The 117,538-nt window shown below is 42.2% G+C and overlaps 3 protein-coding genes across 24 annotated transcripts; all 3 read left to right on the forward strand.

Annotated features, from left to right (window-relative positions):
* The first annotated feature begins 1,625 nt into the window (after positions 1–1,625).
* Positions 1,626–18,101, forward strand: Ceacam20 (CEA cell adhesion molecule 20). 4 transcript variants are annotated; one of them, XM_046455802.2, is made up of 12 exons: positions 1,627–2,109; positions 4,358–4,435; positions 4,951–5,229; positions 5,654–5,935; positions 7,413–7,691; positions 11,310–11,585; positions 13,272–13,386; positions 13,589–13,674; positions 14,282–14,343; positions 14,915–14,950; positions 15,357–15,479; positions 16,593–18,101. In XM_046455802.2, exons 1-12 carry the CDS (start codon positions 2,058–2,060, stop codon positions 16,644–16,646), a joined length of 1,722 nt encoding a protein of 573 aa, XP_046311758.1. In that variant the 5' UTR covers positions 1,627–2,057; the 3' UTR covers positions 16,647–18,101. The 4 variants fall into 4 exon arrangements, with proteins under 4 accessions (XP_046311762.1, XP_046311758.1, XP_046311760.1 ...); XM_046455804.2 differs by having other exon boundaries at positions 14,918–14,950; XM_046455806.2 differs by lacking the exon at positions 4,358–4,435 and having other exon boundaries at positions 1,626–2,109.
* A 5,457-nt stretch (positions 18,102–23,558) lies between these two features.
* Positions 23,559–58,463, forward strand: Znf180 (zinc finger protein 180). Of its 10 annotated transcripts, XM_046455631.2 has the most exons (10): positions 23,559–23,818; positions 26,151–26,231; positions 34,679–34,753; positions 38,922–39,048; positions 40,628–49,166; positions 49,352–49,432; positions 54,743–55,025; positions 55,170–55,266; positions 55,447–55,505; positions 58,214–58,463. In XM_046455631.2, the coding sequence occupies exons 2-5, from the start codon at positions 26,181–26,183 to the stop codon at positions 42,364–42,366; spliced, it is 1,992 nt and encodes a 663-aa protein (XP_046311587.1). In that variant the 5' UTR covers positions 23,559–23,818; positions 26,151–26,180; the 3' UTR covers positions 42,367–49,166; positions 49,352–49,432; positions 54,743–55,025; positions 55,170–55,266; positions 55,447–55,505; positions 58,214–58,463. The 10 variants fall into 10 exon arrangements, with proteins under 10 accessions (XP_046311587.1, XP_058438947.1, XP_058438953.1 ...); XM_058582964.1 differs by having other exon boundaries at positions 54,743–55,266; XM_058582970.1 differs by lacking the exon at positions 55,447–55,505 and adding an exon at positions 55,532–55,605 and having other exon boundaries at positions 54,743–55,266.
* Positions 58,464–76,565: 18,102 nt separating this feature from the next.
* LOC124100175 (zinc finger protein 112) lies at positions 76,566–104,533 on the forward strand. Of its 10 annotated transcripts, XM_058582975.1 has the most exons (9): positions 76,951–77,083; positions 79,584–79,652; positions 82,149–82,200; positions 82,626–82,720; positions 84,326–84,451; positions 89,108–89,155; positions 91,030–91,156; positions 94,297–94,392; positions 101,025–104,533. In XM_058582975.1, exons 6-9 carry the CDS (start codon positions 89,141–89,143, stop codon positions 103,529–103,531), a joined length of 2,745 nt encoding a protein of 914 aa, XP_058438958.1. In that variant the 5' UTR covers positions 76,951–77,083; positions 79,584–79,652; positions 82,149–82,200; positions 82,626–82,720; positions 84,326–84,451; positions 89,108–89,140; the 3' UTR covers positions 103,532–104,533. The 10 variants fall into 10 exon arrangements, with proteins under 10 accessions (XP_058438961.1, XP_058438960.1, XP_058438956.1 ...); XM_058582973.1 differs by lacking the exon at positions 89,108–89,155 and having other exon boundaries at positions 76,950–77,083; positions 82,097–82,200; XM_058582972.1 differs by lacking the exon at positions 89,108–89,155 and having other exon boundaries at positions 76,950–77,083.
* Positions 104,534–117,538: the final 13,005 nt, after the last annotated feature.

Genomic DNA, 117,538 nt, shown 5'->3' on the forward strand with positions numbered 1-117,538 from the left:
CGATTTGGAGCTAGGCTGTGTGGCTGGGACTTGGCAGGTGACGGGGGAGGTGGGAAGGACTGAGGTTATTCATTTTTACCTGTTGAAAATAAAGCAGCAGCTGTCCTGCAGGGAGGTCCCCAAAGTCCCTCCTATACACTTCTTTGGGACAGGAAAAGATGGAATCTGCCCTGGGGGTTGGGTGGGTGGGCATGTAGGGAGGAAAAAACCCTGGTCCTGCATGAAAGGGTCACTTTGGGAGGTCCATTCCAGCGGCCACTCTGTCCTCTGGGTGGGGAGGAGGGTCGGAGGAGGTGGGACCCCAGCCCAGGGGGACCGTGCGGAGGGGAAGGCGGCAGCCAGGAGGTAGACGGGGTGGGGACCTTTGGATGCTGGGCAAGGGGTGAGGCCAGAGAAATTTTAGAGGTGTTCTCAGCACAGGGGGCACTGAGCTGGGGGCATGTCGGGTGACATGGCCCCAGGATTCACTGACCCAGGTGTGCAGAGAAGGTGGGGCTGGAGGGAGCCCAGGGCACCTGGGGAAATTCGGTACCACCACGATTGGGCCTTCGACAGTGCCACCTGGGCCGAGAGCCGGGGGGCCAGAACCCTTTGTCCTAGAGACTTGGTAACTTCTCAAGTCACCTTGCCTCCGTGAGCCTCATTACACTAACTCAACTTAAACCCCGAGATGGATGGTGACATCGCTCACCCTGTTCCACTTCTCAGTTTTCCACCGCGTGTGTGGAAACCAGAGCTTCTCCGTGTTGGCTGGGGGTGGGGTCTGCAGAGCCCCCGGTCCCTACAGCGGGGAAGCCTGCTGTCGCGCAAGGGGCTGATCAAGGCGGCGGTGCCTGCTGGGGCCAGCTGAGGGCCGTGGCTTGGAGCCTGGTTCTTCTCCACCGTCGAGTGGCGGGTGCAGCTCTTGATGGCAGGCCTGGCCCTCGGGCCTGCCCACCAGAACTCCCACGGGGCCAGAGAGGCTCCACATGGGGTGCCCCTGGGGTGCCCATAGGGTGCCGTCTTTCTGTGGTCAGAGCCACTGCTGCAGCGCCCGGGGACGAGGGCCAGCCTCAGCATCTTCTCCACATCCCATACCATGTCCTCCTGGTCCCCCTGGCTCAGGTTGGTTGCCGGCTGACTCTGACCCTGCGGGGCTGGGTCCTGCCTGGCTGTTCCGGGACAGGCTCACCAGGCGCTGCTGGGGGACGGCGCTGCAGACACTGCTCTTGGCCTGGGGGCTGGGGGCCCGGAGCAGGGCTGGCCCAGGATTCTGGCGACAGCCTTCATCAGGGTTGCGGACCCCCCTCTTCCCGTTATACCCCCATCAGAGAAGGAGAGTCTGTTGGCAAGGTCACTCCTCTCGGTGGGAGGGACTCAACTGCCTCCCAAGGGCCCGCTCCTCCTGCCTCGGCCCCGAAGGCTGGGATTCCTACATCTGAACCTGGCGGACACACAGACACTGTAGCTCAGTTGTAGAGCATTCCCAGGTTTAATACCCTGTTCAGCAAAATAAATAAATAAAAAAGAAAGAAAGAAAGAAAAAAGTGACTCTCCTCTATCAAACCTTCAGATGTTCTCCAGGTCCTCGCGGAAGCCCTCCCCGGGGCTTTCCCAGCCCTGGCCAGTTGCTTCCTGTCTGAGTTGAGAGCGGTGTACGAGCAGGACCTATATCACACGCACAGTCTCAGCTCATCTGATATTTACAGGCTGCTCCCTGTGAGCCTGGCATCCAGCCCAGCTGAGCCCTGAGTGCCTGGCCATGATTGTTTTTATTGTTGTTGGCCATGGTGACCTCAGTTCCTGGTCCTGGGGATCCTGGAATCCTGCTTGCGTGCTGGGGACAGAAGGAAAGTGAGCCCTGGGGTGTGGGAGGGCAGAGGTGAGGCCAAAGTTCCCTCCCCGCCCCCACCCATCTGCCCGGGAGCCACTGTCAGCGCAGTTCTGGGGAGTTTGCCACAGAGCAGGAGGGACGGACGGGAGGGCAGCTGGTGGGCTGCGGCTGGAGTGACCAGCTGTCTGTGGAAGGAGCCAAGGAGACAGACGGCCTGGCACCCTGGAGCCAGGGCCGGGGACCCATGGGGCCTGCTGACTCCCGGAGCCACCCGTGGAGGGGAATCCTGCTCTCAGGTGAGCCCTGCTTCCCCAGGTGGGGTGGGTGAGGGGCTCCGCGCGTCTGTCTGCCAGGTGTGTGCGTGTGCGTGTGTGTGCGTGTGTGTGTGCATGTGTGCGTGTGCATGTGTGCGTGTGCGTGTGTGTGTGCGTGTGCGTGTGCGTGTGTGTGTGCGTGCGTGTGTGTGTGTGCGTGTGTGTGCGTGTGCGTGTGCATGTGTGCGTGTGCGTGTGTGTGCGCGCATGTGCAGAAAGAGAGACAGAGGCAGAGAAAGGCCCGAGGTATGTAGTGGGAGCGGGAGAGACTGACGGCAGGGAGAGCCACAGAAGCAGAGAGGGACAGAGAAAAAGGGAAAATCAAGTAGAAAGTGAACCAGAGGCGAGGCCAGGGAGAGCTGGGCAGAGAGGGGCAGCCAGAGCAGAGACAGCAGGAAGACAGGGGGCGGGGAGGGGGGTACAGAGGGAGGAGGGAGACAGACAGAGAGACCCACAGAAAGCCCTGGAGCACAGACAGGTGGACAGAGTGAGGGGCCCATCCCAGGCTTCAGGACACGGCCCAGGTGCGAAATTCATGCCGAAAGAACATCTGAGATGAGGGAGAACGAGACTCTCTGGACAGGAAAAGCGTTCTGGAGGTGAAGACCTGATTTTGCAGTGGGTCATGGGAAGAGCCGGGACGTTGCCCACCTTGCTGTGTGACTCTGAGGCCAGCTCCTCCCTCTCTGGGCTGGAGGCTTGCTGGCCGACTGGAAGGCCGCGGGGACTTGGGGTCCTGGGGAAGCTGAGAGCGAGCAGCAGGGCCTATGAGTTTCTCTCAAGGCTCGCCTCCTCCTGATGGGGCGGAAGTCAGGACTGTTGGAGACGGAAACAGGAGGGGAGGCCAGGTGAGCGCTTTCCCCAGAGGGAGGCTCCCATCTCAGGCAGGTCTGAGGAGGAGGACCACCGTAGATGTTCTCACGTCTTTTCATTTGTCCTTGTGACTGTCACGTGAGATGGGAACGATCGGTACCCTCATTTTACAAAAGGAGAAACCGAGACTCAGAGAACATCACTTGTCCAGAAAGATGACAAAGCTGTGATTGAAACCCAGACAGTTTCATTGAGCCAGGGACCTTAACCTCCAATGGCATCAGAGGCAGAAAAAGGCGAGCTCCATCACTACTACCATCGAAAGAAACCGAGGCCGGGGCACAGTGGCACACCCTGTAATCCCAGCAGATTGGGAGGATGAGGCAGGAAGATCTCGAGTTCAAAGCCAGCCTCTGCAACTTAGGGAGGTCCTAAGGAGCTTAGTGAGACCCTGTCTCTAAATAAAAAATAAAAAGGGCTGGGGATGTGGCTCGGGATTTGAGCACCCCAGATTCAATCTCTGGTACCTAAATAAAGAAAGTAAGAAAGAAAGATAGAAATAAACTGAGGCTCACAGAGAGCAAGCCCTTGCCCACATCCATCGAGCCGGTAAGCACCAGAGGCCATATTTGATGCCAGCCGTCCTGGGAGCCCACGCCCTACATCACCAGATGCTGCGAAAAGGGGCAGTGCTCAAGCCAAACTGGGGTCTTTTGAGGGGGGCGAGGGGCTTGGAGGCAGCCCCTGTTCACTGGGCTGTGGAGAGGGACGGGGTGTCACACAAGTGCAGCCTGCCACGCCCCAGCCCCGGCCAGCCTCCATGACTCTGCAGATGGGCCACATGCAGAACTCGGAACAACTGCGACCTTGTTCCTTGTCCCTCCCCATCCCCTAGAAGATGGGGAGTGTCCTGAGGGCGAGTCCGAGGAGGTGGCGAAGGTGAATCCCTCCCACTGGAGGTGAGAGTGGAAATTCTCGCTCAGGGGCTGCCCTCTGTCCCCAACCTGGGTTCACAGACTAGGGTGTCTTCAGGGCGTGGCAGGCCAGGCTCAAGGTCAGCTTCTGCCACTTACTCTCACGGTCTTAGCCAGGGACATCCCTTCTCTGAGCACCTGCTTTCCTCTCTGTGGAATGGGGAGGACCCCCGTGCACCTCCAGGGAGTAAGGGCAGTCGAAGGGAACACAGTGACCGTGGGGGAGCCCCGGGACGGCTTGCCGAGATTTATTATCCCCCACCCCCCACCCGGGAGGCAGATGATATTTTGCCCATTTTACGGTGGAGGAAATGGAGATTCTGAGAAGAGACAAGCGTGTCCTCGGTTACAGCCCCAGGAAGCGGTGGGCAGGACAAGCCTCTTGGGATGGAACGCCGAATCTGTGACCTCGGCCTCCCTCAATGCCTCCTCTTCCCCTCCAGCCTCACTTCTGACAGCGTGGAGTCCTCCCGCGGCAGCCCAGCTCACCCCCAGTGCCATCCTGCCTGACACCACCTCAAGTGAGCAGGGTGTTGTTCTGTGTTTGGGACCCCCCTGGCCACCCCAGGCCCATGGCAGATTCAGAGGTGTGGGCAGAGAACAAGGCTGTCCTCCTGATCTCGGCCTCCACAGAGATCAACCGTCTGGGTTCCGCGCCCAAAGTCCCAATCGGATGAGTGTGAGGGGCCCAGGTAGCTGTGTTGGGGACAGGAGCAACGGGGTGGACTGTGGCCATCACGGCCGCAGGAGAGGAGTGTTGGCTGACAGGGGCTAGGGGGCCCTCAGTGGTGTTGGGACGAGCTTGCTTGTCCTTGCAGCTGATATTGACGGATCCCCTCTCACGTCCTAGATGCTCTGCTTTATTTGCACAATGTCTGAGAGGGGATATAGATCCTGTACCTAGAACCCGGAGAGCCCAGCTCCGTGTGTCTCCTGGCCGTCCTGATCCATCCCTGGATCCCTCTCTGGCTACACCTCGTTCTCCCCCGTCTGTGTCTCCGCCTCCACCTCCGTCTCTTGCTTTCTTCCTCTGCAGAATCCCCGGACAAGCCCACCATCTCAGTCACTCAGAGCACAGCCACAGAGTACAAGGACAGGGTGACTTTCTACTGTGACACCACGGAACTCCACGTCACCATCCGCTGGGTCTTCCAGAATCAGTCCCTGGTGTTGAACGAGCGCATGCAGCTGTCCACGGATGGCAAGACGATCACCATCCTCACGGTCCAGCGGGAAGACTCTGGGACTTACCAGTGTGAAGCCTGGGATGCCCTTGAGTTCCAGAGCAGCGATGCCATCTTCCTGGAGGTCAACTGTGAGTCTCCTTCTGTCCCCCGTCCCCAGTCCCTTGTCGACACTCAGTTCCTGGGTGCCGCATCCAATCTCACAACCCTAAATCCCAACCAAATGCAGAACTGTCTGTCTTTGAACTTGAACTTAGAACGGTTTGACATCTCTGCTCAGAGGCTACTGGAAACTCCAACGAAATGGACCTAAACTTGAGCTCCCAAACCTCACGGTCTTGCCTGGGTCAGGCGTGGCAGGGAGCCTCAGCTGGCCCGAGCTGGGCCTTCCAGTCCTGCTTCACCCGGGGACGGAGCTGACGTTAACCCGGAGCCCACACCTCCTTTGCCCATGAGCGGGAGGAGGGAACGCGGTCTTTACGGATCCCGAGTCCCCCTGCAAGAGAGCTGTGGCCGACGCCGTTGTAACGGCTGTCATTGTTCCTGTCCTCCCAGATGGTCCCGACCTTATCGAAATCAAGTTGGATTCAGGTATTCCCAGCGGGGAGGTGGTCGAGGTTCTAGAAGGCTCCACCGTGAACTTCCAGGCGGAAGCGCAGTCCCACCCAGACCCTACCTATTCCTGGATTTTCCCCAACAATTCCATCCTGTCTTCCACCACGGGGACACTGACCATCGACGCCGTGTCCAGGGAGCACGAGGGCATGTTCAGGTGCTTGGTGTACAACAGTGCCACCCTCCTGACCCGCCTGGGTGCTCTTCGAGTCCACGTCCTGGGTGAGTCCCCTTCCCTGGTCCCCCTCTTTGTTCTTCTCAGAATCAGAGGCCCTCCACGTCAGAGGCCACCGGGAGGTCTCATCTGGGGCCCTTGGCCACTCTGTGTGAGAGAGATGCTTGGCTGGGTCTCAGGTGGCCCAGAAAACATGCCGTGTCCTAGAGAAAGAGTCAGTGACCGCAGTGAGGTCCTCAGGGGGGCTGAGAAAACAGTTAACACCGAGCCCCACCAATACCCCAGAGTTGGAGGGGGACCCGAGAGCGGGCACGTCCCACTTGTCTGGTGGCTGAGTCGCACTCCCACCTCAGGGAAGGACCCGGACCCTGGCTGGGCACGTCCCCCAGGAGACCCTGTTGGCTCTCCATGGCTGTCCACGGCTGGATTCTGTGGATGAGGGGTTGATTGTCAACGTGTAACACTAACACAACATTCCCTACACACACAGCCCCCCAATAACCATGTGTGCATGCACACTTACCCATACGACACACACCACAGACACGCAACTCATATACAACACATGAAACAATGCTGTAGGCACACAGCACGCACACAACACGCACATGTAGAGCATGCACAAGATATGCGTGTGCAACATACTCGATACTCTGCATTACATAACCAAGACACGCAACACTCACACACTGCACACAGACCCACAACCCTCCATACACTCGCACATAGTCACAATACTTTAACAACACACAAGACATACAAATTTCATGTACGTGTATACAACGAGCAATACCACGAACACACAACACACTCTCCCGTGAAACGTGAACACACATAACACACAACACACTCAGGATCCACCCAACGTTGCAGACACTTAAGATACATAATGCAGAAAACGTACTATGTACTGCAACAAATATACACACAGGCCATTCACACCCAGCACAGCCATACACAAAGCATAAACACAGAACGTACAACACACACCCATAACACAAACGATACTGCAGACACAGCACCCACGATTGCATGCAGAACATATGCACATGTGTAACACAGGCTCACACACGAGGTGTCCTTCCATCCCACCCACACACCTCACTCACAACACACACAACACACACAGCAGGCACAAAACACACATTCACAGACACACAAACGTGCACCACACACAATATTTATATGACACACTTGACCACAGGAGACATTCACGTGCCACATGTACCACACAGTTTGATCCAGAACACATGCGCACACACACTACCCACAACACGCACACACACACACACACACATGCACACACAAGCACACACACACTACCCACAACACGCACATGCACACACACTACCCACAACACGCACACACATACATACATGCACACATGCACACACATGCACACACAAGCACACACACACTACCCACAACACGCACATGCACACACCCCGGGGAGCCCCTGTGGGCCCCGTGTGCGGGGGCGGGGAAGCTTCCTTGAATCTGACCCATGTCTCCACGTGTTTCCAGAAAACCTGACCAAGCCTCAGGTGGAGGCCCCGAGCCTGGACCTCGTGGAGACCGTCGGCCCCGTGAACCTGACCTGCCAGACCGCCCATCAGAGGGTGGCGGTCCAGTGGTTCGTGAGTGATCAGCCCCTCCTGCCCAGCGAGCACCTGGCCCTGTCAGATGACAACATGACCCTGGTCATCCACAGCCCCCGGCGGGATGACATGGGGCCCTACTCATGTGAGATCTGGCACTGGGGCAGCCGGGCTCGCAGTGACCCCCTCACACTGACCATCAACTGTGAGTGGCCCGGGGTGGTGACCGCGTCCTCCTCCTTCCAGGTTCTTCTTTCCACTCACTCACCATGTGCTCCATGCCAGCCGTGAGCCTGGGCGGGGACAAGACAGCCTGCCTGTCCTGGGGGACTTTATGTCTCAGGCAGTGGCTGAGGGACAAGAACCTCAGGGGCAGGGACGGCCCGTGACGGGGGACCGTGAGGGGGGACCGTGCTTGGTGTGTTGGAGGAACTGCAGGAGGCAGGGGAGGAGGGAGGGAGTGATCGAGGGTGGGAGGGGAGGAGGTGGCCAGTGACGGGGTGAGGGCCAGGTGGCGGGGTGACCGGGTGAGGACCAGGAGGTGCTGGCCCCATGGGCCATAGCGGGAGCCCCAGGAGCTCTGAGCAGAGGAAGCGTCGCAGGAGAGCAGGGCGCTGACCCTCCAGAGCTTAGCTCTTGTGCTGCGAAGAGGAAGGTGGAGGGTCAGACCCAAGTCACCAAGAGCCCTTGGCTAGGGGTGAAGGGAGGAGAAAACAAAGCCCACGGGAAGGGGCGCTTCAGCCAAAGCACTGCAAGGAAGGGTGGGGCCGTCTCCAGGCAGAGGACGACGGAGGGGACAGTGCTATCCCCAACTTCATCACTGTGTATGTTAACTTGAAAACTGGGGTGGCCCGTCAGCAACCCTCACCAATCGGGTGTTCACCTCCCCTGTCACGGTGGGTGGGGAGCTTCTGACCTGTGTTGGTCTTCTCTGGAACTGTCACCGTGGCCATCCTACCTGGGGGGCTTCATCTACCCGTCAATTCCATGTAATGGGGGTACTGGGGTCAGTAGCTGGTCAGAAGTTAGTGGCCCGAGCTACTAAAGGAATCTTTGTCCCCCGACAAATGGAGACCCCTTGAGCCGTGGCCCCTGGCCTCAAGTCCACATCCGGGGGCCCTGTCCGAGGCAGTCCCACGAATCTTTTTCTCTTGACGCATTTCCGATTAGCTCCTTTTGCTTCTCTTTCTTTTCTACAAATTAACTACCACTTTGCTTTCCTGTTTACTCTGGAGGGAGTGTAAAGACCCTCGAGTGATTCAAAGAGCCGGTGACCTGGCCTGCATCTCACGGCTCATTGCTCGCTGCTACAACCCAAGGACAGGACCAGACAGGTGTTGACAGGGACCCGCTGGCCCGTTTGCGACAAGGCAGGGGCAGAAGTGGGAGAGACGGAGGTTCCGACAGGGGCTTTGTGTTTCCGTCCTTGGCAGAGCAGCCCTGGGGTGGGGTTCAGTGGGAGGCACAGGCGGGGAGTTATTGGGGAAAACGTTCCTGGCAGGGGCCATGGAGACCGGGAAGCCATCGGATTGAGAGGCCAGCGGAGGGGGGAGGGAGGGAGGGTTGGATGGCAGCGCTGACGGCAGCAGAGGCTGGGGGTCACCCCCCAGGTCCCCCGGGAAGGGGTGCCTCCCCGCGCCCCGAGATGCTGGCAGGTGCAGCTCCTGGCAGGATGGGGGTGGATGTCAGCCTGCAGCTGCGCCCTGGGTCCGTCACACCGTTCCCACTGGAGGTCTTCCAGGTGCCTTATGGTGGCCACAGTCATCCAGTGAGGGGAGACGGGGCTGGGACCGAGCCACCACCACTGTGGGGTAACAAGAAGCTGTCAGTGGATTCAGGGCAGGGAACTCACAGGTCTGCTGCTGGGAGATGAGACGTGGCACGGAAGGGAAGCGTCCCCTGCGGCTCCAGGGCTGGGGATGTGGCGCAGGGTCGAGCCCTGGCCTGGCCCACACAGACGGGGGTCGATGGCGGGCAGGCAGGCAGGAAGGCGAGCGGCCTCCAGGCCTGTTTGCTTGAGCTACCTAAGGATGGATGAGTTAAGAACTGGTATGGAAAGATTGGGGAGAAGAGGTTTCAGACAAAGTTGGGGTCCACTTTTTCTATTTTTTTTTTTGGTACAAGGATTGAACCCAGAGGCGCTCAACCCCTAAGCCACATCCCCAGCCCCCTTTTATATTTTATTTAGAGACAGGGTCTCACTTAGTGCCTTGCTAAGTTGCTGAGGCTGACTTTGAACTCGCCTCCGTATCCTGAGCCGCTGGGATCGTAGGCGTGCGCCGCTGTGTGCCTGGCTTTGGGGTTCACTTTTCCACCTGTTGAGCAGCAGGGGTTAAGAACAGGCTTCTCTGTTGCTCCTTCTCCATTCGTTCCTACTTTAATCGTGAAGCAAAAATATTTATTTTGTGTCCTCTGGGCCAGGCAACAGGGCGGGCAGTCGGTCGTCATGATTCCCAGTGTCACGGCCTCCCGGGGATGGGAGGTGGGTAAAGCAGGCAAATAAAATACCGAACCATCAATGCTGCTACGTGGGGAAAGAGGGGGTGTTTGGGAGCCCAAAGGAAGCCCCAGACGAGGGATGTGGGAAGGCCATTGTGAGAGCTGAGGTCCCCCGTGCAACTGGAGGATGAGCAGGGGTCAGCAATGCAGCGTGACAGGCCTGGTGGCGTCTCTGATAGGATCTTGCTCCGGGATGAGAGCAGGAAATGTGGAAAGGTGGGTGACGGGGTTGGAGAGGTCTAGGAGGGTCATTCACGTTATGAATGACCTCATCAGCCCTGGACTTTGTCCCAAGGACACTGTGGGGGGGGGTCATGGAAGGTTCTGAGCCGAGAAGCCATGGCATCAAGTTTGTGCCCAGGAAGACCCCTCTGGGGGCTGGGTGGAGGTGGAGCCTGGGATGCAGAGTCCAGGAGGGGCTGGGCACAGCGAGGGAAGCAGGTCGGGTCCTGGGGTTCAGATGGGGAGGAAAGAACAGATTCAAAGGATGCTGGGGAGGAGCATGGGCAGGGCTTTCTTCTCCTAGAATATCCCAACAAGACACTGTGCACACGTCTTTCCAGAAGATGAGAAATGCATTCTTTCATGAATTTGAGCAAGGCTTGGCTTCCAGACTCCTTTAGTTGGGATGGAAATCCAACTGCGACTTCATGTACATAGGAGAGCTCGGAGCCAGCGGTTCCCCGCTGGAGTGGTGAAGAAAATTTGCCACATATTTATGTCATTGGGAATCCACAGTATTGGTGCTTGGGGGCTGCTTGCCCAGAGAGCAGAGACTCTCTGAAGCCTGGCGCCTTGTGAGGTTCCTTGGAGAGAATTCTCCTGTGTAATGGCAATTTCCATCCCATGGTGGGGACCAGTATCTGCTTGTCACACAGCTCAGGACAAAGGGGGAGCATTTCCCTCCTCTTCTACTAAGATTCCGTTCTTTCTTTCTTCCCCCCACTTTTTTTTTTTTTTGGTGGTACTAGGGATTGCACACAGGGACGCTCTAACACTGAACTACACCCTGGCTCTTTATTTTATTTTTATTTCGAGACAGGGTCTTGTTAAGTTGTTGAGGCTGGCCTCAAACTCATGATCCTCCAGCCCCAGCCTCCCTAGCTGCTGGGATTACAGATGAACCCCTATCTCCATGTGCCTCCTCCCTACAGTTGATTCTTTTCAACTTAGACAGCCGCTGTCTCCGCTGTCTCCGGGCTGCAGACTGGAATTCCCTCAGTTCCAGCTGAGCAGGGGCTGGGGCGGGGGAAGCACCATTTACAATGTGGAAGAGGGAAGGGGAGAATGGGGTCATTTGGCAGACGTGTGGCTTTGCCTGCAGATGGCCCTGACGGAGTGGAAATCACCAGCGGGTCTCCGCCTGCTGTGGTGGGCACCGTCCAGGGGAAGCTCAACTCCAGCCTGACCCTGCAGTGCCGGGCCGCGTCCCAGCCAGAGGCGGAATACCGCTGGGTCCTGGAACACCACTCGGGGGTGTACACGGGGGAGCAGCTGGTCATCAGGGCTCTGACCCGGGAGCACGAGGGCATCTGCAGCTGCACAGCCTCGAACTCTCTGACTGGCCTGGCCCGCTCTGCCTCTGTGCTGATCCAAGTAGGTGAGTCTCTCCGGTGCGTCTTTCCTTGGGATCCGGGTGGCCTCTGCCTTGCTGGCTCCAGCCACCTACCCTGTGACAGCGAATGTACTGCAAGTTCCCGGCCGGTCGGGAGCTTTGAATCCCAAACCCTCTGTTTCTTGCTGTGTGCCCTGGTCAACTCTGCAGCCTGCTCTGAGCCTCAGTTTTCTTACCTGCAAGTGGGTTTGTGACACCCACCTACCGGAGGTATTTAGAAAGACAACGCATCAGGAGATAGCCCGTGGGAGAGGTAGAGGGATGGTGGAGAGGATCAGGAATCACGTTAATAACAACTGGACTTGTCAAGAACTGTCTTGAGGTCTTGAGAAGGCAGCATAGTGTTGCTAGCTACTGAGATTCACATCCTGGCTCCAGTACTTACTAGCTGTGTGATCTTGGGCAACTTACTTAACATCTCTGGGCCTCTGATTTATTATCGGTAAAACAAACAATAATTGGACCTATTTCTTAGGGTTGTTGAAGATTAATATTTATAAAGTCCTTATGTTTGTACTTGATATGTTGTTTTTGTTAAACAAATAAAATTATTCTCTATTGAGCCTGTGCTACATGCCTGAACCAAACCTTTCCATATACAGTATCAAAAAATACTTGTTAGGTGCTCTCTGCCAGCCAGTATGAGGCCAGCCTGTTAGCACCTCCATTGTTCAAAGGGACAGACTTAGAGACTCAACCCTGTTGCTGGTGTTTGATTTTTACTTTTTGTACCAGAGATTGAACCCAAGGCCCTTAACCACTGAGCCACATCCCCAGCCCCCAGCCCCCAATTTTTTTGTATTTTATTTAGAGATGGGGCAGCCCCCAATTTTTTGTATTTTATTTAGAGATGGGGTCGGGCTGAGTTGCTCAGGGTCTTGCTAAGTTGCTGAGGCTGGCTTTGAATTCTCGATCCTCCTGCCTCAATCTCCCAAGCCGCTGGAATGAAGGCGTGAGCCACTGTGGCTTGTGGCTGGGGTTTGAAACCAGACTGGCCGCCTCACAGCGGTGTTCTTTGGTTGCCCACTAAGCTGAGGACCCCATGCAGCTCCCAAATGACCTCCTTTAATCTCCAGTGCAACCCTTTGGTCCTGTGAGTGGACAACAGGCTCAGAAGAGGACCAGGGAGTTAGCAGGTTTGATTGACACTCATGGGAAAGTTCCAGATTTTTGAGAGAGAGCTCATAGAAAGGCTCATGGTGCTTAGTGCTGCTAGATAGCAACGTCTTTCATTGTTGTCATCATTTTTTCATCGGGCACCTCTGATGTGTCAGGCCGTGGATGGTGCTTCTGTGCACAATCCATTTCATCCCCTCAAAAAATATGTGCAAAAATGTGTAGGGTCAGCAATTAACATCCTTGTTTCACATAAAGAAATGGAGACTTGGAATAAAGCTCCGAACCCCCAAGGCATCTCAGGAAGACCCCTTCAGAGCAGAGCCCCTTCCTCATGCCCCTCACCCTCCGCCCTCCCAATCCTGGTGGCTGCATTTGGGCTGAGCTGAGATTTGGACTCAGGTCACTTGACTCCAGAAACAGTGCAGCTGCCCCCTTGTGACTGAAAAGCAAGTATTTGTCAAACGTCGGTGAAGATGAAGCCGCAAGCTTAGGGCTGGGGCTGGGGATGGGACGAGGGTGTGTCAAGCCTGGGTTTTGGTTTTCTCTCCCTAGATCCGGAGTCCTCCCTGTCTGCAGGGGCCATCGCTGGCATTGTTATTGGGATCCTGGTTGCCATTGCTCTGGTCATAGGCCTGGGCTATTTCTTCTACAGCAGAAAAGCCAGATGGTAAGACTGGGAAGGGGACGGGGCGTGGCCCTCAGGGCCACCTGGTGGGAGGTTTGCGGACCACGGTGCGCAGCCGCGTACGCGGCCCCTGGGGACTTTAGAGCCCGGGTCGTCGTCTGAGAATGGACGTGGGATATGGATGGAGCTCGTGGAGAGGAGCAAGAGCCAGCGGTGCGGGATGACAAGGGATCTGGCGTTTCAGGCCCTCAAAGGGATCAGCGGATGGCCCCAGCCCCGAGGCCACACCACCCACCTCCGCGCGGGAGCAGGCGACACGGCCCAGTTTCGGTAAGTGACGTCGTGGCCCATGCGTGGGGGCGGGGAAGAGCAGGAGCCGCGAGCTCTGGCCTCTCGTCCCCGCTCTGCCACCGAGGGACTGGGCACAGGCAAGTCCTGACCTCCCCGAGCCTCAGTGTCCCCAGCACTCGCAGGGCGACACCCAGCCCTTTCTCCTTCCTGGGTCTCAGGGAATCTGGTTCATTGCTGTCAAAGCCGGAGCCAGACGAGCTCCGTGCTCCCTGCTGATCCCAAATCCAGGCTCACGCTCCGCCTGGACCCCGAGCCTCGAGTGCCCTCTGCTGGCTACACCTTTGCCCTCTGTGGATCTGGGTTTCTGGAAAGATGTGCCAGGCCCCCTAGAGATTGCCGGGTCCAGCTCCACTGATAGAGAGGACACCTGGGACAAGCAGAGACCAGGGCGGGGACTTAAGATTTCTGTCCCCACGGTGTCATGGAGCAGCCTTGTGTGACCCAGAACTTGGTTTCCAGGACGTTCCCTGGTCAAGCTCCCCAGAGATGTAAGGGGGAGAACTGAGGAGGTGGGTCCCGGACAGACAGCCCCTTCCTGTCCAGCTCTTCTAACTCCAGGTCTGGGCTGGGATTTTACTTCCTCTAGACAAACCAAGGCCTGTGTATGACAATATACCCGAGCCCCAGGGACAGATCGGAGTCAAAAAGGTGGGTGTGCTCCAAAGGGACCTCAGTGACCCTCTGACTTTCCGTCCCTTCCCAGACCAGCAGGGCGGTCGCAATTCTCTGAGGGCGGGTGGCTGGTGTGATCTCTGGCGGACCCCCAGGGCCAGCTTGGGTCTCTGCATCTCCTCCTCTGCCTTCTCCGAGGCTCTCAAGACCTTCTCTGCCTGTTCATCTCTTCTTCTTGTCTTCTTGCTCTTTAATATGACAATGCCCAGACTTGGTCCCTCTGGGAATCAGAAGGGACATAACTACCTCCCCCTCCCCCTTTCCTATCCTAGGGATTGAACTCAGGGGTGTCTGCCACTGAGCCACCTCCCCAGCCCTTTTTATATTTTATTTTGAATCAAGGTCTTGCTAAGGCTGGCCTCTTGCTGAGGCTGCCCTTGAACTTGAGATCCTCCTGCCTCAGCCTCCCAAGAGGCTGGGATTACAGGCCTGTGCCACCTCAAAGGAATTTAACTACCTTTGAGGCCAAATCTATTTCTGAGAATTTCCGGGTGTGGCCCCCATCCCAAGCCCTGTGATCTCTCCTTACTACTTTATTTTCCCCTAGAAGGTGCCATCAGGTCTCCCAGAGCAGTTCTATGAGGTATGTGGGCCCAGGAAAGACAGCTGAGAATTTTCTGTGTGTCAGGCCTGAGAAGCCGTCTTCTCTGAACCATCTGTGGTCCATTGCAGGGTCATGGATGGGGAGAAACGAGCCCTGGTCTCACAGGGAGCTGGGTCAGACTGGCCCCTCTTGGTTCCTTCTACCTCCAGGGCTTGGGATGGGTTGCCGTGGGGGGGGGGGTGTGCTGGATTCTACATGCTGGGGCTGGAAGTGGGAGAAAGGACAGAGTCTGGGCCAGCAGAGGCCTGGTCCTAACCCTTCTTCCTCCTCTGACTCTCTGCGAGAAGCTGGGTGGACCCCGTCCTCTCTCTGGGTCTCTGAGGAGCGTAGTTGGTATCTTCCAGGAAAACGACGTCTGCTGATAGATTTCTCTGCTCACTTGCAGAAGGAGCCACCTTCAGCAACCCCCAGGGACCAGTCTCCCAGCCCCAGGAAGCCACCACCCAAACTTCCGATGCACGCATTGGTCCCTCCCCTATCAACAGAAGACACAGACGACAGCTATGAGGTATCTGGTGCCCCTCTTCAGACACATGGAGAGTGGTCACCCTCCGCGTCCTTCCCCTACTGAAGGGTCTGACGGGGTGAACAGATTCCCCTCTGAAAAGCCTTTCACTCCCGTCCACCGGTTCCCATCGTCCGTTTCTGATTGATCCCATCCATCCCTTTTCAGCGTGGCCCGTGTACTCCATCGGGGCTTCCACAGAACTCCTTTTCACTCGTCCATTTCCTTTCTATCCATTTAACTTTCCCCCGTGTCCCTCCGTACCCCCACCCCTTACCCCCACTCCACTTAGTGTTACTCCAGTCCGCTGGACCCTGGTCCTTCTCTCCTGTCCTTCTCCACGTCTTGGATTCCATCCCACTCCTCTGCATCCCCTCCACCCTTTCCTATTTCATTCCTTTCCGTTCAGTCCACTCCTTTCTGTGACGCTGAAGATGCTGGCCAAGGCTCAGGTCTCATCTGAGGCTTGACTGGGGGACCGTCTGCGTCCCAGATCACGTGGCTACTGGTAGCCTCAGTTCCTTGCAGGCGGTCCGAACAAGGGCCGCAGTTTCTTACTGACTGTTGGCTAGAGACCACCCTCAATCTTTTGCCACATGTCACTTTCCATAGGGAGCTCACAACTTTGCATCTGGCTTCTTCAAAGCCAAGATGGAAGATGTGATCTTATGTCAAGGATCACATGGGCTGGGCTAAGCTGTGGCTCAGTGGTAGAGCACTGGCCTAGCAAGAGCGAGGCCCTGGGTTCGATCCTCAGCACCACATTATATATATATGGAATCACATGGCAAAATCATCACATCCTGTCACCTTTGCCATACTGTATTGCTTAGTAGCGGGTCACAGGTGCTGCCCTGGAGGGGAGGAATTCACAGCGGCACAGATGTCAAGAGGTCGGCATTATGGGGTCGACTTAGAATGTGTCTGCCACAGTGGGGAAGAGTGTGGGCCGTTCCAGAAACACAGAGGTAACAGGGTGACTGTAGTGAGAAGAGACCTTTGGAGTTTCCAAGGATGGGAGAGGAGCGTCCAGGCTGCTTGGGCCCCAGACCACAGCCGACTAGGCCAGAAATTCACAGCAGGCAAGGGGACCTCACTGTTCTCTCTGTTTAACAGACACTTGTGAATCCGGAGCCCGACATTTACTGCCGAATCAACCCGTCGGTCTAACGGAAGCAGACCTCTTTTCTTCAGAAGTCCTGGAGAAACCACCCTCACTCATGCCTTCAGTGACCTCAGGGACACCTTGATACAACGTCGAGCCCAGCCATCCCCGTCACCTCTGCAGACCTTGCAATGTTCCACTCCAGTGTGTGGGTCGGGCCTCGGAACCTGGCCCTCACCAAATCTCAGGCTTTGGACTCATGTTTTCCTAAAAGCCTCAGGGACAGGGGAAGGTGACGGCCCTGGAACTGGAAGTGGAGGGCCGGGCTCGAGGCTCAGCAGCTGCGGGTACCACGGTTGGCTCTTGAGGCTGAGCCAACGCTGTTGGTGAACCCAGCAGCAGGGGAGCAGCATGAGCCCACGGCAGCCAGGGATGTGAGGGGACATCTGCAAGGGCTGGACAGGCGGTGGCCTTTCGAATCATTATAGAGGATCAGGACAAGGAGCTCTTAGGAAATGACGGGAAGAAAACGTGGAGTGAAACAAGGGATTGAGGCTCCTGGGGGAGGGGGAGGGGAGGCAGGAGATTCTGAGATTTCTTAGGGGTGCAGGGACGGAGAGGGTGAGGGGGAGACGAGTGAGGAGGGGAGGAGAATTCTGAACTTTGTTGCCAGAGCAACTGCGTGACGGGCAGGTCACTGGGGAGGGTCAATGTGGGACAGGGAGGGAAGAGAAAGCTTGGATCAGCTAAATTGAGAATCAGGGAATCAAATAGGCGATGGTTCCTGAAAGTCTGGGGCGATCAGGGCTGGAGACACACATCGAGAGTTGTCAGTAGGATCTAAACTTATGGGGTCCCTAAAAACACCTAAAGGGATTCAGAGGACCCAGTTCTTATGCCCCTGGTTGCAGCTTTTACAGAAAAAGGATAGAGAGAGAAATCAGCAAAGGGGAAAGGCACAGAGGACCCCGTGCACAGATTTCCAAGTGTTTGTGGTCACTGGAGTCACGTGGGAATGCCCAGCAAGATGTGTGACAACATGTGGTAAGCGTTGGCCACCAGGGAGGCTCACCCAAACCTGGGCCAAGTCCCATCAGCACCTGTGCCTGGGTGACTGGCCATCACAGTCTTCACATGCAGTCCCTTGACAGACCTGCAAGGCGGAGCTCCAGGGCTCAGCAGGCAAGACACCCTGACCAGGTAGAACCCGGCAGGGCCAGTGCTCAGGAGCCGGCCACAGGCTGATGGTGAACACGGCCTTCCTTGGGAATGCGCAGGCCTGGTACATTACGCCAGAGAGACGGGAGGAAGACAAGAGGATCGGCTGGCGGCTGAGTCGAGGTCCATTCAAGGCTGTAGGAGAGATCAGCTAAAGGACTGGGGAGGAAGAAAACCAAGAATGTGAAGTCTTGGAAATTAAGAAGGCGTTCCCTGAGTGGGTTGTTAATCTTTGGAGCTGTAAGACTTTAATAATAATATTAATTCAGATTAAAAACCTCATTATTAGATGTGATTCGGAACATCAGTGTCAAGATCTTAATTTTTTATTTAGGTACTAGGAACTGAACCCAGGGGTGCTCTACTATTGAACTATATCCTGACCCTTTTTTTTTTTTTTTTAAAAAAAAGACATTTATTTTTTAGTTGTAGTTGGACACAATACCTTTATTTTATTTATTTATTTTATGTGGTGCTGAGGATCGAACCCAGGGCCTCACACATGCTAGATGAGCGCTGTGCCACTGAGCCACAATCCCAGCTCTCCCTGACCCTTTTAAAATTTTTGAGACAGAGTCTTCCTAAATTGTGTAGGCTGAGCTGGGCACAGTGGCACATGCCTGTAATCCCAGTGACTCGGGAGGCAGAGGCAGGAGGATCAAGGGTTCAAAGCTAGCCTCAGCAAAAGCAAGGTACTGAGCAACTCAGTGAAACTCTGTGTCTAAATAAAATACAAAATTGGGCTGAGGATGTGGCTCAGTGGTTGAGTGCCCCTGAGGTCAATCCCCAATAACCTTCCTCGCCTGAAAAAAAAAATGTGGAGGCTGGCCTTGAACTTGTGATCCTCCTGCCTCAGCCTCCCTAGTAGCTGGGATTATAGGTGTGCACCACTGCTCCTGGCCAGTGTTACAATCTTAAATGCTGAAACCCTGGGAATTCCTCCCCCGATATCCAGCGGACAGATCACATTTTCCCTGTATCCTCGCGCAACTCTTCACTTTGTCTTTCTAGCACATGGGTTCATGCCCTTCTTGCTCTTCAGTGAATGTTAACTCTCACCCAAATCCTGGCCTCAACACCTCAGTATGAAATTTGGGTCTCAGCCAATCTCCAAAGAGCCAATAGGGAAATCTTTGGGGCAGACGGGCATTTGTTTAGAATGGGTTCATGATCCTCCTGTAACATTCAGGTGAAGCCAGGATTTGGATTCCTGGAAGTAAACATTATCACTTTGTGAAAGGGAGAAAAATAAAGAGACCAAACAAAAGACAAAGTCGGTTTTAAATTAAACATTACTAATGGTTTATTATCTTAAGTGGAAACATTGGCAAGAAAAATAACTGAAAAGAAAAAAAGGAAGATGAGCTAACAAAGCATCCTGTTATGATTCTGTCCTCTTTGGACTGGTGGCTCCGTCTGGGAGATTAGCTTCCTTTCCCACAGCCAGCGACACAGCATGTCTGTCTGTGTCTTAACTCTCTCCGTCAGACTTGGAGAGTTTCTTCTTATATCTTGTATTTATCTTCCTGAATTTATTTGCAGGCGTTTTTTTTTTTTTCCTATGATGAATAAACACAAACCTTTTTGTATCTTGTTTGCGAACTTGGTGTTGCTTATATAGAAGAAAGATCTCGATGGGGAGACAATGGGTGATATATTGTAAAAGTCGAGTTTGGACTCTAGAATCAGATTTCCTGATTTGAGCTCTACCCCAACAAGACAATTGAGGGTGAGTTGCTTAATGTCCCTGGGCTTGTTTCATATTCTGTAAAATATAAATAATGGTTCCATCTTGTAAGACTAATGTGTATCTAGACAGGTAGATATGTACACACCTTGCTTGAAACAGTGCCTGGCACATAACTGTTTGTTTCATATTCAATGGTTTTCTAAACTCTTTTTTCATCTTTTCTTTTACTTATTTTTATTTATTCTTTAATATGTTTTATTTATTTTTATTTGTTCTTTAATATGTTTAGATATACCCGACAGTAGAGTATATTTTTACACACTGGACATACAAGGAGTATAACTTCCATTCTTGTGGTTGGACATGATGTGGAGTCACACTGGTTGTGTATGAACATAGGGAAGTGATGTCTGATTCATTCCACTGTCTTCCCTTTCCCATCCCCCTCCCTTCTCTTCATTCCCCTTTGTCTAATCCAATGGCCTTTTATTACCCCCTCGACATTATTGTGTGTTAGCATCCGCGTATCAGAAAGAACATTTGGACTTGGTCTTTTGGGATTGGCTTATTTCACTTAGCATGATATTGTCCATTTCCATCCATTTACCAGCAAATGCCATCATTTTATTCTTCTTTATGGCTCAGTAATATTCCATTGTGTATATATACCACATTTTCTTTATCCATTTATCGGTTGAAGGGCACCTATGTTGGTTCCATAACTTAGGTATTGTGAATTGAGCTGCTATAAACATTGATGTGGCTGCATCACTGTAGTATGCTGATGTTAAGTTCTTGGGTATAAATGGAGGAGTGGGCTAGCTGGGTCAAATGGTGGTTCTATTCCAAGTTTTCTGAAGAATCTCCATACTGCTTTCCATAATGGTTGTACCAATTTGCCAGAAATGTATGGGTATACCTTTTCTCCCACATCCTTGCCAACATCTAAACTTTTCTTGATGTTTCTTTTAGTTAATTCTCTTGGGTCTTTGGGTACTAGCATTTGCTATCCGCTGTACCCAATGGTTATCACATATATCTATTTTGTATTGAAGTTTTGTTAAAAACATCAACAACTCTCTTTAGACAGATACTGAATATTGAGGGCCAAAATGAAATGATGATCTAGGGTTTGCTTCAAAATTACTGTGGGATGAGGAGAGAGGAGGTTATGGTCTGAATTAATCAATACAAGTAATAAATTATAGGATATAGATTAAGAATATAGATAAATAGTGAGTATAGCTATCACCATGGCTGCTCCTCCATCTTCATGGTTCCCATGTGAAACTCTTATATAAGCTGTTTTTTAAAAAAAGTATTTAAAATTTGTTTTTCTGTGCCTCATGCATCTGTAATGGACTTGAACCCAGGATGTGGCCCACAGCTGCGCTCGAACCCGGGACGAGGCTGTCTGACTGCTCTGCTCACTGCTTTTCTTGGCCCCTGGACCCTGTTGCTTGCAATTCACAGGTTCCTCAGGATGTGGTCTTCTTCCCTAAAGACTGGAACCACAGACAGCCTGGTGCGCGTCTATCAGAGGCCTTTTGGGCCTGGCAGAAGCGTCCCTGGCCAGGAAAATATAGGTAAAATAAAATTCTTTGTTTCGTTCCAAATTCGGGCTTAGTGTGTTTTGGGAGCCGTCGCCTCATAACATGGAGACCACAGCCCAGGTGGGGCACAGAGGACGCGAGATTGAGTGGCAAATTATTTAAGCTGGATGACAGGCTGTGGGGTTTGTTAGACTCATCTCTATAGTTTTATTTTGAAATCTGCAAGATAAAAAAGTTAAAAAACAAGTGCTGTTGTTTGGGTCTTAAGTATCCCTGGAAGGTTAAAGGCTCGGTCCCCCGAGTGGCAGTGGAGGGGTGGAGTGTTCCAGGGGTGTCCGGTGGGAGGTGGTGGTTTTTTTGATACTGACAGTGCAACCCAGGGGTGCTCTGCCACCAAGCCACATCCCCAGCCCTTTTTATTTTTTATTTTGAGACAGGGTCAGGCTAAGTGGCGGAGGCTGTTTCAAACAAGCGATTCCTTCTGCCTCGGCCTCCAGAGCAGCTGGGATCACAGGCGTGAGCCATGGTGCCTGGCCCTACTGGAGGTCTTCTGTATGTCATTGGGAGTGAGCCGTCGGGGGGATCGTGGGATCTAGCCCTTTCCTCCTTTTCTCTTTTGCTCCTGGGCTATGAGGTGACCAGTTTTACTCTTACGTGCTCCTGCCAGGTTGTGGGGCTTTGCCACGGGCCCCCAAAGCAAAGAAGCCAATTGATATGGATGAACCCGCTAAAGCTGCGATCCCCAAACAACCCTCTTCTCTTTATAAATCTCAGGTGTTTGTTCAAATGATGGGACGCTAACCCGGTAAGTGACTTACTTCAAGGCAAGAACCAACATCACATTTAGCGGCCAACATTAGCAACACGCCTGTTAAAAGGAGAACACATCTGAAAACAGTAGCCAGCACCATCCAACAAGAAAGAGAATATCCAGGTAAAAATACTGCTCAGGAAAAGATAGACTTATTGCCTGCTGTTGCTTATTTCACTTGAAAAACCAAGAGAATCAACTGGAATTCCATAAGAATTAAAACATGCCAGGAGCCGGGGGTTGTGACGTAGTAGCAGAGCATGTGCCGGGAACATGTGAGGCACTGGTTTGATCCTCAGCACCACATAAAAATCAAATAAAATAAAATAAAGGTATTATGCCCATCTACAACTAAAAAGTAAAAAAAAAAAAAAAAGTAAAAAAATTCTAACAGGTTAACCAGACACAAAACAAATATATATGTGTATATGTATTTTTAAATAATCAACCACAATGACCAATAAGAAGCTCTACGTATAAAAGAATACATTTAAAATAGCCATAATTTTTTGTTGTTAAATGTCAGAATTTAGGCGAAGTAAAATACAGGAATGCTTTGAAAAGCATTTTAAAAACAAAACAAAATAGCATGTTTTTATACAGGAGGGGTCCAGTTTTCACCTTTCTCCCCGGTGGGCTGGAAGTGAGCACCACAGTGACCCATAGGGTAAGGAGGTTGGTGAGATGTTACAGTGTGCAACACAGAGCCAGGGACCCTCATTCACTCCACAAATGTTTAATGATCATCCGTTACATGCCAGGTACCTTTTGTTGTTGTTTTTGGTTTTTAATTGCTGGGAATAGAGCAATGACATAGACCCAAATTTTTTTTCCCCAGAATTTCATTTTATTTATTTACTTTGCAAACACTCTACCACTGACTCCAGCCCAGATCCAAATCTTTTTCTTTATAAAATTGACATTCCAGACAGATAAACAAAAAACCAAATAAATTCCTGAAATGTAGTGTTGGATAGTGAAAAGTTCTCTAGAGAAAAAGAATAATAATAAAGATGAGGGAGAAAGCAGGAGCGTGAGGGACCTGAAAGATTTGATTGAAAATTTATAGCGGGGGTCAGGCAATGTCTCCTAAGAGAAAGACTAGCACCTGAACACCAGGGTCAGAACCACGTGATCTCCGAGAGAAACTGCCTGTCGGGCAGCAGCAACCTGTGCAAGGGCCCTGTGGTGGGAGTCTTCTTAAGCTTATTGGAGAAGAAAGCGGCTTGGAAAACAGACTGGAGCCGAGGAATAGAGGAAAGTAGGGGTGGGGGGAGAGGAAAGGGGAAATAAATCCTTAGGGTCTACAGCTAGAGAAAGACCTCAATTTAAAATACAATAAAAGGATTTTTATTTTACGAAGTACAAAAACATCACATTCTTGAAGGGTCCTCGACGGTAACACGGGCCGTCGTAAGCCTCCCAGCAGGGGCCCAGCAGGGTCCCGGCTGATGCCATCGGATGGGCGACTCCGCCAAGCGTTTAAGCCCGGCCAGTCGGCCACTAACCGCACGCCACTGCCCCGGCTCGGCCTCCGGGTCCGGTCCTCTCCGAGCCCCGCAAATGTTGCGGTTGGCGCAAACCCTGAACCCCTGCGCCGCGCCCCGGTTCCGCCAGGCCCCGCCCGCCTTCAGAGGAGCGGGAGCCCCGCCCGCCCGCCGCTGAGGCTTCTGGGACTTGTAGTTCCCGCTCTCCGCCGCGGTGCACTTCCGGGTTCGGCCAGAGCGCAGCCATTGTCCTGCGCGCGGACCCCTGTTTAAGGCCCCGCAGTACAGCCCTTAGGAGCTAACTCGGAACGGCCTTGTGGATGCTGACTAGGGGAGGGGCCAGATTAGTTCAACCCGTCTCAGACGTGACAAAGAACCGAGGCAGGGGGCTGCTTAACCCGAGAGCGTCCAGTCACAGAGCCGTGCGGGGCACTGAGGCGGAGACTGGCCGGACCTGAGCAGCGGGCCCGGACCTCAGGTCGGTGGGGCGGGGGCGGGGCAGTGCTTGTCTGATACGCGCATGCGCAGGGCTTCGGCGGGAAACTGGAAGAAGTGATGAGTGGGGGTGGGCGTTCCGGCCTCCTAGTGGGTGGTGGTTTAGCCTCGGTCGCGGAGGTTGATAGAGACTTTGAGGCTGATGCGACTGGATTCAGCGCGCATGCGCGGATTAATCAGGCGGGGTTTTTATTTGGGTTAGGTGGATTCCCAGGTGTGTGAGGACCGGGCAGGGATACGGGGGAGGTCTTGAAAAATCCAGCCATCCAATGCTATGCCTGTTTAGTGGCTGGCTTCCCGGTGCCCAGGTTGATGAAGTACTGAATCGCAGATTCTGGTTCCTGGAGGGAGGGGCTGTGCCACTGTCCTTACACCCCTGAGCAGGGGATTCTGGGCAGGTAGCTCTGGGACCCTGGGCAGACACTGTTCTCGCAGGCTTGGGGACACCCGTGCTTGGTGGAGAGACCTTGTTGGAGTTGCGGGTTCTTCCCCAGGAGAAGCAACGTTGTTCAAGGAGCTCTAATAGGCAGCAGAGTTCCAGGTTGAGGATACCAGGGGCAGGCTTTGGACAGAATGTTCCTGCACACACTGGGGGTATCTAATGGGAAGCAGGAATTGGACTGATGATCCTGGACCCGTGTAGGATAGAGCAGAATTCTAGGACATTCAAGTTCTTGGAGATGCTGGGTTGTCGGTACAAAATCAGCCCAGGAAGGACTGAGCTGCAGCAGCTGCCATCAGATGGACAGCTGTGTGTGGGGGGAAGCAGGATGCTACTAGCATCAATATGAAGTCGGTGTTGCCAGGACCTTTGCTTGGGCCACTCTGCTTGCAAGCATGAGAATGCTTACGTTGGTAGAGGGACAGAGTCTAGTCTGCAGACATGGGTCTGGAAGGGACTGACTGCATGACAATCAGGCTGTCATGTTTGGGCAGGAGGAGATGAAAGGATCCGGTTTCCATAAGAACATCTCTAATTGGGCTTGAGAACCCCCAGGTGGCAAGTGCCCAAGTCCTGGGACTGATTCTGGAGCAGTGCTCAAGCTACTGCTTAGATGTTCTAGTGTTTTGACTGCAGCCAGGCAGTGGGGCAGGTGACCCCAGGACCTGGGGGGAGGCTGGTGAGTGTCTGAGGTATCCCAGGTACTTTGAGATGTAGAGTGAAGGATGCACGTTCTCAGCTCAGGAGCATGGACTCCACAAGGCCCCACACTGGCAAAGGGCCTGGGTCTGGGTGAGAACCTGCTCTGTAAATGTGTGGGTGTGCCATGGAAGCAAGGAGCCTAGGGGTGGCCTCTGTGCAGTGGCTGCTGGGGTGGAGGCCTTGAGTGATAATCTGGAGAGGTGAAGTGGTGTGTAAGGAGAGACGGAGCACGGGGGGATGGGGTACATTATGTGGGATTTGCCAGGGGCTCTCTAGTCTCAGATGCAAAGACATATGATTGATACAAAGACAACTGAGTTACTGAGGTGCACTTTCTGGGTCTGGGAAGTGCAGCCCTTGACTGGCATGTGCTGGCGTCTGCCAGAGGTTCCCAGTCCTAAGCAGACTCAGTTGCAGTTTCAGGCCCAAGAACACCCAAGTTGGCAGAGGAACCAGGTCAGAACTACAAATTCAGAGCCCAACAGGGTGTTGGGTGAGCATCTGTGTAATGGATGCTCTGGTAGACAATGGTGGGACCCTGACCTGGCTGCAGTTTGGACTCTGAACATACGCTTTGACATTTGAGCAGAAAAGGGAGGCCATCTTCAAAGAGTTGCTGGAGGGCCAGGCCAGGCTGCTGGAAGGGTAGGCTGGGTGTTTGTTACTGAATCAATTCCTGGGAGTGGTGGCGCTGTGTCACGAACTTCATGCATCTAGTCAGTGGGTGTGATTCTAGGACAGGAGAGCCAGAGCCCTGCGGCTGGTCCAAGACAGAGGACCTGGTTTGAGATTGCAGATTCAGGTCTGGAGGGCAGAAGGGTATGTACTTGGGGGTTCTCCAAGTGGTAGGTGTTTCCAGAACCCAGTGGAACAGGGGAGGAACTGATCTATGATGCAGATTTTGGTGGTAGGTAGAAAACCTGTTTGGGTATGAGGTGGGCTTACAGGAGGTGGTAGTGGAGGAGCTGGGTTGGAGCTGCAGAGGCTTGGCCTGCAGGAGGACTGAGGGACTCTTGGGAGGAAACCTCTAGGAGCACATTTGACACGGGGAATGCATCCAGGGATTGGTGGCTAATCCAGGGGCCAGGTTGGTGTTGGGGACAGCAATGCCAGCAGATGTGCATGGGCACGCTGTATGATGCTGTACTCAGGCCTTGTCCTCTCAATGCAGTTCAGTACCCGGCTGTGCCTGGAGGACAGTATGGAAGGGCAGGATGAGAAGCCCCCAGGACCCCTTAAGGCCTGCACACAGGTGAGTGGAGCCACTGTTCCCCCAAGAGCTCCAGAGCTTGCTCCTCCTCGGGCCCCACAGGCTCACCCTCTGGGTACTCCTTGTAGCATTTTAGGGGCTTTGGTGGCCAGGAAGCTTTTTTTTTTAAAAAAAGATTTAAATTTGTTTTAATTAGTTACATGACAGTAGAATGTGTTTATTTATGCACTTTGATATACATAGATGGGATATAATTTCTCGTTTTTCTGAGTGTACATGTTGCAGAATCATTGGTCATGTAGTCACATATATACGTACAGTAGTAATGTCTGTTTCATTCTACTATTTTTCCTATCCCCACATCCCCTCCCTTCCCCTCCTATCTCTTCCCTCTACCTAGTGCCCCCTGCCTTATTGTGAATTAGCATCCACATATTATCCACATTTGGCCTTTGGTTTTGTGGGATTGGCTTATTTCGCTTAGCACAATATTCTCCAACTCCAACAATATACTGGCAAATGCCATAATTTCACTCGGCTTTAAAGCTGAGTAATATTCCATTGAGTATATATACCACATTTTCTTTATCCATTCATCTCTTGAGGGACACCTAGGTAGATTCCATAGTCTAGCTATTGTGAATCGAGCTGCTATAAACATTGATGTGTCTGTGTCACTATAGAATGCTGATTTTAAGTCCTTTGGGTATAAGCCAAGGAGTGGGATAGCTGGGTTAAATGGTGGTCCCATTCCCAGTTTTCTGAGGAATCTCCATACTGCTTTCCATAGTGGTTGCACCAATTTGCAGTCCCACCAGTAGTGTATGAGTGTGCCCTTTTCACCACATCCTCGCCAACATTTATTGTTACCTGTATTCTTCATGATTGCCATTCTGACAGGAGTGAGGTGTAGAGTAGTTTTGATTTGCATTTTTTTAATTGCTTGAGATGTTGAACACTTTTTCATATATTTGTTGATCAGTTGTATTTCTTCTTCTGTGAAGTGTCTGTTCAGTTCCTTAGCCCATTTATTGATTGGGTTATTTGTTTTTTTGGTGTTAAGTTTTTTGAGTTCTTTATATATCCTAGAGATTAATGCTTTCTCAGAGGTATATGTGGTAAAGATTTTTTCCCAATCTGTAGGCTTTCTCCTCATGTTAGTAATTGTTTCTTTTGCTGAGAAGAAGCTTTTTGATTTGAATCCTTTCCATTTATTGATTCTTGATTTTATTTCTTGCGCTTTAGGAGTCTTGTTAAGGAAGTCAGATTCTAGGCCGACATGGTGAATATTTGGGCCTATTTTTCCTTCTGTTAGGCACAAGGTCTCTGTTCTAGTGCCTGAGTCTTTGATCCACTTTGAGTTGATTTTTGTGCAGAGAGATAGAGGTTTAATTTCATTTTGCTACATATTGATTTCCAGTTTTGCTAGCACCATTTGTTGAATAGGCTATCTTTTCTCCAGTGAATGTTTTTTAGCATCCTTGTCTAGTATGAAAGAACCATATTTATGTGGGTTTATCTCTGTGTCCTCTATTCTGTACCATTGGTCTACAAGTCTATTTTGGTGCCAATACCATGCCACTTTTGTTACTATGTAGCTCTGTAGTATAGTTTAAGGTCTAGTATTGTGATGCCTCCTGCTTCACTTTTCTTGCTAAGAATTGCTTTAGCTATTCTGGTTCTTTTATTTTTCCAAATAAATTTCATGATTGCTTTTTCTATTTCTATGGAGAATGTCATTGGGATTTTAATAGGAATTGCCATAAATCTGTATAAAGCTGTGGTAGTATGGCTATTTTGACAGTATTAATTCTGCCTATCCAGGAGCATGGGAAATCTTTCCATTTTCTGAGGTTCTCTTCAATTTCTTTCTTTAGTGTTCTGTAGTTTTCATTGTAGAGGTCTTTCACTTCTTTTGTTAGATTGATTCCCAGGTTTTTTTTTTTTTTTTGAGGCTACTGTGAATGGAGTAGTTTTCCTAATTTCTCTTTCAGTGGATTTATCGCTGATGTATAGGAAGGCATTTGATTTATTGGTGTTGATTTTATATCCTGCTACTTTGCTGAATTCATTTATTAGTTCTAGAAGTTTTCTGGTGGAATTTTTTGGATCTTCTAGATATAGAAACATGTCATCAGCAAATAATGATAGTTTGAGTTCTTCTTTACCTATTTGTATCCCTTTAATTTCTTTCTGTTGTCTAATGCTCTGGCTAAAGTTTCAAGGATGATGTTAAATAGAAGTGGTGAAAGAGGACATCCTGTCTTGTTCCAGTTTTTAGCGGGAATACTTTCAATTTTTCTCATTTAGAATGATTCTGGCCTTGGGTTTAGCATAGATAGTTTTTACAATGTTGAGGTATGTTCCTGCTATCCTTAGTTTTTCTAGTGTTTTGAACATGAAGGTGCGCTGTATTTTGTCAAATGCTTTTTCTCCATCTATTGAGATGATCATATGATTCTTGTTTTAAGTCTATTAATATGATGAATTATGTTTATTGATTTCTGTACATTGAACCAACCCTTCATTCCTGGGATGAATCCTACTTGATTGTGGTGCACTTTCTTTTTAATATGTTTTTGTATACAATTTGCCAGAATTTTATTGAGAATTTTTGCATCTATGTTCATCAGGGATATTGGTCTGAAGTTTTCTTTCTTTTGTGTGTCTTTGTCTGGCTTTGGCATCAGGGTGATACTAGCCTCATACAATGAGTTTAGAAAGGTTCTCTCCTTTTCTATTTCATGGAATACTTTGAGGAGTATTGGTGTTAATTCTTCTTTGAAAGTCTTGTAAACTTGGCTGATAATCCATCTGGTCCTGGGCTTTTCTTGGTTGGTAGGCTTTAGATGGTGTTTTCTGTTTCATTACTTGAAATTGGTTTGTTTGAATCATGTATGACCTCCTCATTCAGTTTGGGTAGGTGATATGTATCTAGAAATTTGTCGATGTCTTTGATATTTTTTATTTTATTAGACTATAAATTTTCAAAATGGTTTCTAATTATCTTCTGTATTTCAGACGTCTTCGTTGTGATATTTCCTTCTTCATCTTATATTTTAGTAATTTGAGTTTTTTCTCTTTTTCTCTTCACTAGCATGGCCAGGGGTTTATCTATTTATTTTTTCAAAGAACCAACTTTTTGTTTTGTCAATTTTTTCAGTTATTTCTTTTGTTTTGATTCATTAATTTCAGCCCTGATTTTAATTATTTCTTATCTTCTACTGCTTTTGGTGTTGATTTGTTCTTCTTTTTCTAGGGCTTTGAGATGTAGTGTTAGGTGATTTATTTGTTGACTTTTTATTCCTTTAATGAATGCACTCAAAGTAATAATCTTTCCTCTTAGTACTGCCTTCATAGTGTCCCAGAGATTTTGATATGTTGTATCAGTGTTCTCATTTACCTCTAAGAATTTTTTTCTTCATCCTTGATTTCTTCTACTATCCATTCATCATTCAGTTGTATATTATTTAGTCTCCATTTGTTTTAGTAGCTCCTGTTTTTTATTTTATCATTGATTTCTAATTATTTCATTCCATTATGGTCTGATAGAATGCAGGGTATTATCTCTGTTTTTTTGTATTTACTAATTTGCTTTGTGGCATAAGATATGGTCTATTTTAGAAAAGGAGCCATGTACTGCTGAGAAGAAAGTATATTTGCTTGTTGATGGATGAAGTATTCTATGTATGTCTGTTAAGTATAAATTATTGATCGTATTATTTAATCTTGTAGTTTCCTTATTTAGTTTTTGTTTGGAAGATCTGTCCAGTAGTGTGAGAGGTGTGTTAAAGTCACCCAGTATTATTGTACTGTGGTCTGTTTGACTCTTGACATTGAGAAGGGTTTGTTTGATGTACATAGATGCTCCATTGTTTGGGGCATAAATATTTATAATTGTTACGTAACAATTATATATATATGTGTATATATATATATGTGTGTGTGTGTGTGTGTGTATACACACACTGCTTATATATACTTCCCTTAGAAGTATGAAATGTCCTTCTCTGTCTCTTCTGATTAACTTTGGTTTGAAGTCTTCTTTATCTGACATGAGAATGGAAACCCCTTCTTGTTTATGTAATCCATATGCATGATAAGTTTTTTCCCATCCTTTCACCTTCAGCCTGTGAATGTCTTTGCCATGAGGTGAGTCTTTTGAAGACAGCATATTGTTGGGTCTTGCTTTTTAATTTAGTCTGCCAGTCTGTATCTTTTGATTGATGAGTTTAGACTGTTAACAAGGTTATTATTGAGATATGATTTGTATTCCCTGTCATTTTGATTTATTTCTGGTTTTTGATTTGTCTTGGTTTCTTATTTGCTTAGAATGTCCCTTTAGTGTAGATCCTCCTTTTGCTGGTTTTCTCATTTTTCTCTTGCCCCCCTTTTTGGGAACTTGAGGCCGGGAGCTGGGGAAGCCACCCTGATGCCCAGAAAAAGGTATTCCATATCTGAGTGGTCATTTTGTGTCACTCCAAATTTACCTGAGTGACCTCGGTTCAGTAGCCCGTGCTGGCCGGGGACTGCAGCCCGTGCTGCAGTCATTAGTCTCATTGCTGTTCCCATTCTGTAAACTATGCAAAGAAAAAGTGCCCTTTTATGACAGAAAGAGGTGATTGTTGAACAGAGAGGATCATTTTTAAATACTCTAGAGACACAGAAAGTGGGCTAAAGGCTTCTCATTCTGTTTATACATCTCCAAACCTGCGTTAGTCTCTAATCCTATCAAGAATTCAGAGAACTTTTTTGTGCTCTTCAAAAATATACAGTTCTTAGTATTAAATTCACAACCCCAGGGAGAGGTATAGAGATATGGAAATAATACCAGAGGACAACTTTACTGGTTCAGAAAGGGTCCAATCAAAACAGGAAAACATGAAGGGCAGAAGAGCTGAGTGCAATCTGGGAACACTTCATGGAGGAGGTGGTGTTTGATCTGGGTTTTCAGTGAAGTTAGACTTTGAAGTGGGGCAGTGGAAAGGGGAGGGGTTTGTATCACACCATCAGTGGACCTAAATGAGTTTGCTAAACTCTTTTACCATTAATTTTTGCACGGGAAAAATAGACACACCACTCCTTCAGAAAAGTTTGGATGATTTTGTGGAAACTGGGATGTAAATACAGGAGGCATTCCTAAAACACCCAGTAATTCAAAGTGTGTCAGAACCTAAGGGAAAGGTTGGTGAGTGTGTGTGTGTGTGCGCACACACTTATGTGACAAGCTGGCTTTGAGCATTGAGTTGGTTGTGAGGAGGTTCTGGAAGCTGATGCATTGAATTTTCTGGGGAGAAAGGCACCAACAGAGGTTTCCTCTACTCAGAGGAGGGACTTGAGCTTAGCAGTAAGCTGGTAACTTCAGGGACCATGGGGACAAATGTGAAGGCTCAGGTAGCATTTCATGTTCTTTCTTGTATACTCATTCTATAGCCAACACATTTGCACCCAGCTCCTTTGCATCTACTATTAATTAAAACACATGAAACCAGGATAAACAGGACAGAGAAGATCTCAGCTCTCAGAAACTAGAGGAAGAATTGGGTAAAAATAACTGGAAGAATATGTGTGATGCAAAGGGTCTTTGTTCCTGCTGAGTACCTGCTGAGCAGGAAACATTGTTTCTCAGTTATGTTTCTGAACTGATCTTAGCTGTTCCTACACACACACACACACACACACACACACACAACTAACTGAAAGAGTGTGTAATAATTTAAAATACAAGCTAGTGTTTATAATTTTTCTTTTCTTGAGTAACTTTTCTCATTTCCCAGGTAGAGTTAATTAACATGTGGCCACAAAATTGTTAGAATTCAACTTCAGCCACTTCGGTAGCAAGAAAAGACATGTTTGTTGTCGCACTTTAGAAATGTTGATTTTCATGGAGGCCGTTTCCATGATGGATAGGGCAGTTCCAATAGCAGTTTGGGGTCAAAGCCTGTGGCTCTCTTAGATCATCTGTGGCTTTGTTGTGGTTTTGGCATTGTGAATTGTGTTCAGTTTTGCTCTTTGGTGTTTTAAGCCATTTCGTAATGGCCATGTAACAACTTGAAGCAGTTCAGCCTCTCTGTCGGCTTGTGCTGTGGTGGTGTAAGTGGCTGGCTCAGCGCTCTTGGCACTGGGCCTTCTTCCTATTGCAGCAGCTCCTGCTCTTTGAATACTCATAGTTAACCTCAGGACCTGCCCAGGAAATAGACAGGGGCGTGTTTAGATTTGGAGAAATCCTTTCCTGCCTCTACGCACTAATACTAGCCATTTTACGTAATCCTCCCCACTGTATTAGTGAAACTATTTCTAGATGGTTAGGGCGTTATGGTTGGGTATAAGGTGTTATCCCCCCAAACTCCTGTGCGAATACAGGAATATTCAACAGTGAAATGATCAGATTATGGGAGCTGTAACCTAATCAGTTTGAATGGGCTGACTGGGTGGTAACTGGGCAGGTGGGGCATGGTTGGAGGAGGTGGGTCACTGGGGTGGTTTGCCCTGAGAGATGCATCTTTTCTGTGGCTGCTTGCCCTCTGCTTCCTGGCTGTCATGAGGTGAGCAGTGCTCCTCCATTCCCTGCTTCCTCCACGATGCTGCGCCTCAGGCCCAGAGCAGTGGAACCAGTTGACCATTGACTGAACCTCTGGACCAAGGGCCCACAAACGCTTCCTCCTTTAAGCTTTTCTTCTCAGATACTTTGGTCACCAGGTACTGAAAAGCTGATTAACACAAGGGGAAATAACCGGCACACCTCTGGGAAAAATACAAGTTTGTTTCCTTTTAGTTTCTGATTCAAGAATCAATAGCACTTGCTTCCAGTGTCAGAAGATTTGAGGAGAAAGTATACATGAATGGACTGCCACTTGACAGGTCCAGTTATTGCACCCTATAGAGAGAAACTTGAGGAAGCTACAAAGAATGATCTTGTTTCAAGGTGATTTTTTTCAAGAGAGAAACACTTTTGCTGTTTTCTGGGTATTTAATGAAAGAATAAATGCTTTTGAAAAAACATTGATACAGTTTGAAATGCACAGTGGCCCCCCTCTGTATGACTCCTTCAAATAATAGCTGCTTTAAAAAAAATTTAGTTGTAGGTGCACACAATACTTATTTAGTTATTTATTTTTATGTGGTGTTGAGGATCGAACCCAGTGCCTCACACATGCTAGGCAAGTGTTCTACCACTGAGCTACAACTCTAGCCCAAATAGCTGATTTTAATGCTTTGAAGAATGTTCTTTTTGATAATTGCTCAAAAAGTTTCCTCACTGCAATAATGAAATTATTTACCCTGAAATAATTTCACTATTGCAGTGGGAAGGAAGTGAAAGTAGCTAGCATAATGTGCATAAAGGCGGGAAAGGATTTCTCCACATCTAAACACACCTCTGAATATCTACTGCACCTACTGAAGTTAACAATGTATTCAAAGAGCAGCATATTTATATTTTATAAAATTCTATTTATCTTATATATATTGTTAACTTTTCACTCAGTGCTATATTATAGACATCTTTCTCTTTTTTTTAAAAAGAGAGAATTCTTTAATATTTATTTTTCAGTTTTTCGGTGGACACAACATCTTTATTTTATTTTTTTATGTGGTGCTGAGGATCGAACCCAGCGCCCCGTGCATGCCAGGCGAGCGCGCTACCACTTGAGCCACATCCCCAGTCCTGTAGACATCTTTCTATCATTTATTACATGTAAACCAGTTGGATGCTAAATAGCATTTGGTTATCTAGATGAGCATAATTTATTTACTAGCTATCTACTAATGGATATTTAATCCTCTCCCATTTTTGCTATGATAATGTAACCCTTTAGTGAGCATTCTCACACTGCATCTGAATATGCTTTCTGTTGTTTCCCAAGGATACTTACAAGTAGATTTAAAGATATTGATATAGTTAAGCATATGTATAATATATGTGTATACATATATATAAAACAAAATGTATAAGTGTATGTAAGCAATATACGTGTGTGTGTGTGTGTGTGTAATTTTTTCCCCAGATAATTTTATTTCTTCTTGGTTGAATTGCAAGCATGTTTTCATTTGTCCATTTTCCTGATGAGGCTACCATTTTCTACCATACATACATACATACACATACAAATATACACACATATATGCTGTAGTCCATTTTATTTCTTTATAATTTCGTGATGCAGGAATTCAGGCAGGGCTCAGCTGGAAGTGCTTTTGTTCTGAGTAGTATCTGGGGTCTCTTCTGCATTTAACTGCCAGCAGGGCTAGCCTGGAAGATGCACAGAGATCTCATGCTCACTGGGGTCTCAGTGTTCCTCCAGGTATCCCTTCTCTCCACAGGGTGAGCTTGAGAGTACCTGTGGGAGGGAGCAGACTTTGGTAGGTGGGACTTGTTGAGATACATGGTATGTCAAGTCCTAGTGACTCAGAGTGGGAGCTCTAAACTGTGACTCAGTTCTCTGTTTTCTTTCTTTCTTTTTTTCTTTTTTTTTTTTTTGACTTCTCAGGACTCTCTCCTTCCTCAAGAGATTATCATCAAGGTTGAGGGAGAAGATGCTGGGTCACTGGCCATCCCATCCCAGGTGAGGTAAAAAAGGCCTTTCTTTAGTGAAAACTCCACAGGCCAAGGGAACATTTGAAAGAGAATTTAAAAAAAATATCAAAGAGAAAGATTAAAATGACTCCAAAGGGAATAATTAAGATGGAAAAGATAAAGAGGGCCCTGGGTAGAGAGGAACAGAATAAGGACTGGCAGGTTGCCAAAGCAGACATTTCAGTGGAGGAATTGGTCCCACATCATCAAATAACAAGAGTAAAAGGGGAAATGGAGCAGGTAGAGAGGAGCAGTCTGCTGTATTGCCTGGCTGCAGTAGGTGTTGTTGGAAAATCCTCAGATCTGGTGTATCAGCTTAGGAGTGAGCTGCTGAAAAGCAGTTCCAGGATCACAGAGCTGGGCTAACCATAGGAACTGATGACTGATGTGACAGTCCCTGTGTCATGCCAGCTTGAGGTTGCATCCCAGCTACCAACCTTAGGCACAAATATGCATGTCTCTTAACTTTCTTGATCTTCATTTGAAAAATGGTGCTGCTAATGGTATTTTCTCACAGGAGCCTAGTGAGAATTAAATGTGACCTGTTAAGACACCACCTGACACCACATCTGGGGGGGTTCACAAGGTTGCTAGGACAGAGCTCCAGGGAGTGAGGAAAATGGCATGATTTCCCCTGTAACCAGGAAGACACATCCTCCTCTTTGTGCCTACATTCCTGGGAGCAGGACCATCTCTGCTGCTTGACCAGCACGCTAGCTTCATACTAGAGGTTCTAAACATAGAAGTTAACTAGTGAGATCAAGATAAAGACACATAAACTCAATTTACCTTTTTCTTGCCCAGCTAAGAGACGGCCCTTCCCAGCTCCTGCCTCGAGCCACCTGGCGGTAGTGAGGTTTACACAAGAGACCAGCAGGAGAGAGGAAGGAGCACGCCAGAGACTGGGCTTTTATTGGGAAACAAAAAATTCAGGGGAAAATTCCATCCAGTGAAGGTCGAGGGGGACAGCATTCCAAGGTCAGGGTCAGTGATTGGTTTTAGGGTCAATGGTCAGTCACACCCCCACATAGACAGGCTCTCGAACCTAAAAAGGGTGGGGATAAGCTCTGACACAGTTGGCCTGAGCGCCTCACACCCAGTCAGGGAGGTACCCAGTGACGTGTGAGAACGGCTTCCCACAACCATCCTTAGTTTTTGAGGCCTCTGGAGGAGGGGATGGATGGGGAATGGTTGGTAAAGAGATTGCAGCTGCAGGAGTTCATTGTTACAGAATTCTGAGGGCACGGTTGAAGAGTTGGAGAAGTTTTGAGGAGCAGGAAGTTTGGGTAGGTGAAACAATTAAGTGGAAGCCAGGTGTGATGGTGTGCACCTGTAATCCCAGCAGCTTAGGAGGCCAAGGCAGGAGCAAAAGCCTCAGCTAAGCAACTCAGTGAGACCTTATCTCTAAATAAAATACAAAAAATAGGCCAGGGATATGGCTCAGTGGTTGAGTGCCTCTGAATTCAAACCTTAGTCACCCCCCCCCACACACACACACACACAAAAGAATTAGGTGGAGTGGAAGTATAGAAAAGCCATATTCGCTATTGATGGACTTGTTCAGATGGGTATGTGATACATCTTGTGTGATTCAGGTGAGAAATGAGGACTTAAATCAGAATTTGGGTGAGAGTTATTCAGAGATATTAGAAAACCTTTTATACCATTGATTCATTTATTGCAATAACTTAGTACATTAGGTTTAGTATATTTAATATCTACTGTACATTAACACTATTGTTAATCACTGAAATCACATTTGCAAACTGTAAGTACCTTCTTCCTGTCTTCATGGATCATGGCCTAGTGACACAAATGTCTGTTTTGCAAATGATGAGAAATTGTGGTGGGTCTTAATGGTGGAAGTCCATAGACCTTTGAGAATGGATAGCTAGTATGTAGAAAGAGGGGTACTAATTCAGTCTACTTTTATTTATTTAATACTTGAAAAATCTTTAAAAAAAAATTTTTTTTTAGTTGTAGATGGACACAGTACCTTTATTTTATTAATTTATGTGGTACTGAGGATTGAATCCAGTGCCCCTGCATGCAAGGCAAGCATGCTACCACTGAGCCACAACCCCAGCCCCTTGAAAAATCTTAATACAAATGGTACATATGCTAAACTGCAAAGGGGAATGTTAATTAAAAGGAAGCATGGATTGATATTGATTGTGAAACAGGAATTTAAAAGATCAATTTTGTTGACATTTGTGGCCTGTAAGGAAAATCAAAGGAGACACAGAGACAAGACGCAGAGGCAGGAAAGGGAAAGAAAGAGTGGCTCCCCTCCAAGCAGCTGCGTTTATTTGTATCAAAAGTAACCCAGCTCTTAGTGCCATGACTATATTATTATTTAGTATTCCTTTAATCCCAGGTGCTGGATTAAAGGAATACTAAATACTGAGGTCAAAGTCCAGGCTAATTAAAACACAGAGCCCTTTTCTCCAAGGATATTACCATAGAAATTAGAAATTGCACCTGTATAGTTATCTTACTAGCTTCAAGGAGAAACTGCGGGGCATTCCACGCATGGTAAACAGAGTGCCAGTCCTCCCCCTCACCCAGAGGTGCTCACCAGAGGAACCCTTTCCTGTACATTCCATGGTCAGAATACCTACACTGGGCCCTGACTTAGAAAAATGCTTATACAGCAGCATTTTGCATATAGTTTCATGGGATTCAGGATCATGTATCTTATTCATGAACCACAGCTTAAGAACACAGTGATTAGTCAAATGTCCTTGGGTAAGGACAGGTCACCCTCAGCACTTTTTTTTTGGATCAAAATTTCTGCCCAGTAGTCTTGGAAACAGGCTCTTTCTTGCTTAGAAGAGGCAGCCCAAGAGACTCCATTTATATGACAGTAATACAGTGACATCTCCTAACTGAAAATCTTGCCCATAGAAATAGAAGTGTTACCTGAAGACTAAGGTCTCATGATAAAAAGTCACATTGGCTGTCTTTTAATCTTTCAGGGTTCTCAGACTGAAGAATCATAATAGAAACTGCAAGCCTTTGCTGTTTATTTAGTAAATTTTGCTTACGATTTTTCATATAGCATCACAGTTAATTCTTTCAGCAAACCAATGGTTTGGGTATAATTATGCTTAATAGAGATGGAATAAATTCACCATTAAAAGAGATTGTGAAGGGCTGGGTGTAGTGATGCAGGCCTGTAATCCTAGTGTGTTGGGAGGCTGAGGCAGGAGGATTGCGAGTTCAGAGCCAGCCTTATCAACTTAGTGGGGCCCTAAGCAACTTAGGGAGATTTTGTCTCTAAATAAAACATTAAAAGAGCTGTGGATGTGATCCAGTGGTTAAGTACCCCTGTGTTCAATCCCTGGTAAACCCCCACCTCAAAAAAAAAAAAAAAAAAAAAAAGATTACAAAATGACCAAAAACTGTATATATGTATGTATTCACATACATATGTGTGTGTTTCTGTATATATATATATATATATATATATATATATATATATGTATATATTGATACCTAGTAAAACTTCTAAGAATTCAGAATTCTAGTTCAGATTTATACTCTATAGATGAGAAAACCTAAGCCTCTTTTCTTCTGAATTCAGTGTTATTAAACCTGTACATACTGCTTTTCATTAAGATTTATATTTCATTCTCTGTCTCAGGCATTAGCAAAGTCCAGCTTGTGGGCAAATCTAGCCCACTGCCTGATTTTGTAAATAAAGTTTTATTGTGATAGTTAACACTCACTTGTGTATTTTTTGTAATTGCTTTCGGTTGAATAGTTGTGATAGAACCTGTGTGACTTCCATAGCCTAAAATGTTTACTATCTGGCCTTTGACAGAAAAAAACATTTTTTTTTTGAGGATTTGGAAGGGATTCATAAGTAGGAATTCACCATACAGAATTGAGAATTAATGTTTTATAAGGTGGAAAGAGAAAATAATTTTTGTTGGTTCTTATCTGGAATTCGTTTTTGGGGTTGTAAAAACAGATCCAGCATCCAAAACCCAAAGGCATCCATACACCTTGACTATAATCCTTTGACGCTGACAATCTCAGGACAACTGCCAGGTCATCAGATTTTCCTACTAACATCTGTCAAACATTTCCTTCTCCATGAACATTGAAAGGAAATGATGCCCAGCTGAGCAGGAATGTGTGTCCTGTTTTAGGAAGAAGTGAACTTCAATATTGTAACTGTGGACTTTACTCATGAGGAACAGGGTACTTTGAACCCTGCTTATAGGATCCCAGACAGAAGTGTGATCCTGGAGAACCACAGGAACCTGGTCTCTTGGGGTAAGTGTATCATCTTCCTTAATGAAGCTGTGTCTCTTTAAATGTTTTCACATCCCTGTTAAGAGCTGTGGTTTCAGCAGCCAGAATGATTTTTGTCCACACGTAGGTTGTGTTTGTGCTCTTAATTTCTAAAGAAGATAAAATTTGGTTTGTAGGGTAGAAAAGGTACAGTTTCTTGGGCTTGAGCTTGTTCAGTTAGTGATTCCTAAAGTCCAAAGCCTGGGACCAAATTCTTCAGTGATTCTCTTTTGTCCCAAGCCTGGAGACCCAAAGTCCCATATATCTTTCCTCAACAGCTTTTCAAACCAGACACAATCTCCTAGTTGGAGTGAGGAAAAGAATATAAAAAGAACTTTCTGATGCACATGTCCATTTGAGATCCAAACATGTAGAGGTCATTGTAGGTGTAGAAGGTTTGTTTGAAAAATCCCTGTAGGAGATGCCATATTTTCCCCACTCTCCTAGTGGACTGTACATATGATCATTCTTTCTAGGTGTACTTTTCATTGCATTACCTAATAACCACCAAGGCCTCTGTTTTTGAGCATCCTTTCTTGGTTGGAATCACAGGAATCCATGGGCCATATTATAAGATATTTAGGGAACGGGGATAATAGTGCCTCATTCCTTTTTCTGGGTTCATAAATGTAGTTTACATATAGACTATGGTAGCAGGTTTCACGCCTCCAGGAATTCCTAGTAATGTAGCTTCTAACCTGTTCTGGTGAATATATGCCTGGAACGAATGAGTGTGGGAACGACCTTCTGTTTCTTTGCTAAGGATTGCAAGATGAGGCTGAGATTCTGTGTAGAAAGCCACTCCTAAGCTATTTAGCATCTTCACTTGGCCTTGAGCCAAGGAGATTTTGGTCTGGCATTGCAAGCTACTTTGTGGCCCCTCTCACTTATTGGATTATGCAATGCGTATGACTTCAGTCTTTGCTGGGCTAGGAAGGCTGCTCTTGTACTTCGGAATTTGGTGTGACCCATTGAGCCTGGACAGCCTACCTCCTGCCTTATTTGGTGAAGAACATTCAGTGGATAACCTTTGAAGTTTCCTCATGTATAATAAAGCAAACACAGGCTCCTGCTCTCTCTTTCTCTTCCCAGTGTGGAAACTGGACCTCTAAGGTCGTAGAGACCCGCTCCCCACTGCTTTCCAAAATTATTTCCTGTGTAGTATGGTTTCTTCAATGCTTCTTTTTCTTAGTTCAATTTTATAGCCCACCCACCTCACACAGAGAAGACCCAAATTCCATTGCCCACACGGGACTTGGGTGAGAATTCTGTATGTTCTGCATAGGTAATCTTATTTTGGAATTGGCAGATACTTGGTATTCAAAGTCTTGCTCACCTAGACAAAACTAAAAATAGTTTCATTTGAATGCCCTGTTTTACTATTGGACTATGGGAATTTGGTACTTAACTGCTTATTTCCATCCTTTTGCTTTTTCAACCCAGGTTTTAGGTCCATAGCTGATAACAAATCCAGTTTTTTCATATTTTTCTTATCAGCTTTATTCCTGTATTTGAGCTCTAACATTTTTTGTCTAGGATGTCTTATTTTGCTTTCTTTCAGACTTGGCAACTGCACTTGGAAGGAGAGAATCAACTTCAAAACAGATCATTTTTGATGTGGAATCATCCCCTGGAGTAAAGATAGAAAGCTTGACAAGAGATGATCCTTGGCTATCTTCATGTGAAGAAGTTCATGATCATAAGGATCAGTTGAAGAAGCAACAGGAAAAGCAAGAGAGACTTTTTCAGGAAATGGCAGTCACTCAAAAGAAAGCTATTCATGAGAAGGTTTGCAAAAGTGATGAACTTGAGAAGAGTGATATAAATCCCAGCTTTCTTTCACTCCCAGTGATACCCATAAGAAACCATTTTCATAAACATTTGTCACATGTTAAAAAATCTCATTATAATTCTGTTGTAAACAGTCATCAGAAGATTAATGACAGTGAGAAATTACGTGAAAATAATGAATGTGGAAAACTCCCTCAGAGCATCCACCTTATTCAGTTTACAAGAACTCAAAAAAGAGATAAGTCCTATGAATTTATTGACACTATTCAACCTTTTAGCCACAGCGCATCCCTAAATATACATGAAAAAATTTATGCAGAAGGTAAGACCTTTGATTTTAAGGAATGTGGGCAAGTTTTGAACCATGACATATCCTTTAATGAACAGCAGAAAATTCCTGTTGAAGAGAGTCAGTATAAATGTAGTAAAACTTCTCAGAATTCATCCCTTGCTCAAAATATGAGAAATAATTCTGAAGAAAAACCTTTTGAATGTAATCAATGTGGGAAAGCCTTTAGCTGGAGCTCACATCTTGTTGCACATCAAAGAACTCATACAGGGGAGAAACCTTATGAATGTAATGAATGTGGAAAATCCTTCAGCCGGAGCTCCCACCTCGTTTCCCATCAAAGAACCCATACAGGAGAGAAACCTTATAGATGTAATCAGTGTGGGAAATCCTTTAGCCAGAGCTACGTGCTTGTGGTACACCAGAGAACTCATACTGGAGAGAAGCCTTATGAGTGCAACCAATGTGGAAAGTCATTCAGGCAGAGCTACAAACTAATTGCACATCAAAGAACACATACTGGAGAGAAGCCCTATGAATGCAGTCAATGTGGGAAATCATTTATCCAGAGTTATAAGCTTATTGCACATCAAAGAATTCACACTGGAGAAAAACCCTATGAATGCAATCAGTGTGGAAAATCCTTTAGTCAAAGTTATAAACTTGTTGCACATCAGAGAACTCACACAGGGGAAAAACCTTTTGAATGTAATCAGTGTGGAAAGTCTTTCAGCTGGAGCTCTCAGCTAGTGGCTCATCAAAGAACTCACACTGGAGAGAAACCCTATGAATGTAACGAATGTGGAAAATCTTTTAACCGCAGTTCTCACCTTATTATGCATCAGAGAACTCATACCGGGGAAAAACCCTATGAATGTAACCAGTGTGGGAAATCCTTCAGCCAGAGTTATGTTCTTGTTGTGCATCAGAGAACTCATACTGGAGAAAAGCCCTATGAATGCAGTCAGTGTGGGAAATCCTTCAGGCAGAGTTCATGTCTTACTCAACACCAGAGAACTCATACTGGAGAGAAACCCTATGAATGTAATCAGTGTGGGAAAACATTCAGTTTGAGTGCTCGACTTATTGTACATCAAAGAACTCACACTGGAGAGAAACCATTTACATGTAATCAGTGTGGGAAAGCTTTCATTAATAGCTCTAAACTTATTAGGCATCAGGCAACTCATAATGAAGAGAAATCCTATGAATATAACTAGTTTGGAAATTTATTCCATTTGTTTTTTAAAATTTATTTTAAGAAAGTGCATTTGGTGGGAAGGACTAGTGTAAAATGATGCATGTGGAAAACCTTTTAGTTAACCCTCTTTTATTGTATATCTGGAATTCCATTTTCAAGAAAGGGAGGAAGCTGTGAACTACATATTTTAACTTAGCAATTCCATGAGCAGCATCAGACTTGGCCCTTATGTACATCCTACAGATGTAATAAATACTGACCCTTTTCCTTGCAGATAGCACTCAGATCTGAATCTGAGAGACAAAACCAGTTAGGTAGACCTTTCTCCCCTCATAGAGTAAATCAAATGCTTGTTGTAGAGAAGATTGAAAAAGTGTCGTAGTTCGTAAAACTTAGGCTGGAAAACAGTTTTTCAGAGTATCATTCTACTACTTAAGTTCTCCATTAGATAGTTTGGGATCTGTTTTGTATGGTGCTTTGTTACAAGTGAAGATTTTATAAACATTAGGAAATTGGCCATGATACGAAATGAAAAACAGGACAAAAATACAGAAATTTTCTTTTCTAGAACCATAATGATTTTTGTGTATAGATTATAATTGAAAGGGATTATGGGTGCATCTAATTGATATTTTGGTTAATGTCAGGTTTTCTTTGTTTTCTGGAATTTATGCTGTTTTGCGACAACAAATGATATAATGAGTACAAGTTAGTCAAAAACAACAAAAGGCACAAAAATTACCACCTTGTTTGACCATTTAGGAAAGACTAAACAGCCAGATAGCAAAGATCCCTCAGGGTTCTGAAATTCCCATTTCATTTACCATGAGTAGGCTGCTCCTTAGGACTTGGATTCCCAGGAATGTTCTTTGTTGAAAATAATTCCTTGGGAGTAATGCATAATTGGAATTTAGACCAGAAAGGGTCTGTATGAGCAGTTGAGAACATGTGGGCAGTACAGGGAGTGAATGAGCTTATTTTCATATATTCAGAGCAGTATAAAGGAGCACTGTTTCTAAGTGGGTTTTTTCCTCCCCATGTTTGGTATTATTATTTTTTTCTCTGGAATGTGTTCCTAATGTGAGGGTCCCCTGAGTGTGTGTGTGTGCGCGCGCGTGTGTGTGTGTGTGGTGCTATTCTGGCCGAGTGCTCTTCATTTAAATTAAGCCTGCAAGAATGCTTTCTAGTCAAGCAAATTTTATAGGTACTCTTCAGTTTTTAAGATTTGTTTCATATACCTTCATGACCCTTGTCCCTGAATCATGAATTCTGATCCTGTAGGTAATCATATGCTGAAAGCCTCTGTTCTTAAGTAATAACAAAATAAATGGAGAGATGAACTGAGAGCAGAAAATAGAGGTAAATTCTTTGGAGAAAAGGAAGAAAACCTAAAGTGATATTTGGTAGGGGTAATTAGTAACATTCTGTCCCCATGAAATGACCCTTGGGAACCATCTCTTTGAGGAATAAGCCAGAGCATGTGCCAAACTTGACAGTGACAGAAAGTCTCAGGGGACAGTTGTTAATGGCGGGAAACCTTGCTTCTGTCCCAGGAGAATCGACTCTTAGTTCCATTCATTGACTTTTGGAAAGGACATGGAATTGTAGAAAATCTTAGTTTAACAATGAAACCTAACCTAAATAGTCTCTTCCCCCAATGATAAAGGCAAAGATCTCTGATTGTATAAATTAATATAAATACAGATGGGTTAAAAATTAGGGCTCTGAAGATTTCAAGTTTTGGAAGTGATTTATTCCAAAGAAATTTCTTCAGTAAATGAAATATTTCATCGACAATGTGAAATTTGTAAAACTGTAAAAACATTTGAAATGAGTATTTGTGTGAGTGGTTGTGTGTGTGTGTGTGTGTGTGTGTGTGTGTGTGTTTTCCGGCTACCTGGCAAGGTTGAATATGTGTGTCATGTTTGTGTCATAAATGTATCAGTTCTTAGGTGGTGATTATGGTTGCCAAGTGTTTGAAGTAAAATAGATTTTAATAATTAAAAATTTGGAATAATTTTCTGTCATTTATTTAATAATTTTCCTTTGCAAGAAAGGTGTGATAATTCCAAAATGATCAATCAAAAATAAAGAGAAGTATCAACATACCAAAAATATGAGTTAAATTTCTTAGCCTAAAGTTTAGGGCTAAGAAAGGGTATTCAATAACTTGATTTTAATTACACACACATGACTGTGTATACATTCACACACAGACTGAGCATCTCTAATCTGAAAATCTGAAATCTTAAATGCTCCCAAGTCTAAAACACTTTGGGTGCCAAAATGATGCCACAAGTGGAAAATCCCACTTGTGGGATTTGTGTGACAAGTTACAGTAAAAGTGAAGGCATACTTAAATTACCTAAGTTATAGTGTAAATTGTAAAATTGTCAAGTGTCTGTGAAACAAATGAATTTCATGTCTAGACTTGGGTCCCATCCCCAAATACCTCAGTATGCCTATGTGAATATTCTAAAATCTGCAATTCAAAGTACTTCTGGTCCCAAGCAATTTGGATAAAAAATATTGGAACTCTGTACATATTTTACAGGCCAGATTTCATTTCTTTCATTTTACTCAGTATAATTGGAAATAAAAGTGATGGAAGTGTTTTTAATATCTGGATGTTAAGAAATCCTCTTCTAGAACTAATTTTTCAAAGAGTAATTCAAAACTGAATTTAAAACTGCCTAGGAATTATCTACAACCATACTGCACTAATAAAACATGTGTAAAGTAAAAACTGCCCAGGAAGCAGGAAGGTGACTCCTCCGACCAGAAGCTTTTCCTTTGGTTCTATATTTGGTTAGTTCACATTTTTCTTCACCACAACTTGCCTTTTGAGAGGACAAAGGACATATTGACTCCTGCAACACACTTTATGGCAGTGTGAAACCCTAAGTTTGTTAATTTCTGAACTTTCTGCATTGTTGAAAAATGTCAAGGATATGCCATTAACCTGAATTGCTAGTTTATTTAAAAGTGACAATAATATGTACAGGTGATCATAAGTGGATCTGTTGAAATTTTAATAGTTGAGGAAAAGGTTAAATAGCACAACATCTACAAAAAGGCCAGAAGTTTTTTCCTGATGAAATTTCAAATTCATTTATCTGGTGTTATCATTCTCTAATAGTTGTATGAACATTCCATTATTGATACTCGGTATATGTATTATTATGTTGCCCAAGGGTAGAGGGAGTTGCAATCTTTTTAAATAATCTCATGCTTTAATTAGATGCAAGTTCAGTTTGCTGATAGTATTGATCATCTAGATTTGTATGTAACACATCAGTTCCGAGATGTGTACCCAAGAAGTAGAGCACTCAAGTCACCACAGCTTCCCCCATGTGGTGCAGCCTCAACCTGTGCACAGGCATCCTGTGTCCCACTAAGGAAGATAGGATGATGGGATGGGAAGACAGCATGACACTGGGGTATTGTTCTCTGCACTGGATAAAGTCTAGTTGTACGTTTTGTTTTTTATTTAAAAGGAAGACTAATGTTTCTGACTTTAAATGAAACTAAATTGTGGCTTTTTGTGATTATGTATGAGACACTCAAATTGTTTAGAAAACATTGAATTTAAAAACTTTTTAAAGTAAAATATGGTGACTAGGTTACAGCTCAAGTTAAACTGTAAACAGCAACCCTTACAGGCTGAGCAGCCTCTCAGGTCACATCTTAACCTGTGGACCTATCTATTGTGCAGCAGGTGATATGGAGCCAGGGCTCTTTGGTGAGCAGCTTACCTTAAGGCCGAAAAATTAAAATGGACTCAACATTTATGGCCAATAAGTAACACTCTCAGAGACATCTGTGTCATGTTTTTTAGGCCACAGGGGCAGGAACGCTGATCGTTGAGAAAGCCTTAGTTATGGACACATGGGTCAGGCTAGGTCTGCAGGATCAAGAGTGCTAAAGTGCAAACTGGGATTCTGATAGTTCTCACAAAAGACATTTAATATTGATCAACCCAAAGTGTCCTGCATGAAAGTTGTTAGCAGTTATTGTTATATAGTCTCTGTAGGAAATGGAACCTTTTCCAGACTGATTGCAAACTGTGGGTGTTTTCACACATTGAAAGGAGCACCTAAAGGTATAGATTATCGCCCCTTATTATCTGGTACTAAAGTTGACCTCTTCATTACTTGTCTTTAGTGGGTAGGTGTGTGGGCTGCATGAGGATATAGATGTGATTAATAAACAGACTCAACTCCCTTGGAATATTTGGTCATGGTTATCATTGAAGAGATGGGTAAAATGTTAACAGGGCCATCCTTTGCTCTTTGTTAAAACGTAGGAAGAAAACAAGGATGAAAAAATTTTTTTAATGAATATAGCTCATCCCAGCACAGTGGGGTAGGTATGGGGCAGACAAACATAAATTCATCATTCAGGAGACAAACCTTAAGGGGAAGAAATACAGATAACAGATGTAAAGTAGTAGATGGCCAAGGGAAGATTAGGGACTCGGTGTTTTTAAAATGTCAAATATAATTATTCCTGCTTCCTGCTCCTCTTCACTCCTGGTCCAAATCCTTGCTCATGAGATTCTCGAATATTTAGAACACAAAGAGTCATATGCCATATAATGACACTTCAGTCAGTGACAGGCCACATGTACAATGGTGGTCCCTTGAGATACCTCCTAGTGACATCGTGTAACTACACTCTATGATGTTGGCAAAAGGGCAGAATCACGTAACAATGCATTTCTCAGGACATACACTGATTTTTAAGCATCACATGACTCTGGGGAATAACAAGGAGTCGGCATTAAAATAACAGATAATTTAGTTCAGTGTGAGGTAGGATAGAGGGAATGAGGATGGATAGAAAGGAGACTAACAGGCAAGATAAAAGAAAGTAATCTTAAATCCTAGAAGTTTCACGCGCACTCCCACCTTTATTCCCCAAGCCTGTTTCCTCCAGATCAAAATTCTTAAAAAGCCCTGAATCTTAGAGTATCGTGAGTCTAGTTAGTTGATACCTACATACATTGCCAGCTCTCTTTAGATTAAATAAAGCAGAGGGAAATTATTGTGAGACTTATGCAGAGCCATAAGATATGGGTATATATCAAACATTATCAACTGAATGACATCAGCTCTTGATCCTGAAAGAACCAGACCATTGTGACCAGCCCTGTACACCATGAGAATTGAGCTCCCCAGCTGACATCACTCGCCCCCACATACTTCTAAGTCTCACTGTTTACAAAATTCCCTTTAAAAAGAAGAACCCACGATCACCAAAGTGTGGAGTGCCCTCAATCCTTCTCACTTTGGGTGTGTATCCTGCTCTATTTCTTGCTTTCTGGAACAAATCTTGCTTTCCTAAGTGAATCTTTGTTCATGCCTCTTTTGACACACTCTGAAATGCCTTTCTGTGGCATAAGTCAAGAACCTGCCAGGGCCACTGAATTTGGTACATGCCTAGAGGCAGAGGATCTCAAGTTCAAAGTAAGCCTCAGCAACTTAGTGAGGCCCCAAGCAACTCAGCAAGATCCTGTCTTAAAACAAAATGGGCTGGGGATGTGACTCAGTGGTTAAGCGCTTCTGGGTTCAACCCCTGCCCCCCACCCCCAAACCCTGCCAGGGCTAAGTTGAGATCCCCTTCTCCCAACAAACCTTTTCATTTTCATGGATGGTTCTTAAACCTTGCCATGCATCCAAATAGAGGAAGGTAACTTCCTTTTACAGAGATTTTTTTTTGCATCCCTGGGGCTCAAGGAAATTCACAATGACTCTCCTGATCCTAGAACTACAGCATGAGAACCATAGCAGCAGTTGGTTTTAAGTGTTTGAGAGTGGAATTAATTTACATTAATTTGCTTTTTCTTAATGTTAACGAAGTTGAATGTGGTTATTAGTCATCTGCAGGTACTCTTTGGATAAATGCCTGCTCATGTGTTTTTGCCCGTTTTCTAATTTCTGATTGGATTGTTTAGTTTTGTTCCATTAAGTTATTTGTATATTCCAGACACTAGCCCTTTATTTAACATATGATTTTTTGGAAACAATAATTGCTTGGAAACCAATTTATTTAGGTTGTGAATTTATAAAGATTGTGCCCCTGTGGTCTTCATGGTGGGATGTGTGGTTTGTAAATTTTTTCTTCCAGCCTGTAATTTGTCACTTCACCTTCTTTACAGCATTTGTCTGTTGGAGCCTGAGGAGACCGCGCACCGCAGAGGGTTGTGGGAAATGTAGTCCGGGCCCTTCAGAGGCGCGCACTTCCGTTTCGGGCCACCGCAGGGCGGTTTCTTAAGTTCTGGCGAGTTTAGGTGGAGACGTGAGCCTGTCTCCCTGTGTTATGGCGGGGTGGGGGTGGTCTTTGTCTCTCAGGGACAGTCTGGTCTCTAGCAGTTGGGGGAAGAGGCGGCCTGTGCGGGAAGGTAGGAGCCAGGCGGTTTCGACGAGCGAGGGCTGAGGAAGAAGCGTTGGAGGAGGCGGCCCGCGGGCAGCACTTGGACCTCACACTTGGAAAGGGCACTTTGAGGTCGCTCTGCACCTCCGCTTTGAGACCGGCGTCTCTCAATTAGGAGACTCAGAGCCCAACAGTGGGGTGTTGATGCTGCCTTCCGTTCTTTCAGGGGGGCACAAGTTGATTTCTCCTATTCTTTTCAAAGTTATTATGCCTTGTGCATGTTATAGGCGATGCTTGGCCCGTCTGGTTGCTGGCTGTGGTGTTTGTAGTTCAGTGCAGCGCCCAGGTTGGATTCCGCTATCAATCGTCACACAGCACGGGAGAGCCCAGCTCAGAATTCACATCTTGAGACTTGATTCTCATTCTTCTCTCCCGAAAGTCTCAGTGAGTGCAGTCCTGTAGGCAGTGCAGTGTCATGGACCTTTCTCTCTGGGTCTTGTAGGGCCCTTGAAAGTAGTAGTAGGGACAGATTATAGGAAGGGGTAGATTACATCCATCTAGCACCTGAGATTTCCCCCTGTGCTGGGAATTGTGATTAAATCATCTTACTGTTCATTTTTGTTCCACAGCGTGTCTTCTTGGGACTGTTCCCAGAGAACTGCATTGAGGAAGAAGAAATAACCATTGGACTCTTGATATTAGAGCTCTAAGTGAGTAGAACTGTAGTTTCTTGTTGTTTTGTGGCAATGCCAGCTCTTGCCAAATGGTAACCAGCTTTCCTGACCTCATTCTTCATCCCATGGTTTTTGCAAAAGCCCTTCTAAGCCCCTTGGTTGCTTTCCCCCCAGAAGTGGGTTTCTTCTAAGGGTGGAGAAATTTCCAGCATCTGTGTTTAGTGTATTCTCTCCATGGCTCCTTCTGGTGGTTCATTTGATCAGTAAGTCACTCATGGTTACTTTCAGGGTTGTGTTAGGGAAGAAGTGATGACAGTGACCGCAGTGGTATGCATTAGCTGAGGGCTTATTATGTGCCAGGTATTATGCTAAGGCTGTCACTGCTGTACCCCTTGTTTCTAGAACAGCCTATAGCATATAGTAGACCATTAGTAAATGTTTGAATGAATACATACATATCTGTTTAATTTGCTGAGCAGCTTTGTAAGTTAAGCATCCTTAGGCTCATGCGACAGATGAGAATGCCGAGGCTTACAAAATGATAAGAAACTTAGTATGACCTGAACAGAAATCAGGGGGTTTGCATTTGCACTTCCTTCTGTATGCATCTCATCTCATATCTTTGCACAGCTGATTTATTTTCATGCAGTCTTAGAGTCCACCTTTGACACCTGATTTAATGTTCCCTTTCTCATCCTGCCACCTATGTTCCATCTGACAGAATATACATTCTGATCAGTAAACAGGAGTCAATCATGTTCATTTTGTTTTCTTTATTACTCCTTTTTTGATCAAAGGTGTCCTTACCTGCTGACTCATTTCTCGCTAGCTGCCTGCACTGATGAGATGAGCTGGATTCAAAAGAGTTGGCTGCAACATTAAGCTAAGAAAACATCAAGAAACCACACAACACATGGACATGAGTTTCTCAGATTAAGGGCAGGATGGCTCTGCAACCTTAAGGCGTCAGCTTTCATGCTGGACAGCGCTAGAAAGAGAGCGTGCACCTGGAATCTTTATTTTTATAGGAGGGACACACACAAAGGAGCTTAGATGGAGTGTTCTTCACCCAATAAGGCAGGGGATAATGTTTCAGAGGTGGAGTCTTGCTTTGTGATGTCTTGTGGTCAGCAGATTGATTGACATCTTGGCAAGTCACACCCATCTCAGGTGCTGTATGGGATCACAGGCAGAGGGAGAGGAAAGGCGCAATTGTATTGCACAGCTGAATCGGCGTGCAATGCCAGACCTGTCCCCTCATATAGCTCTAATGCACATAGCTCACACACACAATCCATGGATGGCTCGCGACTCTCATTAACAGAATACAAGCACCATGAGTGCTATTACCCTATACATCTTATTTAACTATCCTATTCATCTTATTTACTGCAGTATCCCCAGTGTTTCCTGTGGTGTCCAAGATTTAGCAAAGCACTGAATGTATGTTTGTTAAATGAGTGAATGCTTATATTCTTAGGTTAGTGCTGGGTTGGATGAATAACAGGATAATAATTTATTGAGGATTTTCTATGTGCCAAGTACTAGACTGTGTGCCCTGTTCACATTTGTGTGTGTGTGTGTGTGTGTTTCTATGTGTGTGAGAGAGAATTCTTTCAACTCTGCAACAAGAATCATTACTTCATTTAACAGAAGAACAAACTATTAGAGGTTTATGTCACTCTTCCAGTGTTGAAATAAACTAACTATAAAGTGACTGAGCCAGAATTTGAATCCAGGCTTTTAACAGCTCCAGTATTGAGAGACAAGAACTTTAGCTTTCAAAATCCTATTTCTTCTTTCACTATATTGATTAGTAACTTCATAATTTACCTGTTTCTCTCGAACTTCAACTCCAGACTCATATTTGATTTCTCCTATTCATCTCATGTAGTTATTCATCTAGTCTTGTTATTTCTACCTTTGCAATGACTCTTGCTCCAATTACCACTCTACCCCACTGCCTCTGTTCCCAATTATTTCTTTTTCTTTTCTTTGGTACCAGGTATTGAACCCAGGGACACTTAACAACTGAGACACATCCCCAGGCCTTTTTGTTTTTATATATATTTTTTGAGACAAGTTCTCACTAAATGCTGAGTTTTTTAGGGTCTTGGTAAGTTGCTGAGGCTTGCCTCGAACTTGGGATCCTTCTGCCTCAGTCTCCTGAGTTGCTGGGATTACAGGTGTGCACCCAGCTCACCCCCAGTTTATTTCCTCTTTTTGGCCATGTTTTGAGTTCCACATGATCAAGGACTATATCTTTCTTGATATCCAAAGCATCTGATACATTGAGTTTCAGCACACACCTGTGTCTTCCCAACTAGAATGTTTGCTACATAACAGAGTCCTTTTCCTATTCCCCATTGTATTGCAAACACATTCAGCATAGTACTTAGCATGTGCTTTACTAAATAAACAAACGGGGGAATAAATCTATTTTATTCTAAAAGTGGTATCAAAAGGATCCAGGTATCAGCAGACTGAGTTCAGGTTATTTCCATTCTCCCATTTAGATATATTGAATACCTGATATTTTCCAGGAGCAGACTAAATCTCAGCTTTCATAGAACTCACATTCTAGTGAGTACAGAAAGATAGTGAGCCAAAAAAAAAATAGTTGGCACATTAGATGAGTTTCGTGGAGAAAAAGGAAACAGAGCCTGGGTTTTGGGAGTGCTGGCAGAGGGGCCTGCAATGTTAAGTGAGAAAATCAGGAATGAATTTCACTTAAGCAGGTGGTCCTTGGACAGGGATCCACAAGAGGTGAGGGCTATGGACACCTGGGAAAAGAGTTGTAGGTGAGGGAACAGTAGTGAAGGCGCAGAAGTGGGTGCACAACTGGTCTATTAAAAGAACAGTCAGGCTGGGCATGGTGGCACATGCCTGTAATTCCAGCAGCTTAGGAGGCTGAGACAGGAGGATTGCAAGTTCAAAGCCAGCTTCAACAGTGGCGAGGTGCTTAGCAGTTCAGTGAGACCCTGTCTCTAAATAAAATACAAAATAGGGCTGGGAATGTGGCTCATTGACTGAGTGCCCCTGAGTTCAATCCCTGGCACCCTCCTACCCTCCAAAAAAAGAACAGTCGAGGGCTGTAATTGTTACTCAGCAGTAGAGCACTCATCTAGTATGTGTGAGGCACTGGGTTTGATCCTCAACACCACATAAAATTAAATAAATAAAGATATTGTGTTCAATTACAACTAAAGAAAATTTATATATATATAAAAGAACAGTCAGGAGGCCACAGGGGTCTTAGTGGAGTGAGGAAGAAGAAGAAGAAACAGGAACTCAATTTTTGGGAGGCCAGTGTAGGGTTTTTTGGCCATCGTAAGGTCTTTGGTGAAAGATTTTTGAGAGAAGTAAAGGCTTTGGCTGGAGAAGTAACATGACTTCAAAAATGACTGACTGCTGTGTAGGAAGTGGACTGTGAGGGGCCGGCAGCAGAAGCAGATAGACCAAGTTGCAGGCCAGCGGGGTCATTCAGGCAAGGGAGGGTGGTGATTTTGTAGATGGTCATAAAAGAATGTCAGATTCTGGTTCTGATTTAAAGGTATTTGGTGATTAATTGAATGTGAAGTGTGAGACAGAGACCTCAAGGATCACTCCAGATTATTGGCCTGCTCATTTGAAAGGGAGAAGTACCTCTAGAAGCAACTCTGGAGATTGGTTTTAGCCATGTTAAGTTTGAGGTGCCTTTTAGATACACAGGTGGGCATTGAGACACCAACCTGTAGATGATATTTGAAGCCATAAGGTGAGATGTGATTACCTCGAGAGTGAATGTACACAGATGGAGAAGATTTCATCAACTCAATCTAGAGGCAGTCCTGACTAGTAGAGATCACGGATATGAAGAAAATTCACAAGGAGATTTTTGTAAAACTGGGAGCTTCAGGGAACCATGAAAATTAGCCAGTCATAGGAAGCTGGGTCAACTTAGCAAGTGCTACTTGAAAATATGGTCTCTGGACCAGTTGTGTCAAATCACCCTGGAAACTTGTTAGAAATTCAGATTTTGGGGCTCCATGCAGGGCCACCAAATCAGAATCTTTGCAGTTGAATTCCTGCATTCTGTTTTTGTAATCATGATGATTATTAAACATGTGAAGTTTATAAAGCGCAGTCCTACAGGTTCCTGAGTATGTGAGTTTCAGTGACATTTGGCAAGGAGGTCCTGTTGTAGATCTGGACTATGCTCTTCCCTTTGTCCTCTGTGGAGGAAGGAAGGTAGCCGTATTCCATACTTGCTTCTGAACAATTCCTGGAAATATGTCAGAACATGAACAATCAGAAAGGTGCTCCTTAGAGTAGGCTGAGCGAAGGCCTGATACAGATGGTTAGAATGAAGGTGGAGGTTTGAGCTCCTGAAGTGGTCAAATTCAGGGAGTCTCTTAGAGTGGACAGCCCAAATATGTGGATCTGTTCATCTGAACTTGTCCTTGAGGTTTGAATTTTGAGAGAAAACAGGTCAGGCAAAGAGGTAAGGGAGGGGCCTCATGCTCAGTGTCTGCATTGCAAACTGGCCAGCCCCAAGCTGGTTCTAAAAGTTCTGTTGACCTCCATGTCATATCCTGTAGATGGAATTGCTTAAGTGAATTCAACATGACAGACCCATGTAAGGGAGAGAAGGCAAATAAAGCAAGACAATCCAATCCCCTGGATGATAAAATACTTAAAAGGAGTGGCTATGTGGAAGGTGATAACCATCAATTTAAACAAGGTGTTACTAGATCCCAGAGTGACAGTTGATTCTGGTGGTGTCAGGAGATATTTCACTTGGAAAAGGAGTTGTTGAACTGAAGTCCATGGGTATATAACTCAATGTGTTCATGAAATTGAGCAGGAAAAGAAGGTACATGGTTTAATTGAAGATTATTTTTTTCTTTAATTATGATTGCAGGTAATAAACTATATAGTATTAGCAATACCTGTGATTTTGTTAACCATCTAAATCATAAAGATATTTATATCATTCTCTAGTTTCAGATATTTTAAACCATTGTTCAGACTCATTACTTTTGAAATTAATTTGTTCTTCATATTTAATGTGCTGATGAAGCACATACTTGGTGCTTTAATACTTTTGAAGGTTGTATTTCAATATTAGCTTTTTAAAGAATTCTGTGTATTTCATTTTATGCATTTAAAACATTTTTTTCTGAGAAGTCCATGAGTATTACCAGACTACCAAGGGGATCATGGCACCAAAAAGGTTTAAAACTCTAATTTAGAAAGCAGTGACTAATCTGTATCCTGAATTTTAGGATCCTTTTGAGGATCAGGGTGTATTTTATTTTTTATAAGCCCCACAATATTGCATTAATAAAGCTTTTACATTCTCAGTTTTTCTTCAAAGGACATAGGTTCCATATGTTCGCAGGATCTCCCAGCCTTCTGATGGGGCCCCAGGCCTCACAGTTGCTAGACCTTCCCAGTGACATATTTGGAACTATCCTCAGCCATCTGCAGCATTCTGGGCCCCTTGGACTATGAGCCACTGCTCCCCGCCCCAGCAGATGTCACAGCTTCTCAGCAGATGTCCTGGAGCCTACTGAATGAGTAGTTCCCTGAGGTGCCCTACTGGGGAGCCTAAGCTTTGGGGCCCAGAGGAAAGGACTCAGACAAGGTATAAAATTCCCTTTTGAGCCCACAGGTCCCCAGAGCCTGGGGACCAATCAGGTACTCTGCCTTCAAATGTCTGCTGGACCAGCATGGTCAGAGTTTGGAGAAACCCAGGAATGAAGAAGGCCTGGGTCTTCTGTTTCCCCAGTTTAGGAAGATGAGAGAATAAATAAAATCATTGCTGCTCCGAGAAAACCTAGGAAAAGAGACCATGGAGATTTTGACCTCCTGCCATGAGGAAAAGGGTGAGAAAAAATTAAGGGGTGGGGAAGGGAGAATTCCAGCTGGGTGTGGAGGGAAAATTAAGTGACTGGGGAGTCGCCTGGGTTGGGAAGAAGCCAGTCTGTGAAGTGGCACCTCCCCAGGTGCCTGCGGAGTCTGGGAGGTTGAGGCAGACGCCAGCCTGCTCCCCTCTCTTCCTGCAGCTCTTCCTTCTCAAGCCCCAGCCCTTTCCCAAGACAGCAAAGACCAGAGCAAGTTCCAGGTGGGTTGAGTTTTCTTTTCTTTCAGGAATACCCCCTCAGGCATCAGAAAGTAAACCTATCTCCCTCCCTTGGTTAAAGGAAAAAGAAAAAAATTATTGGGTGAGTACACCTCATTTCTCATTGCATTTGTCCACAAACAACTATGTGAGAGAGACGGTATGATCCTGTTTTAGAGATGAAGAAATGAGTGGTGAATCTTGGAATAATTGAACCCAGGTTAGAATGACTCCGTCATCTGCCTCTGAACTACAATAATAGTTTCATGGTGGGGCCTGAGAGGCAACTCTCCAAATAACAGGTCCTGCTTCTCTGCCTGGGTTCTTCTCTCTGGGATGTTTCTCTTATTCATTTATAGATATAATAATCTCCATGGGTTTTAGTCAGCTTTTGTTTTGCTGTGACCAGAATACCTGACAAGAATAATTTAGAGGAGGGAAAGTTTATTTAGGGCTCACAGTTTCAGAGGTCTCGATCCATAGATGGATGACTCCATTGCTCTGGGCCCAAGGTGAGCCAGCACATCATGTGGGAAGGGGCCAGCAGAGGAAAGCTGCTCAGATCATGGCAGGTTCAGGAAGCAGAAAGGGGTGCTACAGGGATTGGCAGGAAGAACAACCCTCCTCCAGCCATTCCCTACCTGTCTGCAGTTACCAACAGTCAGTCCATTCAAAGTAGGATGGACGATTAGGCTACAGTTCTGATAATGCGATCATCTTACCTCTAAATTATATCTGCATTAACAGGAATAATTTAAGTGTCCCCTTGTGGGGGGACACCTCATATCTAAACCATAGCACCATGTAATATCTGCTACCAAAAAATACCCCATGAACTGTTAAAAGACAACATATTGGGGCAAAAAATATTTCATCTACAACAAGGTTTTAATATTCTCATTTTTAAAAGATGGGTAAAAATAAACACCTAAGCATTTTTGTTTAGGAATGAAGAAAAAGAGAAAAACAAATGATCAATAATCATGAAAATATGATCAGCTCTCATTAATTAGAGTGATGCCAGATTGAAGCGAGTTGTGATTCTTTTCCTAGCAGGTGGCCTAAGATTTGAAAGACCAGTCTTCACCGTGTGGAGTGTGGAGAAACAGGTGCATCTGCACAATAGCTGGGTCATTTCAGCCTTTCTCTAGTCCAGATTTCCCGTTCTAAGAATTTATTTTACAGAGTGATTGCTGAAGCATTCTTTATAACAGATTAAAAAAAAACTTGGTAGGAGGGACTCTGTGTTCATGCATTGTGTTGGTGGTGCATTATGGTTTTATTCATCTGTCACCTAGATCCTAAGCTGCTATCAAGGGAGGTAAAATAGATGAAAATATTAGGATGTGGAAATATGCTTTATTCTGGTCAGTTTTTCCAGAAAGTTCTTTTGTGTTTATGGTTGGCTGTGTGTCATTTTCGTGGATCACACTCTATTTCATTTGATGTTTTTTTCTGTTAATAAGTTCTTTTTCTGCCTAGATGTCTATTATTACTACTTTACTTATTCACTTCTCTTTAAACTCCCGTTAAATAGAGAATATAACTTCTGGATCTATCTTACCTGTTCTTTAACTTTTTTTTTTTTGCAATTTTCCATTGTGCTCTAGGAGCCCAGGAGCCTGCCCTGCTTCTCCCCCCACTTTTTTTTTTTTTTTTTGTCCCAGTGATTGAACTCAGGGGCATTTGACCACTGAGCCACATCCCATGCCTACTTTTTATTTTATTTAGAGACAGGGTCTCACTGAGTTGCTTAGCGACTCACCGTTGCTGAGGCTGGCTTTGAACTTGTGATCTTCCTGCTTCAAACTCCCGAGCCACTGGGATTACAGGTGTGTGGCACCACACAGGGCCGTGCTTTCCATTTCATTGGCTTGGTGTTCATTCATTCTGCTGTTTAGTTATCTCTTGAGTTCTTTTTACCCTATTCATAGCAGAATCTTTAAAAAATATTTTATTATACATGAACACAATATCTTTATTTGTTTATTCAGTTTTATTCATGGCAGAAGAGCATGGCGAGAAAGGCAGCGATGGAGATGGTGACCAAGAAGCAGAGAAAGTGAGGGGGGAGCCAGGAGAATAAGATATAATCCCCAAGGACAGGCCCCCATGATTTACTCTCCACCTGCCCACAGTTACCACCCAGAAGTCCATTCAAATTAGGACAGACTGATTAGATTACATCTCATAATCTGATCATTTAACCTCTGAATATTAGCGCAGGAGTTTTTTTGGGGGGCAACTCATATCCAAATCATAACACAATTCATGTTCTTCCTATTTTCAATTCCAAGGTGTCTCAGTACTAAACACTTTGGCCGATATGATTGAAGAGGGTGTGTGGCTGAGATCTATTGTATTTTACAGTTCCCTGGATAGTAAGTGTGATAAGCACCTTGTCGTGTTTATTGGCAGGTCTGTATCTGTATTTTCTCTTCTCTGATATCTATTGAAATGCTTTTGCTCATTTTTTTACTTATTCATTATCACAGTTTCAGTGGCTCTTTCAATAGCAGGGTTGATAACAAACGTATCAAAAGTGAAAAGTTGTTTATTAGGTTGTAATTGAAATTATTGGCACCAAACATTAATAAACTTGATTTGACTTGCCAAATTGAACAAGTTTCTGTTTTCTTGTCTCCTTGGTGATCCCAAATTTATCTCTGTATAGTGAATGTTTGTGTTCATGATGCTTCTTCACATTTTAGGAGCCCTTGACCCTCAAGGATGTGGCTGTGGTCTTCACCCAGGAGGAGCTGGGGCTGTTGGACTCTGCCCAGAGGAAGCTGTACCAAGACGTGATGCTGGAGAACTTTAGGAACCTGGTGTCTGTGGGTGACGGGAACTTCTGTGGGTAATTGACACGAGTTTATTGCTGTGTTCTTATTCCCCGGAAGGAAGATGTTTATGGTCTTTAAATCCTTTTTAAAATAAAACTTAGTTTGGGCCTGTAACAAACTGCTGTGAGACTGGGTGACTTATAAACAATAGACACTTACTGCTCACAGTTCCAGAGTCTGGAGTCTGGGATCAGGATGCCTGCATGGTTCGGCTTTGGGTGAGGGTCCTCTTCCATGTCGCAAAGTGCCAAGTCCTCATAGTATTTTCACATGACAAAAAGGGGTAAGGGAGTTTTCTGGATCTTTCTGAGGGCACTTAGTTCTATTTATGAGGGTTCCACCTTTACACCCTTATGACCCAGTTACCTCCCCCAATCTCACCTCCTAATACCATCCCACTGGGGTTTAGGATTTCAGCGTGAGCTTTAGAAGGACAAACACATTTAATCCACTGCACTGTTACAAAGCAGTTTAAAAAAAATTTTTTTGTAGTTATAGATGGACAGCATGCCTTTATTTTATTTATTTTTTATGTGGTGCTGAGGACTGAACCTAGTTCCTCACACTTGCAAGGCAAGCACTCTGCCACTGAGCTACAGCCCCAGCCCCATAAAACAGTTTTATTTGGCCAATCCAGTCCTGAATATTTCCCTTGTTTACCCTTCAGAGGCCTGAAGTTCATGGGATTAGGATTGCATTTTCAGATTATTGTTTGCTTCGCCAAAATGTACCTAAGCCTTACATCTTTTCAGTGCAACAACCTTTTAAATCTGAGAAATTATCACATGTGAACAAGACAGGGAGACCTGGGCAATGGATAGAGAGACTCCAAGAGATGCATATTTAGGTGAGAACAAGAAGCCTAGAGCTCTTGGAGATAGCATCCTGGCTAGGCGTGGGTGGGCAAGCAGGTGATGGCCCTATGGCTTCACTTATCCTACTCACTTCCTCTCTTCAGGGAATGGCAGCTCAGAGTGGATCCACAATCTCTGGACTTTCTTGACTCTGATAGAAACAGCCAGACATTATAAGGCAAGTCAGAGGCAGAGAGACCATTATAAAATATTGAGAGTTCTCTGATGTATTTCTCATTTGATTCTAGTACTGTACAAGTCCCTGGTTATAAAATTCTTGTTACCTGAACCCTAAAAGATTTTTAAAAAATAATGTCAGAAAACCTGGGCAAATTTTTAAAATCACCTGGGACTGTTTGGTAAATATGACAGTCAGGTAGCTCACATGCAATAACAGGCACATGTTGAGTATTTTGTGTCTTCGTGCCCTGATGGTACTGTGTGGAGTCCTTATTAGCCGCCTCAGAGGGTGTGTGGCTGGTGCACTTTGCAAGATTTAGTGCTTTGTTCCCTCCCCAGTTTCACTCACATGACCAAATTTAGAGTTACCCCCAGGAGGCAGTGTAGGGAGAACCCCTAGTGAGGCTCTGAAGCCATACTTCCAGTGCCATCTCCATCACTTCCCCAAACTATGGTGGAGTCATGTGCTAGGCTATGAACCCTTTCTTTGCTGAGTGTTGGCTTCCTCATCTGTAAAAGCAAGATCATATGGGTTCCTAGTTTGTGTTCTTGGGAGGATTCAGTAAGTCAATGCATAATGATGAGGAAGTTTTTCAGCTAACATTTTAAATGCAAGAGAAATTTAACTAGGTGTCCTGCAATTAGGCAATACATTTTTTAAAGGTGTTTTTAGTTGTTAATGGACCTTTATTTTATTTATTTATTTATATGTGGTGCTGAGAATCGAACCCGGTGCCTCACACATAGGCAAGCGCTCTACCACTGAACCACAACCCCAGCCCCAGTCAATAAAATTTATCAAATAAAACTAACACTGAAGCAAGCAACAACTTGTAGGAGACCAACAGTGTTGATTGTCAAAAGCAAATTGATCCAGGCTTCTCAGTATTGAATGATAATGGGTTTTTAGAGGACACTCTTTTATGTTAGCGTCCTTTTAAAATTGTGATTTACTTCAGGATTATTTGAATATGGATTGGAATAAACTATGTATTTTTCAATAAATGGGAATTTAAGTAGGATACAAATTAGATAAAACCAAGGTTTTAATTTGGTTTCAAGGTAATGAGGGTTTTACGTTTAGGCAGGAAAATAATTGGGATTTTTTGTTAGTTTTTGTAGTACTGGGGACTGAACCTAAAGACATATCTCTAGCCCTTCTTTTTTTAAACACATACAAATTTTATTTTAAATAAACTTTAGAATCAGAATTAAATTGATAAATGAAGTCATTTGTTGTAAAAGTGTTATTTTTACATCCATCTTGGAGAAATATTATTTCAAACTAAAAAAGTAGAAGCATATCATTTGCCAGTATTTTAAAAAACATGTTAATATACAAATTAGTTTTAAAGTACTTGAAAAGTAAGGAGAAAGCAAATAATTCATTTTTCTCCATTTTGTACTATTACTACAACAACCTTTAAAGACACAATATTAGTGAATTTTGGACAATAAAATCTACAAAGCCAGACTGCTGGCAGAGGAAACAACAAACTGTAAGTTAAAAGATTCATAAACAAGCATTTATTCAGGAAATACAATTACTAGAGTCCTTGATATTTCAATGATCATTCCACATTATAAAATATTCACAACACGTATTCTTTTAAGTCTATACCAAGTCATGCTGACATTCTTTCGAGGTAAACCATAACTGTTTCTTCTACTAAATGCTATAATATCCATGTTAGTTGTAAACAAAGTACTTGAGTCAAACTACTTAAGTACTTGAACAAGAAAAAATTAAAAATAAAAAATCCTAAAAATTTAGAAGAGGAGGAAAATGATAAAACAAACAAACAAACCTCACCCCACGTATCTGAAACAGCAAACTTTTAATGAGCCCACTGTAATCTAGTATTACAGTAAAGGATAAAGTGACCATATTAAAACAGCATGTAATTATCAATGACAATACTTCTCATCTGTAATTTTTAAGTATGCTTTTTCAAATACATAAACACTATTTTTGTAAGTTTTAAAGGCAAATGGGGAAGAAAGATAAAACATTAAAAGTTAAACTACTAGACTTTTTTTTTTTTTGAGAGAGAATTTTAATATTTATTTTTTAGTGTTTGGCGGACACAACATCTTTGTTTGTATGTGGTGCTGAGGATCGAACCCGGGCCGCACACATGCCAGGCGAGCGCGCTACCGCTTGAGCCACATGCCCAGCCCCACTACTAGACTTTTTAAAAAAGAAAAAATTACTTTCCAATTAAGAAATGCCAAGTACTTTTTATTCCTAAAGAAATTACTAAGAAATGTAATCAATCACCAAGTAGCTACAAATTGAAGTATTCTATTCTGATACTTGCAAACAAAACTATTGGTTCTCAACCCTGGATGTCCAGTAGAGCCCTCTGGAATGTGTTTTAAAAATGAGTGATCCTGATTTAGTTGTTATGGGAGGGGACCCAGGCATCAATATTTTTTGAGCTTTGCAGGGTATTTTAATATGCAACTAAGGTTGAGAATCAGAGTCAACTCATTTTGAAGTAATAAGAAAATTAAAGGAAAATATGGAGGGGGGATGGTTAACATTTGCAATTTATAAATCAAGCACTAATTATATACTTACTATCTGCCTAGCTTTATTCACATACCATCACATACCAGACCACCTTTGTACATTTTTGCTACTGAATGAACTATTCTATGGTCAAGATTTAAAATTCTGAAATATACTATGAAAACTACATTAATGAAAACAAACTATTGTACTCATGCTCAATAGTACCAAGCAAAATCACTGTATTTGGCTCCTTAAGCAGTCTTTATTGTAAAAATTACAAATAGGTGCCAGCCCACACAAAGAACAGATTGTGGATTACTGCAAAAGGAAAAAAAAACCCAGCTTACTTAATTTACTGAGTTTCAACACTTAAAAAGATTTAGCTTGGCTGAAAGTTCTGAAAGAGCTGAGACATTCAACCAGGAAGCTAAAATTTATAAGGAAATGTTGATGTATCCTAAAAGCTATTGTAGCTGTATTAAAATAAGATTTCTTCTGGGTTTATTTACCCTGTAATGCAGGAATACAAGCATAGCAATAATATTACTGTTTTTATATACACCAATACTTCTCTTTAATATATAAAGCTTTATAAACAAATACCTCTAATAATTTTACAATTAAATTAAGTCCATAATTATTCTATCCTACTTTGGTCCCAAACTTTAAAAACACATCAATTAATTTTGAAAATAATTAATTTTGATAAATAATAATGCTGACTGACTTATATTCTGAAAAATTCACTGAAAACTGGAATAATCTTTTAAGACTCACATTGCTCACAAACATGCAAAAAAAGGTATATAAATTTCTACTCTTCCTAAAGAATTACAATGCCCCTTTTTAAATATCAGATCAATAATTATGCCAAATTCTTGTTTTTTTCCAATCCATTATCTTCTTTATAGCATGTCATTCACAATTTTTTGAAAAGTTCAAATGTTCTTATGAGCTGTGACTGCAAATGAACTATTTAATTTCAGCTTTTATGAAGACCTCAGTCACAGGCATATACTAATAGCTGCCATTTAGTAAACTAGTGACATCCAGGGGCCAAATGACATAAAGTAACTGTCGGGGCGCCCTGAACAGGAGTTACGCACACATCTTTAAGTCCTGAGCAAGGAGGTACTGGACTTGCACTGCACCCACTGCAATGCATGTGGACTTGCCTCTGCTGGGATACAAGGGTGCAACTTTGGGACTGGGCATCACCCAATGGGGTTGAATTACACCCCCCTGTTTGTTGTTTGGCTAGAATGTTCCATGGAATAGCTCCCCTCTCTCACCAGCCTCCAGTTTTCTCTCACCCCCTCCCTTTTCTCTCGCTCTTCCTTGGGGAGCTTGTGGCTGGAGGTGGGGAAGCCATCCTGATGCCCAGAAAAAGGCATTTTCTGGGTCTGCATGGTCATTTTGTGTCACCCCACATTCAGCCAAGTGACCCCACTTCAGTAGCCCATGCTGGATAGGGCTACAAGTAACTTTAAAAATTTCCACTAATCCAACCATTTTAATATGAATGAATTCCTACTCATTTTGACAATCTACACATTCGTAACAAGTCACTTCATAGTTTTTACAGATCTTAAACATCCTCTTTTTCCTATTTAACATTGATTCTTTAAACTGACCTAGTAAGATGTATAACTTGAGACTCGTGAGTTTAAAGGTATTACTTTTTCTTCTTTGTTTCTGCTAGTTTCCACCATAAATTAACTGGCTCATCTCTAGGCATGGAAAGACCAAACCATGAGAAATGTATTTAAATAAAAACGATTAGATAGCCTTAAAAAATTTGCAAGATGAGCTCTGAACCTGTTTTGCATTTATACTTTTTGATATATTGAATACAAATAGAAAGGAATAATCATTAATGCTAATAGTCAAGTCACATCCTTTTGCCTCACTGCTCAAATATTATGAAATACATATTTTAGCAATGATTGTTTCAGTGTTTAAAAACTCATTTTTATAAATCAGTATAAATGAATATGCATTATACATGCTTTCTTGTAAATTTGGCATAATTATTGATCTGTAAAGGAATTTCAGAGGTTAAAAAAATAGTAAGCAGGAAGTTTTGGAGAACTATTAATTTTAAATAAGTAGCCAAATGAAGAAAACATTCTTCTTAAAAAAAGATTAAGAATGTAAAATTTGAATATTAGAAAAGCATTTTAAAAATCTGTAACAACTTATGACAAAAATTGCATTTAAAAAAGGAAGACAGAATTGCCCGCAGCACTTTTTTTCTTGTCAGAAAAAAGCATATGCATCTCTAGAACCATAAAGGATGTTAAAATAGGCATTTATACAATGTCAAGGAGGATTTCGCCGGAAGTTTGTGTGTTTTTTATTATTATTATTTTACAATCATCAGCATTGTGGCCATCAGTAGGTCACAAGTAAAACTTCTTTAGTTAAAAAGCAAAATGGAAAATAAAGTTTTAAATGCATTGGGTCCGTTGCCTGCATTTGCAGGTCTCATTTTTTCAAAGCGTGACTCCATTTCTCCTAAGACCATGGCTGTTCACTGCACTACTACCTTAACCTTTCCTTGGGCTGCTTTCAGCAATTCTTCAGCTTTTTCATGACATTCTCCTTCCACGCTCACTCCATGAACAGAAAGGAGCTGATCTTGTTTGCAGCCCCCATGCCTATCCGCTCTTCCACCTGGAATTTTTCGAGATACATAGATTGGACTGTTTTGTTCCTTGTCTCCCATAATATTGAACCCAAGGCCCTCTTCTGTTTTGTGTAGCTCAACAACTCTAGGATGAGAATATCCTTCACTGACCGCACAGGCAGCGACAGGAGCCTCTGCAGTTGCCTTAGCTCTCACTCCAGGACGGCCACTGATATCCACAGCCTCACAGACATGTTCATAAGCCTCAGGACTGCTAAGTTGTGGAGACCGGCCTTGAACTCATGATCCTTCTGCCTCAGCTTCCCAAATAGCTGAGATTATAGGCATGCACCACTGTACCCTGCAAAAAAAGTTCATTTTTATGCAATACATATAGTATTTGAAAGGAAATAACAGTGCCAGAGACTTGATCTTAAGTAGTTGAACAAAAAGTGATAGAGGAGCCCAGAGGGGCAAAATGTTAAGTCATACCCTCTTTCTAGATCTGTGTTTTACTCTTTTTATCAGTTTCTACAATTCATTGATCTGATTGCCTCCCTTAGTCTCCTCATATCCTATGCCGTGTTTCCCCGTCTTTCATAGAAGAAGCCTTATGTTTATGTCTCATTGCTCAGAATTGTGTTCCATGACAACCTGTAGATTTGCAGAATACTAAGAATGTATTCCCCCCTCCACCGCCAGGATTAGAGAAGAGCTACTCAGGGCAAAGGGGTTATGACTGACTGCTCCATGAGCCGGCCAGTAGCATCATCTGCTTATATGTGTTTCCTGGCCCAGGAGCTCTAAATCGTCTCCTGTTCTTGAAATCAAGATGCAGAAAAGGGAAGAATGTTCCCATTATGTGAAAAATATTGTATTCTTTTTTTCTTGTAGTTGTAGATGGACAGAATGCCTTTGTTTATTTTTATGTGGTGCTGAGAATGGAACCCAGTGCCTCACACATGCTAGGCAAGTGCTCTGCCTCTGAGCCCGAGTCCGAGTCCCAGCCCCAGCGTGAGTTTACTGTTTTTAAATAACCACGAGACTTGGTATTGAACAATTGTTACAAAGTAATTTGTGAGATGCTCCATCATGGTTCATGATTTTGGCTGGGAAGCACTATTTTAGAGGTACAGTGAATATTTAGAGCTACGGAATATTTCATTCTTCTGTGTATGTTTAAAATGTTTCATAGTAAAAGGTATGAAAAATTTTATTGTCCAGAATAAAAATCAAAAGCAGAACATGTTTTTATTTGCTGGTTGATTCCAACCTTCACCAAATCACCTGATAAAAATCCTGGTCTCACTGCTTTCCATATTCCTAAAACACTTAGTTGTTTTTCTGATACCAAGAAGAGGGTACTAGGTGATAGAATACTTGAACAAAATGATTTCAGAGTTTTATATATTTATCTTTTTTACATATAATAATTCCTTGACATTAACACAGTTCCTTTCAGAGGCCTGGTGACCTATAGTTCATAAGAAGAAATTCAAGTCAAGGAACAGCTGAAAGCTTTTGATGATTCTGCTTTATAACTTAAAGTTCAGGATGGGGGTGCCCAGGGTTGTGGCTCAGTGGTAGAGCCCTTGCCTACCATGTTTGATCCTCAGCACCACATATAAATAAATAAGCAAAATAAAGGTATCATGTCCATCTATAACTAACAAAAACAACAAAGAAACCCTTAAAGCTTGAGATGCTTTTTTGTGGATTCATGCATTTGGAATGGATGCCAGGTAATACTGTCAAGGGTTCTGTATGGGAGCAGTGGTGCACACCTGTAATCCCTGCCGCAGTCTGGCTGGGCACAATCAGGAGCCACTTGTCAAAAGAAACTAACTTTATTTTTAGAACCACACACGACAAACAAAATAGTCTCTCAGGAAAAAACCCTCAGAGCCTCAACTGCCACCACCGGCTTTCCCCAAGCCTCTCTCTCCCACACAAGCTTCTCTCCACCTCCCACAATCCTCCTGCTCTTGAGGCCGATTGGCTGGGTCACGTGGGCGGAGCCAAAAAAGTCCCCCAATGAGCAGCTCCGTGGTCTGAAAGGGCAGGGAAACAGTCCAATGAGCATCACCGCAGAGGAGCCAATCAGCTAGATGTTGCTGGGGCCGAGGAGCCAATCAGCTAGATGTTGCTGGGGCCGCTGTGAGCCAATCATCAGCCAGCAGCTGGAAGTTTGCTGGCAGCTGGAAGTTTGCTGGGGCCCCTCAGGCTGTGGCTCTCAACATCTCCCCCTCTCTGTTTAAACAACAAGCATGTGGCTTAGGGACCGTGCCTGTTAGGCAGTCCAATTCAACATATGGTCCTTACCCGTCATCGGATGAACTGACCTCTAGGCGTCAGCCTCCTGTCTTAGGTTGGTACCACTGCAATTGGATCATACCCGTCACTGACTACCGGTCCAGCATACAGCCATACTTGTGGATAGGCCTTTGCACCTGTGGGGGGGTGAGGTTCTTTGCCTCACCTCTATTGGCCCCCAAATTTTAGACCATCACTAGTAGAGGAGGATGCAAAATGCCATGACATTAAGCCAATTGAGGGCTCCTAAATTGTACCACCGGTGACACAATCAGCAAAAATACTCCAGCACTACCACAATTCGCTGTACCAACAGATAGTTCACAATGCATACAGGTGAGCTCACAATGTGTCCAGGCAAGTTCTGCAAGCAGTTCAGTGATGGCTATTGTAGAAGCTGTAGATTGGTTTTATCTTTGACTTCACTAGCACTGGGATGAAGATAGGAATTCTGGCAATAATGGCTAAAGAAAAAATTATGTAACATTACAGAAGGCACTAAAAGAAAACAATTTTCTTAACAATTTACATTGTCTTCACCGGCACTGGGATGAAGATAGGAATTCTGGCAATAATGGCTAAAGAAAAAATTATGTAACATTACAGAAGGCACTAAAAGAAAACAATTTTCTTAACAATTTACATTATCTTTAAGAGAATTATTAAATATAATGAAAAGGAAAGGTAAAAGTAAACAAACAGATCTGTTAACTTTCTTTTTTGTTTACATATTAAAACAATCCTCAACAGTTGTTTACCCAATTTAAATTAAACCATATAAATCACGTGAAAAAAAAAATATTTGGATCCATTTTATCATGAGCGCTCATCATATATGATATATGGACATACGTACATTCAAACATATAACACAAAACACAAGTGTGCACACATAATATAATACATACAACACATAACATTATAGTAAAGGCCTTATAACTTTTTACAGGTGAAATCTCCATTGCAATGCTTAAAAACTCTATAGTCAAAAAATAGAACTGATCAGCAAAACATTAACCTAGGTCTGTATGAGCTCAAAAAACAAAATAGAACTTCATGATATGGCAAAGGGCAATAATAAAATAGATATTGAAAAAAGCATCCTGGTTCTGTTGCAGATGTAAGAATAGCCAAACTGGAGTTTTGGATATCAGTTGTTATGGATTTGAGCCAAATCATCTTCTTTTTGGTCTGTAGAAATCGCTTTAGTTAATCTTTCTGGAATCCAAATCGGCTGCTGTTCTCCCTGTGGAAACACATAAACAGACCCCCGACTCCAGACAATTACTGGGTCAGGACCTTTCCATTGTCCTGTTAGAATATCCTTCCAAAGTACCTTGGGCTTATGTACATTTTTTGGACACATATGCCTTTCCGCAGCACTAAGTCCTGATGAATCCAAATTTAAAAAGTTTAGAGTAAAAAGGGTTATTTTAAGTTTATCTTTGGGGAATATATACCCCTTCCCAATTCCTTCTTTTTGCTTTAATAAGTACATTTTAATAGTTTGATGAGCTCTTTCAACTATGCCTTGTCCCTGTGGATTGTATGGGATTCCTGTTATATGAGTAATGCCAAATGTTGAGCAAAATTGTTTAAAAGAGGTAGAAGTATAACCAGGGGCATTATCTGATTTTAACTGTTTTGGAACACCCACAGTGGCAAAATTTTGTAAGCAATGAGCTATAACATCTTTAGTTTTTTCTCCGGCATGAAGGGAGCCCATCAAAAATCCAGAAGAAGTATCAACTGTAACATGCAAATATTTTAATTTTCCAAATTCTGGCAAGTGTGTGACGTCCATCTGCCAAATATGGTTAGGTATCAATCCTCTAGGATTGACTCCAAGATTAACTTGTGGTAAAAAGGTCACACAATTTTGACATTGTTTTATTATTTGTCTAGCTTGTTCCTTAGTTATTTTAAAACACTTTTGTAAAGTATTAGCATTGACATGGAACTTTTTATGAAAATTTATAGCTTCTTCTAGTGTAGAGAAAATATGTATGTCATGTGTAGTTTTATCTGCTAAATCATTGCCCAAACTAAGGGCTCCAGGCAATCCTGTATGTGCCCTGATATGTCCTATAAAGAATGGATCTTTTCTGTCCCAGATTAGACTTTGTATAGTGGAAAGCAAAGAGTAAACAGTAGAAGAAGGGGAAATCCTACCAGCATCTTCAAGAGATACTATAGCATTAACTACATACTGACTATCAGAAAATAAATTAAATACAGAATCTTTAAACATCACAAAAGCCTGTAAAACTGCATTAAGCTCTACCTTTTGAGCTGATTGTTTGGGTACTAAAAATGTAAAAGTTTGATCAGGGGTAACTACTGCTGCTGTACCATTATTTGACCCATCAGTGAATATATTTGGAGCATTCATGATAGGTGTTTTTCTTGTCATTTTTGGAAAAATTACAGGATGCAATGACCAAAAAGACAATAAAGGATTAGATGGTAAGTGGTTATCAAATGAAACATTAGATTTACACATGATTATTGCCCAAGTATTTAACTCATTAGCTAACTCATCAATTTGATTCATAGTATATGGAGTAATAATTTTATTGGGAGAAATTCCAAACACTCCCTTTGCTGCTTTTATTCCTTTGAGTATTAATTGTCCTACAGCCTCAGGATACCTAGTAAGAATAGTGTTAGGAGAATAAGATAAATGTATCCATAATAATGGACCTTCTTGCCAAAATACTCCTGTAGGAATATTTTTTGTTGGTAGTACAATAAATAATAAAGGCAAACTTATATCAATTCTATCCAAATGCATATTTTCCATATATGTTTCAATGATTTTTAATGCCTTTCTTGCTTCAGGCGTTAACATTCGGGGTGAATTTGGATCTGATGGACCTTTTAGGATATCAAATAAAGGTCCCAACTCTCCTGTTGGTATACCTAAATAAGGCCTTATCCAATTTATGTCTCCTAATAACTTTTGAAAGTCATTAAGTGATTTGAGTTGATCTACTCGTATTTGAATTTTTGGTGGACGGACCATGGTTGAGGATAATAGAACTCCTAAATAATTAATTGGAAAATTTAATTGTACTTTATCTATTGCTATCTCTAGATTATAATTTTTTAATAAGTTTGTAAGTGTGGCATAACATTCTAGCAATGTGTTTTTATCTTTGTGTGCTAACAATACATCATCCATATAGTGAAATATTTGTAGTTCAGGATTTTGATTTCTAAGTGGCTGGATTACTTTGTTAACATAAATTTGACACATAGTTGGGCTGTTAGCCATCCCTTGAGGGAGTACTTTCCATTCATATCTCTGATCAGGACCTTCATGATTCAGTGCAGGGATAGTAAATGCAAAACGTGGACTATCCTCAGGATGAATTGGAATTGAAAAAAAACAATCTTTAATATCTATAACTAAAACATACCAGGTTTTTGGCAAAGCAGACAACTGAGGAATCCCTGATTGAGCAGGTCCCATAATAACCATCTCATTATTAATGGCTCTTAAATCTTGCAGTAATCTCCATTTACCAGATTTCTTTTTGATGACAAAAATGGGAGTATTATGGGGAGATACAGAAGGTTGTATATGTCCTTCTGCTAATTGTTGTTTGACCAGGTCATGGGCTGCTTGTATCTTTTCTTTAGTCAGGGGCCACTGAGGAACCCATACTGGTCTTTCTGATTTCCAAGTAATTTTTATTGTCTCAGTGGCCCTTTCTGAAAATCCAACCCATGTCTGTCTCTCCCTTGATCTATTTGTATTGGTGCTGCTATACCTTGTTCTTGTTTTTCTAATCTTTTTCCTTTCCTAAAACCTTGTCTAGTCATAATAGTGGGTGCATTTTGGTTGATGTTATTTGTTAATGTCAAACCTAATTGATCTAGGACATCTCGTCCCCATAAATTTACGGGAAGATGATCCAATACATATGGCTGTATAGTTCCTTCACATCCTTCAGGATCCTTCCAATCTAATACCATTGCACTTCTATGGGGATTAGTTGCCACTCCTAGGCCTCGAAGCGTTTGAGTGGCTTGTTGTAATGGCCAATGTTTTGGCCATTCTTGACGAGAGATGATGCTAAGGTCTGCACCTGTATCCAGTAGCCCATTAAATTCATGTCCTTGAATATTTAGTTTTAGCATGGGGCGAGAATCTAAATTTAAAGAAAGCATAGCCCAATCTACACCTGTGGAGCCTAATCCCTTGGAACCTCTTTCTACAGTACGACTGGAAAATTTATCATGTAGGCTGGGTATTATTAGTAACTGTGCTATTCTATCTCCTGGTGAAATTACTGATATACCCTTTGGAGAACTGGCTATAATTTTTATTTCACCTTCATAATCGGGATCAATTACCCCAGGACTTATCATAAGTCCTTTTAGAGTAGAAGAGCTGCGTCCCAATAATAAGCCTACTGTTCCTTTGGGAAGAGGTCCTTTCACCCCTGTGGGAATGATTTGAACTCCCATCTCTGGAGTTAGTACTGCTCTGGCGGAGGCGCAGATGTCCAACCCTGCGCTCCCTCTGGTTTGTCTGATGAGGGATCTGATGGACAATGTGTCCTGGGCACTACCCTGATGGGGTTGCTGGGTTCCTCCAGTGCTCCGTATATTTGTGGTTTTGGGCCCTGGAGCATTGGGCCCCCCTGTCCGTTTTTTGGCAATGGAGCCCGATGCCTTTCTCCACGATATTGTGGATAAACACCTGGTCCTTGTTCGTTTTTTGATAATGGAGTACCCTCTATGGTGGTTTGAGAACGGCATTCATTAGCCCAATGTCTCCCTCTACGGCATCGTGGGCAAATACCTGGTATTCTACTCCTTTGATACCTAGTTTTGTTAAACCCTCCTCCAATGGGGCAATTCCTTTTAAAATGTCCTGTTTGTTCACAATTGTAGCATGTTCTTGGCCTGGCATCTAAAGCCTGTTTTACTGCAGCTGCCACAATTTGCCCTTGTTCATTAATGTCTCTGGCATCTAAAGCCTGTTTTACTGCAGCTGCCACGACTTGCTCTTGTTCATTAATGTCTCTACATAATTTAATATATGTGTTTAAATCTTCATGTTTCCATGGTCTAATGATATCTCTGCACCAACGATTTGCTTGCTCATAAGCCAGGTGTTTTAGTAATGGCATTGCTTGTTCTGTATTCCCAAAAACTCTGGTAGCTGTTTGAATAAGCCTATCTACAAATTCAGCATAAGGTTCATTAGCTCCTTGTATTACCTTAGATAATTGACCTTGTAAACCTCCATGTCCTTGTAAAGTCTTCCATGCCTTAATTGCATCTGCAGCAATTTGTGCGTATACGCCAGGATCATATGCAATTTGTTGCTGCTGATCCTCATAAGGTCCCTTTCCTAACAACATATCTAGATTTCTCTGAGGATAACCAGCTGCTGCATTTCTCCTAGCCGTCTCCTTGCAAAATTCCTCATTGGCAACCTTCCATAACAGGTATTGTCCTCCATTTAGCACAGCTTTACACATATTAGCCCAATCTGCTGGCGTCATGTTCAAGTTGTTAATGGATTCGACCAAGCTTACAGTGAAGGGTGCTTGAGGACCATAGGTTGTTATAGCCTCTTTTAGCTGCTTCACTGTTTTGAAATTTAAAACTTGGTAAAATCGCTGCCCTCCTGCCTCAAATACAGGGCATGTTAATATTTGAGACCTTGTCTCAGGATCCCAACTATCAACTGTGGGGGTTGGGGGCCTCCCAGCATATGGAGGTGGCGCTGTTGGTTGGACACTTTCGCCCTCTGGTGATAGAAAGGTGTTAGTAGCAGTCTCCTGTAGAGGTGGTGCTGTTGGTTGGACACTTACACCCTCTGGTGATAGAAAGGTGTTAGTAGCAGTCTCCTGTTGTAACTTTCCCCCTGATGGCTTTTTCTGTTTTACACTTTCTTTCTCTGTCTGACTAACTTGAGAGACCTTCTCTTTTACTTGAATCATTATGTCTTCTCCTTCCTCTACCATTGTCTGAACTGAAGGCTTTGGACTAAGCAAACAAGATATGAACGTCCACAATGGCAATGTGCCAACTGGCAGAGTCCCTGGGCTTTTCTTTTCTATTCTTTTTAAATCTTCACCATGATGGCTCCATTGTGATATATTTAACAACTCCTCCTTAAAAAGCCATGGGCTACATTTTTGTATTGTATCAACGTATGCCCTGACTGCTCTTGATTTTACTGGGATGCCTCCTTCCTCTAACAATTTACTTAACACTCTTTCAGTTTGTTTTTTACTAATTTCTGATCCCGTATTTCTACTATAATACAACCCAACAAGATGACGCCAAACAAAACCGAGACAGAATGAAATAAAAAGGGAACAACAAAAAGTCATTATAGCCTTTCTATCCTCCTGACATGGGCATCCGTCCTTTCTCCCTATCTGTTCCTCAGACGTAAATAGTTTTTCCTCAGATGTGAGCGGTTTTTCTTCCGTCTCACTCATCTCCAGGGACAGGCAACTTAAAACAAAAGTGAAACAAAATAACAAAAGAAGAATCTTAAAATGGCTACCCATCCTCTCACCCTGCCCTCAGGGGCGAGCAGTTTCACTTACCCTCAGTCGCTCCCCGTGCGAGCCACCAAATGCCGCAGTCTGGCTGGGCACAATCAGGAGCCACTTGTCAAAAGAAACTAACTTTATTTTTAGAACCACACACGACAAACAAAATAGTCTCTCAGGAAAAAACCCTCAGAGCCTCAACTGCCACCACCGGCTTTCCCCAAGCCTCTCTCTCCCACACAAGCTTCTCTCCACCTCCCACAATCCTCCTGCTCTTGAGGCCGATTGGCTGGGTCACGTGGGCGGAGCCAAAAAAGTCCCCCAATGAGCAGCTCCGTGGTCTGAAAGGGCAGGGAAACAGTCCAATGAGCATCACCGCAGAGGAGCCAATCAGCTAGATGTTGCTGGGGCCGAGGAGCCAATCAGCTAGATGTTGCTGGGGCCGCTGTGAGCCAATCATCAGCCAGCAGCTGGAAGTTTGCTGGCAGCTGGAAGTTTGCTGGGGCCCCTCAGGCTGTGGCTCTCAACAAATCCCAGTGGCTTGGGAGGCTGAGGCGGGAGGATCAAGAGTTCAAAGCCAGCCTCAGCAACTTAGCAAGGCCCTGTCTCTAAAAAGGGCTGAGGATGTGGCTCAGTGGTTAAGCACCCTGGGTTTCATCCCCACAACCAAAAACAAAGAGTTCTAGAAGCATCCAATACCTATTGAATTAAGTAGAAAATCCAGTGAAAGTTGGATTGAGTTTTCAAGTTCTCCATTTCTAACCCACACATATCTTCCCCTTTTTAACCTGTTCCTCATTTTCTTTTCACTTTTCAAGCTGTGTTCTTCTTTACTGAAGGGATTTTTTTTTATTTGCCAGGCAAGCGCTCTACCACTGAGCCACAACACCAGCCACTGATACTCTGTAATATTCCTTGTTCAGAAGTCTACTGTGTAATACTAAAATAGCCACTCTTAATTAATTCTACTTCTTGTGTAGTATGTCCTTTTCTACTTTCTTACCTTTACTCTGTTTAAAGTGAATTTCATATAGAAAACTTATATGAAATCTCTTGAGCATAAGGATGCTGCACTTTTTTAAAAAATATAAATTGGTATGCCTAGGCCATTTATACTTAATGTAATTATTAATATTATTGGAATACAGTCTGCCACGTAGCTATTATTTCCCATTTGGCCTATGTGCATTTTCTTTTTCTGCATTTCAGATTTCTTTTAGGTTGATTATTTTATGGTTCCACTTTAACTCTAATATTGGTTCATTACTTATTTTTAACTTTTGGTGGTTTCCTCAAGCTTTGCAATATCCTCTTTTAATTGATCAGCTTCCTGTAAGTATATTTTATAACATTATACTTCCAATTTCTCTCATCTATTGTGCTACTGTTCTCACACATTTTTTTCTTACACTGCTGTAGATAGACATTTTACTTTCTTGGGAGCTGATAAAGCATCTCTATAAAGCTGTTTGTAGTCATCACGTGACACAGAGGAGCTTGAAATATACAGGGCAGGCAATTGTGAAGGAAGATGGATGTGTAATAGGGAAAACAAAAAGAAGTGGCCCCAAATGCATGACTCCCCCAACATTTTCTGAATGTCGGCCAGCTAATATTGTATTATCTTTTTGTCTTTTGATATTTTTTAAAAGAAATATTCTTTTTTTTATGAGAGAGGGGGAAAGCGAGAGAGAGAGAGAGAGAGAGAGAGAGAGAGAGAGAGAGAGAGGGAATCTTAAAAAATAAATATTATTTTTTAGTTTTCGGCGGACACAACATCTTTCTTTGTATGTGGTGCTGAGGATGGAACCCGGGCCGCACACATGCCAGGAGAGCATGCTACCGCTTGAGCCACATCCCCAGCCCTTTTGATGGTATTTTTTAAAAAAAATTGTCCATATTTCACCTGCCAGGTTTTTGTTACAAATTATTACTGGAAGTATACAACACTTTTATTTTTGTCCACTGTATTTTTAAGATTTTCTGCCATTTTTTCCAAAAAAATAAGTTATTAGGAGACTTATCCTCATTAATATATAAATCATAATTAAATTTTAAGATACTTCCTTTTGCAGGAGTTGTCAAATGAAGAATCATATGATCCAATTTCTGAGAACGGTTACCTTCTTTTAAACCATTGAGCAGTTTCACATAATGGCTGTTGTGTTTTTTACTTTAAGTCTACTGTGAGAGTATCTGCCCAACATTTGAGATTTTCTAGTTAAAAAAAAATAAACTCAAGTTTCAAGATGCTAAGTGCCAGATCAAGGAATCCATCACACAAATCCATAGCATAAGGAATCTTACTTGACAAATTACTTCAGCAGGTCAAGGGCATGCAAAAGAGGAAGGGGAGCTGTTTTTCATTACAAGAAATTCAAGACATACCATCAAATACAATTGCTGTATTAGCATAAAGGAAATATATATATATTTTTTTTTGCCCAGAAGAAAAGTGAGCACTTAAGCCTTTCCGTTTTACTTTTCTAGATGAGTCATTTCCTCATTCACTCTCCTTTTCTGAATCACCGTGTTCTCCACAACTTATAGTATTTATGACAGATAGCAAGAGCAGGATGAAAATAGGTGATAATAGAAACTCAAAAATCTCAAGATTTAATATAGGATTTGTCTCTCAAATCACTTTAGTAAGGGATTTACCACTTTTTATCAATTCCATTGGCCTTTTGACCCGCATTTCCTAATCATCAGTTAAAACCTTTTCAAGAAACGGTGGGAAACATTTGTCTTTACGCTTTGCGGCCTCATCAACAGTTGCCTCGGGGTATTGTTTCTTTTGATTCTTAGCATCTAACATCCATTCTTGAGGCTCTCGGAAGGAACACCTTGTCGGCAGATAGTAGCAGAGCGGTCAGTTTTGTAGATCATCAAAGCTCCAGAATTAAAAAAGGCAATCCAGTCAAAGTAAGGTTGACATCCTGTTTTCCTTCAAGTCAGCTCCCAGGGCAGGTCAGCCCAATTTTCTTTCCTTATCTCCATTTTTAGCTCACACACCACTTCCTTTTTATACCTTTTTCCTTCTTTCTCGGATGCATTTCAAGTTTGCTCATTATTTTCTTGGAACACGTACGTAGAGGTAGGCAGAGTTTGCTTTGGTTGAATTTGGGTATCGCGTTTGAAAGGAAAATAGTTCAAGAAAAAAAGGGGGGGGCGGAGTGGGGTGGGGACAACCGAGCCGGACCGGAGCCCCAGCCCTGAGTCGGACCGACTCCCCAACGAGCAGACCGAACACCCGAAGGCAGCCCGCCGCGCGGGAGGTTGCCATGCCGGAGACGCCGGGAGTCCTCGTCCCGAAGGTCCACACGGTGGTAAGACCGCTGTGGGAAAGGCGCCTCTACTTCACCGCCTGCCGGAGGAACCAGCAGCACCAGCCCATCAGCCTTCTCCGCATTTGGGAGAGTCTGGCTCCCGGAAAGTGGAGCCCCGGAATTCGACAGCACAAGCCGGGCGCGAAACCCAACGCACAGCCTCCGGCGCGGCCGGCACTTCCGGCCTGGGAAGGCGAGGGGCGGCCTGGGGATTCTGGGAAGTGCAGTTCGGGACCCCTGGGCGGTGGGATAACTTCCGCTGCAGCCGGCTGCGGCCGCGTCCTGATCCCGTCGGGAATTCTGGGAAGCGTAGTCCAGACGGGCTCTGCAGGAAGAGGCGCTTCCGGCCCAGGTATGCGCGGCCGCGGCCTTGGCTGCTCTCAGAAAGGTGAGCTCTCCCCTCGGCGCGTCCCCTCCCGGCGCCCGCTTACAGCGCTCTGCGTTTCGCTCCGGGCCAGTAGCGACCTGGCGGTGGACCTGCGGGAAGAGTCCTCCTAGGGCGAAGGGCGGGGTTTGCGTTCCCTCCGAAGAGCCTTCTCGAGTGGCGGGCGGTTGGCGTATCCCGCGCGCTGGGCCCGCACCGGGGTCGTGTGTCCTTGGGGGTCGCGGGTCTCCTCGGTTCTGCACCCTCCAGACCCTTTCCTGGCCACAGCCAGCTGTGCCACCTCCCAGAGGTGTATTTGGCGAGTATCTAATCTCTGCCTCCGTTTCCTCTTCTTTAAAATGGCATTCCGACCTCCCTAAGAGTGGTTTTAAGAGTTCAATAAAATGATTGACAACAGACCTGGCACGGGGCAGGAGACGTGCATCATTGATAACATTGGTTGTTGGGCTTCTTTTTAACTTTTCCAGAAACACAGTTCGCTGAAAGCTCCAGGGAACCTAGGAAGGGGTCAGAACTCCAGTTGTAGTGTCCCTGGCCTCTCTCGGATCCCAGAAGGAACCCGGGCTCTACCCGAATGCCTAGGAATCTCCCCCCACCCGGCCCCCCACTCCTGGCTGTTGTCTGGGATGTCCACTGGAATTTATGGAGGAGTTCTGATTTCTCCCAGCCTCCTTTCCTTCCTCAACCTAGATTTGACAAAAGCCGAGGGGAAAAGTCGGGAATGATCCTTTGGCCTGGCAGAATTTAGCATCCTTCCTTCTCCAAATGCAAAGGTGCATTTGGATTTTTGTAGAGGGTCACAAAAGCTATGTCGATGAGCTATGACTTTTTTTAATATTTATTTTTTAGCTGTAGGTGGATGCAATACCTTTATTTATTTTTATGTGGTGCTGACTATTGAATCCAGTGCCTCACACATGCTAGGTGTGCTCTCTACCTCTGAGCCACAACTCCAGCTCAAGTTATGTCTTTTTGATGTGATTATTTTAGTTATCTGCAATGTAATTGTATTTTATTTGAAATCTTTATAGTTCACATTCTGATTATAGAAGCACTGTAGTTTGTCTTTTTGAGAATGTTATATGTATGAACTAATACTTATATACTTGAATCTGGATTCTTTTAGCAAATCACCTTTGACATGTATCCAAGTTATTCTGTGTATGAATACTTCATTTTTATTCATTGCTGTATTTTGTGGATATTCCACAGTTTATTCTTTTACCTTTTAATTGGTATTTTTTATTCAGTTTTAAGCACTTACGAATAGATATGCTGTAAATATTCATGTACAGGTTTCTGTGCTTATTTCTCTGAGGTATATATATTTAGGAGTGGAGTTACTGGGTCATATGGAAAGTGTATATTTAACTTTATAAGAAGTTACCTCACTTCAGAATATCTGTACTATTTTGCCTTCCCCTTAGTAAGATATGAGAGTTCTAGTTATTCCACATATTCACCAACACTTAATATTGTCTTAGCCATTCTACTAGTTGTGTATCATTATTGCATTGTGATTTTAATTACATTGTGACTTTCTCTGATGGTTAATGATCAGATCTATCTTTTCCTTTGCTTATTTGCCATTTTTATATCTTCTTTGCTAAAGTGTTTATCCATATATTGTGTCCATTTTAAATTGGGTTGTGTTTTCTTTATACATGAATAACTAACTATCCAATACCATTTGTTTGGTTTGTTTTTGTACTTCCTTTTATTAGATTGATCTGTATGTCCCTTCAATATTTCCAAGCTATCTTAATTATTGTAGCTAGATAGTAGGTCTCAAAAATGGATAGTTTAATTCCTCAGTTTTTCCAGTGAAAATCATTTTATCTATTCTGGTTTCTTTGCCTTCCTGTGTATGCTTTAGAATAGCTTGCCTATATCTACAAAAAATTCATCTGGTATTTTGATTGGTGCTGAATTAAAATATAAATTTTTCATATCAGCATTTCATGTTTTTCTGCATACAGAGCTTAAGCATGTTTTGTTTAGACTTATTCCTAAGTATATTATGAATTCTTTTGGAGTTACTATAAGTTGTATTGTTATTAAATTTTGGTTTTCAGTGGCACATTGTTAGTGTAAGAAATGTGATTTTTGCATCTACATTGTATTTTTAGACTTTGCTAAACACACCAGAAGGGCGGCTGCTGCTGTTTCTGCTGCTGCTTCTTCTTCTTATTATTATTATTACTATTACTATTATTATTATTATTATTATTGGTAAATGGGGATCTTCCACTTAGACAATCATGTTGTATATGAATAGGATCAGTTTTCTTTCATGCTTTGTAATCTATATGCGTTGGCTGGTTTTTAGAACCGTGTTGATGAGTAGGAGTGGTTTGAATGGACACCACTGTCTTGGTCATAGGAAAGGCATTTTTAGAAATTCCCTTATGTTTTTAGTTTTGTGAAAGTTTTGTCACAAATGAATGTTGTATTTTCTTGTGCCTTTTCTGCATCAACTGATAACATTTTTCTTCTTCCTTAGACTGTTTGATTAGGTTGATGAATTTCCAAACATTGAAGGAGTTTTTCATTTCTGGGATAAATCCCACCTGTAAGTGGTATTTTTAATTCTTTTTATATTAATTTTATTTGTTAATATTTTATTGAGGATTTTTGCAATTATGTTCTTTTTTTGTACTGTATAATTCTGGAATTATAAAATGAGTTTGGAAGTTTTTCCTTCTCTTCTATTTTCAGGAAGAGATTATGTACAATAAGTGATATTTCTTTTAAAAATGTTTGGTAGAATTTAGCAGTGAAACTATTTGGCTTAGATATTATATGTTTGAAAGATTTTTTAACAGTGAATTCAATTTTATAACTTTATGTTATTTCACCTTAACACATGTTTTGATAGTTTGTAATTTTCAAGAAATTTTCCCATTTCATCTAAATTCTAGAATTTGTACCCATAGAATTGTTCATGGTGTTCCCATTATATTACTTTAATGTCCACTGGCCAGTAATTGCTATCCACTTTTTCATTCCTGGTATTGGTAATTTTGTTATCTCTTGTTTTCTGCCAGCATTGTGATAAGTGTATCAGTGTTATTGATTGTAAAACAACAGATAATTTTTGCTTTCTTTATATCTGTTTTCAATTTCACCTATTTATACTCATCCCTTTGATATTTTTTTTTTCATTTATTTGGGTTTATTTCACTGTTTTTTTTTTTTCCTGTGGTATCTTAAGATGAACCTTATACATTTCTTTTGAGAAGTTGAGCAAATCCCAAACAGGACAGTTCAAGGAAGTCCAGATTCAGGCTACTAATCCATATGTGCTGGCTGGTTTTTAGTGTCGTGTTGATGAGTAGGAGCGGTTTGAATGGTCACCACTGTCTTGGTCATAGGAAAGGCATTTTTAGAAATTCCCTTATGTTTTTAGTTTTGTGAAAGTTTTGTTACAAATAAATGTTGTATTTTCTCAAGTGCCTTTTCTGCATCTGATAACATTTTTCTTCTTCCTTAGAATGTTTGATTAGGTCGATGAATGATAAGCACACTTTCTACTACTGAGCTAAACCCTCAAACCTGTTCTTTTATTCTTGATTTTGCTAATTGGTGTCTTTTCTTTTTTATTCTTTGTCAGTATGGCTAGAATTTTAATTTTTATTGTTTTTTTTTTCTCCCAAAGAACTCCCTGTGGGCTTAATTGATTTTATCTGGGGTTCAACAGAATTTTTCTTCAAAGTCTGAGATTATAAATGTTTCAGCTTTTCCAGTCAATTGGCAAAATCAATGCTTTATTTAGAGATAAATCTTAAGCTAGTGTGGTGGCACATGCCTTTAATCTCAGTGGCTTGGGAGGCTGAGGCAGGAGGATTGCAAGTTCAAAGCCAGCTTCAACAAAAAAGGTGAAGTGCTAAGGAACTCATTGAGACCCTTGTCTCTAAAATAAAATATAAAATAGGGCTGAGGTTGTGACTCAGTGGTCGAGTCCCCATGCATTCAATCTCTGGTACAAAAAAATAAATAAATAAAAGAGAAATCTTTTATTGCCAAAATTTAAAATAAAATGATGAAGTACAGTTTGTTTCTAATATAGACACACCAAATGGAACAGTGGAATTCTTTTTGGAGAGATAACATTTCACCTAATTGAAGTTCATTAATATTATTAAAATTAACTGCAAAATTTCATCTGTTAATGCTGATATGTAATGAGATTTTATGTATTTTTTTGAAAATGACTTTTTAAAAAAAGGATTGTTTAGTTGTTGATAGATCTTTATTTTATTCATTTATTTATATGTGGTACTGAGAAATATTGCTGCCCAAAAGGTCCACATCCTAATCCCCAGAGCCTATGAATGTTACTTTACATTGTTTAGAGATTTGCAGATGTGATTAAGCTAAGGCCCTTGAGGTGGGTAGATTATCCTAGATTACCTGATTGGACTCAGTGTAACCACGAGGGTCCTTATAAGAGAAAAGCACACGGATCAAAGTTAAGGTGATGTGGTAATGGAAGCAGAGACCGGAGTGATGTGGCCATAAGCCAAGGCATCCCAGCTGCCTCTAGAAGATGGAAACAACGCAGGAATGGATTCTCAGAAGGAATAGGCCTGCCGACACCTCGACTAGCCCAGTAACTGATTTTGGACTTCTGACCTCCATAACTAAAAAAGAATAAAGTGTATTGTTTAAAACCATAAGGTTCTAGAAGTCTGTGCATCTCAGCCTTTTTCTGCTTCAACATCATACTTTGACCACAATCAATTTTAACACATTTTAGCAGATTATACTGCTTTGGGTTATACTGGATTGGTATTTTTTTCAACTTTGAAAATATTTCACCTGTAGTTCTTCTATGAAGACTGTTCCTAGAGGCTAATTATTGAGTCACTTCAAAGTTGGCATTGATAACAAATAAACAACAACTAAGCGATATCAGTAATGACTGGAATCATCAGGAGCCAAATGTAATTTATTGAAATTATTTTCCTTGTATTTTAAGGGACTATAATGTTGTTCTTGTTTTTCTTAATTCAGAGTTTTGTTCTTGCCTCAAGTCTAATAACTTTAAGCAAATTTATTTACCTAGACTCAATTGCTTTCCTGCTACAGTCAGACATGATTTGATGAGCTCATCAATGGTAAGATACTTTTCTTGCTTGGGTTAAAAATACAAGCTGTGTATATGAATAGCCAAATCTTACTTTGATTGCAGCTTTATTTACATCACTTGTTTTGTGAAGAAAGTCTGCTCTGATGAGATATTTCAAGTTGAATTTTCTAATTTTTCTGACCATTGCTTTAGTGTGAATTGAGAATATTTGTGATGGGTGCTTATTCTGACAGTGTTGACATATGTTGTGTTCTCTTAACATAGCTATATTCTCAGTGCATAATAAGCAAAAGGCTTTGCCATCTAATTCAATAACAATATTTCACCTCTATTGTCCCTTAACGAAGTCGGTTTTTGTGTTCTTATTTTTTGGGGCGGGGGCTACTGGAGATTGAACTCAGGGGCACTCAACCACTGAGCCATATGCCCAGCCCTATTTTGTATTTTATTTAGAGACAGGGTCTCACTGAGTTGCTTAGTGCCTCATGGTTGCTGAGGTTGGCTTTGAACTCTCGATCCTCCTGCCTCGTGAACCGCTGGGATTACAGGTATGTGCCACTGTGCCTGGCTCTTTTCTTCTTTGATGTGATGAAAATACACTGGTACATTGTGTACAACCAGAAACATGAAAAATTATGCTCTATTTGTGTACTCTGAATTGAAATGCATTCTGTTGTCATATATAACAAATTAGAATAAATAAATAAATTTTAAAAAAGAAACGGACTGGTAATTTTAAAATTAAAATATTATGCTACAGAAATAGATGTAACTCAAAATGTTGTTTAGTTAGCAACATTTAACCCAATTGAATCAGCCCAATGCTGGGTCCTATAGTTTGCATTGTGCTTAACAACAATACAAAGAAGTGCAGGTGGCACATGTGGCCTCTGCTGCAGCCACACGGCTCTGCTTCTGTGATGCAAGAGCAGCCTGAGGCAGTTCAGAAGCACTGAAATTTGAATATTATATAGTGACTCCATCATGAAACAATATTCTTTTGATTTTTCTTCAGACATTTAAAAATGTAAGCACAATTCTTAACTCACAGCTTGTGCAAAAACAAGCAGGGGGCTGGACTGGGCCCATGGGTCCTACTTTTGTCTAGTGTCTGATTTTGTCTAGTGTCTTTGTGTTTTCAATTTCATTGATTTCTGTTTTATGGTTATCATTTCCTTTTCTGCTTTTGGATTAATTACCTTTGATTTAAGATCTCTCTTCTAATTTATGCATCATTGGTGTACAGTGCTTTATAACATGTTTTAGCTGCATCTCATGCATTTTGATATGTCGCATCTTGGTTTTGATTCCATTCTAAATAATGCTCTAATTTCTTTTGTGACTAATTTCATTGGTTGCTTAAAAATATGCTGTTCATTTCCAAATGCTTGGATATTGTCCAGATATCTTTTTGTTGTTGATTTCTAGTTTAATTTTATTACATTTAGAGAAAATACTTTGAGTGATTTAGATTTATGAAAAATGCAATATCTGAAGAGCCAGATTCATTTGAGGGGTTCAGTAGCAGACTGAGATTACAGAGGAAGGAATCAGTGATCTTGAATATAGATAAATATGGTAATCTGAGCAGCAGAGGGAAAAATACAAAAAAAAAAAAAAAACAAAAAACAAAAACCAGAGCCTTAGGAATTTATGGAATCTGAGGTAATCTGAGCAGCAGAGGGAAAATACAAAAAAAAAAACAAAAACAAAAAAAACCCAAAAACCAGAGCCTTAGGAATTTATGGAATGAATCAAAAGTCTAATATTCATGTCATTGAAGTCTCAGAGGAGGGAGAAAGAAATATTTGTGTGGAAATACTGGCCCCAAACTGCTCAGATCTGGTGAATGATATAAAGCTCAGATTCAAGAAGCTCAATATTAAAAAAAAAAAAAAACTCATTGTAAATCACTTCTGGATGCGTCAGAATCAAACTCCTGACAAAGATAAGCAAGGATTCTTGAGTAGAGTTAGTGAAAGTGACATGTTATGTCTGGTAGAACGACGACTTAGATGTCTGCAGAGTTCTCTTGGGGAAGTACGGAGACCAGAGATGTTAGAACAACATTGTGAAGATGCTTTAAAGACGGAGCTGTCGATCTAGGCTTTATGAAAGGAGTTGTTTTTATAAGCAAAGAAAATTTCTTTCAGAGATGAAGGGGAAAAAATGTCACACCTGTGCTGAAAGAAGTGCTAAAGGAAGTTCTTTAGGCTGAACAGAAATGATACCACATGGAAGCTGAGAACTTCAGAAATGAAGAAGGAGCACCAGAAATAGTAAGGTTTTTTTGTTTTGTTTTGTAAATATGAAATGCTGTTTAATGCATCTTTGTGTCTTAAAAATATACATAACTGTTTAAGGTAGAAAATTATAACTTTCTTGGCTAGAGTTTTTATTGCCTGTAGAAGATTACACACGGCCGAAACATAAAGGGGAAGGGTGTAGGGAACTGCCTGGTGGCAAGACTTCTGCATTTACAGTAGCAGTAAAACAGTAACACAGAGTGCCCTGTGAAGAGTGGACATGGGCAGCGTTACCCCAGAGCAATCACTAGAGAATGACAAACAAAAACAGGAGGTCCAGCCTCAAGTTAAGAGCTAAATGAAAAAGAGTTAAATAGTAAAAAAAAAAAAAAAAAAAAAATTAACCCAAAAGAAGACAGAAAAAGAGTAATAGGGGAACAAAACCAGGGAGGACAAATGGGAAAAAAATAATAAAATGGTAAATGGAAATCTACCCATGTCAATAATTACATGAAATGCTAATAACACTGATTATACATCAGTTAAGAGAAATTATAGTTTAGGTAAAAAGTAAGAATCGAGTGTTTGCTGTCTAACAGAACCCTATTTTAGCTCTAAGGAAAGAGATAGGCTAACAATTTAAAAACATTTTTAAAGGGTGTGCCATAGAGGCCATGTTCACATCAGACACAGAGACTTCAGACCAAGACTGTTACCAGGGATGGCAAGCAACACGACACCAGGGCAGTCCACCGAGTAGATGTGACCGTCCTGCGTGTGTAATCACTAAGCCACAGTTACATGAAGAAACCAAATAGAACTGAAAGAAGAAACTGAGCAATCTGCAGTCATATGGGAAGATCTCAACACTCTTTTCTAGTGATGAGTTGAACAAGGAGACTGAAAAGCAGTAAGCATGCAGAACCTGGACTGACGCTAGCTCACCTCATTGACATTTCATCAAAAAACAACAGGATGCCCATTACTTTCCTGGGCCTCAGTGTTGATCATTTCTGTTGACCTGAGCTGACTGATGTTCCTGCTGCTTTTCTCTGATCCATCTCCCAGCTGCAGATTTGTAGGTATCAGGGACTGTGTCAAGTTCTCTGAGTGCTTAATGCCAAGCACCAGGATTGGTAGAGAGGAATTATTCAGTCCATGTTTTGGCTGGTGCAGCTTTTCAACAAGTAGTAGGAAATAGACCTTCAATTCAGGTCATGTTCAGATTTTCTGAAAAGGAGTGTGAGAAGAATAGACAACTTAAATTCTGCCCTTTATCTCTAATTGGTTTTGTTGGGATGTGGAAGCCACCATTTTTTTTTTTTTTTAACAGTGTTCAGAGGGTGATGTCTACTTGTTGGAAATTACTGACCTAAGATAAATAACCTAAGAAACAAATGAAGCCTAACGTGTGGGCTCTGTTTCTTCCACAGTGACAATAAAGGAGGATGGTACCAACAATAGCTAACTTTTACTTGGTGTTTGTTATAAACCATACCAACTTTCTAATGCTTTGATGCATTCAACTCATTTAGTCCTTTTAACAACTCTGCCTTTACTACATTTTACAGATAAAGAAATAGAGGCACTGAGAGGTTAATTAATTTGCAGAAATTGACTCTGCCTATTAGTGGCTGAATCAGGACTGAGCTCAGCAGCTTGGTTCTATAGCTTGGGATGTTGGCCAAGCCCTGTGCCTTCATAGGCTGGCAAGGTGGGCTGGCACAGTAAGCAGGCCACAGCCAAACCTGTTTCAAAACATCCTGGAGCAGGGGACATGGAAACTGAGTGTTCGAGGCCCTGAAGGCTCAGACTAGGGTAGGCATGTTATTACCCATGATTTCTTTCTTTATGTCTCTTCCCAGCTAAGAATGGTTTTACATTTAAAGGGTTTTAAAAAGAATAATCAGTATTCACAAGAAGACAGCATGTGACCCAAAAATTTTCACTCACTCTTCGCGCACTCGCGCGCGCGCACACACACACACACACACACACACACTGATCTTAGACCCTGATACCTAGAAAGTGCAAGAGGTTATAGGGGAGAGGGTTTGGAGAGAACAAGCAGAAGGCCATAGGAGGTTCCTCTGTGTGGCCTGCTGAAAATCTAGCCTTTATCCTCAAGGCAGCTGGCATACAGGCATGAGTTTTAACCAAGAAGGAACATACCCAGACTTTAACTGTATTTAATAGATGAACAAACGAGAACATTTTGTAGAGCTACCACTATTTAAATACTTATTTAAAAAGAATTGCCTTTTATTTGTGATTTTGGTGGTGTTGGGAATAGAACCTGGGCCCTCTCATACCTGGCACACACACTACCACTGAACTATGCTCTTGTCCTGCCTTTTATTTTTAATTCTAAGAATCTCCTGGGTAGTCGGTGAGTCATTGCTTGAGCTAATGAGGTTGGTTGAGTCTGGAAGCCTTCTTCATGCTGAGCGAGTGCTTGCAAAGGCATCTGCAGCACAGGTAAACTGCTGTTTTCTTAGTGACAGTTCCAAGAGCTTCTTAAAGTAGATAGATAGCTGGGAATCAGGAGTCCTGGGTCCCAGACCCTGCTCTGCTCCTGGCTTGTGTCCTCTGGCAGCTCCCTCCAGAGGCTACAGGCCCAGTGGTTAATTGCATGGGCCCAGCTTGCCAGCTGCCACCATTCATCCCGCAGTCTGTGGTTTGCAACTTTCTGTGAACTGTGGTCACCTGTGGGAATTTCATAAAAGCTCTTCTTCCACAGATCCTGATTTTTAAAACCAGGACTGTTACTTGGGCATTGGCATTATTTTCTTGGACTCACCACTGATTCCAGTGACCTGGCAGCTTGAGTGTCAGCGTCATAGGAATTGATAACACAGACTCTGAGCTCATAATCCTGGCTACTCTGTTGGCTAAATGGAGAAAGCAACTAAAAATCTTGATGCCTCGTGTTTTCCATGGTGAAGGGAGTCCCTGCATCTTGGGTGGCGTGAGGATTCATGAGGTAGTTTCTCCAAAGCACATGGCTTGGCTCTTTTCACCACTTTTTCTGATTCCTTTTTTGCCCCTGTGCCCTCTAACTCCTTGTTACAGGTCTTTGGCAAGCGCCTGTCTTTGAGGGCAGACACAATTCAGTCATCCTCCAGGGCTGAGATCAGGCCTCCTTTTCTCTACTGAGCCCATCCCTCCCTTTCCCTCCCGAAGTCTAGGTTTTGGGGCCCCTTCCATGTTCTAAAAGGACACCACACAGCCTGTCTTTTATCTAGGAACTGTATCACTTTTCAAAGGTGAATACTGGACATGTTAAAAAAAAACTCAATTCTTTCATTGCTGGTTGCACAGCCAGATTAATACTCGTCCTAGGTAGTTGTGTGTGCGTTCTGTGGACTCTACAGCAATGGCCTTGTAGGCAGGGACTCCCAAGGAGGTAGGTTACACCATCTAACTGAGCTGGTGACCTATGCTGGGTTCACAAACTCTGACTACTTCAATAACCACACAACACACAGAAGTACCTTTTCAAAATCCCAGGATGGTCCTTTCCATTGGAAAGAGAGAGAGCGCCACTGGAATTCTTTATTCTTATATAGGGGACACACTAGGGGAGGTTCCATGGAACATTCTATCCATAACAGGTCAGGGGTAGTATCACAAAGGAACAAGAAGGCAGCCCACTCCGTTGGGTAACACCCACTCCAAAGCTTTGCTCCTCTGCCGAGTGGAGATGGGGATCCACCTTCTTCCTGGTCAGGGAAGCCAGTCTCCACATTTCCATTGCTCAAAGCTGGTGGGTGCTCAGCTCCTATGTGGCAGCTCCTGACAGGTAGGACCCTACTGAAGTGCCTCCCTCCAGGTGGTACTAACAGGCTCTGCCTTACACAGTCCTTGCTTTTTTTTTTTTTTTTTTTTTTTTTTCCTCTTCTACAGATGGCCTTGAAGTTGCCTGAGAACAGTAAAAAAAGTAACAGATCTTGGGGAAGGACCCAGGAAATTAAACTTATGGTGTCTAAATTCACAAGCTGTGAGCTGCTTTGCACAGATGAGCACACCTTACCCCACAAACAGCCTTGCTAACCAGTTAGGGTTCTGATCAACAGTCAAAACAGGCAGAGTCACGTTTTTGGTGGTTGTTTAACATCAGAAGAATCATAGCACACAGTTTTCATTAATTTTTTGTTTCCATGAGAGAAAGGAATGTACATTGAACCTCTTCTGAATTTTGGAAGAACATTTATCAGCCACTATACATTTTTTCTAAGGGCAGTCTCAGTTTCTAACCAGTGATATTACTGGGGAAACAAATAAAATAAGAAGCCAGAGTTGGACATTCCAGAACTGAAGGGTGACTTTTCCTGGACAGAAAAATAATCTCTGCATCCAAATATCTTCCCAAATTTATTTACAGGCAGTTTTATAATGCAAAATGGTGTCTACTTCTTTAGCTGCAAGGAAATAAAGAATCTTGGAATAGTTAGAATAGCTTTCCGCTACCCCCACATGTAATCCTGACTATCCTATAATGTTGGCCCTCTAACCATTGCAGTTTTGCAGATGACAGAATCAAATCATGTGGAAGGTCACACTGCCCACCACTTACCAGATGTGTGTGGCTGCACGTGCTGGGGAAGGAGACCTTTCTGTAATTTGTACAAGGAAACATTTCCCTTTCTCTCGGAGCTGCTTTCATATTATCCTCTTCTGACTTCTCAGGTCTCTACCTTTCCCTAAAAAAAGGAGGAGAAAATGACCAAATTCCAGGTGAGTTGGTTTTCATTTCTGTCATTGGATATGTTGCCCTCATTTCTCAGAGAGAAGACATATCCCTTCTTAACCAAAATTAAAGAAAGACAACAGGAATTTAATACCATTTGTGTGTCAGGCTCTTGTGTACATTTTTGTCTTTTTGAAGAATTTCTTAGTTTTTAATTTGATTTATTATCATTTCTATTTCACAAATAATAGTGTAAAAGAGAATAGAAATTAAAAATCACACATTGTATTACCATACTTGAAAATCACCTGGTTTTTCTATTGGTCATTTAAGAACATGCTTTCCTAATTACATTTGCAATAACAGAAGTTTAAATAGTTTTTTCTTCTTAATAGTGGAAAAAAATTCAACTTAATAGTAGGGGCTGGGGTTGTGGCTCAGTGGTAGAGCATTTGCCTAGCATGTGTGAGGCACTGGGTTCAATCCTCAGCACCACATAAAAATAAATAAATAAACAAAGGTATTGTGTCCGTGTACAACTAAAAAGTATTAATAAATAAAATACCTAATAATGTCAGTGAACTCTTTTTATCCCACTCACTACCTTTTTCTTTAAATTATTTCTCACTACAAGCTTTTAAGTTCCTGAGGATTCTTGCAGTTTTACATTGTAATATCAATTTTCCTGGATATAATCTTTACTCCAAAAGCAATTCTGAGAGTTATTTTACTATTGTTTGTCTTTAATATTCTAGGGACTCAAAACTAAAAAAAAAAAAAAAACCTAAGCGGTACCTCAGGGACTTTTAAAAAGAATACTTAAAACACACTTTTTTCCCTAACAGGATCATATTGAAGCTAAACTTGAAAAAAAAATTAGATGTTTTCACATAAGAAGAACTAAGTTGTTTCACACCAGTACTTGAAGCTTTCTGTGCTTCATTATCATGTACTAATATATTGTGATTCCAAAACTTTAATGTTGTTATTCTACAACACAGCTATTTCTACTTTTTTGATGTTTATTTTGAAGAGACAATCAACAAAATTCCAGGAACTAAATATATATATATTTTGCAACACTGTTTATAATAGGTAATCTAAAACAAAGTGTGTATAAATTGATTCAGGTCACTATATTTTAAATCATCAGATCCTTGAATTACTATGCAGCCCTGAAATTTTTTGAAAGATGTGATGACAACATTGGTAGCAATAGCAGCATTTACTGGGCACTTCCTGTGTACCAGGCACTGCTTCTAAATGCTTTACATAGCCACTCATTTTATTACTGGGACCCTTTTGGTATAATTATCAGCATAAAAATGAGAGAAAAAACTTGTGGAAGACCACACAGCTAGCATAGGGTCAAGCATCCAGATGTGAACACAAGCAGTCAGTCTCCAGAGCTGTGCCCATAACCTCAGCAGCTATAAAAGCTACAGTTCAAGATGTGGCACAGAGGATGGGAACATACTTGAGCAATAAGCAATGATATCCTGTAAATTTGGTAAATTAGTGTAGCGTGCACACAGAAGTAGAGATACAGACACCACCCTACACTGTTGGAACTAAAGCTTTTCTGGTGCAAATGGCTTTATTAATAAAATTTAAAACATTAATAGCCCAGATGCAACAGAGTTCTGGGTACCTGTAGGAGTGCCAAGAAAAGGAAGTAATGTAAAGTATAAGGATTTTTTTTTCCCTCCAGCCCCTTTGGTTGATGGAACCAACATTATAGAAGGCAGACAGAGACAGCTACTGAAATTGGACTTGAGTACAACTATAAGGCACCAACCAAAAAACGTGAAAAAAAATTTGACTTGAATCCTTCAGAATCCAGAACAGCTCCCCACCATTTATACTTTATCAGTGCTGCCCCTCTCCCATAAACATAGTCTTTGTGTGTTTGGTATTCTAGGAAATGGTGACGTTCAAGGACGTGGCTGTGGTCTTCAGTGAGGAGGAGCTGGGGCTGCTGGACTCTGCTCAGAGGAAGCTGTACCGAGATGTGATGCTGGAGAACTTCAGGAACCTGCTCTCAGTGGGTGAGGACAGGCACCTGTGTATTGGCAGCCTCCTGGGTGTCTCTGTGGGCTCAGCAATTGGAAGCTTTGGGACTCCTGGAATCATTCTCTGTGCTTGGGTGCTTGAGAGTCAAAGTGTGTTTATTAACTTTTCATCACTGTAACCAAAATACCTGACAAGAACTACTCAAGAGAAGGAAAAGCTTATTTTGGCTTAGAGTTCCACAGGTCCAAGGTTGGCCAGTGCCATTGCTCTGGGTAAAGCAGAACTTCACTGTAAGAGTTGTAGCAGAGGAAAGCTGCTCACCTCAAGGAAGGCAGAAAGCAGAGAAAGTCTCTGCAAGGCTCCAGGGACAAAATCTGAACTCCTTAAGCATGTCCCCAGGGACCTCTTTCTCTAGCCACCCCCCACCTGGCTACAGTTCCCACCCAGTTAGTCCCTTTATTATTAATCCATCCCTGGTTATCTCACTGATGAAGTTATAGCTCTTGTACTCTGACTACTCCTGCATTCACACAGGAGCTTTTGGGAGACACTTCATACCCAAACCATAAGAGCTAGCAATCTCTGTAGAACAGACACAGTGTTTCTCATGGTCCCCTCCAAGCAAAAGTCTGTCTTTTGATCTGTACATGGGCAAATTTGGGTCCTGCTCCACTAGGACCCCAATCAATTTAGTAAGTCATTTCAGTTTTTACTTTTGTTGTTGTTTTTTAGGACACCAGTAATTATTTATTTATTAACTTGGTTTGTGGGGAGTATTTTTTTATTTAACAGTGTATTTGTAAATAACTTCAGGTTTGTGGGAAATTTGCACAAGTCAAAGAATAAGAACACTCATATAACTTTTATCTAGATTGACATTTTACCTCATTAGCTTCAAAATTTGTGCTCATGTTCTTTCTTTTTCCATTATATAAACATAAATGAAAATATATTAATGTTTATAATATCTTTTCTGAACCACCTGAAGATAATTTACATATGCCATGGCCCTTTTTCTCTAAATATTTCAGTGTATATGCAGAGTTTGAGAATTCCTAAGATCACCTTCACTTCTGATACTAGCTGCTAATTTGGAGGTCCTCGAGACAGATCTCCTCCAGACCCCATAATTCACTGAAGGACTCTCAGAACTCACTGAACGCTGTTATCATCACAGTTTTTGATTTATTATACAGAAAGGAAACCGATTGAAATCAACCAAAGAAAGATGCTTACAGGGCACAGTCCAGGAGTGTTTCAAGCTTGAAGCTTCTGGTTGTCTCCCTGTGGAGCTGTGCACAGTGTTGACTCTTCCCAGAAGTGCTGAGTATCAGGGTGCATGGGTTGTCGCAAGCAAGAAGGCTTGTTGGAGCCTTGTCATCAAGAAGTTTTATTGGGGTTCAGTCATGTTATATATGGCTGACCATGGGATTCCAACCCTTCCAGAGGCTAAGCTGATAACATGAGGCCCGAAGCCCAAACCATAAATTACATTGTTTAATGTCTGGCATGGCCCAGGGCATCTGGCTGAACAAGAGACTTTTCTCAGGTTGGAAATTCCAAGTATTTAGATCCTCCCAGGAGCCAAGTGCAAAGGTCAGACCTCTCTTTGGAGAAGATGAATCCTTTACTGGATTCTGCCTGTAGAATTCTACTTTTAGAAATAGGAATATTCTCTCACATATCCCTAGTACAGATGTACAACTTTGATCTAATCTATCACGTATGCTCTAATTTTATCCATAAAGCTGATTGTGATCCGCAGATGTATTTTTCTCCCTCCAGACCAGGGTCTAGTCTGAGTCTTACCTAGTCATCATGTCTCTTTAGCCTTTTTAAACTTGGAACATTTTCACAGCATTTCTCTTTTATGGCAGTGACATTTTTGAAAAATACATTTACCCCTCCCCTTTTAAAAACAGACCATTCCCAAATTTTCCTCATAATTAGATTTACATGTTCCATTCAGTCAGGAACACTATATATAGATGGAGTGTGTTCTTTTGAAGGTGTTGTATCTGGAGGCATATAATATTCTCTCACAAATGAAGCTCATTTTGATTCTGTTGGTCAGCACAAGTAATTCCCTATGGATTTATCATCCAGTGATGAGTCTTGCCTTATCTTTACCATGGTGGTTACACAATGATGATTTCTCTGACTTTAGTATTTCCTTTACATTTAACAGATTTGGTATTCTGCAGTAAGAGCCTCCTCCCAGCTTTAATTTATTTGTTATTTGTAAGGGTTTTTGAATTTTTAAATAATTTATAATTTATTGTTAAAATTACTTTGTTGTCATTGTTCCAAATTTGGCTCCTTTAGACTGACTCCTGTACCTCCGTAACATGCCCTAATACTATTTTTAGCACTTCTTTTATGGCACAGCCTGATGTCCTGTGATCATTTTTGCTTTGCCCCAGCTATGGAGGCATCCATACCCTTTTGGGGAAATCATATTTAACTCCAAGACCTGGATGTTGCATATGGTCATCCACCACTGAGGTATCTTTGTTTCTTGGTCTCAGGGCAGAGCTAGGAAGTGTGTGCACACACATGTATGTACATATACACATAGACATATACTTACATATACACAAACATACATATAAGTATGTATACAGGTGAATAGATGTTCAGTTTCATTCAAAATAAAATAAATGTTAGTTAAAGTTATACTTACATATAATTTCTCATCCATGAGATTGGTGAAAATTTTAAAGCTATACTTTTTTTTTTCTTGTATACCTATGGGAAATAAAGCACTCTTATTCATTGAAAGTAAGAATGCAAAATCATGTTATCCCTAATGAGAGCAACCCCAGACAACGTCTAACAAAACTCTGTACTTACCTTTCCCAGCAGTCTATTTCCATCTATATTTTTTCCATAAATATAACCAAGTGCAAAAGAGCATTAACAGTACATTGCAATTTGTGTAAGAAAGAGGAACCCAGGTAAAGGTTATGTGTATCTGCTTATCTTTATAAGAAGAAACACAGGAGGGAAGGATTAGTGAAAAAGAGGGAGCCATACTTGAGTATACCTTTTAATCCACAGGAGGGAAGGATTAGTGAAAAAGAGGGAGCCATACTTGAGTATACCTTTTAATCTAGTTTTAACAAAATAGACGTCATCAAACTTAAATATTTTGCCCTCCTTGTCTTTCTTATAGCACATCAGCCCTTCAAACCAGACCTGATAGCCCAGTTGGAGAGAGAAGAAAAGCTTTTAATAGTGGAGGCAAAAATCCAAAGAGATGGATATTCAGGTGAGACTTGTTCAACAGGGACTAGTAGCCAGTGAGCCCCTCTGGAACACAAGGCAGGAAATGTCAGTTCTGTGCTTCAACTCTTCAGTGGTCCCCATTTCAGAGATAGTAGATTTAAAGCACTTACAGTGGCCCACTAGGACCTATAGTATCTGCCTTTTACCCCCTTGGTTTTGACCATTCTTGTCAGTTTTAGCTACATCACCCTAATGCTTCCCACCAGACCTATAATCTGTTTCTCCATCAGGTTCTGTGACTTACTTTTCTTGCTGTCTTAATGTATAAATTAATTAATAGATGCATGGTCCTTGCTGTCTTCAGTCTACCCTGGGACAGCTAATAGATATAGAGTAAATCAGGATAATTGAAGAATACTCTAGAGTGTTGATTGTATCTGATAACTACATTATTGGGGGGAAGAAGGCCAGCATCTCATTAAGGGGTCCTTCTTCCTGCCCAGGATAATCCAAGCCACCCTAAGACTTACAATCTGAAATAATTAGTAAATAACAAAGCACAGATACTCAGAAATATTTACAGAAAGTGAAGCCTCTGATAGGTCTAGTCCACATGGGTTCTGGAACTAGATGAAAGACAAAATGGCTCATTTAAGGGGGTACATCAAAGGCAGGGATAAGGTTTTATGGGTGGAGTCTTGCTTTGTGATGTCTTGCAGTCAGCAGGTTGACATCTTGGCAGGTCACACCCATCTCAGGTGCTGTGTGGGCCACAGCAGAGCAGGAAAGAGATTCACATTGTCCCTGGGCAGTTGACCAGAGGAAATGACCATTGGTCATTCCCAGACACCAGATGTCTCTATCCATGAAGCTTCCATGTGTGGTGACCCACATGCAACCCATGGACGGCTCCTGACACTGCATGTCCTGTTTAGCTGTCTTTGGGTATTCATAAATAGGTAACCATTATTCCTAGAAGACAAGAATAGCCAATCAACTAAAGTAAGTACCAAAATGATCAGTGCCAACATTGTACTTGACCTTTCTCATGCAGCAATTTCAAGTGAGACACTCTTGAGTTCATATGCCCATTCTGTTCTCTTCTCTCGCCTAAACAGTCTCTTCCACATAACATCAGTCTTGAGGTAGAATTTTAAAGTTGGACATTTACATGAGTTCAAACATTTAATGTTTCTTGAATCCTTGAGACTAACATTAAAAGCCACTGTCACAACTGTGTAGTAATGGATTCTCCTGGGTAGAAAAAAAAGAAAATTTAAAAATGAATTTATTCATTTCTATAATTTTTGTTTCCATGTCAGTTAAGGTTCAGGGTCACACATGGTGCAGTGCCTTCTTGAGAGCAGGGTTTGACAAATATTTTCTCCAGAGGTCCAGATAGTAAATATTAGGCTTTGCTGGTCACATATAATCTGTGTGGCATATTATTTGCTTTTTTACATTATTTAAAAAACAAGAACTAGCCAGGTGCAGTGGCATTGTCTGAGTCTTCGCACTTAGGAGGCTGAGGCAGGAGGATCACTTGAATCCAGGAATTCAAGAGTAGCCTGGGCAGCACAGTGAGACAGTCTCAAAAAGAAGGAATGAAGAAAGGAAAGAAGGGAGGTGTTTTAGTCAGTGTTTTTGTCACTGTGAACAGTTTATTTGGGACTCATGGTTTCAGAACTCTCAGTCCGTAGATGGTCATCTCCATTGCTTTGGGCTCAAGGTAAGGCAGAACACCATGGCAGAAGGTGTGGAGGAGGAAGACAACTCAGGACATGACAATCAGGAAGCAGAGAAACTCTACTCACCAGGAGTGCCCAAAGGCATGCTCCCAATGACCCACCTCCTACAGCCACACCGTGCCTGGCCAGGTTACCACTCAGTTAACCCCTATAAGTGGATTAATGCACTGATTAGGTTATGAGTCTCATAACCCTCTCACTTCACCTCTGAGCCTTCTAGTGTTGTCTCACATGTGAGTTTTGGGGGATACCTTTTATCTAAACCATAACAGGAAGTAAGAAGGGAGAGAAAGTAATGAGCTCAGAAAAAAATGATACAGTATGAAGTATCATTACTCCATCAGGAGGCATGTTGGGAGATTTTTCTCTCTGCTCAACTATGGACAGAAACTTCTACATGCTTATTACCAGGATCAACTTGGATGTGCACAGGCCTCTGTACACACATATTCTGATAGCCCTTCTGGTATCCTGAGGGAGCCTGAGGCTGCTACCATTTGGGCACCTTTTAGGAACCCAGCAGAGGAACTTCCTATTCAGTTAGGACCAAAGCATTTTCGGCCACATGTATGAAGGTCTTTCAGCATCGAAGCCTTTTAAATTGTGGATGGACAGAATGCCTTTATTTGTTTATTTTTATGTGGTGCTAAGGATCAAACCCAGTGCCTGACACATGCTAGGCAAGTGCTCTGCCACTGAGCCATAGCCCCAGCCCCAGCATTGAAGCTTTTTGAGCTTGGATAACACTAATCCATTTTTCATAGATGCCATGAGACAGATTTCTCCTGTCCCACAGATTCTTTCTTCTAGTCTGTTCTCCTTATCTTTCCAAGCAAAAAGAGGAACAGGGAAGTAGAAAATATAACCTCTAAGAATTCCTCATCTTTGATTCTGCATCTGTTAGCATCTTTTATCTGGTATGGAACAAAGGACCTTTCCATTTCTATCAGATAATTGTCATCAATTGTTGTCTTCATTAATTTTAATTCCTTTATTACTTAATTCAAATGTAAAATACACCATGTTAACAGTTGCTGCAATTTTAATTTTATATGTTAACCTTAACTCATTTTTTCGAAAGTTAAAGTTTAGTTATTTTATTTTTTATTTTGTGGTACTAGGAATGGAACCCAGGGCCTTGCACTTTTAAGGCAAGTACTGTACCACTGAACTACATCCCCAGCCCTTCACTTTAACTTTAACTCAACCTTTCATAAATATTTTGTGATGTCTTAGATACGTCACTCAGATGTTGACCTAGCATTAATAATTCTTTGACATAATTTCCTTTTTAATAAAAAATGCTCTTCATTTGCATTAACTAAATTCAAATAGAAAGAAGTTATGGATGAAATGGCATGTTGCTAATGAAATATGATAAATCTGTTAAATTACATGTTTGAACAGTTTTTCTTATAATTTGTTGTGCCTTTTGCGATCATCTGCATTGACAGTGGTTCTGACATCTAATCCCTGGCTGTGGTAGGCAGGCCAAATTTGTTATAATATCAAGGGAGTCTGTTTTCTGCACTTCACTCTCTCTGCTTCTCCCCATACAAGCCTGTTCTTGTTTTAAATATTATATATTTCTCTCTGTGGACTGTCAAAACTGGAAAGTTACATGTTGGAACCATTGTTAATGTCGATGATTGGGAAGATAGAACTTGCTCAGTTCTGTCTGCATAGAGGGCAAGAAGTGGAGGGAGCCCAGAGTCTTGCCGTTAAATACACTCAGGTAGAGAGGTAGAGGTGAGCCTGGTGTGGTTGAGCATAGCCAGCACAGCAGCTTCAGGGCTGCTCTGTGGTCACACATCATTGCTGTGCCTTGTACTTGCCCACAGAATGCCTTAGTTCCTCTTGCTATCTGAAGGTGTCATCAGAATGTGGGGTGATATCCGGCTGGTTGTCCATGCTGATGTTTTTGAGTAGCTTCTAATAGAAGTGAAAAAGAAAACATAACCAAAATTTGTTTCTTTCAGTTCATTATGGCTATCATATTTAAAGGAATTGTTTGTATTTATTTATGATAGAATTGCTTTGTTATTGAATTGATTGACTTAAGATGCTGGAATGATTGGCTTTTTCAAACTTAAGTGCAAAAGCAGAATTACTATGAAATAAATTCTCAACCATTTTACCTCAGATGAGGTCTTTCAGTGCTCTCTTGAACTTATTTTCTCCATCAAATAAAGTTCATTTATAAAGTTAGCATAGTTTCTCATCAGCACCCTACCATTGATAAAATAGAACCTAAAATGTTGAGACATGGAAAGAAAGTGACAAAGTGCTTTTGTCTGCACTGCTGGTCAGAGGAAATTCAAGTTAGTTTTGTTGAAGGTTTGGTGTTTTCCATGAGCAGTGAATGAAAGCACCTTTTTTTCTTTTTTCTCTTTTTTGAGGGTGGGGGGAATGCCAGTTATTGAATCCAGGGGCTCTTGACCACTGAGCCACATCCCCAGCCCTATTTTGTATTTTATTTAGAGACAGGGTCTCATCGAGTTTCTTAGTACCTTGCTCTTTTGCTGAAACTGGCTTTGAACTCACCATTCTCCTGCCTCAGCCCCCCGAGCCACTGGGATTACAGGCCTGCACCATTGTGCCCAGCCCCTTCCTCTTTTTTTTTTTTTTTTTGAGAGAGAGAGAGAATTTTAATGTTTATTTTTTAGTTTTCAGTGGACACAACATCTTTGTTTGTATGTGGTGCTGAGGATCAAACCCGGGCTGCATGCATGCCAGGCGAGCGCGCTACCGCTTGAGCCACATCCCCAGCCCCCTTCCTCTTTTTAACATTGTAAAAACCACTGATTAAAAAGAAACTTTAATCTCTTATATTTTCTGAGAGATTATTGTCATAAACTATGTAGTAATTTGCATTGAAATAGATGCTTTGTAAGACATTAGACTGTTGAGCTGCTTTTATGTTCTAAGACATGTCATTCCCAAAAGACTTGACATATTGAGCTATACCTTTATAGGTATATAGTGGGTATTTTTGATGACATTGAAACTAAGCTGTAAGCATTAGATTAACTTTATCTAGAAACCCAAATTTCTCTATATTATAGAATTTTATTGTTAGGAGCTAAAATCTTTTTTAAAAAAATATTTATTTTTTAGGTGTAGATGGACACAACACAATGCCTTTATTTTTATGTGGTGCTGAGGATCAAACCCGGGTCCCGCCTGTGCCAGGCGAGTGCTCTACTACTGAGCCACAATCCCAGCCCCAGGAGCTAAAATCTTAATGTAACAACTGAAAGCTTTGCATTTGAGAAGGCAGAGGCATCAATAACCAACTTTTAAAAGTACCCAGATGAGTAGTTAGCAGATGCCTTGAAGTGTTTTCCCACAGTCGGTGTATTCCCCCAGAGCCTATGGCATAGGGCCATTATGGGGCCCTTTCTTTATTCCTGTTTTTTGTTTTTTTTTTTAATGTGGGGATAGGGTAGGTCTAACAGGTGAAATTTTGCTCAAGAAAAAATACACTATTTTAAAAGTAACTCTAAAAATTAAAGACGCAATTCATAGTTCCTACCTTTGGATCTTTTATGGGTCATTTGCTTCCATTTCATCCACAAGAGATTCTTGTGACCTTTGCTTTTCTCTCGAGAAGCATCACCCTGAGTGTAGCCCTATCTCTCCTATAAACTTTGAACTGCCTGCAAAATTGCCATCACTAGGTTTTTTCCCAGTAAAATAATTTATATGTACATGCCCTTTTTTGTTAGATGAGTGAGAATACACAAGGCAGTATTTATTGAGCAACCACTATTCACTAGGCCATATTGTAGGGGCAGTGAAGATAATTCGAGGCAGACTACTAAGTATTTGTCCTTGTGGATAATATATTCCAGCATGGAAAGACAGACAAATAAATAAGGAAGAATTACTGTGGATGCAGGCAATATTCATATTTATACCTTTTTTTCTGAATAACCTGGAGAAGTTAGTGTGCTTCCAAGTACAGTATTAATTCAACCCTGCTTAACCAGTTTTGGTTAGGATACTTCTCCCTGGAACATGAAGATCTGCTGATTGCTTATAATCCAGTATTTAATAACTAGATAGCAGGTCATTTCTACCCAAATATGCCTGTCTTCAAACTCTTCCTGGTGCCTCAAGACTCCCTAAACATTAGGATCTTATTCCAGTAAATTGATGCAAACCAAAGTTGATGTTTGTTAGGTTTTATTCCTGGCTGATGAGATGCCTAGGAAAACACCTTTCAAGTTCCCTGAGACTTGGCTGTGCTTGCCTCCTGCACCTCTTTTTTTCTTGATGTCTTGAGTTGAATCCTCTAAGAGTTTTTCATATTCTGATCTGCACCATGGCCCTTAGTAATTGTGAAATGTCTTTTGAAAGGATTTAGAGATGATAATGACTTACAGTGACTTAGAGATGGGCCATATGATATCTCAAGCATAGATCAAAGATCTGTCAACCACCTTGGGCATAACATTTAACATCCAATCTCCTTATAAACAAACAGAAACATTACAATGATGATATGCCTGAGAAAGAAAGAAAGTTATTATCAGAACAAAAAGCACTTGTCCATTTGCAGCCATATTCTTTCCAATTTGAGAATATCCCCTTCTCTTTCATCCTTTGGCTGTCCAGGAAACCCATGGTAAACCCATGATAGCATGCTTATGGTTACTAGGCTTTTTAAACAGGACCACCATTTGCTGATCAGGTTGTGTTAAAGCCCTGATTTTCAGGTGTATAAATAATCTGAATATTGTGGATTCTATTTACATATCTAATGTAACCTAAAAGGAGGCATTTTCTAAGTATTCTTAGAAGTAGTGACATGAATTTTTTTCCTGATTCATTCAAGGTATGTTATGACCTAAGAATAAAGTATTGAAATCTCTGAATAAAGCATTCACTTGTACACCTGCCTGAATTCTCTTTATCCTTATAGGAAGCAGCAGTCAACTCAAGACAGAGAATGTTCAAGAAGTGGGATTAAGCTACTTTTCCCCCAAAGAGCTTTCTTCCTGTCAGACTTGGCAACAAGGTGCAGGCAGGTTAACCAGGGATCAGGATTCTATGAAAAACTTTCAGTGTGACAAGAATTTCCAGTTGCAAAAACAAGGTGATTTTCTCTACCAGATTTGGACAGAAATGCCAATTCAGATTTCTGAAGATGGGAACTACATATTGACTCGTCATGTAGGGGATAATTCAAATTATGTAAAAAATCAAGAATTTCCATCTTTGAGAGACCAGCAGTATTGGAGGAAAATGTATCTGACAGAGTCACATAATTATCAATGTAAATGTCAACAAATTTCCACAAAAAATAATTCCTGTAGGTGTGACAGTGTCATATGGATCTCACATCACAATGATAATCTGAAAGTACACAGAAGTGGAAAAGGTGGCAGTTGTCATGACTGTGGAGAAGATACCATGAAGGCATCATTAGTTCATCAGGACTCAGTTCAAACAGGGCAGAAGCTCTGCCCATGTACTGAGTATAGAAAAGCCTTCAGCAGTGACTGCAATTCTCAAGTTAATCAGCAGTTCCACTTAGAAGGGAAGCCCTGCACATATAGTCCATGTGGAAAAGGCTGTAGCTATAGGTCAATTCTTCATCTACATCCAAGTGTTCAGAGGGGAGATAAAGATGTTGGTGAGAGTTCACATCTGCAATCTCATCAGAAAGAGTGTACAGAGAAACTATGCAAATGTTCTGGATATAGAAAGAATTTTAATAATTTCTCTTCTGTAAACACCTTTGAACTTAACCACACAGGAGAAACATCCGGGAGGTACAACCTTTATAAGAAATCCTTCAGTTATAGCTTAGACCTTAAAAGCATTTTTAGGGTCCATACTAGGGAGGAACCCCATGATTGTGAGAAGAATGGGAATATTTTAAACCAGAGTTCATGTCTTCAAGCTCATCAGAAAATGCAACCTGCAGAGAAACTATACACAGGTGTGAAATATGGGAAAGATTCCATTTGTAGTTCAGATCTTAGCGTTGAACATAGAGTTCACATGGAAGAGCATCCCTATAATTCTAAGGAATGCAATAATGACTTCAGTCTGGCTTCACATTATCAGGACTTTCAGGTGGTCTATCCTAGGCAACAGCCATATAAACACTATGTATGCAGTAGCAACTTCAGTCACAACTCACATGTTCAAGGCCATCAGAAAATTCACATTGGAGAAAAACCTTATAAGGATTGTGGAAATGGCTTCAACTGGAGTTCAAAACTCAAAGATCATCAGAGAGTCCACACTGGACAAAAGCCGTACAAATGCAATGTGTGTGGCAAAGCCTTCAGTCATAGATCCGTTCTCAATGTTCATCAGAGAGTCCACACAGGAGAGAAACCTTATAAATGTGAGGAGTGTGATAAGGGCTTTAGTCGGAGTTCATACCTTCAAGCCCATCAGAGAGTCCACTCTGGAGAAAAACCATACAAATGTGAGGAGTGCGGGAAGGGCTTCAGTCGGAACTCCTACCTTCAAGGCCATCAGAGAGTTCACACTGGAGAGAAGCCATATAAGTGTGAGGAGTGTGGGAAGGGCTTCAGTCGGAGTTCACACCTTCAAGGCCACCAGAGAGTTCACACTGGAGAAAAACCATTCAAATGTGAGGAGTGTGGGAAGGGGTTCAGTTGGAGTTTTAATCTTCAAATTCATCAGCGGGTTCACACAGGAGAAAAACCCTACAAGTGTGGAGAATGTGGTAAAGGCTTCAGTAAGGCCTCAACTCTTCTGGCCCACCAGAGAGTCCACACAGGAGAGAAACCATACCAGTGTGATGAGTGTGGGAAGAGCTTCAGTCAGAGAGCATACCTTCAAAGTCATCAGAGTGTCCACTCTGGGGAGAGACCATATATATGTGAGTTATGTGGGAAGGGCTTCAGTCAGAGAGCATATCTACAAGGTCATCAGAGAGTCCACACAAGAGTGAAACCATATAAATGTGAGATGTGTGGAAAGGGCTTTAGTCAGAGTTCACGCCTTGAAGCACATCGGAGGGTCCATACAGGAGGGAAACCATACAAATGCGAGATGTGCACGAAGGGCTTTAGTGAGAGCTCACGCCTTCAAGCACATCAGAGGATCCATACGGAAGGGAGACCCTACAAATGTGAACAGTGTGGTAAAGGTTTCAGTGGGTTTTCAAGTCTTCAAGCCCATCACAGAGTCCACACTGGGGAGAAGCCATACAAATGTGAGGTGTGTGGAAAGGGCTTCAGCCAGAGATCAAACCTCCAGGCTCATCAGAGAGTACACACAGGAGAAAAGCCGTACAAATGTGATGCATGTGGTAAGGGTTTTCGTTGGAGCTCAGGTCTTTTAATTCATCAGAGAGTCCATAGTGGTGACAAATTCTATAGAAGTGAAGAATTTGATAAGGATTATCCTGCTGCAGAAAATCTACACAGAAATGAAGGTTTGTAAAATTTCTGGTTTGTATTGAAGTCCTCAAAGGGGAGATGAAATCTCCTAGTCATTAGAGTTCTTTTAGTGGGCAGAAAAGCTTTTTACAGTGAAAATGTAATTTCCCCCCAATATCAACATTTATGATGGTTAGGAGATCAGACAGCAAAGACCTCCAACAATAGGGGCTACTAACAGATTTTGTCAAAAATTTTAAAAATCATTGAACCAGAAGCGAGGGCTTACAAAATATGAGAGTGTGGTCAGGAATTTAACAGAAGTATAATGGTCATCATGCCTGACTCCATGCCCAGTAAGATGTAAACCCCATGAAAGAAGGGAATTTGCTCATTGCTGAGTCTACAAAATCATGACATTTCACAACTTGGAGTAGGTGCTCAGGATTTTATGCTAAGTGAGTAAAAGTATATAAATATACATAATATTTGAAAATTTTATGAAGCTCATTTCAAAAACTTTCGTTTAAAAATGGAATTGGAAGAATAATTCTATAACTAATCTTAGTATCACTTCAAGTAAATATTTGAAATATAGAATATCAGACAATATTGCAATTTGAATTAATTTGAATTTGGTTGTAGCCCTTTTAGGACTGGTTCCCATATTTCATCCTCTTAAATGGGGGTATGCAGAATTTCTTAATAGTTGTTCTCTTTCTATACAGCATACTCAATTTCCGTTTAGCACCCTCTCCCTGTCTCCCCTCCTCCTACTCCTTCTTCTGCCCCCTTTCCCTGTGTGTGTGTGTGTACACAAGTGTGCACTTTAAATGACAATACAAACTGATAAATTGTTTCTGGTTAACTTTGCAAAAACAGAATGCTGCATTTTACATAATTGAATTCTTACTTCTGCCCTATGTTAAGGCAGAATTTTACTGTAACATTTGGAAAGTGTCAGTAGTGATTACTGATGACAAATACATTTAAATAAATGTCAGAGTTATAATGGCTTTTTTTTTTTTAAACTCTCCATATTTCCATTAAAGTCCATTTGATCTGACTGATTTTTAAGTGTTGGTGTTGTCTCTAATCCAGACCTTTGTAGGCAGGATGTGTGGCAAGCTTGAAGAACTTTTAAGTTCTCTGTACTCACACTTTCCCGACTTGCACAAAGGGGAAAATCTTGAATTTTTCAAAGCATTTAACCAGTTGACTCTTAGGACAGTATTGCCATTTACTTGCTGATCTCAGTTTTCCAGAATAATGCATTTTGTTGGTGGGAGTGAAAAATACAAGTTTCTCATCCAATACATATCAAACTCTTGTGTATATAGTCATGTATCACCTAAGAACAGAGACACATTCTGAGAAATGTAGGGCAATTTCATTGTGTGAACATCATAGCATGTACTTAACACAAACCAAGATGTCTACAACATCGCCCAGCAATATAATCTTATAGGACTTTCTTCATATGTGCACTCCATTGTTGATTGAAATGTTGTGAGTTACATAACTATATCAAAATGCAAAATGTGCATACTCATCTGGAAATAATAGGATAATAATTTATGATTAATTTTAACAGTGATGGAGGATTTACATTGATGGTAATTTTAAAATGCAATACTTATTCATCAATAGGAATTTGGATAACTTTCTTTATATTCCTTTACTGTGGAGCTACAAAAAGTACTAAATGCATCAAAAACAACAGCACACTATCAATGAATATTGTTTATTGAAAATGTATGTTATGCCTTCATAATATCTAGTTAATTTAATTTTATATAGATATGTGTTCAAATACATGCTTATAGATAATATTTGAAAGATTATTCATCATTATGTATATAGCAGTTTCCTTAGCAAGAAAAATCTTAGTTCTCTCTCTTTTTTTTTGCAGTTCATTTTTAAAAAGTACAATGGACATTTACCAGTTTTATTAAATTAATAATCAACTACTGAGATATTAATCCTCTATTTAAGAACTTGTGATACAATTGCTCTATTTTATTCTTTGACAGTATGGCCTAAATGTAAGAATAAAACCCCTGAGTTTAATTTTCAAATTTTGGGGGTTTTTGAGGATACAGATTAATTAGATGCTTAGATGCAACAACTTTATATTTCTGTGAGATTTCTTTAGGTCTCAGTGTTGCCTAGGATGTCCACATGTCAGTAGAGTAAGCTGATGCATCACATTTTGGGGGGTCATATTTCCCTCTGCTGGATGAAAAGGGTGACAAAGGCACTAGTTTGAACTGATCTCTGAGATGCTGGCTCAAGAATTACAGTGTCATCAGAAATCCAGGGCTTCTAATGCATTTCTTATCACTTCTAAGGAAAAATCATGAGAACTCATGGTGGTTTTATTAATAAGAAGGCTTTTAAATCTTAGTAACAGGAAATTCAGGGTTACTTAAACCAAAAGTATTTTTGTTTAAATAAATGAAAAGATACAGATAGATTAAACCTGAGTCTTGTGATTGCTCACAACATGATAGCATTCCAGCTTTCTTTGTTCACAACCAAGGAAAGAGCTTCAGTCTTATTTTAGTGGTATGTAGTTTTGCTCCTCAAAGTGCATAGGATTCCTGTTGTTTTTATTTAGTCTCAGTTTTTAGGACACCCTGGACTGTTCTGCTCCTGGTGACAGGTAACAGCGGGCTACACAGGGAAAGGGGAAGAATGTGGACAAAGAAGAATTCTCTAGCACAAGTGTACAGGATGGCCAAAAGCTGAAGCACAGCATAAATATTGGGGAAAGTCTTCCAGCACTCCAACCCCCACCCTAAACACACAGCCATACCAGAGAAGTTTGAAGCCAGTGGTACACTGAAGATAACTATTGAGAAAAAGAAAGAAAGAAAAAAATTCAATTCCAGCTTTCTTCCTATCCAGAGCAATCCAACATTCTAACAAATCCTAGCAAAACAACCCAAGTTCCAGGCAAAAATATTCTTTTCTTCAGTCTCTACTATTCTATATATGTTATCTGGCATTTGAATAAAAAATGAGAAAAAACCCTCCACTAAGAGCAGACCAGTCAACATCACAGAGTTGACCATATTTTGGAGCTATCAAGGAATTTTACATAACTGATTCTTATGTGAAATAAGCAGACAGTATGCATGAGAAGATGGGGATTTCAGTGGAAGTTAATAAAGAATCCAATGGGAAATGCTAGAAAAGAAAATTTATAATGAATACTTCTGAAGGACTTATGAGTAGGCTTAAAAGAGCTGAGAAAAGTGTCAGAAAACTTGAATGTGGGTCAATAAAAATACCCAATCTAAAACACAATAGCAAAAAGTGTGAAGAAAACAAGAACAACCAATAATTGAAAATATTGTAATATCTAATGTTTTTATGATTTTAAACCCAGGGTGGAGGGAAAATAGATATTTGAAGAGATAATGGCTGATAATTTTATAAAAATAAAGACCTCACCTAGATCCAAGAAACTCAGAATATCAAAGCGGGATTTAAAACAAACAAAACTGAAAATCACAGGTACTTTATTGCCACACAACTAAAAATAGACGAAAACATTGGCCAAGAGCAAACAGAAAAGCAAATATGAGAAAGGCAGCAGAATCCTCATCTGAAACCAAGCAAGCAGAAGACAATGGAGTGTCATCTTCAACATTTTGAAAAATTCTGTCAATCAAAAATTGTAAGTCCAATAGAAAAAAATCTTTCAAAAAGTATGCTATTAAAACATTTCCAGATGAACAGAAACTGATAAGATTCACTATTAGCATACCTACACTACAATAAGTATTAAGGACTTTTACAAACAGGAAGAATATCCTATCAGAAATAGACATGAATCTACCAAGAGACTTTTGAAAATGGTTAAAATGAAGGTAAATATTTTTAAAATTTTATAAATTTTATTTTAACACTTGATAGTTAACAAGTGAAAATAGGAACAAGGTATTATGAGTTTATAATGTATAAAAGTAAGATTTAGCAATATCACAAAACAGGACAGATTGAAATTGGAAGCATATTGTCATACTCTGTCATGAATTTTTGTCCCTTGAAAGTAGACTGTAGAACAGGCCCAGTGGCCCGCGGAGGGGCAGAGATGCCCCTCCCCCCGCGCCTGCAAGGTAGGCGGAACTGTGACCACCGACAGAACAGACCCAGTGGCCCGCAGAGGGGCAGAGATGCCAACCACGCCTGCAAAGTAGGCGGACCTGCGACCCACCGGCAGAACAGGCGCAGTGGCCTGCTGAGGGGCAGAGCCACCCCTCCCCCCGCACCTGCAAGGTAGGCGGACCACCAGCAGAACAGGCCCAGTGGCCTGCTGAGGGGCAGAGCCGCCCCCTCCCCCGGCACCTGCAAGGTAGGTGGAACTGTGACCACCAGCAGAACAGGCCCAGCGGCCTGCTGAGGGGCAGTGCCGCCCCCTCCCCCCGTGCCTGCAAGGTAGGCGGAACTGTGACCAGCGACAGAACAGGCCCAGCGGCCCGCGGAGGGGCAGAGCCGACCCCCGCGCCTGCAAGTTAGGCGGACCTGTGACCCACCAGCAGAACAGGCCCAGCATCCCGCGGAGGGACAGAGCTGCCCCACGCGCCTGCAAGGTAGGCGGACCTGCAACCACCAACAGAACAGGCCAGACCTGCAACCGACAGAACAGGCCCAGCAGCCTGCGGAAGGGTAGAGCTGTCCCCCCCCCCCCGCGCCTGCAAGGTAGGCGGACCTGTAACCCACCGGCAGAACAGGCCCAGCGGCCTGCAGAGGGGTAGACCGCCCCCCCCCACCGCTCCTGCAAAGTAGGCAGAACTGTGACCACCGACAGAACAAGCCCAGTGGCCCGCAGAGGGGCAGAGCCGCCGCCCGCGCCTGCAAGGTAGGCGGACCTGCTACCCCCCGGCAGAACAGGCCCAGTGGCCTGCATGCATGGTAGGCACATTGCCCCAATTGGAGGAGGGAGAATTTGCAACTATACAAGAGCAATATAAAATATATAGGGGGAAAATTCAACAGCACAACAGTTTCACCAAGCAGAAAGAAACGCGAACAGTATGAAGAGACAAGGAAAAAAGGACCACAAGCAATGCAGGTCAACTCAACGTTAGAAGAGGTAATATCTGCAGCAGATGGAATGTCAGATAAAGAATTCAGGATATACATGCTTCAGATGATCTGGAGTCTCAAGGAAGACATCAGACAGCAAAATCAGACAATGAAAGATCACTTCAACAATGAATTACATAAACAAATCCAAGAAGCAAAAGATCAACTATGCAGGGAGATAGAGGTTATAAAAAACTCAAACAGAAATCCTAGAAATGCAGGAAGCAATAAACCAACTTAAAATCTCAATTGAGAATACTACCAGCAGAGTAGAACACTTAGAAGATAGAACATCAGACAATGAAGACAAAGTATTTCAACTTGAAAAGAACATAGACAGCTCAGCAAGACTGTTAAGAAACCATGAGCAGAACATCCAAGAAATATGGGATAACATAAAGAGACCAAACTTAAGAGTCATTGGGATACAGGAAGGGATAGAAGTTCAAACCAAAGGAATGAGCAATTTATTCAATGAAATAATACGAGAAAACTTCCCAGACTTGAAGAATGAGACAGAATCCCAAATCCTAGAAGCCTACAGGACACCGAATGTGCAAAATCATAAGAGATCCACACCTAGACACATTATAATGAAGATGCCCAACATACAGAATAAGGAGAGAATTTTAAAAGCTACAAGAGAAAGGAAGCAGATTACATTTAGGGGTAAGCCAATCAGGATAACAGCTGATCTTTCAACACAGACTCTGAAAGCTAGAAGATCCTGGAATAACATATTTCAAACACTGAAAGAAAATGGGTTCCAACCAAGAATTGTGTATCCAGTGAAATTAAGCTTCAGGATGGAAGATAAAATTAAAACCTTCCATGATAAACAAAAGTTAAAAGAATTTGCAGCTAGAAAACCATCTCTTCAAAACATTCTCGGCAAAACATTACAGGAAGAGGAAATGGAAAATAACAATGAAAACCAACAGTGGGAGGTAGGACAGTAAAGGGGGGAAAATAATCAAAGAGGAAAACAAACCATGTTTAGTAACATAAATAAACAAATATGGCTGGAAGAACAACACATATCTCAATAATAACCCAAAATGTTAATGGCTTAAACTCACCAATTAAGAGACACAGGCTAGTAGAATGGATCACAAAACAAGACCCAACAATATGCTGCTTACAGGAGACGCATTTCATAGGAAAAGACATACATAGGCTGAAGGTGAAAGGTTGGGAAAAATCATATCACTCATTATGGACTTCGGAAACAAGCAGGAGTGTCCATACTCATATCAAATAAAGTAGATTTCAAGCCAAAGTTAATCAAAAGGGATAAAGAGGGACACTACATACTGCTCAAGGGAACCATACACCAACAAGACATAACAATCATAAATATATATGCCCCAAACAATGGTGCAGCTATGTTCATCAAACAAACTCTTCTCAAGTTCAAGAGTCTAATAGACCACCATACAATAATCATGGGAGACTTCAACACACCTCTCTCACCACTGGACAGATCTTCCAAACAAAAGTTGAATAAGGAAACTATAGAACTCAATAACACAATTAATAATCTAGACTTAATTGACATATATAGAATATACCACCCAACATCAAGCAGTTACACTTTTTTCTCAGCAGCACATGGATCCTTCTCAAAAATAGATCATATATTATGTCACAGGGAAACTCTTAGACAATATAAAGGAGTAGAGATAATACCATGCACCTTATCTGATCATAATGGGATGAAACTGAAAATCAACAATAAAAGAAGGAAGGAAAAATCATGCATCACTTGGAGAATGAACAATAGGTTACTGAATGATCAATGGGTTATAGAAGACATCAAGGAGGAAATTAAAAAATTCTTAGAGATAAATGAAAACACAGACACAACATATCGGAATCTATGGGACACATTGAAAGCAGTTCTAAGAGGAAAATTCATTGCTTGGAGTTCATTCCTTAAAAAAAGAAAAAACCAACAAATAAATGATCTCATACTTCATCTCAAAATCCTAGAAAAAGAAGAGCAAAACAACAGCAAAAGAAGTAGAAGGCAAGAAATAATTAAAATCAGAGCTGAAATTAATGAAATTGAAACAAAAGAAACAATTGAAAAAATTGACAAAACTAAAAGTTGGTTCTTTGAAAAAATAAATAAAATCGACAGACCCTTAGCCATGCTAACGAAGAGAAGAGAGAGAACTCAAATTACTAGCATACAGGATGAAAAAGGCAATATCACAACAGACACTTCAGAAATACAGAAGATAATTAGAAATTATTTTGAATCCTTATACTCCAATAAATTAGAAGATAGTGAAGGTATCGATAAATTTCTTAAGTCATATGATCTGCCCAGATTGAGTCAGGAGGATATAGACAACCTAAACAGACCAATATCAATTGAGGAAATAGAAGAAACCATCAAAAGACTACCAACTAAGAAAAGCCCAGGACCGGATGGGTATACAGCAGAGTTTTACAAAACCTTTAAAGAGGAACTAATACCAATACTTTTCAAGCTACTTCAGGAAATAGAAAAAGAGGGAGAACTTCCAAATTCATTCTACGAGGCCAACATCACCCTGATACCTAAACCAGACAAAGACACTTCAAAGAAAGAAAACTACAGACCAGTATCTCTAATGAACCTAGATGCAAAAATCCTCAATAAAATTCTGGCAAATCGGATACAAAAACATATCAAAAAAATTGTGCACCATGATCAAGTAGGATTCATCCCTGGGATGCAAGGCTGGTTCAATATACGGAAATCAATAAATGTTATTCACCACATCAATAGACTTAAAAATAAGAACCATATGATCATCTCGATAGATGCGGAAAAAGCATTCAACAAAGTACAGCATCCCTTTATGTTCAAAACTCTAGAAAAACTAGGGATAACAGGAACATACCTCAATATTGTAAAAGCAATCTATGCTAAGCCTCAGACTAGCATCATTCTGAATGGAGAAAAATTGAAGGCATTCCCTCTAAAATCTGGAATAAGACAGGGATGCCCTCTCTCACCACTTCTGTTCAACATAGTTCTCGAAACACTGGCCAGAGCAATTAGACAGACGAAAGAAATTAAAGGCATAAAAATAGGAAAAGAAGAACTTAAATTATCACTATTTGCAGATGACATGATTCTATACCTAGCAGACCCAAAAGGCTCTACAAAGAAACTATTAGAGCTAATAAATGAATTCAGCAAAGTGGCAGGCTATAAAATCAACACGCATAAATCAAAGGCATTCCTGTATATCGGCGACAAATCCTCTGAAATGGAAATGAGGACAACCACTCCATTCACAATATCCTCAAAAAAACATAAAATACTTGGGAATCAACCTAACAAAAGAGGTGAAAGACTTATACAATGAAAACTACAGAACCCTAAAGAGAGAAATAGAAGAAGATCTTAGAAGATGGAAAAATATACCCTGTTCATGGATAGGCAGAACTAACATCATCAAAATGGCGATATTACCAAAAGTTCTCTATAGGTTTAATGCAATGCCAATCAAAATCCCAATGGCATTTCTTGTAGAAATAGAGAAAGCAATCATGAAATTCATATGGAAAAATAAAAGACCCAGAATAGCAAAAACAATGCTAAGCAGGAAGTGTGAATCAGGCGGTATAGCGATACCAGACTTCAAACTATACTACAGAGCAATAGTAACAAAAACAGCATGGTACTGGTACCAAAACAGGCAGGTGGACCAATGGTACAGAATAGAGGACACAGAAACCAATCCACAAAACTACAACTATCTTATATTTGATAAAGGGACTAAAAGCATGCAATGGAGGAAGGATAGCATCTTCATCAAATGGTGCTGGGAAAACTGGAAATCCATATGCAACAAAATGAAACTGAATCCCTTTCTCTCGCCATGAGCAAAAGTTAATTCAAAATGGATCAAGGAGCTTGATATCAAATCAGAGACACGGCGTCTGATAGAAGAAAAAGTTGGCTACGATCTACATACTGTGGGGTCGGGCTCCAAATTCCTCAATAGGACACCCATAGCACAAAAGTTAATAACTAGAATCAACAAATGGGACTTACTCAAACTAAAAAGTTTTTTCTCAGCAAAAGATACAATAAGAGAGGTAAATAGGGAGCCTACATCCTGGGAACAAATCTTTACTCCTCACACTTCAGATAGAGCCCTAATATCTAGAGTATACAAAGAACTCAAAAAATTAGACAATAAGATAACAAATAAACCAATCAACAAATGGGCCAAGGACCTAAACAGACACTTCTCAGAGGAGGACATACAATCAATCAACAAGTACATGAAAAAATGCTCACCATCTCTAGCAGTCAGAGAAATGCAAATCAAAACCACCCTAAGATACCATCTCACTCCAGTAAGATTGGCAGCCATTATGAAGTCAAACAACAAGTGCTGGCGAGGATATGGGGAAAAGGGTACACTTGTACATTGCTGGTGGGACTGCAAATTGGTGCAGCCAATTTGGAAAGCAGTATGGACATTTCTTGGAAAGCTGGGAATGGAACCACCATTTGACCCAGCTATTCCCCTTCTAGGTCTATTCCCTAAAGACCTAAAAAGAGCATGCTACAGGGACACTGCTACATCGATGTTCATAGCAGCACAATTCACAATAGCAAGACTGTGGAACCAACCTAGATGCCCTTCAATAGACGAATGGATAAAAAAAAATGTGGCATTTATACACAATGGAGTATTACTCTGCATTAAAAAATGACCAAATCATAGAATTTGCAGGGAAATGGATGGCATTAGAGCAGATTATGCTAAGTGAAGCTAGCCAATCCCTAAAAAACAAATGCCAAATGTCTTCTTTGATATAAGGAGCGTGACTAAGAACAGAGTAGGAACGAAGAGCATGAGAAGATGATTAACATTAAACAGGGATGAGAGGTGGGAGGGAAAGGGAGAGTGAAGGGAAATTGCATGGAAATGGAAAGAGACCCTCAGGGTTATACAAAAGTACATACAAGATGAAGTGAGGGGAAAGGGGAAAATAATACAAGGGGGAGAAATGAATGACAGTAGAGGGGGTAGAGAGAGAAGAGGGGAGGGGAGGGGAGGGGGGATAGTAGAGGATAGGAAAGGCAGCAGAATACAACAGACACTAGTATGGCAATATGTAAATCAATGGATGTGTAACTGATGTGATTCTGCAATTTGTATACGGGGTAAAAATGGGAGTTCATAACCCACTTGAATCAAAGTGTGAAATATGATATATCAAGAACTATGTAATGTTTTGAACAACCAACAATAAAAAAAAAGAAAGTAGGCTGTAAAATTATAAATGCATGTTTGAAGCCATAGACCAACCATTTAGAAATTTTAAGTGGCACAACTTACAAGTCAATAGTGGAGACAAAAATGGAAACATAAAAATCACATAAAACAAACGCAGACAGAATTGAGCAAATAACACATGGTACAGATAAAAAATAATTGGCATGCTGGACATTATGGTGCACACCTGTGATCTCTGCAACTCTGGAGGCTGAGGCAGGAGAATTGCAAATTTGAGGCCAGTCTTGTGAACTTAGTGAGACCCTGTCTTAAAAAATAAAAAAGGCTGGGGATATTTCTCAGTGGCCCAGCACCCAGTACTGGCTTCAATCCCCAGTACTAAAATAAATAAATAAATAAATAAATAAAAACAGCAAACAATTGGCATTTGGCATGATGGTAAGTATAAATCCATGGTCTAAAAAATTATATCAAATGTAAATTTTCTTAACATACCAATTAAAACATGGAGATTGTCAGATTGGATAAAAAAACAAAATCCAACTATATGCTACATGCCATCTACAATAAATCATTTTTAAGTATAAAGAGAAATTTAAAGTCTAAGGATGGGAAAAAGACAAGTAATACTAAAACTAAAGAAAGCTGGATTGGCTATATTAATAACAACAAAGACTTCATAATAAGGAATATCTCCTGGTATATACCAGAAATAAAATCCTAAATGTGTATGTACCTAGCAATGGAACTTCAAGATTCATGAGGCAAAAGCTAATAGAAAACCACAAATGCCGTGGAGAACTCAGTACTATTAGTAATTGATAAATCAAAATGGTTGAAGACCAGTAAGGATGTTTAAGTCTTGAACAATGTCACCTAACTTAACTTATTTGACACCTGGAGAATACTTTGTTATGGTTGAATAATATTGGAACATAATTTGGAACATTCACCAAAATAAATTATATATCTGGGGCATAAAACATCAAGTTTTAAAAAACAATGCAAAGCATGTTCTCATATGAAAATGGAATAAAAGTAGATACTGGAAACCTCCCTCATCCATATTTGAAAATTCAACAGCCTACTTCTAAATAACTCCCAAGTCAAAGAGAAAATTAAAAGAATGCAAATATAGTTTGAGGTAAAATGAAAACACAGCATATCAAAATATGTGGGATGGAGCTAGAGAAGTTCTTAGAGTCATATCGATAACATTGGATAAGTACACTAGAAAACACGAAAGTTCTGAAATCAGTCATCTATGATTCCACCACTAAGATCTAGAAGAAGAGCAAATTAAGCCTAAAATGAGCAGAAGAAAGAAATAACAAAGAGCAGAAATCCAGAAAGCAAACAAAAACAAAAAAGTTAATAGAGAAAAATCAATGAAGCCAAATACTGATTCTTGGAAATTTTTGATAAAATGGAAACACTTCTGAGCATATTAATAAAGAAAACAGCAGTTACAAATTATCAATATCAAGAATAAATAAATGGCAGAGTGCAGAGGTACATGCATATAATCTCAGCTACTCAGGAGACTAAGGCAGGAGGATTGCAAGTTTGAGGCCAGCCTTGCAACTTAGGAAGACCCTGTCTCAAAAAGACTGAAGATGTAGCTCAGTAGTAAACTGTCCCTGGCTTCAAGCCCCAGTGCTGGAAAAAAGTCACCATAGGTCCTTTTTTTAAAAAAAAATTATTTTTATTCATTTTTATATGGTGTTGAGGATTGAATCCAGGGCCTCACACATGCTAGGCGAGTGCTGTACTGCTGAGCCACAACCCCAGCCCACCATCGATTTGATACCCAGAATTATTAGGAATACCATTATGAGAACATTAAGAAGATAGTGTTTTCTTTGTGACCCTGAGTTAGGCAAAGAATTCCTAGAATGATCCATATAATGACACTTGATAAATTTGACTTCATTGAAATTAAAACCTCTTCAAAAGACACTATTGTGAAGTAGAGAAGCTATGTTCAGGGAGAAAATACTTACAATAAAAGGACTTGTAATCAGAATATATGAAGAACTCTCTGTTACAAGAAACCAACCCATTTATTTATTTTTTTTTTAAAAAAAACAATGCTTAAAAATAATAAAATATTTTACAAAATAGGCAAAATTTTAAATGGGAACTTAACCAAAACATATGTCAAAAATCATGTGGGGCTGGGGATGTGGCTCAAGCAGTAACACGCTCGCCTGGCATGCGCGGGGCGCTGGGTTCGATCCTCAGCACCACATAAAAATAAAGATGTTGTGTCCACCGAAAACTGAAAAATAAATATTAAAAATTTTTCTTCTCTCTCTTTTAAAAAAATCATGTGGTATTATGATCAATATTACTAGTAACTAAGGAAATGCAAGTTAAAACCACAGTAAGACTGAACTACATATCTATTAGAATGGCTTAAATGAAAAAGGGTAACATCAAGTGTGGAAAAGAGTGCAGAGCAATTAGTGTCCTCAGACAATGTAGGAATGCAAAATACGGCCGCTGCTGTGAAACATGATATGGCAGTTTTTTAAAAAATAAGATACATAAAGCATTCCTCACAGAACTCTGAAAACAGGATGGGAAAAAGACATGTAATACTAAAACTATTAAATTTGCAAAGTCAAAAAGCCCAAATATTGCCAGGTGTGGTGGTGCACGCCTGTAATCCAGGTGGCTCAGGAGGCTGAGACAGGAGTGTCGTGAGTTAAAAGTCATCCTCAGCAAAAGTGAGGTGCTAAGCAACTCAGTGAGACCCTGTCTCTAAATTAAATACATAAAAGGGCTGAGGATGTGGCTCAGGGGTCGAGTGCCCCTGAGTTCAATCCCTGGTACAAAAAAAAAAAAAGCCAAATATCCCTTAACTGGAGATCAAAAAACAAACTCCCATACCCATATTATGGAATACTACTCTACAATAAACAAATTACTGGTAGAACAACATGGATGATTCTCAAATGCATTATTTTAAGTGAAAGAAGTCTTTGGAGAAGGCAAAATTACAGGAACAGGCAACAGATTGGTGTTTGCCTGGGGACAGAGGAAGAGGTGATCACAAAGGGACATGAGAGAACACTTTTGAGTGATAGAAATATTCAATCTATTGACTATAAGTCAAAACTCACAGGACTGTACACTGAAAAGAAGAAAATATTAATGTGTATTATACCTCAGTAAAACTGATTTGTGAAATGAATGCCTGAATGTTGCAAATAGAATTGTATAGAAAAATGCAACATACAAGAGGAAAATCTTTGAAAATTTAAACTCATCACACAGATTCATACTATGAATACTCTGGTCAACTGTACCAGATTATGTGGGCAAATATTTTCCCAAACTAGGTAGGATTATGCCATATGTACCATTTTCTAACTTAATGTTTTTACTCATTGATGTATTGAAAATATTTACTGTCACCAAGTTTATCTACTACATCCTTGTAATAGCTGCACAGTATTTGGTGTTTATTGTTTTTTACTTAATCTATCCTGCTGATGAATTTTTTATACTCTTAAAAAGCAATATAATGAAAAATTGAAAACCTCAAATTTAATTTTTTTCAATTTCCTATTAACTTCTGTAATAAGTAACACGAAGCAATATATTGTCATAGCAGACTCACACAAATTATAGTTCTTATGCAATGTTATTTATGATTTACAGAATATAAGCAAAAATACACAATTTTAGCTTTAAGGGGAGTCATAAAAACA

The sequence above is a fragment of the Marmota monax genome, unplaced genomic scaffold (assembly GCF_021218885.2).
Source record: "Marmota monax isolate L192 unplaced genomic scaffold, Marmota_monax_Labrador192_F-V1.1 WCK01_AAM20220418_F8-fsc00149, whole genome shotgun sequence".
Taxonomy (NCBI): domain Eukaryota; kingdom Metazoa; phylum Chordata; class Mammalia; order Rodentia; family Sciuridae; genus Marmota; species Marmota monax.

Excerpts from the sequence above, each read along its gene's own strand:
- Ceacam20 (XM_046455802.2), top strand. The coding sequence starts at position 2,058 with ATGGGGCCTGCTGACTCCCGGAGCCACCCGTGGAGGGGAATCCTGCTC. Across the intron at positions 5,936-7,412 it reads TCTTCGAGTCCACGTCCTGG|AAAACCTGACCAAGCCTCAG; the intron begins GTGAGTCCCCTT and ends ACGTGTTTCCAG. Across the intron at positions 13,387-13,588 it reads TACAGCAGAAAAGCCAGATG|GCCCTCAAAGGGATCAGCGG; the intron begins GTAAGACTGGGA and ends CTGGCGTTTCAG.
- Znf180 (XM_058582964.1), top strand. The coding sequence starts at position 26,181 with ATGGAAGGGCAGGATGAGAAGCCCCCAGGACCCCTTAAGGCCTGCACA. Across the intron at positions 34,754-38,921 it reads CACTGGCCATCCCATCCCAG|GAAGAAGTGAACTTCAATAT; the intron begins GTGAGGTAAAAA and ends GTCCTGTTTTAG. Across the intron at positions 39,049-40,627 it reads CAGGAACCTGGTCTCTTGGG|ACTTGGCAACTGCACTTGGA; the intron begins GTAAGTGTATCA and ends GCTTTCTTTCAG.
- LOC124100175 (XM_058582973.1), top strand. The coding sequence starts at position 84,407 with ATGGAAGCTGAGAACTTCAGAAATGAAGAAGGAGCACCAGAAATA. Across the intron at positions 84,452-91,029 it reads AAGAAGGAGCACCAGAAATA|GAAATGGTGACGTTCAAGGA; the intron begins GTAAGGTTTTTT and ends TTGGTATTCTAG. Across the intron at positions 91,157-94,296 it reads CAGGAACCTGCTCTCAGTGG|CACATCAGCCCTTCAAACCA; the intron begins GTGAGGACAGGC and ends TCTTTCTTATAG.